Consider the following 144179-nt stretch of genomic DNA (forward strand, 5'->3'; position numbering starts at 1 on the left):
GTAATAGGAAGATGGGAAGGGAAGAGTAAAAAAAAATTAATAGGAGGTGAAAGGAAGAAAGAGGAAGAATGGGACAGAAGTGGAAAAAAAGCATGAGAAGTGGAGGAGAAAGAAGAGAAGAGGAGCAGAAGAAAAAGAGATAGGAGAGAAAAGAAGAAGAACCAGGAAGAGATGAGGAGAGGAAAATAGAAACATCAGGAGAGGAGAGCAAGGAAAAAGAAGAGAGGAGGAGAAGAAGATCGGAAGATAGAGAAAAAAACAGCAAGGGAAAATTTTGAAAGAGTAGTGAAGAAGAAAATTGAAGAGAAGATGAGAAGAAGGAATAGGAAGATGGGAAGAGAAGAGTAAAAAAATGAGGAGTTGAGAAGATAGAAGAAGAGTAGAAGAGGAGCAGAAAAAGAAACTAGAGAGAACACAAGAGGAGACAGGAAGACGAGAATAGAGAAGGGAAAAATAAAATAGAATAAGACGAAAAGAAATAGGAGAAGAGAAGAAGAAAAAGAAAGAGATGAAAAAATTAGCAGAAGCAAAAGTAAGAAGAGAATATAAGAAGCAAAATTAAGAAGACAAGAGAAGATGAAAAATTAAGAAAAGAAGATAAGAAGCAAACTTAAGAAGACAAGAGAGGATGAAAATTTTAAAAGGGAAGAGAAGAGGATGATATATTACTATTTAACAATTACCAAATGCATTGAACAACATTAAATAAATAATCAACACAAAAGTAAATATGTAATAGGTGAAAACCTTCAACAAAAAAAAATTAACTTAAAAGACTAGAACGCAAATGCTAATGCATTGAGGAATACAAATAAATTATCGTTATAGATACTTTAATTTGAAATGAAATTCTTGAAATACATGCAATCAGGATGGAAATTTCAACATTTTAATGAAATGAACCCACGTGAATTACAACTATTAATAAGAAGGAGAAGAAGATGAGAATTAGTGGACCAAGAAGAAGATAAGAATTAATAGAAGAAGATGATGAGAATTAATAGAAGAAGAAGATGAGAATTAGCGGAAGAAGAAGAAGCGAATTCCAGGGAGAAGAAGGGGAAGAAAGGGAAATATGGGGAGTGGGAATGGGAAAGAACAGGAAGAACAACTGACCACCGTCTACCATCTGTCGATGCCGCATTCGCCACCGTCCACGTCTGCCATCAGTCATCAGCAAACCGCCACAGCGTCCGTCGTCCACCGTCTGCAAAGCCGCCAAAAAATTCGAATCGAAAGTCAGGTAAGTATGTTATAGATGTTGGATATTCAAATTTGATATCCAAAGTCGATAACCTATGTCGTCATCCTACCCTTGAGATGGAGGCGGATGACGACATCCAGACAGATATTGATATCAGATATCGTTACTGTGGCAACTAATAACCAAAGCAATATCTGATATCCAGATATCGAAAAAGTGGATACAGGAAATTCTCTTTTTGGTATCTGATACAGCATTTGTCCCAATACCGTTATCTGATACCGATATTGGGATGGGCGATCACTAGTTCAATCCAATTTGGCTAAGTCAAGACTTAGCCAAATGGGCTAAGCCCTATGGGGCTTGACCTAAAATGGTTAGGACTTTTTTATTATTGGCAAAATACACGATATCGGGTATGTCCAACCCTGCGGTTGTGCCCGTAGATCAATCTAGTCATGCCCTGGATGCCACCTAGGGGGATTTTATGTTTGAAGTGGATTGTTTATTAGCATTTAAAGACATGGAGTGAGCATAAATATCCCAATTACACTCATATCCTACTCGTCCACGCCATGTGCAGGAAAGGAAAAAGGTACATGAGTGATACCTGGTATGTGCTCAGAGAAGGGGGCTCGTGTCGACGTCACACTAGGTCCCCCCCGCAATAGTGATGATGCATGGAGTGTGTGGAGCTCTCCCCGCCATCAACTGGTGGCATCGTTGAAGCGTGTGGCGGGACATCGGTCAAGCCACAGGCCGAGCGCTCCAGTCTCCAATTCTCCATGCAATACGCCAGTCGCAGGGGTCCATCCTTTGACAAAGTGTGACGCGTGCGAAGAGTCAGCAAGCTGAGGAGCTCAACACGGTGGCAACCATGAGCTGCATGAGGGAGTTACTACCAAGATGAGTAAAGAGTAGAAGGGGCTTGAGTGCATACATCATGGTTGGCAAGGGCATCCGTAGTCTGGTTGCCCTCGCGCAACTGGTGTCGAATGCTAATCAAGCGGGAGTGGCTGGTATGATATCCTGCCATACTTGTTGCAATCGCTAGTGGGAGCATGTACCTACACGGAGCATGTTTACTAACACCTATGAGTCTGATTCTATAACAACATTGTGAAGGTTTCGTGCTTCATAGAGGAGTAAAGCATCACGAATCACCATAGCCTCAGTTGATGTATTAGTTTGGATACCATAAAAGGACAAAAAGGCAAAGAGAATACTCCATGTGTGGTCATGAAGGATACCGCCCCCTCCTGCTAGTCCCGGGTTCTCTTTGGCCGCACCATTGACATTTAACTTGAGGATGTCAATTGGCAGTGGGTGCCAATGGACAAGTTGTAGTCGAATGGTGATGGGGGCAAGGGTCACCGATAAGCCTTAAGTGTGAAGAAGATTGCATGTGAGGACTAAGTTGCGGGCAAAGGGTGGTATAAGATGGTGAGTGCATCGTATCCACTACTAGACTCATCGCATGATATCCAGTGCTCGCATAGGGGTCCCTACAAAATGAGAAGAATTTCGCCCTTTCCAAATCTCCCATAGTAAGTAAGCTATGGTGATGTGAAGGAATGGGCTCCACTTGGAGCGTGTTAGCGAGAGAAAAATCTTGCCAAAACACATTAACGGTGTTAGAGTAGAAGGGGTACGCAGTAGTTCGTGCAAGTGATGTGCAATTTGGTGCCAACAGTCTTGGGCTGTCTCACTATGGAAGAAAAGGTGCTCCATAGTCTCAGCATAGGGAGATGCGTGAAAATTCTGGCAACATGAACTGAGGGAGTGACCGATACGAGTCACCCGATCATCAGTTGGAAGGCCATGATGCATGCGTCTCCAAAGGAAGAAGGAGACTCGAGTGATGATCGTTGGATGCCAGATACGGCGACCGACCTTAGTGTGGAATGGGAAATTTCTCACGGAAATGCTCCCAAGAGGATCAGCAGGAGAAGGACCCATCGAGGGTAAGCTTCCAAATAGGACAATCATGAGTGGTATCGATGAGAGTACTCCAGGATTGGGCTAACATGTCTAAGGGGAGGCCACGCTAATATGGTTAGGACTTAGTCAATTTGACTAAGTCCTGCACACTCCACTTTGTTTGCCCTAAATGATGGAATTCAAACACGATTGAAAGGAAGAATTAAGAATGATCCAGAGATATACTGCAATAGATTTTAGAGAGAGAAATAAACAGTTTAAGAGAGATAAAATGATTGAAATAAAGAGATAGAGAGAGAAAATGAATAGAGGGTGCGAAAGAAGTTTGAGATGGAATTTGAAGGTGCAAGTGAAGAAATTTTTTTATGAAATTTTGAGAGCATGAACTGGGGATATGGATGAAGATCTAAGGAGAGAATGAAATGATTCTAGAGAGAAAGTAGGGAAAATGAGTGTTTAGAGTGAGAAAATGATGGATTTTAAGGGTAAATGGATGGATGATGATGTGAAAATTGAATTATAGGTTCCTTAAACCTCAGTGCAAGTCTGATGAGCCCCCAATGCTTCCTCTCAAGTCTAGATCCTCATATTTTTTCAGGATCAGGCATTTTTCAATGCAAGCAAGAAACGAGATTGAATGAAAACTTCAACAAACTTACATTAAGCAGGTTGAACAACTTGGATTCTGAAATATGCCTTGCCTTGATGGCCAACCACTTTCAAAAGCATGTTCAGAATGAGCGAGAAAATAGCATTTATACTAAAATACCCCTTTGGGTATTTTATATTTTCTTTTCTTGCCATTTTTGCCTCTTTTTCTCCATGGGTTGAGAGTGTCCCCTTGTAATCTTGAACTTCTTTCGTTGAGAGGCTTTTGAGAGCCCAATGGACAGGCCAAGTAGTGTCCCATATTTCTCTGATTTCTCATCTGAAGGCCTAAAACACCATTCTTCTCCTTTCAAGCCCCCTTTTGAGAATCACTAAACTCTCAAAAATTCTCCAACTCTTGAAGAATTGTATCTTCTCATTCCTGTGACTTTCTGCACATGTGAAACTATAGAATACTTATCAGTAATAAAACTTCTTGACTTTAAAGAAGTCAAGAGTTTAGTCAAAAATAACCATAATGTGCAAAAATGAGAATTTATAGCTTCTGCATAAATATTTAGTTAATTCAAATAATAAAATGATAAATTATGAATTAATAATACCATAATAATTTAAAATGTATCTAAATATCCATGCATTTATCATGTTATTAATATTACACTATGATTCTAAGGTATCTTAATTCTATATGTGTTTTGTTAATTTCACATCCCTCATATCAATGTCTTTCTCTCGGGTAATGATGACCTAGTGCTTAATCTCTGAATGCAACCTTCCTCATACCTGAAACCAGAAGGAAGACAATCTCCCCCTCCTATTTGGCACATAATATCAAAATCTGATCCAGATAAAATGCGGGTGATGAGGATGAATATTATGAGGGTAAGTTAGGGTGAGTGTGATAACAAAAGGAAATAAGGCTCAAAAGAAAGGAGATAAGGTAGATTATTATAATTTAATAAGGGTAATGTAACCTTAGAGAACCTACTCCCAATATTTAGACCAATAAGAGGAAGATATAAAGAATGATGATGAATTATGGATGCCATCGCTAGGCACATTAAACTGTATTTTTTTGTGATTCTGTAAGGGTTTTATGAGTTTTTCAGGTTTCTAAAAATTTGTGACACTCAGGAACTCCTGCATGAGGATCAATTAGGAGAGATAAAATAGGACAGTTGAGAATGATTCAACATAAAATATCAATATCAAATTATCCAAAAGAAGTTTTGGGTTAAACAATTGAGGGTAGCTATGTTTGTCCCCCTCTTATGCCAATATGTACCCTATGATCTTAAAATCAAACCTCTATACATGTAAAAAAAAAATTGGAATTTCTCCTACTAGAGTAGGCCAAGTGAAATAAAATAATTTTAAGATCCACTAAATTTCCTTCGTTTTTGTTGTCAATTATAAAATGATATAAGTGATGCTTCAAACAAACCTTTGAAAGGACCAAAGTGTATGATTTTTTTTATTCTGTTGTGTGAATATTATCTTCATAAAATGAATGATGGAAAAACCTAAAAATGAATCCATGTGCCTATTAACTAGTTAGTGGGTAACCCATTGAGTAACTAATCCTACATATACTTCAATTAATCAGATAGATTTACTGCAATCAATCAGTCAACATTCCTACATGTGATGTGCCAAGCTATAGCACTGCTCTCGAAGATAAAAATTAGTTCATTAACTCTTTCATAGACACTTTTGTTGGTTTCTATGGCCCTGATATGATGTATTTATAGAGAGGAAGATTGATAATGGAATCAAAATGGCATCTATAAATCAAATAATCAAATCACATGTGCACAAATTGCACCATGATTACTTGGATCATGAAGTGACATGTGTTGAGTTGCCCAAGTGTGCCGCCTATAGACACATCTACACATCTCTCACATTTCTAATCTACTCCTTGACACAGACGAGCTTTGTTCATGCTCCACCATCATCATTGTGCCATCTCAATCACATGGGGAAAGGAGATGATCCATGGGGACAAGGTAGAACAAAGGGAAGAGCCCTGAAAAATACTCTCATGAGTGAATTTTGTGTAAGGTCAGCCATTATCTATACTTTGGATAGTTTCAGAAAAAACCTCAAACTTTTGTATATCTTTTAACGCCCAAAATACCATTTGTGTGCCAAGGTATTAGTCTAGTTAATGACTCAATGGCCCAATAACTTTCATTATCCATCTAAATTAGTTAACTATATTTTTATAAATATTAATTAATGATAGATCGAGTCTCCAGCTTGTTGAGTACCAAGCTACCTGATGGAGGACCATCTCGAGGACGACGCCACGATGACGAAGAACCATCTCGAGGATGACGCGACGGGATGTCGTCAGCCACGCCGAGCAGCTCGCGCCGACGCTCGCCACCCGGGGTTTAAGTACCCCGCGTAAGAACTTTTATCTTTTTACTTATGCTCATTTTCATGTGTGTTTGTATTTTTGGATTCGTGGACTGGGCCAATGTTGTTGGGCCCCGTCATCGTCATTTTTAACTTTTATGTTTGTATTTTGAATTTGTAAGGGAGGCCGAACCACGTCTCGCGACGGTTCGTCCTCTCCCACGTTCACTTGGCACCCATCCTCACTATATAAGGGGATGGCATGCCCAAGGAACACCTTGGAGTCATTGTTGAAAAGTTTATTCACAATTCGTCTCCCCCCCTATCGTAGAGAGTAGTGTAGGGGGTTTGGCTAGCCCCACCCCACGTTGAGATCACTCCGTGGGTAGAGCCCACGTCTCCCGTCGAGATCACTCCGAGGAGATGTGTTAAAGCGCGCCGTCGACAGCACTCCGGTGCGAGGAAAGAGTTTCAAGAAGCCGCCATCAAGAATCGAAAGAGGCCTTCGCCGAGATTACTCCGGGGTCTTGGGAGATTCAAGAAGCGTCGCCGACACGCCATCAACCGGGAAATCTGCTCCGTCGAGGGAGCACACCCCAGATCCGTCAAGAACTCCTCTTTCTTGGAGGGTTCTTGGTTGTTACAGTTCAAGAAAGCCATTTCTTGGTACCTTTTTTCCACCCTTCCACCATTTCTTGATCGCCCACCCTCCTTTCCCCATCGTTTCTTGATTCCCAACCGCCTCGTCTTGCCTTTCTTGATCGCCCACCCCCCTTTCCCCATCGTTTCTTGATTCCCAACCGCCTCGTCTTGCCTTTCTTGATCGCCTACCCTCCTTTCTCCCATCGTTTCTTGATTCCCAACCGCCTCGTCTTGCCTTTCTTGATCGCCCACCCTCCTTTCCCCATCGTTTCTTGATCCCCAACCACATCCTCTTGTCTTTCTTGATCGCCACTTTCTTTCCTTGATTTCTTGATTTCTTGATTTCTTGATTTCTTGAATTCTTGATTTCATGATTTCTTGATTTCTTGATCTCACCATATCTCCTTGATTCCCCTTCGTTCTCCCCTTCGCCCTCATCGTTCTTGATTTCTTGATTCCCACCCTCTACGCCATAACCGATTACTTGGTTTTCTGCCCCACCCCCACGACTATTCCCACGATACTTGGTTCGCTGTCTTGCCCGCCCACACGACTACGCCGTGCGCCAGCCAAGCGCGCGCCTTGTGCGCCCTCTGCTCTGACTTTTGTTGCACGCCACCCGTGGACTCAGCTCTCTGCTGGTAGTTACGACCGCACCGTCCGCACCCGGTTTTGTCCTCGCCAACGACACTCGTCCGCACGACCCGACACTAAGCATCCGCTCGACGACTTGGACGCCTTGGACTAAGCGATACAAAGGTCAGTCTCGTCTCCCCTCTATAAACTCCAGTATTATTATCTTCGACAGTCTCGTCTTCCCCTATCGCGTCCGCTACCGTGATATTCTCGAACATCATCGGATAGGACTAGCCACCTTGTCGAGCATAGGGATTCTTGTGGTAGACGGACTGTCATCCGACTTGGACGCCGAACGCTCCAGGGCTGTTAGATGCCCCTCACTTAGTAGACGTCTAGTAGGTCCAGCGGGTCATTGGGAGTTTGATCTTAGGTTCACTCGTCTCTCATTGATCGGTACGGCCGACGTCGCTATCCGTCAAGTCCTTATCTGCTCATTCGTATTTTCTCATCATTCGGCTTACATCCCATACATTCGCATCATAACCCTGTGACGTGAAACGCGCCGATCGATCCCGGCCGTCGTCGTATCACATCACTACCCCTCGTGCTTTTGAACATAATAAAGAGTGTATTGGCTCACTCTCAGAACTTTTGTTTAATTGGTTATTGTTTATATATAATCCCTCATCTGCTTGATTCTCCTAGGATGACTTAGGATATGGTCAACTGTCAAACCCTTATCACTAATCTAAGTTAGTATTGTTGCATTTAGAAATCGTTGGAGACATCTTCTCCAATATTCCATTACCTTGGCCAAGGACTTCGTTGCATCATGTTCCTTAAGTTTTCTCCTCTTGTGCAGGGGGCAGACGATCCCATCTTGATCACTCAATCATCTTTGTGAACTTCTTGTTCAAAGTGCAACTATCTGTCAACAACACATCTTTGGTGTCTCATGACTGAGGACCGCTAATAAAATTGTGATGCGAATCAACCTGATTAGTAGTGTGGCATAATAACATTCAAGGATCCCTCCAGATCCATTCATTAAACTTTTTCCATTAAACATCGCAAATGGACTATATTGAATACATTGTATTAATGAACAATGAACGAGATGTAGAATGTGTGATTGTCTTTCTGGCCACATATATTTCCATCATTATGTATATCTTCAGTTATCAAATATGTAAAATCCATCATCCGCATAATTATTGTCTAATAACTTTAGGACATGGTTTATTGTCAAGCCCTAGTTGATCAAACTGGTTATGACTTAACCATGGGAGAATTATTAGAAATCTCCTTAGCTAAGGATTTCATTGCATCATCTTTCTCAAGTCTAACTTCTCTTATAATGAGCAATAACATCTTGACTTCTAAATGTCCTTCATGGGTTTGTTTTTGTATATGAGACAAGCTTGTTCAGATTTTGTTGTTAAAAGTTTTTGAGTAATAATGAATATGATTTTTTTCAATAAACTTAAAATATAACATAAGGGTTTTTTGTCTTGTAGGACTTATCCGTAAGATGTCTTCAGTGAATCAAGCCTACCACTTACACAGCCATTGAATTGGCTTAAATAATGAAAAAGAGGTACAAAATTTTCAAGTATTTGATTTAAATAAATGCAGTGATCATTAAATGAGACATAAAATTCCATATGTGCTGCATGATTGTGCACTAACAATAATAATAATTTATTTAAACATAGGAAATATTTGGTGTGTTGAACTATGGGGCAGAAAATTTAATGAAAATGTGATACATGATGTATTTTATATGGTGTTACAAAATCACACAAAACAAATATAAAATATAAATAATTTATGCATGTTGACAAATGATGAGGACCAAATGTTGTATAAAATGGATAGATTGGCTAATATCTTCATGCACTATAATAGGTATATATTTTTTATGGATATGAATTACATGTGATTCCATGCCTAATGGCACATAAAATTCAATTACTCAGTTGTAATTTTTAAATATTTCATCTGTTATATATATGAATTATGAGCCATATACACAACCAATTTCTCCAGATTTAAAATGTGACATAAGATTATCTTAAAGGGCTTTATCCTAAATGTCTCTTTCATCTTCTCATCCTCTTCTCTCATATATTAATTTATTGTTATAATGATATCTAAAACATAATGAAATTAATATTGTGGTTGTACACTATGTGAAAGAATTTATATTTACATACTTCAAGTTTTGTTGGTGTTTTGATTTGGCTTAATCTTGGAGTTAGAGGAAATAATATAGTACTAGTGGTATATAACAACATATTGTTGCTTCTTAAATGGAAAATATATTATAACTTATACATATACAGTTATATAATAGTCCTAACCATTCCCTGTTCCAATTTTTAAACATTATTTTAATATTTATTCTCCTTTGTTTACTTTTAATCCTTAGATTTATCAACACTCTATTTCCCTCATTTAATAAGTGTAGTTTGTTATAAAGAAAAGTCATAACACATTGGATTCTTGTACCTTGCCATCGTATGTTTGAGTCTTTAATGCAAATATTGATGTAATCAAACCATGTTAGATCAAAATTTACTCCTCTTGATATATTAAAATTGGATTGATCAAATTGTGATATTTCAACTCACCTAAATGAATAATTAATTCCAAATTCATTGGAATATTTTTTTAAGATATAGAATGGTTCAAATGATATCCATGTTTTGTAAATATTTGAAAATTTTAAAGGTAGTTTCTTTGTAAATTTACATATTTATAGACCGGTATTTAGTAAACTAAACAAAAAAAATTATATATGTAGGTATCTAATTAGAAAATGTTCCTTTCAATATCAGAACAAAGACCCCCCATGAGCTATGCCACACCATGATAACTTGGTATTTCTATCCCGTCCAAAAGTGGGCTTTTGGAATCAGTCACAACCTTTAATGTCAATCACCAAATGGGTGGCTTGAATAAAAACTAGGGAACGGCAATCATCATCTGTCATGTCACACGTCACCGTGACGCATGATGTGACAGTGACGGTGACGGAATTCAGGGGTAGTGACGGTGATGGTGACGCGTGGCGAGGTTTACGTGACGGTGACGGGGTGCCCTGGACGTGTGATGTGACGAAATGGCCATCACGGATGACGGCCATAATGTTTATTTAATACATTTTAAAAATTAATTTATTGACGGAAAATTATGAATATAATGAATTTAATAAATAAATTATTTTGTGAGGTTTTTTAAAAAACAATTTAAAAATTATTTTATTGAAAGTGAAATTATGAATATAATAATTAATTTCTGGACGGAAAAATTAAGGATTTTATTGATTTTTGTAAATACATTTTAATCAGATAGATTTACTGCAATCAATCAGTCAACATTCCTACATGTGATGTGCCAAGCTATAGCACTGCTCTCGAAGATAAAAATTAGTTCATTAACTCTTTCATAGACACTTTTGTTGGTTTCTATGGCCCTGATATGATGTATTTATAGAGAGGAAGATTGATAATGGAATCAAAATGGCATCTATAAATCAAATAATCAAATCACATGTGCACAAATTGCACCATGATTACTTGGATCATGAAGTGACATGTGTTGAGTTGCCCAAGTGTGCCGCCTATAGACACATCTACACATCTCTCACATTTCTAATCTACTCCTTGACACAGACGAGCTTTGTTCATGCTCCACCATCATCATTGTGCCATCTCAATCACATGGGGAAAGGAGATGATCCATGGGGACAAGGTAGAACAAAGGGAAGAGCCCTGAAAAATACTCTCATGAGTGAATTTTGTGTAAGGTCAGCCATTATCTATACTTTGGATAGTTTCAGAAAAAACCTCAAACTTTTGTATATCTTTTAACGCCCAAAATACCATTTGTGTGCCAAGGTATTAGTCTAGTTAATGACTCAATGGCCCAATAACTTTCATTATCCATCTAAATTAGTTAACTATATTTTTATAAATATTAATTAATGATAGATCGAGTCTCCAGCTTGTTGAGTACCAAGCTACCTGATGGAGGACCATCTCGAGGACGACGCCACGATGACGAAGAACCATCTCGAGGATGACGCGACGGGATGTCGTCAGCCACGCCGAGCAGCTCGCGCCGACGCTCGCCACCCGGGGTTTAAGTACCCCGCGTAAGAACTTTTATCTTTTTACTTATGCTCATTTTCATGTGTGTTTGTATTTTTGGATTCGTGGACTGGGCCAATGTTGTTGGGCCCCGTCCTCGTCATTTTTACTTTTATGTTTGTATTTTGAATTTGTAAGGGAGGCCGAACCACGTCTCGCGACGGTTCGTCCTCTCCCACGTTCACTTGGCACCCATCCTCACTATATAAGGGGATGGCATGCCCAAGGAACACCTTGGAGTCATTGTTGAAAAGTTTATTCACAATTCGGGGCCCCCCCTATCGTAGAGAGTAGTGTAGGGGGTTTGGCTAGCCCCACCCCACGTTGAGATCACTCCGTGGGTAGAGCCCACGTCTCCCCGTCGAGATCACTCCGAGGGAGATGTGTTAAAGCGCGCCGTCGAGATCACTCCGGTGCGAGGAAAGAGTTTCAAGAAGCCGCCGCCATCAAGAATCGAAAGAGGCCTTCGTCGAGATTACTCCGGGGGTCTTGGGAGATTCAAGAAGCGTCGCCGACACGCCATCAACCGGGGAAATCTGCTCCGTCGAGGGAGCACACCCCAGATCCGTCAAGAACTCCTCTTTCTTGGAGGGTTCTTGGTTGTTACAGTTCAAGAAAGCCATTTCTTGGTACCTTTTTCCACCCTTCCACCATTTCTTGATCGCCCACCCCCCTTTCCCCATCGTTTCTTGATTCCCAACCGCCTCGTCTTGCCTTTCTTGATCGCCTACCCCCTTTCCCCATCGTTTCTTGATTCCCAACCGCCTCGTCTTGCCTTTCTTGATCGCCTACCCTCCTTTCTCCCATCGTTTCTTGATTCCCAACCGCCTCGTCTTGCCTTTCTTGATCGCCCACCCTCCTTTCCCCATCGTTTCTTGATCCCCAACCGCATCCTCTTGTCTTTCTTGATCGCCCACTTTCTTTCCCCTTGATTTCTTGATTTCTTGATTTCTTGATTTCTTGAATTCTTGATTTCATGATTTCTTGATTTCTTGATCTCACCATATCTCCTTGATTCCCCTTCGTTCTCCCCTTCGCCCTCATCGTTCTTGATTTCTTGATTCCCACCCTCTACGCCATAACCGATTACTTGGTTTTCTGCCCCACCCCCACGACTATTCCCACGATACTTGGTTCGCTGTCTTGCCCGCCCACACGACTACGCCGTGCGCCAGCCAAGCGCGCGCCTTGTGCGCCCTCTGCTCTGACTTTTGTTGCACGCCACCCGTGGACTCAGCTCTCTGCTGGTAGTTACGACCGCACCGTCCGCACCCGGTTTTGTCCTCGCCAACGACACTCGTCCGCACGACCCGACACTAAGCATCCGCTCGACGACTTGGACGCCTTGGACTAAGCGATACAAAGGTCAGTCTCGTCTCCCCTCTATAAACTCCAGTATTATTATCTTCGACAGTCTCGTCTTCCCCTATCGCGTCCGCTACTGTGATATTCTCGAACATCATCGGATAGGACTAGCCACCTTGTCGAGCATAGGGATTCTTGTGGTAGACGGACTGTCATCCGACTTGGACGCCGAACGCTCCAGGGCTGTTAGATGCCCCTCACTTAGTAGACGTCTAGTAGGTCCAGCGGGTCATTGGGAGTTTGATCTTAGGTTCACTCGTCTCTCATTGATCGGTACGGCCGACGTCGCTATCCGTCAAGTCCTTATCTGCTCATTCGTATTTTCTCATCATTCGGCTTACATCCCATACATTCGCATCATAACCTGTGACGTGAAACGCGCCGATCGATCCCGGCCGTCGTCGTATCACATCACTACCCTCGTGCTTTTGAACATAATAAAGAGTGTATTGGCTCACTCAGAACTTTTGTTTAATTGGTTATTGTTTAGATATAATCCCTCATCTGCTTGATTCTCCTAGGATGACTTAGGATATGGTCAACTGTCAAACCCTTATCACTAATCTAAGTTAGTATTGTTGCATTTAGAAATCGTTGGAGACATCTTCTCCAATATTCCATTACCTTGGCCAAGGACTTCGTTGCATCATGTTCCTTAAGTTTTCTCCTCTTGTGCAGGGGCACGATCCCATCTTGATCACTCAATCATCTTTGTGAACTTCTTGTTCAAAGTGCAACTATCTGTCAACAACACATCTTTGGTGTCTCATGACTGAGGACCGCTAATAAAATTGTGATGCGAATCAACCTGATTAGTAGTGTGGCATAATAACATTCAAGGATCCCTCCAGATCCATTCATTAAACTTTCCATTAAACATCGCAAATGGACTATATTGAATACATTGTATTAATGAACAATGAACGAGATGTAGAATGTGTGATTGTCTTTCTGGCCACATATATTTCCATCATTATGTATATCTTCAGTTATCAAATATGTAAAATCCATCATCCGCATAATTATTGTCTAATAACTTTAGGACATGGTTTATTGTCAAGCCCTAGTTGATCAAACTGGTTATGACTTAACCATGGGAGAATTATTAGAAATCTCCTTAGCTAAGGATTTCATTGCATCATCTTTCTCAAGTCTAACTTCTCTTATAATGAGCAATAACATCTTGACTTCTAAATGTCCTTCATGGGTTTGTTTTTGTATATGAGACAAGCTTGTTCAGATTTTGTTGTTAAAAGTTTTTGAGTAATAATGAATATGATTTTTCAATAAACTTAAAATATAACATAAGGGTTTTTTGTCTTGTAGGACTTATCCGTAAGATGTCTTCAGTGAATCAAGCCTACCACTTACACAGCCATTGAATTGGCTTAAATAATGAAAAAGAGGTACAAAATTTTCAAGTATTTGATTTAAATAAATGCAGTGATCATTAAATGAGACATAAAATTCCATATGTGCTGCATGATTGTGCACTAACAATAATAATAATTTATTTAAACATAGGAAATATTTGGTGTGTTGAACTATGGGGCAGAAAATTTAATGAAAATGTGATACATGATGTATTTTATATGGTGTTACAAAATCACACAAAACAAATATAAAATATAAATAATTTATGCATGTTGACAAATGATGAGGACCAAATGTTGTATAAAATGGATAGATTGGCTAATATCTTCATGCACTATAATAGGTATATATTTTTTATGGATATGAATTACATGTGATTCCATGCCTAATGGCACATAAAATTCAATTACTCAGTTGTAATTTTTAAATATTTCATCTGTTATATATATGAATTATGAGCCATATACACAACCAATTTCTCCAGATTTAAAATGTGACATAAGATTATCTTAAAGGGCTTTATCCTAAATGTCTCTTTCATCTTCTCATCCTCTTCTCTCATATATTAATTTATTGTTATAATGATATCTAAAACATAATGAAATTAATATTGTGGTTGTACACTATGTGAAAGAATTTATATTTACATACTTCAAGTTTTGTTGGTGTTTTGATTTGGCTTAATCTTGGAGTTAGAGGAAATAATATAGTACTAGTGGTATATAACAACATATTGTTGCTTCTTAAATGGAAAATATATTATAACTTATACATATACAGTTATATAATAGTCCTAACCATTCCCTGTTCCAATTTTTAAACATTATTTTAATATTTATTCTCCTTTGTTTACTTTTAATCCTTAGATTTATCAACACTCTATTTCCCTCATTTAATAAGTGTAGTTTGTTATAAAGAAAAGTCATAACACATTGGATTCTTGTACCTTGCCATCGTATGTTTGAGTCTTTAATGCAAATATTGATGTAATCAAACCATGTTAGATCAAAATTTACTCCTCTTGATATATTAAAATTGGATTGATCAAATTGTGATATTTCAACTCACCTAAATGAATAATTAATTCCAAATTCATTGGAATATTTTTTTAAGATATAGAATGGTTCAAATGATATCCATGTTTTGTAAATATTTGAAAATTTTAAAGGTAGTTTCTTTGTAAATTTACATATTTATAGACCGGTATTTAGTAAACTAAACAAAAAAAATTATATATGTAGGTATCTAATTAGAAAATGTTCCTTTCAATATCAGAACAAAGACCCCCCATGAGCTATGCCACACCATGATAACTTGGTATTTCTATCCCGTCCAAAAGTGGGCTTTTGGAATCAGTCACAACCTTTAATGTCAATCACCAAATGGGTGGCTTGAATAAAAACTAGGGAACGGCAATCATCATCTGTCATGTCACACGTCACCGTGACGCATGATGTGACAGTGACGGTGACGGAATTCAGGGGTAGTGACGGTGATGGTGACGCGTGGCGAGGTTTACGTGACGGTGACGGGGTGCCCTGGACGTGTGATGTGACGAAATGGCCATCACGGATGACGGCCATAATGTTTATTTAATACATTTTAAAAATTAATTTATTGACGGAAAATTATGAATATAATGAATTTAATAAATAAATTATTTTGTGAGGTTTTTTAAAAAACAATTTAAAAATTATTTTATTGAAAGTGAAATTATGAATATAATAATTAATTTCTGGACGGAAAAATTAAGGATTTTATTGATTTTTGTAAATACATTTTAATCAGATAGATTTACTGCAATCAATCAGTCAACATTCCTACATGTGATGTGCCAAGCTATAGCACTGCTCTCGAAGATAAAAATTAGTTCATTAACTCTTTCATAGACACTTTTGTTGGTTTCTATGGCCCTGATATGATGTATTTATAGAGAGGAAGATTGATAATGGAATCAAAATGGCATCTATAAATCAAATAATCAAATCACATGTGCACAAATTGCACCATGATTACTTGGATCATGAAGTGACATGTGTTGAGTTGCCCAAGTGTGCCGCCTATAGACACATCTACACATCTCTCACATTTCTAATCTACTCCTTGACACAGGCAGGCTTTGTTCATGCTCCACCATCATCATTGTGCCATCTCAATCACATGGGGAAAGGAGATGATCCATGGGGACAAGGTAGAACAAAGGGAAGAGCCCTGAAAAATACTCTCATGAGTGAATTTTGTGTAAGGTCAGCCATTATCTATACTTTGGATAGTTTCAGAAAAAACCTCAAACTTTTGTATATCTTTTAACGCCCAAAATACCATTTGTGTGCCAAGGTATTAGTCTAGTTAATGACTCAATGGCCCAATAACTTTCATTATCCATCTAAATTAGTTAACTATATTTTTATAAATATTAATTAATGATAGATCGAGTCTCCAGCTTGTTGAGTACCAAGCTACCTGATGGAGGACCATCTCGAGGACGACGCCACGATGACGAAGAACCATCTCGAGGATGACGCGACCGGATGTCGTCAGCCACGCCGACGCTCGCCACCCGGGGTTTAAGTACCCCGCGTAAGAACTTTTATCTTTTTACTTATGCTCATTTTCATGTGTGTTTGTATTTTTGGATTCGTGGACTGGGCCAATGTTGTTGGGCCCCGTCCTCGTCATTTTTACTTTTATGTTTGTATTTTGAATTTGTAAGGGAGGCCGAACCACGTCTCGCGACGGTTCGTCCTCTCCCACGTTCACTTGGCACCCATCCTCACTATATAAGGGGATGGCATGCCCAAGGAACACCTTGGAGTCATTGTTGAAAAGTTTATTCACAATTCGTCTCCCCCCCTATCGTAGAGAGTAGTGTAGGGGGTTTGGCTAGCCCCACCCCACGTTGAGATCACTCCGTGGGTAGAGCCCACGTCTCCCCGTCGAGATCACTCCGAGGGAGATGTGTTAAAGCGCGCCGTCGACATCACTCCGGTGCGAGGAAAGAGTTTCAAGAAGCCGCCGCCATCAAGAATCGAAAGAGGCCTTCGTCGAGATTACTCCGGGGGTCTTGGGAGATTCAAGAAGCGTCGCCGACACGCCATCAACCGGGGAAATCTGCTCCGTCGAGGGAGCACACCCCAGATCCGTCAAGAACTCCTCTTTCTTGGAGGGTTCTTGGTTGTTACAGTTCAAGAAAGCCATTTCTTGGTACCTTTTTCCACCCTTCCACCATTTCTTGATCGCCCACCCTCCTTTCCCCATCGTTTCTTGATTCCCAACCGCCTCGTCTTGCCTTTCTTGATCGCCCACCCCCCTTTCCCCATCATTTCTTGATTCCCAACCGCCTCGTCTTGCCTTTCTTGATCGCCTACCCTCCTTTCTCCCATCGTTTCTTGATTCCCAACCGCCTCGTCTTGCCTTTCTTGATCGCCCACCCTCCTTTCCCCATCGTTTCTTGATCCCCAACCGCATCCTCTTGTCTTTCTTGATCGCCCACTTTCTTTCCCCATCGTTTCTTGATTCCCAACCGCCTCGTCTTGCCTTTCTTGATCGCCTACCCTCCTTTCTCCCATCGTTTCTTGATTCCCAACCGCCTCGTCTTGCCTTTCTTGATCGCCCACCCTCCTTTCCCCATCGTTTCTTGATCCCCAACCGCATCCTCTTGTCTTTCTTGATCGCCCACTTTCTTTCCCCTTGATTTCTTGATTTCTTGATTTCTTGATTTCTTGATTTCTTGATTTCTTGATTTCTTGATTTCTTGATTTCTTGATTTCTTGATTTCTTGATTTCTTGATTTAGTGACGTTATTTTAATTTCATTTTAAAAAGTAATTTAATGATGGAAATTTATGAATATAATAAATGTAATAATTACCTTCTTGATTAAAAAAATAAGGATTTAGTGACGCTATTATAGTTACATTTCAAACGGTTATTTACTGACGAAAAGTTATGAATATTATCTATGTAATAATTAACTTCTTGACAGAAACTTTGAATTCTTAAAGTGTTATTCTCCTGACGCAAACTTGAAATGTATATTTTTTTTATAATCTGTTATTAGTGTTTGGTATTTTTTATTTTTTCTCTTAAATTAAAACCCTACTCCAACAATTTTTCTATTAACATAATAATGCCTTAAAGGCATTGTTTAGTTACAGTTATTGTATGGCTGACTAACTTACCGTTTCTTGAGAAACTTTTTTTAAACTACTCAGCTTCAATTACATTTCGTACATAATAATATATGTGAATAAATACGTACGCGTAGGCATATCTGGTTTGAAATATTTATTCTTAAGTTATATACACACTGTGAGAGTGACTTATTTCCAAGTGCATGAAATAATATGTTAAGCCAAGTATGCCTTTCGCTATTTGAAAGTAGATAAAGCGACATAAGAATCATGAAAAACATTTATGTTCAACGTTTATCGCAAAAGGTCTTTTACGTGATTGGGACACACATCACATAGAATGTTTTGGCCCCTTCAATGGCATCCACTTTGAAAGCCAAATATATAGAGATAAAACAATCCAAAGATCATGCACTCAACAAGTCTACGCCTAGAAGCACTCTTCCAGAAGGCAGCAACAGCAAAGGGCAGCGAAGTCGGGAACCTCAAAGTGGCAGGAACATTGAGTAAAGAAGTGAGAAAGTGTGTGACGCAGGACGACTAAGGATTGGGTGATTAGTGATGCAGGGCGACTAAGGAACGGACGGCAAGGATAACGGGGAAAGGTTACGGATGGATGAACGACAATGGAAGGTTAGGGTATGGGAGGGATAAAACAGTCCACAGAAATCCACACGGTTGAATTCGGTCTTTAAAATCGATGAAAAGCTGGTGGTACAGCTCCGACCCTTATCAAGGGCGGGAGTACTGTCTTCCCCCACCGCGACGATGCCAAAGCACCAAAATCAATACCCAAATTCGCGTCACGAAGAAACACTCGAAAGAGAGGGAGGAAGTGGGAAATCCAAACCAAATCTAATTCTGACGGCAGTGGAAACTTCTCGAGAAAATACTGAACGGAGAACACTTCGACACCAAAGAGTTCAGGCGTACCTCAGCACCGTAGTGCGCAAAGAGGATGCGGGAAATTCTGATCGTGACAAGGCTGGGCGAATCCGGGCGTTGAGAGGCCCACTGGTCGATTGGATCTGGATGTTCCGGGTGTTGAACGGCCCTGGTGAAGAGCGAGACGAATGAGTGCAAACACGACAAAGCGGGGCAGGAGGCCTGGCCAGGCGGCGGGGCTGCCTGAGGGCGACCCTCGGCGAGCAGCCAGGGGTGGCCCTTAAGCAGCCCTGGGCAGGAGGCCTGGGGGATTGCCTGGGGCAGCCTTGGCAGCCCTGGTTGGGGCGACCTGGGTGGCCTTCTTGCGGCCCAAGCGGGCAGCCTGGGGGCGGCCTTGGGTGGCCCTGGTAGGGGCAGCCTGGGCGGCCCTTGGGCGACCTTGGGCAGTCCTGGCAGGGGCTGCCTAGGGCAGTCCTTGGGGCGGCCCTGGGCGGAGAGCCTGGGCGGCCTGGGGATGGCCTTGGGCGGCCCTTGATGGGGCGGCCTTGTTGTCCTTGAGCGGCCCTGTGTGGGCTGCCTGAGGCGGCCCTTGATGGGGTGACCTGGGGCTGCCTTGGGTGGCCCTGCGTGGGCTGCCTAGGGCGGCCTTGGGCGTCCCTTGATGGGGCGGCTTCATGCAGCTTTGGGCGGCCCTGTGTGGGCGGCTTGGGGCAGCCTTGGGCTACCTTGGGCGACCCTGTGTGGGCGGCCTGGGGTGGCCCTGGGTGGGCCTTGATGGGGTGGCCTTGGGCAGCCTTGGCCAGCCCTGTGTGGGCAGCCTGGGGCGGCCCTGGGCGGGCCTTGATGGGGCGGCCTTGGGCAGCCTAAGGCAGCCCTGGATGGGGAAGCCTGGGGCGTCCTTGGTGGTCCATGGTGGGCGGTCTGGGCGGCGACCGAGGGTTGCCAAGGGCAAGGGACGAGAAGGGGGGGAGAGAAAGAGAGAAAAGAGGGAAAGGAGGGAAGGGGAGGAATGGAGAGGAGGAGAAAGATGGCGACCGACGACGCGAGGCGGTGGCGGCGACGGCGGCGAAGGTGGCGGAGGCGATGGTGGTAGGTTGTGGAAGGGATAGGGAGGCTTGGGCAGTCCTCCAAGAAGAGTTGAACAAAAACTCGATTCTTGAATTATGACTGCCTAACTGTTTCTTGAAACAATGGCCCATACATATAGGCCTTGGAGGAAAGAGAAAATACAACTTAAAGACGAGAAATTAAAGATGAGAAATTAAAGACGAGACGTGCTTCATGTCACGCCAAGGGGCAGTTGTTGATCTATCGTTGGCGACGTGTCATGATGTGCGAAGGAACGTGTGTGTGTGGAGCTGTGCGTAGCGGAGACGGTTGCGGCATGTCTATAGCGGGAGTGTTGACGTGCGTGCGTGGAGACGTGCGTAGCGGAGACGGTTTTGGCATGCCCGTAGCGGGAGTGATGACGTCGGTTGACTGTGGCGGCATATCCGTGGCGAAGACGTTGACTTTGGTTGACCGTGGCGACGCATCAGATGGTGGTGTGTAGGCATCCTTGCCATCAGTGTGAATATAAAGTTATACAATAGCATAAATTAAATAGGTCTGACTTGTAACAATGAAAACAAGAAGGTGTTGGCTAGACCTGCTAGCAAGATATTCAAGAAGATACCACTCTATTGATTTTAGGCGCAGGTAAAACAAAAAAGTTGATGATTCACCATAATGCATTGACTCTTCATATGTTTTCAAACATGTGCCGACATGAGAAAGAACTTAGTACACCGACTTACTGAAACTTATTTCGATCGTATCACATTCATCAACACATACATGAAAGTCACAAGAAAATTGAGTAAAAAAAGAGAGAGCGTGAATATAAAGTTATAAAACATCAAAAATTAAATAGGTCTGACTTGTGGGCCGTTATGGGTAGTGGAACCCAGATATTGAAACATTGACGAAAACAATTGATTTATTTTAAGAAAATGAATATCAATTTTCAGGTTGAGAACTCAAAGAGGATTGCGACATAGTTTAGTTCTTAAAAAAAGGTACATGCTCTCGGATCAGGACAAAAGACATCGATCGGGCTAGAAGAATGGAAAAAACAATTTTCCCAACGACGATTGCCATAGCTGCAAAAAAATTGTCCCATAAAATCACCTTAGAAGATTCGATCGATAGAAGTAAATTAAGAGTAACAACTTACACTAGTCTTTGTCGTCAGAAAAGTCATTTGCACTATCTCCATCACACAGCTGAGAATTCTTGGCACGTAACCAACACTTGACGGTGACCAGGAGCTTGATGCTTTTAGCAGTAAGACGTACCCGCTTGAAAGTGACGACTGCACTTCCTACGAAGAATAAACATTCTGCTAGGGCACTAGTCGCACATACTGAGAGAAACTCTTGCGCAAGGTAGAAAGTCGCGAGTAGGTTCGTGTGTCTATGCGTGCCCACCATCCTAGTGATGTCTCTGTGACCTTCCTCTCTGTTGATTGTAGATACATCTCCGATTCCTCAGCTGGAGTTGGTACTCGTCGTTCCTTCTCCCTAGCTAGTGCTACGCCGTTGATGAGTTTTGTGAGCCAGTCATCATCCTCAGGGTTGTTACCAATTATGTTGTGCTCACCATGTAGGGGCATACGTCAATGGACAAATGCCAATGCATCCTGAATGCCAAGTGATGCTCCCTTGTTGAAAGGGTCAAGAGTTGTTGTTGTTGTCGTCGCACGATTCTTCAAAATCATCTTCTCATATTTCAACATCTTACACTTCATGCTCTCACAAGCTTTACCGATGGACGCAATTTGAGTAGCAGTCATCTTTCATCCCGATGTGAATATTGTAGACATATCAAACTTGAGCAAGATTCTATCAGTATGTCGCATTAACGCCTTCAAGATGTGAATGACTTCCACGACTCTCACTGTCTTCGAGCCACTAACATAGTTTGTCATCTTTTAAAATGGCCCCAGAATGTAGGAGAGGTTTGCCAACATTTCCCACTCTTCATGTGAGAGTCTCATGTCCTTATCTATTATCGACTAGATTTTTAAGGCCATAAAATCTATGACTTCTCGCTTCTCTAATGCGGCATGCAACATGTCATGCGTACTGTTCCACCGCATTGGGCAGTCTAATGGAATTTGGTTATGATTCTTCTACTTGTCTCTGCATGTCTTTACGTACTATTGTCATCGTTGTGTTGATGCTTGGATGCTTGTCACTAAGTGCCTAAGATGGGTAACCATGTCCCCAAGGACAAGGCCACTGTCATGAATGACCATTTCTGTATGACTTGCCGCTGCCTCCCGCATGACGTCCAAGTCATTTATATCAACATCTTAATTAGGGTCATGTACTGAGTCCACTACGCAGTTGTAGACAGTTGTTGGAGGTGTGTTCATCGATAGACATAATGATTTCAATACAACCTGGACGATGATGTTTAGCACGTGAGCAACGCAAGGAACATGTCGATATATTGTGAAACTATCATTTACCAGCTTGAGTTCCTTCGCAAGCAGTGCTATACTCCGCCCGTTACTTGACTGTCAGTAGTGATAGATCCAACCTGCATGCTCAAAAGGTTAGTTTTGTAATAAGGTAGTATGACGCAAAATGAAGCCAGACAGGTTGTTGGTGACCTTCGTCTACAACCCAAAGTTTTCCAACGCTTGGAGCACTACTGTGCTCATATTCTTGCCATCGTGTTTCCCCACTAGCTTGCGTATAGCAAGCACAAGTTCGCATAGGTTCCACCAATTGTTCACCCAATGAACCATGATGCCGAGAAGACCACACAAATTCTCAGCATTCCACGCATCCACCATCAGTGAGACCTTGGGAGCATTTGCAAATAACTCTATGAGCCTCCCCTTTATGGTCCCATATAGCTTATGCATTGCAGCCTTTGGTGGCTTTGAGCCCAGTGGGTCAACTGTCATCTCCGCAGAGTACTTCCACATAATCTTGAATCCCACATTGTCCACGATGGCCCATGGGGAGTCCGTGAGACAAACAAACTGTGTTATGATCTCCTTTGTCTTCTCTAGTGTCTTCATGATGTCACCACCCTACGTGTACGCCTCAGCTATTGTCCGTTGATTGGGATTAGTGCCCTTCAGCTTCTTGTACACTCTGCCATGACTGAACTCCAAGTGCCTCCATAATATGTTTGCCAACCCGTCTTTTCACCGCTTCAACCTATTCTGCAGTGGGTCAATGTTTTGGTCATAGCATAATAGGCATGCCCATATGCCTGACCCAACCTTCGTGAAATATCACAATATTTCAGCCTTCCCTTTGTGTTTGGGACGTGACGGCCCTACCACCGATAGAGCAGTTTCTTGAACATCCTCCTCCGATGGCTCTACGGCCAAATCAATGCACATGTCACCAATTGGAGTTTCCATCGGCAATTATGTCGTGGAGAATAGATGAAAATTCTCATTTAGTTAAATTCAAAAGTTTACTCATTCAATGAATTAATCTCCATTAAATTAACAGAAAGATAGTATGAACATTACAAACAACACGTGCAACTATTCATTAGATTTGGCATAAAAAATTTTAAATTTTCAAATCTCCTATTTGTCTTTTGAGAATTTGGGGAGTGAAGAAAATTACCCCATGTGAAATAGTGAAGAGAAAAATCACTAAGATTCTGAATATCTGAAGAGTGTAACCATCATTCTAAACTCAAAAGGAATCCCAAAAATGCAAATGTTTACAATATTTTCTGTTAATTATAGATAATGATCGGTTACAGATCACAAAATAGACATCAGAAATATGGAGCTACGTGTGTAATTATTGCCTTCAAGTGTACCTCGTTTACGGGGCACCCAAAGTTGGACATAAAAAACTTTCATACTACGAATGGCAACTCGTAGAAAGTCAGAATTTACGGTCTTTGAATGACCTCTCCTTCCTTGATGAGATTGATAGAGGGATGTATATCTAGATTGGAGTGAGAAACAAACGTATATTAATTAATATCTTTGAAGTCTGAAGTATTAAGGAGTACATGGACAGATAGAAGGTAATGAATCATGTCGGTACCAAAAAAATGCATGTCCATTATGGAGATGAATATTCTATTAGATAATTAATCAATCATACAAGATGGCTAAAAAAATGTGCATGTGAACAATCAGATAGACATGAAACTAGATTAGTATATATGTAGATAGAAAAATAGACTAAGACATAGGAAGGGAAACAAAAAGATATATGCAGCCAGGTAACAAAATTCAAAGAGAAGTAATAGAAATAGTAAAATAGAGATATTGAGATGAGGAGATAGAGAAATAGATGAAGTAGAAAGGGATGGAGGTAGGGAGATAGAGAAATAGAGATAGTAGAGAGGGATGGAGATCGGGAAATAGAGAGATAAAAAAAGAGAGATAGTGAGAGTGAGAGGAGAGAGTGATCAAGATAAGGAGACAGAGAAGTTAAGATAGGGAGATAGAGAAATAGGGAGAGCAGAGAGGGATGGAGGTAGGGAGATAGAAAGATAGAAATAGGGAGAGAGAGAGAGAGAGAGAGAGAGAATGAGTGAGGGCAGAGAGTGATCGAGATAGGGAGATAGAGAATTTGAGATGGGGACATAGAGAATTTGAGATAAGGAGATAGAGAAATAGGGAGAGCAGAGAGGGATGGAGATAGGGAGATGGAGAGAAAGAAATAGGGAGATAGAGAGAGTGAGACCTGAGAGTGATTGAGATAGGGAGATAGAGAAATAGGGAGAGTAGAGAGGGTTGGATATAGGGAGATAGAGAGATAGAAACAGGGAGATACAAAGAGTGAGAGTAGAGAGTGATAAAGACAGGGAGATAGAGAGATTGAATTAGGGAGATACAGAAATAGGGAGAGTAGAGAGGGATGGAGATATGGAGATAGAGAGATACAAATAGGGAGATAGAGTGAGTTGGAGGAGAGAGTGATCGAGATAGGGAGATAGAGAGACTGAATTAGGGAGATAGAGAAATTATTGACTTGTGTCAGTGATTGAGAATCTACCTTTTCGACAAACAATGAATTTTCCAGCTCTCTGCTTTGCTGACTTTCTGAGAAAATTTTAAATTGTGTTTTAATAAAATACGAACCGCAACTTTAAAACTAAAGCAAGTCGCATGCTTGAATGAACATAACAAGGAGTTAAATGAAATACAGAATTTTTATAAAAAATTAAATTCTCAAATTTTATGGAGTTGATGACAGCTGATTCTGTTCAGATTGATCTAGTCCCAATAGGTCATATAAGGCATATTCAGCTTTTTTCAATAATTTCAAAAATTCCAAGTTGGCCAAAAAATTCCAAAAATTTTATCATATAAGGCATATTCGGATAATTGGTACGAATAGTCTTGGAACTTCATCCTATTAAATAGAGAGGACTGGTGATAGGGAGCTTCAGAGATAGAAATAGGGAGATAGAGAGAGTGAGAGTACAGAGTGATCGAGATAGGGAGATAGAGAATTAGAGAGAATAACAATCCAGCTCCAAAATAGCTTCAACGTTGCCAAGATTACATACGCAGATCAACTTCAAAATATGATCAGAGTTAACTAAGATAGCCGTTGATGCGAGATCAAAGAGACCTTCTATTTGCAAAAAAATGTTGTAGAATCAATGTAGAAGATGACTTACTGCTTGACGGAGAAGCTCCTCTTGGCGTAAGCAGTCCCCTACTGAAGGAGAATCAATGGAGAAGAAGGAACTCAAAGAAGAGCTCAACCTGGCAAGAGTGTTCGACCTGGCAAGAGCTTGACGAAAAATCAATGGAGATTGGAGAAGAGCATTCAACTTCGACCTGACAGGAAATCCTTAGAGAAGGTAAGCTCTTAGAACTTCTAATTTAGAAACTATTTTCCGTCACCAGTGACGGTGACGCTGTCATGGTAACATGACGGGACGACGCTTGAGGGACGTGTGACGGGTATGTGAAGGTTTTTTTTAAAAAAAACTGGGACGCGTGACGTGAATGTGACATGATGAACAGATCATCATGACACCGTCCATCACTAGCCGTCATCCGTTCCATCGTGTCCGAGACGTCACGTCCCGGACGTGCCATTCCCTAATAAAAACTATGAGATTTGGTTCATGTATTTCATTGTTTTTGATATTCCCTACATCACTAACCAAATATACTGTCAAATTCATCAAACTTTACCAATGGAAAGGGTTTTTATTAATTACAGAATCATTTAATCACATGTATCTTTACCTCTATCTTCTCAAAATTACTCGTTTTTATCTAAATTTGAAATGAGATTCATTTATGCGCTGCCTCTATCTAGTGAATGTTCATCACTTACCTTGCAGCCACATCTTTGATCATGAATCCTATTACATTATTTTATGAAACCAATGGTGCTATTGCAAAACTAAAATAGTCTAGATCTTATAAGGAGTTAAAGAACTTGGTAGGATACTTCACTTTATAAGGAAGATAATCTTTAAAAAGAGATAACATAATTGTCCATTGATTATCAATATGGCAGATTCATAGACGAAGCCATTAGGTCAATGCCTTTTGAGCATCACTCGAAATCAAAGGGTTTGTTCTCTAAGAGGGATTTGCTTATGTTTGAGTGGGAGATTTATGGAAATAAATGTGGTGGCAAAGCGATCACAAATTCCATATCTCATTCTACATTCTTTAATAAATTGTATTCATTCTACTGCACATGTGATGCTTATGATCATAATCTGACTTTGTGATTTTTTATCATTATGACTTTGTGACTTTGGTATCATAATACGGAGATCACTAATATTTAAGCTTGTATTCTAAATATTTCTATTCGAAGGATACTCAACAAGTATATCAAAGTATCTAAATAGAATAACAATATATAGCCTCACTCATGTGATGGGTATGGTAGGTACTATAACCATTAGTGTGGAGACAATTAGGATATCTAGTGGGTGGTCTTTAGTGGAAAAACTTCAGTAAATTGATCCGTAATAACCTTGGAATAGTATTAAACCAAATTATCAATCAGATTAAATCATGGCACGGCTGTGTAAGTGGTCCTAACACCTAAACACCAAAGACATTATATGGATTAGTGTACTTTCTATATGACCTATGAGTTCAAAATCATTGGACTCTTAAAAATCTTAGTTCAGGTGATTCAAAAAGTACACAAAGACAATTGAGTGATCAAGATAGGAACTTATACCCTTGATATAAGAGGAGATAACTAACGGACAACAAGATGAAGTCCTTGGCCAAGGTAATGAAATCTAGGAGAAGAGTTCTCCAATGATTTACGAATGCATTAGTCCTAACTTGGATGACCAATTAGGGTTTGATAGTTCACCATACCCTCAATCATTTTAGGACCATCAAGTAGACGAGCGACTATATGTACACAGTAACCAATGATAGACATGTTCCATGATTGAGTCTATACACGCTCATTTGTAAATTCTAAATCTCAATGTATAGTTTGGTAACCCACGGGTTGGAGATTCGACCTATCGATTGGGTTAAATCCATCTTACATTAATTAATCTATATGATGATATTGTTAATTAATTCAAAGGCCAATAAGGTTATTGGGCCATTGGAGTTGTTAATTAGACTGATACATGGGCCTAAAGGGTCTCAGGTAAATGGTCTCTTGGAAGTTAAAAGATATACTTTAACTTTGAGGGTTTTTAATAAGAGATACCTACTTAGTATAAATAGGGGAAGGCCTTGAACAAAACTCACCTTTTCCCCATAGCTCCTCTCTGTTCTTGTACTGATCGGGATGACATAATGCTAGGATAGAGCGTGAACAGAGCTCATTGATAACACCCTTCATTCAGTATTTAATTCGAGTAATTATCACACTTTTATGTATTTAAAGAAATTTAAATAGGATTGTTATCATATAATTACATGTTAATTATTATTCTAAGCGAATTATAATTTATTCCAATTTTTTGTTGATTCATGACTTTTATGGCATTTATCTAAGCTTGAAATAACTCTGTTTAAATGGAAATGGAATGTTTATACATTTAATTTAATTTTAAATAATGTGGAAATGAATTTATGAATTTTCTATATTTTTCTAGGATTTTATATAATTTTTGGGAAACTTATTTGAGAAAGAAATGAATTTTGAAATAGTTATAGGTAACGGAGTAGTTTCAAAGAAATTTCTAAAGTTGGAGGGACTTATCCGATAATTTGGCTAAAAGTATACCCTTAAAATAGCTCTAAGTCAGGCATTAAAGGCGTAAATATCAAATAAAAAATAATTGTAGGGTTTTATCAAATTAAGTTGGATTTTCCTATGTTTTTTAGAGAAATACGAAGGAAAGCGAAAATGGAAGGGAATATCTCTAAATACTTTTTGGTGGCATCAGTTTGTGCGTGCGAATATTTACAGCAAATTTTATGCAAAACCTCAAGAATTTTTTTCACAGAGCCAGGTCGCAAAATCTTATCCTTCAAATTAGAGTCACATAGATTAAATGCGCTAGCAGTTACTCTCTTGAGGCCGGTACGTGCACCTCCCGTGATGTGCATCCAAATATTCATGCACGGAGGTGCATGGCGGCGCATGAGTAGATTGCTCTGGTAAAAGCGCATAGGTTAGTACAAATCGCAATGTACTGTGTTTATTTTTTATTTTTTTATTTCAACAGGGGATACGTGGTGCGCTGAGGGCAAACTCTCCAATTGAACTTGAAAATTAGCCAGACAATCAGCATTCGACACGCGATTGTGTGTGTTATCATTTAAATTAAATAAATAAAATTGATATCTTTTGATCCTAAAGTCAGATTGAGCATAATTGTTTTTTGGATTTTTTCATCTCGATCTCCACTTTCTATTTGTATGGTTAGATCATTCAGATCAGGCCTACATCAATGGATGAAATTGATTACTATCGGGGGGTAAAATAATAATGTTTACTATTTAACCTAAATATAAAACTAGAAATTTGAGTTGAGGAGGTCATTCTGGAAGGGGCTCTTTCACAGATGCAAGACAGAGAGGAGAACCATCCTGGATCATCTGTATTTAGTACTTTTTACTTTGTTGTATTTGAATTTTAAGTTAATTTGGATTATGTGTTAGTAAAATTTGTGATTTTTCTTGTTGATCTTGGTCTGCATTTCTTAATCGCTTGGCTTGAGTGGCATGTACAAGCCCTTACTAGGATTGAGAGGAGATAATATGAAATTTATCTAGCTATTCCACTTCCACATTTAGAAAAAAATATAAAAGTTTAATTTCTAGGATATATTAGATTGTGTTTATGATATAGTAGTTGGTGAATTTGGATACCCAATTCCCCAAAGACAAACTAAAATCAAATCTCCTTCTTAATCCCTCGACTTGACTCCTTTGATCCTTTTTGTTGGATCAAAGAAGTTAATTTAGAGATCCCTAATTCATGAGTTGCATTTACAAGCCCTGACTAGGATTGAGAGGAGAGATTATGAAATTGATCTAGATATTCAACTTGCCCACTTAGAAAAAATTATAAGAAGTTTAATTTGTAGGATATATTAGATTGTGTTTATGATATTGTAGTTGGTGAATTTGGATGCCGAATTCCCTCAAAACAAACTTAAGCCAAATCTCCTTCTTAGCCCCTCTACTTGACTACTTTGATCCTTTTGTTGGATCAAAGAAGTTAATTTAGAGATCCCTAATTCTTCTATTCTTCCCATGTGTTCTACCCTATTTTCTAAAATTTTAATCTAATTAGGGTAAATCCATCTTGATTGAAGATTAAATTAAATCTAATTAGGGTTAAAAATTTCGAGTAGATAACTGATTGAATTCCTTACTAGCTTCCGTTTGACGATACCTATACTTATCACTATACATCTTAAGATTGGGTTTTATAATTTTTATTGTTTCAGCTAAAATTAACAATGACAAGGGATTATAAAATTGCAAAATTCACCCCTATTTATGGTTTATAACTTGTTAAGGTGTTGGATGATATTTGACGTGTTGGTTGGGAATCACATGGATACATCTAGAGGGTACACACATGAGCGATTCGTCACAAGTCACTTGGGGATCAAAGAAATAACTGTGCCCAAGTGATTCCTTTTATGTTTTATGTCGCCATCATTATGATTATGTTTTAAATCGTGTCCTAGGAATCATTGGAAGTTTTTATCCATATTGGGGCCCTAGAACCCAACGAAGTGGTCAAGATGGATTTTCCACCCTTGGTATAAGAGGAGAAAAGTAAAGGAAAACGATGTGACAAAGTCTTTGGCTAAGGTATTTTAAAATATCAGAAAGGAGCTGTCTGATAATTTATAAACACGTTAATACTCACTTGGATGGCCTATTAAGATTTGACACTTGACCATACCCTAAGTCATTTTAAGAGTACCAGGCGGATAAGGGACTTTATGTTACATGATAATGGATGATAAACATGTTCCATAATTGAGTTGATACTAGGGAGTGTCCGACCGATATCCGTCTGATATCATATATCGGACATCCGATATCCAATATCTGGAAAAAAATGGGAGGATGTCTGATATCAAATATCGAATGATATCCGTCCTTTAGGAGTAGACGGATATTGAAAATGGATATCGAATACTGGATATCAGATTTCAATATCTGGATATCGGAACCGGTATCCGGATATCGATATCTGATATTCACATAAAAATTTTATATTGTTGAACATTTTAGATGACTCACGTTTACGCGACATGTTTTTGATATATGTTCTGACTCGTTTAATATATACCTTTCAAACTTTTTGTTCTCTTCCGTATGGGATAACAGGATTTGGAGTTTAACATTAAACTCTGAATCCTAGTTCCCATATGGAAGAAAACAGAAATTTTGTGCTATATATATAGAACGATGTAGAATATACATTAAATAATTTAATTATTTTTTAATAAATTATTTCTATATTATTACCTCATTTAAGACGTAATAGAAATAGGGAAGAACACGGTTTGACAGAAGTTCGGTCAGACCAGACTGAACCGAACATTAAGGTCCGGTTCCGGTTTGCACATCAAACCGGACAGATGACTGTTACTCTCTCTCTCTCCTCTACTCCCTCTCCCTCTGTTCTCTCTCCCGTTCTTTCTCCCTCTCTCTCTGTCGTCCTCTCTCCGGCACATTCTCTCTCCCCCACTCGTTCTCTCTTTGCCTGCATGTTCTCTCTCCCTCTATTTCTCTCTCTCTCGTTCTCTCGTTCTCTCGTTGCCTCTCCCGCTCGTTCTCTCTCACTCTCTCCGGTTCATTCTCTCTCCCTCTGTTCCAGTCTCACTCTCCCTCTCGTTTGCTCGCCTTCCCTCCCTCCCTTTCACCCTCTGTCCCGTTCTCACTCTCTCCCTCTCATTTTCTTTTCCTCTATCCGTCTCCCCATCTCATTCTCTCCCTCTCTTTCTCTCGCCCTCTTTCCCACTCTCTTTCCTCTCTTCCTCACTCTTTTACCTGCTCTTCCTCTCTCTCTCCCTCCCTCTCCCTCTCTCTCTCACTCTCTCTTCCGGTCATACTCTCTGTCTCGTTTGCTTTCCATCCCTCGATCCTTCTTTCCATTGCTCTCATTCTCATTCTCTTCCACTCATTTTGTTTCCCTCTATCCCTCTCTCCATCTCATTCTCTCCCCCTCTCTCTCACCTTCTCTCCTGATCTCACTCTCCTCCTCTCTCTATCTCATTCTCCCCCAATCTATCTCACCCTCCCTCCCGCTCTCCCTCTCTCTCACCCTCTCTCCCGATCTCCCTCTCCACCTCTCTCTATTTCGTTCTCTCCCTTTCTCTCTCACCCTCTCTCCCGCTATCCCCCTCCTCTCTCTCTCTCACTCTCTCACCCCGTTCTGCCTATCTCTCAAGTCCCTCTCTCCCGCTCTCCCTCTCTCATCCTCTCTCGTGATCTCCCTGTCCACCTCTCTCTATCTCGTTCTATCCCTTTCTCTCTCACCCTCTCTCCCGCTATCCCCCTCCTCTCTCTCCCTCTCTCTCACCCCGCTCTGCCTCTCTCTCAAATCCCTCTCTCCTGCTCTCCCTCTCTCTCACCCTCTCTCCCGATCTCCCTCTCCACCTCTCTCTATTTCGTTCTCTCCCTTTCTCTCTCACCCTCTTTCCCACTATCCCCCTCCTCTCTCTTCTCACTCTCTCACCCTCTCTCCTTCTCTCTCAAGTAAGGAAGGACACGGTCTGACCAAAGTTCGGTCAGACCGGACCAAACCAAACCGTTGGTCAGTCTTTTTACGGCTGACCGAACCTTCCGGTCCAGGTCCAGTTTGCACATCGAACTGGACCGAAGACCGTTACTCTCTCTCTCACCTGGTCCCTCTCTCCCTCCTTTCTTTCTCCCGTTCTCTCTCCCCCTCTCTCTCTTTCGTCTTCTCTTCCTCTCGCCCACTTGTTCTCTCTCTCTTTGTTGTCCTCTTTCCCCCTCGCCTGCACGTTCTCTCTTTCTCTCCTTCTCTCATTATCTCTCCCTCTCTCCTGCTCATTCTCTCTTACTCTCCTGTTCGTTCTATCTCCCACTCATTCTCTCTCACTCTCCCGTGCATTCTCTATCTCCCTCTCTTTCACTCCCTCTGTTCCGGTCTCACTTCCCTCTCGTTCGCTCTCCCTCCCTCCCTCGCTTTCGCCGTCTTTCCTGTTCTCATTCTCCCCCTCTCGTTTACTTTCCCTCTATCCGTCTCCCTATCGTGTTCTCTCCCTCTCTTTCTCTTGCCCTCTCTCCCGCTCTCCCTCTCTTCTCTACTCTTCTCTTCTCTCTCTCTCTCCCTCCCTCCCTCCCTCCCTCCCCCCTCTTTCGGTCTTTCTCTCTCTCATTCGCTCTCCATTCCTCGCTCCTTCTTTCTGCTGCTCCCGTTCTCACTCTCTCCCACTCATTTTCTTTCCCTTTATCCCTCTCTCTATCTCGTTCTTGTTGGGGCTTCGGAACAAATCTCACTTCTCATTTGGATATGCACCACAACATCAACACATAAAATGAAATGTAAAAACCATTTTCTATTTTCAAACTAGGTATTTATATAGGAACTTATGTTCCAAACGACATAGTAACTGACATATAAGTCTCTTGAAAAGTCAACATTACTAACAGTTCTCTCCCCTCTCTCTCACCTTCTCCCGATCTCCCTATCCTCCTCTCTCTATCTTGTTCTCTCCCACTCTCTCTCACCCTCTCCTCTCTCTCTTACTCTCTCACCCGCTCTCCCTCTCCTCCTGTCTCCCTCTCTCTCTCACCCGCTCTCCCTTTCCTCCTGTCTCCCTCTCTCTCTCCCCCGCTCTCCCTCTCCTTCTATCTCCCTCTCTCTCACCCTCTCTCCCACTCTCCCTCTCCTCCTCTCTCCCTCTCTCTTACCCTCTCTCCCACTCCCTCTTCTCCTCTCTTCCTCTCTCTCGTTCCCTCCTCCTCCCCCCTGTCTCTCAAACTCTCCCCTGCTCTCCCTTCCTTTCTTCCTCTCTCCCTCTCTCTCAAGCCCTGTCGTTCTCTCTCCCGCTCGCTGTCACCCCCTCTCTCAGTCACCCTATCTCCTGCTCTCACTCTCCGCATCTCTCCCTCTCTCCCTCTTTCATTCTCTCACACACACTCTTTCCCTCTCGCAATCTCTCTCTATTGAACTCCCCCCTTCTCGCCTGCTCACTCCTTCCCCCTCACTTCCCTCTCTGGCTCTCCCCCTCTCGTTCCCCTTCTGTCCATCTCTCACTCTTTCCCTATGGTATTCTCTCTGCCTTTCCACTCTCTGTGTCACTCTCTCGTTCTCATTCAACACTGCTTCAGCACTAGAAGTAACATTAGATGCAGTGAGAAGACCAAGTCAACTTAACGTTGACTAGTCAACATGACCGGTTGAAAATCAGACCGGACCGAGCCCGGACCGAGATCGAGACCGGACCGAACTTCAGGTCTAGGTTTAGGTTTTCGGTAAAACCGGACTGAGACTGGACCGTGTCCTTCCCTACTCTCAAGTCCCTCTCTCCCGCTCTCCCTCTCCCTCGAGGCCATCTCTCTCTCACCCTCTCTTCCTCTCTCACTCTCTCACTCACCCTCTAACCTGCTCTCCCTCTCCTCCCCTCTCTCTCACCCTCTCTCCCTCTCTCCCTCTCTCCCCTTCTCTCTCAAACTCTCTCCTACTCTCCCTCTCTCAAGCCCTCTCATTCTCTCTCCTGCTCACTCTCACCCCCTCTCTCCCTCTCTCCTGCTCTCTCACACTCTTCCTCTCGCAATCTCTCTCTATTGAACTCCCTCCCTCTCGCTTGCTCCCTCTCCCTCTCTCCCCTTCACTTCCCTCTCAAGCTCTCCATCTCTCTCTCTCTCTCTCTCTCTCTCTCTCTCTCTCTCTCTCTCTCTCTCTCTCTCTCTCTCTCTCTCTCTCTCTCTCTCTCTCTCTCTCTCTCTCTTTTTTTCTCTCTCTCTCTCTCTCTCTCTCTCTCTCTCTCTCTCTCTCTCTCTCTCTCTCTCTCTCTCTCTCTCTCTCTCTCTCTCTCTCTCTCTCTCTCTTTCTCTCTCTCTCTCTCCCTCCCTCTCTCTCTCTCTCTCTCTCTCTCTCTCTCTCTCTCTCTCTCTCTCTCTCTCTCTCTCTCTCTCTCTCTCTCTCTCTCTCTCTCTCTCTCTCTCTCTCTCTCTCTCTCTCTCTCTCTCTCTCTCTCTCTCTCTCTCTCTCTCTCTCTCTCTCTCTCTCTCTCTCTCTCTCTCTCTCTCTCTCTCTGTCTCCATCTCTCTCTCTCTCTCTCTCACACACACACACACACACACACACACAATCACACACATACACTCGGCGGCCTGGTCGCCGCTCGGCCTGGTCGCTCGGCCTGGTCGGCCTGGCGCTCGCCTGGTCGCTCGGCCTGGTCGCTCGGCGGCCTGGTCGCTCGGCGGCCTGGTCGCTCGGCGGCCTGGTCGCTCGGCGGCCTGGTCGCTCGGCGGCCTGGTCGCTCGGCGGCCTGGGCGCTCGGCGGCCTGGTCGCTCGGCGGCCTGGTCTCTCGGCGGCCTGGTCGCTCTGCGGCCTGGTCGCTCGGCGGCCCTAGCATGGGCGGCCTGGCACTAGGGCGGCGGGGCGCTGAGTGGCCAGGTCGCTCGGCGGCCTGGGCGCTGGTTGGCCCTGGAGTGGGCGGCCTAGTGCTTGGTTGGCCGGGCGCTAGGCAGCCTGGTCGCTCTAGCAGCCTGGGTGTTGGGCGGCCCTAGTGTGGGTGGCCTGGCGTTTGCACGGCCAAATGCGAGCGAGCACAGAGAAGGAGCGACGGTCGTTAGTGCGAGACGACGGTGGCGGCGGCGGCATCGACGGCAAGAAGGGGAGGGGGTTAGGGCAAATCATCCAATAAGAAAATCTCAATTCTTGAAAATAAATTTGCCAAAATGTTCCTTGAAACATTGGCCTATATATATAGGCCTTAGAGGAAAGAGGAAATGCGAGAGATAAAAATAAAAATAAAATAAAGGTGGGTGATGTGAAATCATGTCACGTCAAAGGGCAGTTCTTGATCTGGCATTGACAACGTGTCATGATGCGTGATGGGGCGTGCGTAGGTGGAGACGTGATTGAAGCCGATGCGTTGACTTGGTCGGGCGACCGGGCGCTCCTGTCCGCAGAAGTTGTGTTGACGTCGTCGCCATCAATGTCACGCTCTCCCTCTCTCATTCTCACACTCTTTCACTATCCCCCTCTCACTCTCTCATTATTTAACACTGCTTTAGCACAAGATGTGACTTTAGATGCAGTGAGATGACCAAGTCAACTTAGCATTGACTAGTCAACATGACCAACCAAAGACCGGACCGGACCGAGCCCAGACTGAGACCGAGACCGAACCAAATTTTACGTCTAGGTTTAGGTTTTTGGTAAAACCGGACCAAGACCATACCATTTCCTTCCCTAAATTGAAATATATATATATATAATATATTACTATCTCGTTCAAATAAATACAGCTCAAAATTTCTTTTTTCTTCCATATGGGACAATAGGATTTGGAGTTTAATGTTAAACTCCGAATCGTGTTATCCCATATGGAAGAAAATAAAAAGTTTGAGAGGTACATATTAAACAAGTTAGTTTGTAATTTATAAAGCCCACTTCTAAACCACTGGCCCACGTATATCCTCTCCAAACTATCATTGTGACGATTAAATATATTTTTAAATAATCTTTCCAACTTGGATATCAAAATCCGATATCCAAGTCCGATATCCAATATCGTCATCCTCCCCGAGAGACGGAGACGGATGATGACATCGAGATGGATACTGATATCGGATATCAGGACTGTAGGAAACGATATCCATATCCGATATCCGGATATCAGAAAACGGATACTGAATATTTGATTTTCGGTATCCAGTACGGCATCTATCCCGATACCGTAATCCGATACTGGTATCGAGATGGCCGATCCCTAGTTCATGCATAGTTCTTTGTATCCTCTACTGTACAAGGTGTAGCTTGGCAACCCACATGCTAAAGACTCAACCAATCATTTGGTTTAAATCAATCCAAAATTGATTAATGTACATTATGCCGCAGTTAATTAATTTTGAATGCCAATAAAGTTTATTGGCCCACTAGAGTGATTAACTAGACAAATATTAAGAAGAAATGGTAAAGTTTGAGTATAATATGGTAATATTTTTGCATATCCTTGGTATTAGTCATTACAATTTCTCGGATCATTAAAAAAATGACTTGCATTACTGAATGTTGAATGAGGTATCAAAATTTCTGCTACCTTGGAAGCCATCTAATTCCATCAAAAAATGTAATGTTTTTATAAGGCTTGTCATACAAGCATGTTTCCAAGGTCCATCCTCCATCCTTTGTAGGGTGCTTGTTGATGAAGGCATGTGACATTGAGGATAGTTCTTTACTTTTATTTTTCCTCTTAATTTCAGTAACGCCATTAAGTGCCACTCTAAAAAATTGCAAACACATTTCATCCAAATTATGATCTAAAAAGTTTTCAACATTGACATTAATAATTAAGATGGATGACAGATGATGAAAGAGTTTTAAAAAATAATACAATAGGATTTTGTTGTTTTCTGTTCAGTCATTTATTCATCCATCCACATTTTGTCTCGTCAGTCATCCGTCTGCATTTCATCATCATCAACATTCAGCCGTTAGTCCAGTGAGGTCAATATTTTGTGACAAAAAATGGAATGGATGACAAAAATGATGGTACTGATTCCTTCCCCCTCTCAAGCTCTCTCCCTCTCATTCTTGTTTATAGGAAAAAAACAAGGATCTCTCCTTGATTCACACAAAGAGGAGAGAGAGAGAGAGAGGGAGAGAAATAGAGGGAGGAAGGGAGAGAGAGATAGAGATAGGGGGACGAAGGGAGGGAGAGGGAGAGAGAGATAGAGATAGGGGGACGAAGGGAGGGAGAGGGAGCGAGAGAGAGAGAGGAGGGAGGGAGAGAGATATGTAAATATATAGAGGGAGAGAGAAATATATAAATATATAGAGAGAGGGAGATATATATATATAAATATAGAGAGAGAGGGAGAGGGACAGATATAAATATATAGAGAGAGGGAGAGGGACAGATATAAATATATAGAGAGAGGGAGAGGGACAGATATAAGTATTTATAGAGGGGGAGAGAGAGATGTAAATATATAGAGAGAGAGGGAGAGAGATATAAATATATATAGAGAGAGGGAGAGATATATATAAATATAAATAGAGAGATATACACAAATACATATAGAGAGAGGGAGAGAGATATATGTACAAGGGGAGGGAATGAGAGAGAGTGAGAGAGATATGTAAATATATAGAGAGAGGGGGATATATATAGAGAGAGAGAGAGAGAGATGGAGGGTGGGAGAGGGGGGAAGGGAGAGAGAAACTGAGAGAGAGAGAGAGAGAGAGATAGAGAGAGGAGGGGTGGAGGGAGTGAGAGAGATATATAAATATATAGAGTGAGGGAGAGATATATATACAGAGAGAGAGGGAGTGAGAGATACAGCGAGAGTGAGATATATATTGCTTTACACCACATTGGTGCCGATAAACCCTATTACATGAGACATATGGATGATTTACAGAATTATTTGTAGGCAGGCAATAAAAATTGATTTCATTTCATTAGGCTTGAAGTTTGTTAATCAAACTTTATCTCTATCTTTATATTTGTTCAGCCTACACCTACACCTTCAAAGTGGGTGTATGATCCACGGTGAATTTCAACTATATGTTATTTCAACTGAAATTGTAATGACTATTACAAACGTAATGTCGACACAATACATTTATCAATAGCCAAAGTAATGCTTATATAGGATACATTACTTTGTATCCTATATAAATCAAGATCAATACATTTATCAAGATCAAAATGTCACTTGTTTTGAAAGGGGCTGGTTATTTTATCCCTTTTCTCCATCAAATCCATGTGTTGCATCCATTTTAAAACTAAATAGAAATTTAATATTGTGCCAAAATATTTTAGAAATTCACTCTTTACTCTTCATTGGAGAATGCCTTCTCCAATGATCCCCATTACGCATCAGTACTAATCAAATGACAGATTAGGGTTTGACGATAAACCTTACCCTAAGTCGTTTGAGAGTCTCACGGGGGGATTGGGGGGCCTCCCGAGAAGAGATTGCGCTGAAAATGGCAATGGAATGGGAAGAAGAAGGGAAGGAGGAGAAGAAGAGACTGTATCAGAGGCCGACGGTGCTTTCTCTCTATTTTCATATAGAGAGAAAATAGAGAGAAATCACATGATTTCTAAAAATCTTTTGATAACGGTGCTTTCTCTTTGTACCTATTAACACGCCCACACATGGGTCACACACGCGCAAATGTAGGTCCATACAGCGGTCTAAACATGTGTGAACAAACAAAAAAAACACATATGCATCCCTTTTTTCCTCTCTCTCTCTACCTCTCACTTTCTCATTCTACACACCTATATCTCATTCCCCGTCAATCTCTCCCTGCACCAATTTTATATGTATGAGACTAATATATGAATATCTTGCCCTCTCATTTCTCCACATCCCAGAACTCTCATTCTCCCTTGCTATGACTACCCGACTTCAATAAAGTGTTGAAGTCGCTTGTGACGCATCAAGCGTAAGAATTGGTGGTGTCCTCAACTAGGACGGACACCCAATATAATATTTCAGCGAATGAAGAGAGCGAACGAATGAAGAATGTCATGTTGTTTTACATATTCCTACATATTATATTGGCAAGCCACAACTACAACCGCAAAATATTTTGACAATATAATACTTTCTAATATATATATATATATATATATATATATATTTATTTTATTTTTTTTTTTTAGAACGAATGAAGAGTGGCAAGCCACAACTACAACCGTGTAGCCGTGTAGCAGCCGCCACCGCGCAACAAATGGAGAGAAGGAAATGAACAGATAACGTAAAAGGAATTGATATGGGATGACGAATGAGTGGAATGAATGGATAACGGATGACGAATGAAGAGAATGGAAGGAACGGATAACGGAAAAAGACTCGATAGGATGAGGAACAAGCAGAAAGAACGGATAACGGACAACAGATGATGAACAAAGGGAATGAATGGACAAAGGAAAAGAAATGATATGGGATGACGAATGAGCAGAAAGAACGGACAACATTTGACGAATGAAGGGAATGAATGGATAAAGGAAAAAGAATTGGTACGGGATGATGAGTGCAGGGAATGAACAGATTACGGAGCACGAACGAAGCTCATTCACTCTTGCAAACTTTGTTCACCCTCCATCATCATCGTTATGCCACCTTGATCGCGTCGAGAGTGGATAAGAGGTGTGGGTAGAAGGGAGAAGAAGGGGAAGGCCCTTGAATAATTCTAGCCTGGGTGAATTTCATTTAGGGCCTTCCCTTATTTATATTAAGTGGGTACTTCTCATAAAAAACCCAAAACATAAGTATATCTTCCAACGTCCAAAAGACCATCTGTGTGTGACCCTCTAGGCTAGTGGATCAATCTAATTAATGACTTAAGTGACCCAATAACTTTTATTGGCCTTCCAAATTAATTAACAATATCCTCATATAGAATAAAAATTGATTTCCTCTCATCAGGATTGAAGTTTCTAAATCAAAATCTATCTCTATCTTTATATCGGTTCAGCCTACACCTACACCTTCACATTGAGTGAAGAAGGGTGCTGATAATCACCCCAAAACCCCACCTCAGGCTAGAGATGCCCCATGTACTAGCCACTTATCGGGTAAAGAGATTGCCGTTGTCCATTCTCTGATGGTAGTAGCTGCCATCCGCCCAGCCACCAAAGTCCCCTCTGATGTATCCTCCTCTGCCGTTGCTGTAGAAGCCGCCACGACCCCTCCCACCTTCGCTGCGGTAGCTCAAGAAAAGAGGAACAAAATACCTGAATTTTAAGTTTCAATGATTTTTGTCTAATGTCGACAAGAAAGATGAAAATATGATGACTTTTGTCAGCTAAGATAGAGAACTGTAAGAAATATAACAATATGTTGAACATGTAACATAGCAGATTAGAGATGATGGATTTAGTTTAATGCCTTGAACATTAAAACTCCATAAGAAATGAACCATAACTTCTATTAACCACTTCAGTCTGCCCGTCAGTTTGGGGATGAAAAACTGTGGAAAACTTAAGCTTCGTTCCCAAGAGATGCCAAAGGTTCTTCCAAAAGTAGCTAGTAAATCTGACATCTTTGTCCGATACTATGCTCTTGGGAAGCCCATGTAGTGTGAAATCAACAACACTAAAAGATTAACATTGTATAATTCCCCCCAATTTCTAGCTTATCAGGATTCTGTTTGTCTCCTAGTTTCATCCATAAATTAATATTTTTATTACATCAATATTTAACTTCTTCTGGACAAGCTGGTTTGGGTGGATCTGGAGAGGTAGGCCCAGAGATTGAAACCCAGTAGAGGAAGGATCTTCGTGTCACATAATGTGAAGTTTTGCATGAGATTGGGATCAGAGGAGTGCGGGCGTCGGCTCAAGGAGATTGGGCTGGAGTATCTGGGGAAGAGGATCCAATATTGTTTTAAGTTTGATGCAAAATTTATCTAATGAAAATATTTTTAAGGTTTGTCTCAAACAGCAAGTTCTTAATAAGAGAGACAAATCCAAAATAAGATTAGCTTTGCAATTCTCAGATACTCATACTGATTTATTATTGTGAATGTTCCATTTCAGTCAATTTCAGCAAACAATCTTACAAAACCAACCGTACCAAATAAAAAATTTCCTCTCAATCTCTTTTTGACCCCTTTTACCCTTCTTTTTGGAATAAACAAGCCAATCTAGAGCCCCATAGCAGAATACTAAAGTGTTTTATTTACCACATATGTAAATGTACATTAGTGGCAAAAGGCATTACCTAGGCACATTTCCGTGAGAGAGTTTACTTACTGTTTTGTATCATTAAGAGTACAAGGTGTATCTTGGCACAAAATGAATTGGAAACTTAACTTATCGATCAAGAACTGCCCCTTGACGTGACACGAAACCACGTCGCCCATCTTTATTTTTATTAACTGTATTTTTCTCTTTCCTCCAAGCCTATATGTATAGGCCAATGTTCCAAGAAACAGTTAGGCAAGTCATAATTTAGGAATCGAGTTCTTTTACCCTTCGTGGAGGACTTGCCCTAGCCTCCTCCTCCCTTCCTCTGTTCTTCGCTGGGATTTCGAATGATTTCCAACCTTATATTATATCCAAATTTTTTTCGATCTTCTGGGTTTCTTCATATGTGGAAGCTACCCTGATAAATTCATCTTGTCATACAAAGTTGTGAAGATTGTCTAAATGAGCTATGATGACGTGTTGTTTCCTGTTTCCCTTCTTCATACCTTTTTTTCTAATTTCAAGTATTTAATTTATAAACCTGCATCTAACTAAGAAGAAAAATATTTTTTTCTTTTTATTGAAATTACAAAAATTGGCGCCCCCGTTCGCGTTCCGTTCCCCTGTGCTTGCAAGGGCGGCGTCGGAGTCTCCGACCGGCAACTCGTCTATGCTGTTGCCGAGAACGACACGCTCTTTCTCATCGCCACCATCAAGTTCGGCTATCTGACGACTTACGAGCAGATCCAGGCCGTTAATGGGACAAAGAACGCGGATCTGATCGAGATCGGGCAGAAAATGTGGAGTCTGATTCCTTGCGGCTGCGACCCGACGAAGGAGACGATTCCGGCGGTGCATTTAGCTCATGTGGTGGTGCCGGGGAGCTCCGTGGCAGCGATAGCGGTGGAGTTTGGCGTATCTTGTTATGTAAAGAGACATTTTGTAGATTTTTAAATGATTACCAGAACTGGTCATGCGGCCATACTAACATGAGAAGAAATTTTTACAAACATATGGTGTGACTAAAGGAACTAAATGACTAGGAGGAAAGAGAGAGAGAGTGAGGTGTTAGTTTAGGAGATAGTCGATTTCTCTTGAGGGTTGTATGGATTAATGAATTTTAGTGGGAGCTATTTATATTTGATGAACTTAGAATCTGCTTCATTATGACTTTTAATTTTTCGCCGATCTGGTGTTCCACTTCGATTTTACATCTGTACCTTTAATGAGATCATTTTTGAGACGACTGTGACGCGGCATGGAGGTCCACAGGCGGTGTTGGTGGAGCAAAGGCTGCACGCTGAGACTCAATGGTCAGAGGCGGGGTGTGCCAGTTGGCTGACACAGCCGCTGGGCTGGGGGAAGGCGCATAGGGGGTCCAGCCACGGCGCGCGGGGCAGCACGGGAGGCTGCTCACGGTTGCAGGATGCGGGCACATTGAATAGGCGGCTGAGACGCACGGGACAGCGCAGGAAGGCCGCTGACGGCCACGGGACACGGCGCGTTCTGGTTGCCTTTGCGCAACTGATGACGAACACTAATTGTGCGAGGCCGGCATCGCACAATGTCCTGCCATACACGGTGTAGTCTCCACTGGGAGCATGTACCTGCATGGAGCATGTCAACTAACACTTGTGAGTCCGATTCTACGATGATGTTATGAAGGTTTTGTTCCTCGCAGAGGAGTAAACCATCACGTATCGCCGTAGCTTCGGCTACTGTGTTAGTTTGTACACCATAGAAAGAGGAGAAAGTGAAAAGAATACTCCCTGTATGATTGCAAAATGTGGTTCTTTCTGAACTATTCAAATAGATATTTAAGCATTATCTCTGTTTGAGTGATGTTGCTCATCTTATTTGTCTGAATCCTGTCTGAATTTTCTGAATCCTGTCTGAATTTGGTTTGAATCCTGTCTGAATTTTCAATCCAAACTTTTATAAATTGCCTCTTTGAAGTATTTTATCAACTACCAAGCGCCCCATCATGAATTCTGCAAATTTTTACTTATTTTCTGTTCAAAATGCCATGAATACCTACTAAAATATACAAATTTAATTCCAGACACATTATCTTATCGAATATACCTACCTTTATTTTCTATTAATACATACATTTAAGTATTAATTCCCCTTTTTATTCTCTTTTATCACCCATTATCCTTGCTATATTTCACGTCATGTTGCTCATCTGCATGTTATCCAGTGACTTTTCTTGCCTTCCACATGGCATCATGTGGTGATCTCCAGGTATTGTTTTGTTTTTCAGTGATTTTTTGTGATCAAAATGGCAATAAATGTCTTTAGAAGTGCATACCGGTCTGTGGATCATAATGATTGACAATGAACATGAGCATATCTAATCTATTTGGGCAAAATCTTATCTCTTGGAGATCCAAAAAAAGGCCCCTTATCTTATCTACCGAGGTGTAGCTCTCAACCCCGCTAAGGTTGATGCCATTACATCATAGCCAAAGCTAAAAGACGCACACGATGTCTGAAGCATTATGGGCTTAGCAACCTTCTTTCAAAGGTTTGTCCCACGCCCGATCGTACTCATAACCACATCAGGTCTCCGAGGTGAACAGCCTCTGGCCAACGTAAGAATGTAGGCAAGGGAAGTCGGCAAAATGGATCCGTAACCTCGGGAGAAGGATTGGCTCTGAGGACTGGGTCCGGGAATCCCGGTCCTGAACCCGTCGGCTGTCGGCGGACTGCTCGAGCTGCTCGCGCGGCGAGAGCGGGTCGCCGTGTGCCGGCCGGGGAACGGGTCGGGAGCTGCGCGCCTTGCCATCTATGTATGCTAAATGATTAGTAGGCAATAACAAAAATAACAAAAAATGGCTTTAATTACCATATTTTAAAACCACGAAGCCAGTCTCAGAGAGTGGCCCGAACCGGACGGTCGGGCTAACGATCGTCCACTATCCCGTACCCCCCCAAGAGTTGAGATACAATGATGATGATGATGTGTTATCGTGCCCAGTTGATAGGGACAGGAGCAAGAAGTAGTGTGTGAGACATGAGCGATAGAGAGGGAGGAGCAATAAATAGTGGATGAGAGAAGGGTGTTGATAATCACCCCAAAACCCCACGTATATTGTAGGAATCATCCCATTGCATATTCTATATCAGAATTCACAATCAAATATGCAATGGGATTTTGCATACTATTGTGAATTTCAGATCCTATTGGAGGATCTGCACGACCAAACGACGCACCTCGCACGCCCGCTGCACGCCCCGCACCTGCTGATGACGACGTCGCGCGGCCCTCGCGCGCCAGTCGCCGCCAACCATACCCGCACGTGCCAGCCTGCCGCTAGGTCGAAGGCATGCCCAATAAGCCATAACAGGAAGGAACCATCTCTTGATGAGTGGCCTTCCTAAAACAACGAAACGATGAACGGTTCAAAAGGACGAGGCCCAAAACACATTAAAATTTCTCATCAATAAATATGTGATATGAAAAAAAAATCTTCAATTAATAGGAAATTTATTTTTTATTTCAATCCATAGATAAATCACGTGTATGATTGGAGAAATAAATATATTAGTTGCCTAATAATTAATATTTACAGAGGAAATGAGGGGTATCAAGGCGAAAGCTTTTTCTCCCTACCAAGATATGAAGAAGAGCATTCGAAGAAGATTGGTCGGTGTTGCTCGAGTGTCATTAACACTTGATGCGTGGACTTTGGATAGAGCAAGCAAGGGGTCGAACCACGGGGAGCTGCTAAGCAAGAATTTTTTCATAATTCAAATCGATTATTCTAATAATGATTTAATTTTGCATTTAATAGGCCTTAATCATGTTTAATTTTGTTTTGGAATTAATCAGTATCTGATTTTGCGCAGTTCGCTGACTGTTTGATCGTTCAATCAATATCTAGTACTTCTTTTATCACAAATTCATGAAAAATGAATTTATGCTCACTGCTTTGTCGAAATCCGAACCCGTAATCTGTACCACGGATCCGATTTTCGAGATTCAAGTGGTTTCTCTGATCTCCCCCAATCGCTTCTTCCTTCAAATTGAACACCCAAAAGTAGACATTCGGACCCGTCGTACCTTGCATCGCATCATTTGGTCGGGTTACATCGTCCCATCATGCGGGTCGGTCATATGCGTCCCTCGTATCGCATCCCTTGTGCCCCTTCACATGGGTCGCATACTCAATGCGGCCTTTTGCTGGGCGATTTCTTCTGCCGTTAGGCGAATCTAGCGGGGTACTCGTGTTGGAAGGTTTCCTCCGGGCACTCCCCCTAAGGAGTTTGGTGCTGTGAAGCTCTGTGAATTTTCCCCTACCGCTCGTTGACTTCCACTGCTCCGTCTTGATGTTGTCATCTCCAGCTGGGACAGCTTCAAGGCAGAGTATAAGGCGTAGTTAAGGTATGGTCTAGGTCTTTGCTAAAAGCTGGGACCGGACCAGGACCGCCAAACCAAAGGTAGAGTGGTATGCTTCAATCACATTACAATTATACACGATTTCAAATTTTTTAATTTGATTTATTCTGAGGCATTGCAGAAGTGTCCTGGTTCTCTAAGCAACGGGATGATAAATCGAATGCAAAGCCTCCATTGCCAAACATGATTTCTCAGTTTTCAATCCTTACTCCCGTCCTTGTCACTTCTTCTCATCTCTCTCTGCTCTTCTTCTCCTTCTTGTACATCCTTTTTCCGTGCTGTGCTCGGGGCTTACGCGTAACATTGGTGCCCGCGCGTGGCGCTTGGCGTTGGCGTGTGCACGCACACACCTATCAGGTCGCGTGCCCATTAGCAATTTAAATTAGGATTGAGAGTCTTTGAGTTTGGGCTTAAAATTCTAGAGAGAGAAAGTGAGCCTAATTGGTTTTAAAAAGTGTTTGTGATATGCAGTTCTGAAAGGTTCTTGATTTTAATTGGAAATTTAAATCAGGCATGAAGAGTCTTCGATTTAGGGAACACAAATCTAGAGAGAGAAAGTGAACCTAATCGGTTATATTAAATTTTAGTGATATCAAATTTTCAAATGTTATGTTACTATGCTTGGCAATTTAAATCACGCATTTGGAGTCTTTGCATTCGGGAACAAAACTCTAGAGAGAGAAAGTGAGCCTAATTGTTTTTTTATAAGTTTTTTCCATATCTGAAATTAAATTCTTTAAAAGTAGAATGTTGGAAATTTCCTTCAAATATGTAAGAACCCATGAAATTTAAATGATACTTTTAAAAATAGATTTACTCATTTTAGGCTTTAGAACACAGATATATTATCAGTTTAACTTAAATAAACATGTGAAGTTCTACAGATGAACCAAATAATTAGTGTGCTATAAAATTAATGCCAGAATACTGTATTAAAGTGAGAGAACACTATCATACTTTCGATAGTAAAACAAGAATACTAATTGATGTTTCATGATGAGAAATACTGAACACAAATTAAGGCCCATTAAATAAAAAATCAATTCATTTGGGCCGCGGCGGACGAGCTCATCGTCGTCATGAGAGCGTCCCCCTCTTCGCCCCCCACCGTCGTCACCTACAACATCCTCATCAACAGCGTCTGCCGGTACGGGCTGCTGGGCCGGGCCATCGAGCTGCTCGACCAGATGGTGTGCGACGGCTGCACCCCGAACATGGTCACGTACAACACCGTGCTGTGCACCATGTGCAAGGAGGGGCTGCTCGCCGAGGCCGCACAGATCCTGCACATGAATTCAAGACCAAAGTGATGTTTTCATTTGATAATAATATGTCTAGTACCCTATTTCACACTATTTGTCTTTAATACTTATCTTTGATAATAATATGTCTTCTACCCTATTTCACACTGTTTTTCTTTAATATTTATCTTTGATGATAATATGTCGAGTACCCTATTTCATTGCAAGCTTAATTTGATGAATTCAAGTCGCTCTTCAATGTGTAGAGGGTGAGATTGAATTCCTGATATTGTCATCTCGAGAGAGGTCAACGCTTAGAATCTGATTCAACTGGTGGGGTTAGATATGATGGTGTTGAGTGTGTTGTCATAATTCCTCTCACGTTTTGTTGTGGTTATTGTTTTCTTAAAATACGACCAAAGTAAGAGACAATGGACAAAATTTGAAGCGTAATGTCACTTCAGCTAGCCTACTCCGAATATCCAAACGAATATGACAGAGATAGTGATGTGATATGACGACGGCCGGGATCGATCGGCGTGTTTCACGTCACAGGGTTATGATGCGAATGTATGGGATGTAAGCCGAATGATGAGAAAATACGAATGAGCAGATAAGGACTTGACGGATAGCGACGTCGGCCGTACCGATCAATGAGAGACGAGTGAACCTAAGATCAAACTCCCAATGACCCGCTGGACCTACTAGGCGTCTACTAAGTGAGGGCATCTAACAGCCCTGGGCGTTGGCGTCCAAGTCGGATGACAGTCCGTCTACCACAAGAATCCCTATGCTCGACAAGGTGGCTAGTCCTATCCGATGATGTTCGAGAATATCACGGTAGCAGACGCGATAGGGGAAGACGAGACTGTCGAAGATAATAATACTGGAGTTTATAGAGGGGAGACGAGACTGACCTTTGTATCGCTTAGTCCAAGGCGTCCAAGTCGTCGAGCGGATGCTTAGTGTCGGGTCGCGGACGAGTGTCGTTGGCGAGACAAAACCGGTGCGGACGGTGCGGTCGTAACTACCAGCAGAGAGCTGAGTCCACGGGTGGCGTGCAACAAAAGTCGGAGCAGAGGGCGCACAAGGCGCGCAGCTGGCTGGCGACGGCGTAGTCGTGGGCGGGCAAGACAGCGAACCAAGTATCGTGGGAATAGTCGTGGGGGTGGGGCAGAAAACCAAGTAATCGGTTATGGCGTAGAGGGTGGGAATCAAGAAATCAAGAAAGATGAGGGCGAAGGGGAGAACGAAGGGGAATCAAGGAGATATGGTGAGATCAAGAAATCAAGAAATCATGAAATCAAGAATTCAAGAAATCAAGAAATCAAGAAATCAAGAAATCAAGAAATCAAGAAATCAAGAAATCAAGAAATCAAGAAATCAAGGGGAAAGAAAGTGGGCGATCAAGAAAGACAAGAGGATGCGGTTGGGGATCAAGAAACGATGGGGAAAGGAGGGTGGGCGATCAAGAAAGGCAAGACGAGGCGGTTGGGAATCAAGAAACGATGGGAGAAAGGAGGGTAGGCGATCAAGAAAGGCAAGACGAGGCGGTTGGGAATCAAGAAACGATGGGGAAAGGGGGGTGGGCGATCAAGAAAGGCAAGACGAGGCGGTTGGGAATCAAGAAACGATGGGGAAAGGAGGGTGGGCGATCAAGAAAGGCAAGACGAGGCGGTTGGGAATCAAGAAACGATGGGAGAAAGGAGGGTAGGCGATCAAGAAAGGCAAGACGAGGCGGTTGGGAATCAAGAAACGATGGGGAAAGGGGGGTGGGCGATCAAGAAAGGCAAGACGAGGCGGTTGGGAATCAAGAAACGATGGGGAAAGGGGGGTGGGCGATCAAGAAATGGTGGAAGGGTGGAAAAAGGTACCAAGAAATGGCTTTCTTGAACTGTAACAACCAAGAACCCTCCAAGAAAGAGGAGTTCTTGACGGATCTGGGGTGTGCTCCCTCGACGGAGCAGATTTCCCCGGTTGATGGCGTGTCGGCGACGCTTCTTGAATCTCCCAAGACCCCCGGAGTAATCTCGACGAAGGCCTCTTTCGATTCTTGATGGCGGCGGCTTCTTGAAACTCTTTCCTCGCACCGGAGTGATGTCGACGGCGCGCTTTAACACATCTCCCTCGGAGTGATCTCGACGGGGAGACGTGGGCTCTACCCACGGAGTGATCTCAACGTGGGGTGGGGCTAGCCAAACCCCCTACACTACTCTCTACGATAGGGAGACGGTGTGAATAAACTTTTCAACAATGACTCCAAGGTGTTCCTTGGGCATGCCATCCCCTTATATAGTGAGGATGGGTGCCAAGTGAACGTGGGAGAGGACGAACCGTCGCGAGACGTGGTTCGGCCTCCCTTACAAATTCAAAATACAAACATAAAAAGTAAAAATGACGAGGACGGGGCCCAACAACATTGGCCCAGTCCACGAATCCAAAAATACAAACACACATGAAAATGAGCATAAGTAAAAAGATAAAAGTTCTTACGCGGGGTACTTAAACCCCGGGTGGCGAGTGTCAGCGCGAGCTGCTCGGCGTGGCTGACGACATCCCGTCGCGTCATCCTCGAGATGGTTCTTCGTCATCGTGGCGTCGTCCTCAAGATGGTCCTCCATCAGATAGAATGAAAGAGGATGATAAATGTATGCACATCCTTACAAGACTTTCTAAACAAGAAGTTAGGATAAAGCACATGTGGAGAGTGATTGATTAATATAGTGAGGACATTATGAATGCGAGATGAAAAATTACTGGTCCATGTCCTTAGGGCGCCCGTCTCCTCCCTTATATAGGCGGTGGAAAATGGGCCCCTAAGTGGGCCTTGAATGGTCCATTTGGGGAGCCCTTATAAATGGGCTCCTCCTTACTAGCAAAGAAGAAAGCAAAGGGGAATAAAGGGGAAATTAGAGGGAAATAAGAAGAGGAAAAGGGGAGAATCAAGGGGGAAGGGGTTAGAGAGAAGCCCATCCCCCTCGACGGCAAACGATGGACGTTACTTTCATGAGGGGTTACATCAAGTGTATGTTATTTCAACTGAAATTGGTGTGGGTCTATTCTAAACATCACATCGTCTCCAATAGGGGCAGATATCCTGGTTAAAATGGGAGTTTTAGTTTTGGTATCACCCATAAAAACAAAACTATACATTCGTATTTGCTTATTTCTCAAAGCACCACTCTTCTAAATCCTCAAGTATATTTTACAACATCAACGTTAAAATGTGATCAATTGTTCTCATCACAGTGGTAACCGCTCACTTCTAACACTTTTATTAACCTCAAATCTATTCCCTATTGAGTTTATTCATGGATGGAGGTTGACTGATGATGTGATGGAGAGGGAAGCATAGATAAAAAATTATTGCGATTTATAAGATCTGGCAGTTCTTAATTCGATTATTATTGATCGTTAGTAAAGTAGGAAAGAGCGACATACGGATAGACATAAACATGGGTGGATAGATTATTAATATATATGTAGGTAGACATAACAGTCCGTTAATTAGAAGGGAGAAGAGAGAGAGAACGAGAGAGAGAGGGAGAGGGAGGACGGCGGTCGGAGCGCGTGGCGGCGACCACGACGATGGCACCAGCAATATGGGGAAGAGGGGAGAATTAGGGAAAGTTCTTCAAGATGAGGAAAAACTCAATTCTTGAATATAACTTTGCCAACTGTTTCTTGCAACATTGGCCTATACATATAGGCCTTGGATGAAAGAGAAAATGCGAGAAATAAAAATAGAAATAACGATGGGCGACGTGGTATCGTGTCACGTCAAAGAGACACTGGGCCTTTCTGTGTATTATATTGTGCATTGCTCTCTGGTTTACTTCAGTATTGAACCAGTTTGTAAGATAATATCTCTAGTGTTTTCATTGTCCTTTATGTGATATGTTTGAGACATAGAAGTCTGTTTGTAGTATTCATATACAACTGGGAGTATTGAACATTAGATCCCTCACCATAAAAACAAGAGCACCATAATAATAGAACTTTGGGCTGCTTGTGCCGCACGCACTAGGTCTAATCACAAGCATCATAGTGGCAAAACTTAATTGAATTTTTAGCTCAAGGCCCCGTTCAACCTCCGTTGCCATTGTTACGTTGTCCCAATCGCATCGAGAGTGGAGAGAAGTCATGGGGCTGAATAGATACCCTTAAGCTAGCCTTTTCCACCACTCCTGGCATTGTGCTACCCAACTTCATGGAACCCTGGGAAGCGGAAATGATGCTATCTGTATATGAGTTCAGCCAAACACTCAGTGGGGGGTTGGCAAACAGAAGTTGTCAAATGAAGTGCGGAGACAACCTTCTCAGATGCTTTGATGGGAGGGGGACCACAAGCCAAAGTTGTGGAGTTGAGGGCGACATTGAGTGAAGTGTTACTACTATACCTAGTATCATTCAACACTTCAAATCATAATTATCCAATAAATAAAATTTAGAGTATATTTAAGTAACATCTTAGATAATTCACATCATCAAAAGGGAGCATTGGTCTTTCTAATGAAGTTACAAACTTTCTAATATAGATAGGAGCCTCACCGCACATGCTTGAATGATACATAGTGGATATTCTGTGATTGATTGAGAGGAGAAGAGTGACTATCTTTTATTTTCAAGTGGGACAAAAGTTAGCGAGGAGTCTAAATGTTAAATAACCACCACCAGTGAATGGTTGACATAGATACAAAGAAATAAGAGAGCATCACCTGGATTATAGTATCGCCCCTGTGAAGTAGGTACAATCCTCCTGATCACCAGCTCTTTTCGAGATCATAAGGGAGTCTATCATGTGCACTCTAGATTTATATACTAGAGGTGTAGCTGATATCTTTAACACACCATTCTGATGTTTTTAGGTTCGCGAGGTGAATTGAGGAAGAAAGAGAATTGATCCCAGAGAATGAGTTCAACTTAAGAGATGTCAATAAAATATTGTAGAAAAACAGGAGAATATTGAGAAATAATAAAAAACAGGCTGATAAATAATCATAATAGATCCCCAAAATATGAGTTCAGAGTAAGAGATTAATCAAATATTGGAATAGAAGACAAGAACATGTAGATACCCTTAAGCTAGTGGAGTTTCTGGAATACTTAGAGTTCCATGCTGAATAATGCTTAAAAATATCCATCAGATAAATTTTACTGCATTAAAAAATTCCAGAAAAAATTTGTGTTCACTTCTATTCAAGTTCCATAAAAAATATGATTTTGTGAAACCCTAGGCGCCACCTCGGTGAAGTGTATCCGTGCAGCGCATTCGTTCTTTCTCTTTCTCTTCTTTTGGTTGTGGCCAACACTCCCCTTTGTCAATGCAGAGCTCTCGGAGGAAGCAGAAGTATGTGATCGAGGTGTTCTAGGCATCTTGAATTAAAAGTTCATCCTAAATGACGAGAAAGATAGATAAATCAATTGGGGGACAAAGATAGAGAGAAATCAGCATAAACATTTCCATATATTAGCTGATCCAATTTTATGCATTAACAGCAAAAATACCTCGGTTTATCCAAGACAACTTTGCTTCATAGATCAAACATGAATACCATGGTTTTAAAAATAGTTTTTTCCAGCTGTGTCACTATTAAACAAAACATTGTATGAAGTGATTTTCGGTCAGATCAGTACTCACCAACAAAATATACATCAGAGACATATAAGTATTCCACCAGTTCAATCATGAAAGCCAACTCAAGTTGACTGCGTATGATGCCTTTGAGTACATTAACGATTATTATCAACTCTGGAATCAGATGAATCTAACCAAGCTTCATATGTATGACCTAAATAAAATGGAATTTGATGATGCAAACTCGAGTTTAATTTTTTGTTGGCTGATGGTAACTGGAATTGGCTTCACATATCGTAAATAATCTGTCACGTGAAGCTGTTGACGCGAAGACTTGAAAATTTGTTTTGCATTTCTGCCCATGAATTAAATGTAATCCCTCAATTCTGATACCATGCAAAAGTTTTATCTTTTAAAGTCAATGGGAAATATTTCATTTTTAACGCTTTAGTAGATAGACCTGGTACATTTTGAGAAGAACACCTGATATGGAAGTCATCTAAAAATTCCAATGGGTTTTGTGAAGTGTGACCATTGAATTCAGGTAAAGAAATTATCGACACACATTAGACGTTGGTATGGGCATTGTAACTTATAATCGACCAAGTCGACCCAGCCCAATAGACCCTTTTAGATGACTACAAAACTTGATGCCTTAATTTCTTGAGCCCATTGAATGGTATTACTATGAAGTTTTCTCCGGGCCGATACGCCAGCTCTACGCGAAAGTTGCAGCTCTGGCGCCAGATTCGGATGAGGATCAAAGTGGAGGCGGATATAGGATGCTGAATTTCTCAGCCCAGCCTGGCACAAAACTGAAAGAAGAACACGATATAATCCCATATTGAAAAATTTTAGAATATAGCACACTATAAAAATTGCAACACATCTCTTATTTCGCATTAAAAAATACATACTTCTCTTGCATTTGTGGTCTCCTTGGGGCTATTGTGGGCCTTGGTGGTATCCTTGATGATTGTTGGGATTATTTGTGCTCGCCGACTGCTGGTTGGCTTGATTGCAGTGCGCTTGCTAGCTGGTGGCTGATCTTAAGAATGATTTTCTGAATTTTCTGAATTTTTTGGGAATTTTCCAATCATAGATTCTAAAAGAATATAATTTGTGAAACAGAATATCATTTTTTGGAATTTGTTGACATTAAATTTGGAACATTTCAACAACACATTCATTCTGCTTGGGGCATAAATATGAAGCATCAAATTTTGTTAAATATATACCACTTTATGAAAACCATTTGACGAATACATGGACAAAGATCACCCACTATTTGCCCTTAGTGTCACCACAATAATAGCCACAAAGATCAGCTATACTTATCGTATAAGTAGGATCAATTTATGTTATTCTATCTCAATAATTTGATGTCCATCTCGACTATCCATTGAATAAGAATGGCGCGGAGACGCGTTTGCCTGAACGCAAATGCATGCAAATGTAATGATGAATGAATGACGTCTATGACTGCAGAGTAGGTAGGCTGACACAGGTTAGGCTCTGATGCCAATTTGATGCAGGATGAAGCAATTGTACGTAGAGGCAGAGGTTTATTTAAATAAAAAACAGAACATAAATGTAAGACCAGATGAACTTATCATAAAATCAGATAGAAAATCTGTGGACGTAAAATATGAAAACATTTCTAGGGATAAAAACACAGTATAATGGCAGATGCACGAACTCCAGGAGCTGAGGAATGAAGCTTATGAAAACTCAATAATTTACAAAGCCAGGATGAAGCAGAAAATATACCACCACCTACAACAACATCATCGGAAAACCCGATTGCACCCACCGAACAGGAGTCACCAACTTAGGGTTTGGATTCCCAAAACTTGTCTCAACTTAGGGTTTGGATTCAAAATCAAGGATGTTCTCAGTGCGACCGTGTGCAGACCTATATGTTATGTTTAGAAAACCTAGGTGGATTTACAACGTTGGCTGAACTCATACGCAGATAGCATCATTTCCGCTTCCAAGGGTTCCATGAAGTTGGGTAGCACAAGGCCAGGAGTGGTGGAAAAGGCTAGCTTAAGGATAAATAAGATATATACACATACAACTTGAGGGGCTGGCAGATCAGACGAGCAACGCAGTCAATGCCGACGTCAACGAAGGTGGCTGGCACGGGGACTAGAGGCATTGGTGCACAGTTTTAAATTGTTGTTAGGTGAACGTAAAAAATATTGTTTCTTATATATTTTTCTAGCAATGAGTGTTGTTGCACGTGTAGCTAGCTTAGGTGCTGCTGCGCCCCAGCTCAGCCATCGTTGTCCACTTAAAACCCAAAATTTTATATTTATATATATATATATATATATATCTTTTTATTTCTTTCTTCAACTTTGACTTCCTCACTGCAAAATTCTAAACTTACATACTAGGGGGAGCATTAATATCATTATATTTAAATACATTTGTTCATTTTCTTTGCACAATCATTGAAGAAAGAAAAGGACAAAGAAAGAGACACAGGGGACCATTTTTAGATAGGTAATTTGTTTATAGTTTCTTATGCATTATGAATACCACTTTTGCAATGTTGCTTTTTTATGGATGTTGTGCCTTTTTCCTCTATTAATCGTCATAGAGGTTTATTGGCCATTATCGTCCTTAGAAGACTGAGTCGTCGACATGATGACTCTTGTCGCAACACCCTTTGGTGCGCCGGCCTCTGCCTTCGCCATGGTACCCATCGCCATGCCTCGGTGTCGCGCCCGCTGCTGCTTCGGCCTCCCCGTCGGCCTTTGCTGTTGCACTATCGTATAACACTTGTGCGATAACCCCTTGCCACTGACTTCCGGTTTCAACCCATCAGGTACCGTCATTTCCCCTTCTTTAGATTGCGGTATTATAACTTATTCTAGTGCTGTCTTTTGCTACTTGCTCCGCTGCCTGAATTCTATCGACGATTTATTAGGATTAGCCACTTTGTGTCGAGAGGTAGGGTTTTCTTGTGGTAACCGTTTGGTCATTTTTCAAAAGAGGTCAAGGACGCCACCGGACACGTCGTGTCCCTCACTTCGTGGACGTCTAGTTGATCCTTCCATGTCAGTGGGAGTATGACAGTAAAGGGGTCCACCTCAGAACCTCTGAAACCAAAAATAATGAATTCATTTAGGGCAGATGAATAGAAGGTAAGAAACGCCATTTGCTCCATCAATAGTAAAAAAAAAATGAATGCGAATACTAAGCAAAAAAGTTAGAGAAAACTCTCCAGAGTATGTGTGACAACTACATTGTGTTGATCGTAACATAATTCATTAATGTCAAAACAAACTTCACAGGCATATACCTCTACCAGACTTATTAATAAGGTAGAGGCCTGAAATACACCTATAAATCAAATACATCTATAACTCAAATACACCTATAACTCCACCAAAGAGAAGGAAGTTTGAGGGGTGAAAGGGGCTAATCCACCTTGTCAATCTTTCGGATTCAGTTTGAGCGGGGTTGTTCATTACAGTCTATTTTGAGCATTTGTCGACAAGCAGTGATCCACGGTGATTGGGAATGAACTTGCCCAATTGACTCAATCTGGAACGGGCAGAGATCCAGGCTGAACGATCATGAAGTAGACACCACCAAGCCGTCAGGTGGTTTCCGCCGTTCAGGAACGATCGGTGAAGTAGTGCAGATTGAGCATGTCTTCGATTTGGGGCAGGAGATCCCTTGCCAAAATTGGGCGTGGAGCTATTTCAGTCTCAAACGGTCAATGCCAATCCAAAAGAGAGAGAGGCAGACAGAACTGTTCGGCGATCAGCAAGCTCTCATCCACATCTCTCATCCACTACTTACCAATCTCTCATCCACTGATCCAACTATCACAGAAACGAGAACCCCTCTTGAATGTTGTAAAGGTACCAATAGGGTCCTGGAAAACTTTGAGCAGTAAGAAGGCCACCACACGAAATTTATGTGGAACTGGTAATGATAGATGGCACTTTTTATATACAATCCGTTCTTTTCTTTATTACCATCATTAGGTATTTTGTTTCTTTTTTTGGTGCAAGTTCGTTTGCTACTTCTAAATATGTCCTTGCACAACTGATGTTTTGTTATTTCTTAAGTGGTATTATGCTGGTCTCTTATATCATTACCACCTCTGTCTAATTTTGCTCTTCAACTTCATAAAACCTCCTCTTCTGTCCTCTTCTGGCCCAATAATCTATATTGGGCTTCTAAATTAATTAACTATATGATCATCCGAGGTGCAGGGTTGCTACAGAATAGACAAACTAGGTATACCAAATAAGAAGTACACTAAAATATGGACTAGAAGAAGATCGATACCACCCAGTAGAAGTATGCAGTCTTGAGAGATGGTTTAAGATGATGGGAAAAGGTATAACATAAGAAAGATTATGCAACACAAAATGTCACAATACAATTGTCAGAACATAATTGACTATCCGGGTATTTTGTATGTATTTCCAATGTCCATGACAACTTGACCTCTCTGGACAAATAAAAGTTATTGGGTCACTTAAGTCATTAACTTCATTAAAATATATTTGAGTAAATAGGAGAATATCCGAGGAAATGACTTGAGTTGAAGCTAAAAATTATTATAATTTTACTATCTAGAAACAAAACAAAGTATAATGACAGATTAAGGTATGACGGTTAATTGTGCCCTAGCTCATTTGGGAGCCTAGTGCACATGAAGGATTACATGTTGGTGGTAAAAGTTCCATGTGAGAGTTGACCTACTACTTTATATCTTCTAGGCCATGAGGTATAGCTTTCATACCCCACAGGCCGATAACTCCAACTATTAATCAGGTTGAATTTGTTATTGATTAATCAATCTATATGTTGATGTAGCTAATGTTGGGTTCTAATGGATTTGATTGAATGAATGAAATTGAACTCACAATCAGATAATCAAGTATTTAATTGTGAATTCCAGATTTATTCTAAAGTGATAGTCAACCATAGGAATATTCTAAAAAATTTCAATCATACTGTCACTGTGATATACGTGGAACATCACTGTGATAGTCAATCATACTGGGAACTTGATAAGAATTCCAGATTTATCATTGTGATATCCCAAAACCCCATGTATATGATCCACAGTATTTTATTCGCCCCACGTCAAGTGCAGATCCTCCAATAGAAATTTTAATAAGGTTAGACTAGTAAAATTAAACACCTACCTTATACTCGTTAAGAGAAATAGTGCATGGTTGCCAACCCTAGTCGGGCGACCATCGCGTCCGAGATGGCTTTGACGCAACTACCACTATCCACCATCAACTCGCACACTTTTTCCTTGATCCGAACAATGTGTAACCAAGTTCAAACCCCTGTAACTCTTTGAAAACTCAACCAACAGATCCGATTGTAAATTCTTTAGACTTTTATGTTTAAATATGTTTATATTCAACCTTTGGTCCTTAAAAATCAAGTATACTTTTCATTCACCTACCAAATGAAATGATTCTACTTAGAACAATTGTATAACACAAAATCTTCAAAATAAGATCAAATATATCTCAATAGATCAATCTTTATCCTTCTTAGTTGACTGCATGATCCCCACGTATCCAAGTTCAAACCCGTGTAACTTGTTGAAAACTCAACCAACAGATCTGATTGTATTTTTTTAATCAAAACTTTGTTATCCTTTTCTTCCTAATCACTAATAAACAATATTGTCCTCCTTTTACATGCATTTGCCATCAGAGTTGACAATTGTAGTAATAATAGTACTATGGTGGATACCTTAGAAAGGCTATTGAAGGATATTGGCTCCAAGCTCAACAAGAAACACCATGCAACATGTATGGCTCATGTTTTAAACCTGTATATGTAGTGAGGCTTGAGGAGATATACGAGTTGTTCGAGGAGGCTGATCAAAGAGCTGGCGAGACATGCGTCTGGAGATCATTCGTCTCGGTCAGACGTTTGCTTCCCAAGATCTGCACTCGCAGCGACCAAAGCTCTGCGCTCAAGGACGTAACCTGTGTAAGAAATAATAAGAACCGCAGGAAGATCAAAACATGTATAGTTTTTGGAGTTACGAATAAGACCGATAAGACAACAGTCATGTGAAAGAGATGCTTGAAAAACAAGGGGGGAATGCACGTATCGGTATCTTAAGGATGAAAGAGGATTCAACAGAAAATTTCTCAACTTGATGACTCCGAAGAGAGTGACCAGTTTATGATGAATTTTTTTCTTGAATATGAGGATGTTTTCAAACATGAATGTCTTTCTAAGGCTATGATAATGGATAAGCATGCCTTAATTTAATAGCAATTCCACTTCAAATCAGAGTTATTTGAAGCTTTTTCATTTTCTAGTTTGATTTCTATTTTATTGTATGCCCTATACAATACGCTATATTAATTTTTGATCAGTTTAGGACTTAAGGATTTATGTGTAAAATGACCAGCGATCCTCGTTGGCAACGACGTGGCCTCATCACAGCCGTCGGATGAGAATATGAGGCGGGTAGTGATAGCAGCCATTGGGCAGTAAGTTTACCGCCTGTGCGACGCATACAAAGCTATAGGATCATATTTACTTGTTTTTGTTTATTAAATTAGTTATATCTGTATGTTATCAAGTTTAAAATGATTAAATCTATTTTTAGAAAAATGTTCTGAATTCTCTGCATTTTATGAATTTTTAGAAATAAATCCAGGATCAAATGTGGAAGTATAGAAATAATAATAATAGAAGGAAAAATAAACGCTTAGGAGCAAATAGGCGTCTTAAGAAATCGTTTGATACTAACAGGACCTAACAAGGTTGTTCAATAAAGTTTGGGCTTCTTGGGCTTTTAGGATTGGCCCAAGTAAGTGATTTTCAGTCCTCCGAGAATTTGGCCTTCATCTTGTAGAGGATAAGTCAGTCAGCTTAATCAGGTGCCTTCCTTGTTGGATTTCATCTAAATCTGTACTCATTTAAATGAAGGATAAAATCCAATCCACTTATTCTCTGAATCAAGTGGGGTTAGTAAAAATCATGCGTTGAATGGTAAATATGTAACTAATGCTTGCACATAACGGTAAAGAAGTATTATGTGATGTGTGACCCATGAAGGTAGGAAGCATTATCTTAGGTCACCCATGGTTATATGATAATGACCTACACATTTTCGGTAGGAGTAATACTTGCTCATTCCTCTATCAGGGTAAGAAAATTACATGGCACCCATATACACACAACCCATAGAAACCTTCACCAAAATCTAGGTCATTAGGTCTATGCATTCTCAATGGGCGCCACTTTCAGAAGGAGATAGATGGTGAGATGTCTATTTGTCTTCAAAATCATACTTGAATTTTTCCTGCTTTAAAGGCCTAGTAAAAAAAAGTGTTTTCTACCCTATCAATTTTTCTTGGTGTTCATTATCAATTAAAGTTGGAGAGAGTGAGAGGGAAAGAGAGAGGTGGTTTATTTTTGGGGTATACAGCGTCATTTTTAAAAGTGAATCAGGAAGCAAGACACGCATGACGTATCCGTCTTATTTTCGGTTCTTTTATTGATCCTTTAGTCACCTTAATTTCCTTCTCAACAGTCGCATCGTTTTAAAATCCGGTCGGATTTTAGAGTCCTAGTTGGCTGCAGACCCAAATAAGCTTTTCTTTTAGTGTCATAGATGACACCCAGATGAGAGAGTAAAAAACATTAACTCATCAATGATGTCATCAATTACGAATTAAAGCGACCCCTGGTCGCGATTTCCGGCGGGATCATTTATGAACGGGCGTTAGAGTAGAGATATGGGGAGATCAAAGAGATGCAGAGATTAGCAGGGAAAGATAGCAAGAAGCAAGGAGAAATGGAAAAGGAAGCGAAAAGAGAGAGAAAGAAATAACAGAGAGAGATCACCACCATTCATCATGTTCTAAATTTCTAATCCACGGGGACCATAACCACCATCTACCATACAAGATGATCAAGGCTTTCCTTGCATTCAAATTACGATCGGGGATTATATAAATAGGATGTTGGGTATTTTTAAGGAAACAGGATCGAAAGAAAATTGACTTTTAAGAACGGGTCCGCGCGTGACGTCTGAACACTGATAGAGCTCGCTGCTCGCGCTGAACAGTGAGGGTTGCTGCGCTAGAGCAGCGTCTGTGGAGGTTTGTTCTTGCAGACATCGTCTGTTCACGGTGCAAGTCCTGACGAATTTATTGGCCATGTAAAGCCGAAGTCTTTTATCGTTTTGGTGTGGTGTTGAATGTGCCCGGACCACTCGTTGACCTTGGAATATCAGCATAGCGGGCGGCCCAACGCCACCAGTTCCCTTTCAAATGGGTTTCAGAGGTCAATCGTTTACCCCTCTCTCTCTCTCACTCTCTCTATCCCATATCCTCTGTTTATGCCTTATCCGATAACTCTCCCTTTTTCTTTAGCGGAGACGCTTTCAGAAAATCGGAGCGTTTCAAGATTATTTCTCCCTCTCATCCGAAAACCCGAGGGAGAAATAGTATACCATAAAAATACTATTTATTCCGTTGATAAAGTCTACGTTAATGTGAAGTTTAGTTGAATACAAAGATATCACATTATGATTTTGTGAAGCTAATTCTCTCAACGCACGGTGTCCTAGGTTTATAGAGACGCGCGCCGAGACTCTGCCAAACTCTAAAGACTTTCATGGAGAGACTTCACAGGTTCATACGTGTCCCCGTCCACTTGCAGGCTATCGTGTGAGCGCAGCACCTGGCATCCAGCAGCGCGAGAGGAGCTAGTTCAAGAGCTGAGCCCCACTTCTCCACCCAGCCAACCCTAAAAATTTGTTGTACATCTCTCTCTCTCTCTCTCTCTCTCTCTCTCTCTCTCTCTCTCTCTCTCTCTCTGTGCTGAAGACCATCATATCTCACTGTCTTTCTTCTGAAGACTATCATAGATACATATATCTCTCTCTTCTGAAGACCATCATATCCCACTGTCTTTCTTCTGAAGACCATCATACATACATATCTATCTCTCTCTCCTGAAGACCAATATATCTCACTGTCTCTCTGCTGAAGACCATCATATATACATATATATCTCTCTCTTCTGAAGACCACCTCTCTCTCTCTCTCTCTTTCTGTATATCATCTGAAGATCACCATCCATCTCTCGCTCTCCTTCTGAGAGACCCGGCTCCTCTAGCTATCTATTAATTTCCCCCCCTTGCCGCTGGTGCCTCTGAAACTACACCATGCTGTTTGCATGCTGGTTCTATTACGTCGTTAATAAATAAATGGGCAGGTCCACGATGCGGGTTCTGGCCAGAGACGTCCCGTCAATGGCATCCCTGGCCACTGGCTGAAGGATGACGCACTGGCTGAAAAACGCACTCTTTGAAGGATGACGATTTCCGCGGGAAATCATTTGAGAGTTCAAATCTCGATAGTGTGAATAAAAACATAATTCCAAATACTGGTAGGTATTATCCTCTAACTTTAACTTTCAGGTTAATGCGGGTTTCGTGATGAGCGCCTGAGTTGTTCACCAAGTTGGCCATCTTGCGCTTAAAAAAACCATAGAAAACAGGGAGAGCGAAAGAGAGCACGAGAGAGACGGGGTCTGCGACCGGGATGGACGTGCAGAGACAGGGTAATCAGAAGAGAAAGAAAGGAGGACGGAGGCATAAACAATAGAGGGATATTAAAGAACTGAGAGGCGTGGAGATAGAAACAGACAGTGATAGAAAGAGAGAATCAGAAGAGAAAGAGAGAGACGGTGACGGAGACAAAAAAATAAAGGGATATTATAAAACTGACGTTGGGATATAGAAACAAACAGTGATAGAAAGAGAGAATCAGAAGAGAGAGATAGGGATAGGTAGTGGCGGCGGCGGAGATAGAGAGGGAGAGTAGCAGGAGTCTCTAGGGTGACGCCAAGACGTAGCAAACTTGGAACTCCCAGCATGTGGGTTGGAGGCAAAGTGCAAACCCGTAGGTTAATGGTAGAATTATGAAGAAAACTGAGAAATACGGGAGAATTTCTACGCTTTCTTGATCCGCTCGCAAGAGTATAGGAGATGGAAAACTAGACTCGTAGGCAGAAGATGACGCGAGATTCTTCTTTGCGCCAGAAAACCCCTGACTCTAGCTCTCGCTTTTGACAATGGTTACTAACATAGCTTCGTAGGCGGCGGGGCACTTGCATCCCGAGGTGACGGCGGCCGGAGACGGGCCTCCGGCGATGGAGGCTTTGTCTCATTAAGAGCGAATCACGAGGAGAGTAGATAGCTTCTCGACGGCTGCGATGCGGGTCCTGTCAAGAGAGGACGGCTTAGTCTCCGCTGGATCTTTTCACCCCACTTCCGGCGTAGACAAGCCAATCGACTGGTTCGAATGAGCAGGAAAAGAGGGTGATGCTGCGACTCCGAGAATCAAGAGGGTTTTTTGAATAAATATGTCCATCGGCGGTGCTCCTTGCGCCGCAGCCGATACGGCGCTGCGAGGCGTATCTATGAGGATTGAGGAATACTCCCTCCTTTTCAAGCTGGGTTAGTGGAATTCGAGACCAGGTGGGATGAGTTTTAGAGAGAGAGATATCATAGAAAGAGAGAGAGAGAGAGAGCAGACCAAAGGTCGCTTCGGGGGTGTTTAATTATATGTCGGCAAAGTTTCAGCAGAGAGCCCAACTCCCCGGCAGTAACGATGGTCCCCTCGAGCTTCCTCCTCGGTCCATGAGAGAAGGAATGAGAACCTGCCCTGCAGTATAAAATAGAGGAGAGGGCCGTAGAGAAGGACGTTGGGGAGTGAGCAAGGGGAAAACATCGAGAGATATAGCAGGAGAAGAGAAGCGGAGAAGGTAGAGAGGCGAGCGACGGGCGGTTAACTGTGTCTCTTTTTGGGGTTTTGAGCTACTGTGGCGCTCCTGTTTCCTATGCGAATGATGAATATGAGCAACTGGTTGGGCTTCTCTTTGTCTCCCAATCATCATCATCAACAACGCGGCCATCCAAACGGCAGCGAGCCCGGCCGAGAAGGCCCCCCTTGCAACTGCGACGATGCAACCTTCGCCACCGCCACAGCTGGCGGCGCCGCCGCCGACGGCAGGGTTCCGTTTGGCGAGCCGTTGTCTAGTATTCCTCTCCGTTCCGACGGGTCTGTTTGCGTCATGGACGTATTCTCCGGCAACGCCTCCGGCGGAGGTGAGATTATAGCACCGTCCTGATTACAATCCCTCTTTTACCTCGTCAAACTGTCGAAAAGTTCGTCTTTTTTTCTTTTTTGTTGGTAGATTCATGGAGATACGGAGACCCAATCTCTACGGCGGCCTCGTGCAATTCCCCTCACGTTAAGCCGTCCCAAGACAAAGGACCGAAGCTCGAAGACTTCCTTGGCGAGCACCCTGCTCATCAGCAACCCATTACTTCTTACGCGGACATCTTCTACAACAACTCAGCCGACGGCGGCGGAATCAACATGAACTTGCCGGCGAGCTTTGCCGTCAACATGGACCGAGAAACGGGGGAGGCCATGTCAAATCACTACTCCATGTATCAGCCCTTCCCCCACCAGCATTCTCACTCGTTTGAAGAAGCCCAAGGGTTGAGGGCCCAGTTCTTCATGCCTCCGGTTAACGTTCATGGCGGAGGACCCCATCCGGTCAACGTCTCTGAAACCCTATATGCTTCTGGTTATGACGCCACGAGCTCTATTGCCGGATTCAAGTCATGGCTGAGGCAGAGCAACGACTATTTGCCCGAGAAGATAATGCCGGAGTCCGATAAATGCAACTATCAATCTCTGTCTTTGACGATGAGCAATAATATTCAGATGGAATGCACCGCCGGCGATGCGATGGGGTCTTCCGCTCCTAATCTGCCGATTGCCGATGACCGGAAGCGCCAGGCGGAGAAGATCAACAGTCGCGAATCGCTTCCTCGGAAGTCGATCGAGACGTTTGGGCAACGGACTTCGCAATACCGAGGTGTCACCAGGTAGCCCTCAAAGAGTAATTACTCTCTTTCCGATTGTTTGATTGTAGATTTTACAATTTTGCATGTTTCCTGATTAAGACATCGTTGGACTGGACGATATGAGGCTCATTTGTGGGACAACAGTTGTCGCAAGGAAGGCCAGACCAGGAAAGGCAGACAAGGTTTGCTGCTTCTGGCTCTCTCTATCTCTTACCTCTCACTCTTGTTTTTGGTTGAATAGTTTAACTCAGCTACTGTATCATTGTTCAACTTTGGCATTTCTTTGACGCGCTGAACGCATGGAATTACTCCGCCAGTTTATCTAGGTGAGGGCTACAACGAATAGACAGCTGTGTTATAAGTTTTTCTTTGATAGCAGCTGTACTCACTTGTAGTATTGTTCTTGACATTTGTAATAATGATCAGGGGGCTACGACAAGGAAGAGAAAGCAGCAAGGGCCTACGATCTCGCTGCTCTCAAGTACTGGGGCCCAACAACGCACATAAACTTTCCGGTGCGTTAGATTCTACATACATCATCCGGGAAATTTTTCAAGTTTCAATAATCGTTATCTTTTAATGTTGTTCTTTGGTTTTTGCTCCAGTTGAGTACGTACGAAAAGGAGGTCGAGGAGATGAAGCACATGACGAGACAGGAGTTCGTGGCGTATTTAAGAAGGTATGTCTTTTCTTTTGTTGTTTTGATGCATCTTCATCACTTTTGGGGAGAAATTCGTTCCATTCTATTCAAAAATAGTGGTACATTCGATGATGTCCCTTCAACGGAGAGCTCCGCTGTTCGATCGATGTGCTATTTTCGGAGATACTGTGAGTCTGTGACCACGAATCCGATTTTACGGAGTTGGTGACTTGCCTTAAATGTCGTTATCTGATTCTCTATCGCCACTTTTTCGTTTGTCAGTTAAATTCTCCTCTGCGAAATAGTGCTATCATTAAATGCCGCATGAATCTTACAACCCGAGTCTATGCATACTTTTCGTTATGTCTTTCTCACATTGGTGAAATCTTCGCGATCCGAGTAGTAGATCCAAACGCTCTCCATCTTTCTCAACAGAAACAGTAGCGGGTTCTCAAGGGGCGCATCAATGTACCGTGGGGTGACGAGGTACTGCTAGAATCTTAAACTTTTGCATTTATAGCGCGTTCCCAACTTTTTTTTTACCAGACTGGTTCTCGTGTTTCAATTTTCTCCTTAAACCCATTTATTTCATACTTTCGCTATTGTAATTCCCTATTTCGTATCTTCAAACAGGCACCATCAGCATGGAAGGTGGCAAGCTCGGATCGGTAGAGTTGCTGGCAATAAGGACCTGTACTTGGGAACTTTCAGTGAGTAACTTCCTCCTATAATTTTTCTTTCTAATCGACGAACATATCTGTAACGTTCATTTGCAGGCACGCAGGAGGAAGCAGCGGAAGCGTACGATATTGCCGCCATTAAATTCCGGGGGGTAAACGCGGTGACCAACTTCGACATTAGCAGATACGACGTGAAGCGAATCTGCGCCAGCTCCACGCTCATCGCTGGCGACCTCGCAAAGCGCTCGCCTGGATCAGACGCAGTACAAACGCTCGGCGGTGCACCGGCGGTCTTGGCCCTGCCCGCTGCCGATGAATCGCCGCTGACGGCAAGTGCAATCGCGTCGCCCATGAGCAACTCGAGCTCGTCTATGGACAAGAGAGAAAGCCCAGCGAGCTCCGCGACCCAGCAGGGCGACTGCGGCGACCTCTCTCAGGCCTTCTTCCTTCCATCCAATGGAGTGACGAACTCCGGCGATGGAGCGACGAACGTCAATTGGATGACGGCCGGGACGTCCCGGACCCCCGTCTTCCCCGTAGTTCATCCGCTCCCGATGTTCGCTCTCTGGAACGAGTGAGGGCATCACCACGTTCATCGATTCCGCTTTTGGTCGTAGGAATTAAAGAACAGTGGATCGAGCTACGTACGAAGAGGACGACTCTCGTCATCTTCTGTATATGTTATCCTACAGATAACGATTTTTGCAGTGGCCCGATGACGGCATGTTTACCAAGCTTCAAATCAGTTCATTTCCATGAGCGTTCTTGCACGGATCCCAAACCCCTTCGCTGTTCCATTGTTTTAAACTGTTCCATTACCAAATAGTCTCCCTTTCGTCTATTCCCTAACACGTACCGGACGAGACGACGAGCCATTGATAACCGACGTGATACTCAGGCAGAAATTGCCAATTTAGGAAATCAGAAAGGGAAATGAATTCCCACTTGACATTTTTTCTGGATGGGGAGCATCTATCTCATCGAGAGTTTGTCGTCTGGGAGGCGTTTTGTCATATTCAGGTTCCTCTCTCCTTGCGTAAATTTGCCAGGTGGCGTCGTGCGGATACAAGCGGGTGAAAGAAGAGAGGTTTTACCGTACGCTGGCCAGGGCAGGAGATCTAACAGTAGATTTATTTCCCCCTCCTCCCTCCTCTCATCGACTGAATCCGCTTCAGTCTGTCTCCCGCAGACAAAATCTAGAGGACAAGACAGTGAGATATCTCACATCAAGATACATTTACTGCCCTCTTCTCTCTCTCTCACCGCATTGCCCGTTCAAACGTCCTTTCTCAACTGCGGCGAACCCAGGGAAGCAGGCGCGCTTGATCGGCTCGTGAGCGTGTTCAGCGGTAAATTGGACGAGTGGGCGAAGGAAGGGCACGTTCTGTCTCTCTCTAACGCTGCGATAATGCGTGACGGCTTGTCTTCTTTAACTCGTGCGAAGATTCTTCGTCTTGCGTCAAACCCTAGAGGTATGGGCTCGTCCGGAAGGCCACTCTGATGGGCTCTCCTCGTATTAGGGAGAGATGATTTCTCCCTATCTCTCTGGTTAAAGTCGAAACTATACACACAATAACACTATGTACCTTCTTAGTCTCAGCCTTTCTCTCATCAGCGCGGTGGACTTTAGTGCAGGCCGCTTCATGAAAGCGGTTCCTCCAGTTCGTTCATTTTTGGCTGTACTCTACGAGCTGCCGAACCCTCTGTCTCTCTTCTCGTGAGATGTGATTGAGTTCCTTCCACTCGGGCTGGTCCCGAAGGCCTGTCGAGCCCTCTTCTAGTCGTCGTTGTTCTTTGTTCTTTCTTCCTTGTTCATGTGCTGTTCTCTCGTCCATCATTGGATTTGACGTTAGAATGTAGGCCAGGAGTTGGCATGGCTTCTGCGGTCCCCTCACCGGGCGATGCAGATTACGATAACGAATGGCTAAAGGACTCTCCCTCCCTTGGCAACACAAGGGGTGGATAAATCTCTGCCTGGGTAATTCTGGTAGTAGCATAAATGGCTCCAACTTGCTAGTCTGCTCTGGATTAGATTTATATGCTTCGCGGCCCAGCATGGGTCTGCTTAGTTCAACGGAGATATTCATCCTATTTTTATTGAGGAAGAGGAGTCAGCAACTCGCCGCTTAACTGGCAGCCTAGTCAGCGGCAACGCTGACCAATTTGTACTTGCATGAAGTGTTGCTAGTAAAAACAGGACACTTACCCTATACTCCAGCCAGCAATAGCGACCAGGAATAAACCTAATTTCAAAGACTATGACTAAACCGCAGATAGGAAATCGGTCTACCCATAATTGGTCAGCCTAGTCAGCGGCAACGCTGATCAATTGGTACTTGCATAAAGTGTAGCTAGTAAAAACAGGACACTTACCCTATATTCGAGCCCGGAATAGCGGCCAGGAATAAACCTAATTTCAAAGATAGACACGATCAAAGATAGAAGACTATGATTAAACCGCAGATAGGAAATCGGTCTACTCATTCACGGTTAGAATATATCTTGATCTACCTGTTGTTATCATCTATAACGACTAAGATTAAAATAGAGTGACTTCCTATTATTTACACTACTATAATCTGTTATAAATACGAACCAATATAAAAGATCATAATTGCGGATTAACGATCATCATCACCTGTCTTAGCTGCGTCCTCTCTCTCCTTCTCCTCTATCTCCCTTCTTGTTTTTGTTCTTGTTCTTGCTCTCGCCTTGCAGAATCTTTACAATTTTATGTCATAGAATTTTATGACAATTTGTGCTTGGTTATTCAGTATTTTTTGTTGAAATTGGGTTATACTCGTTGAAAGATTAGTCTCCAATTCCAATTGTTAGCTATGATTGTCAGGCAGGACTGGACGCAACGTCATTGGAGGAGAAAACTGAAAGTTCTCCTCCATCGATCATTATTTCTTTCTCTCTTCTTTTTCATTTTTTATGGCGTTTGATCTTCTCCGTCAGATGATCTAGTGGTAAAACAAATCTTTAATGTCAGACGGTCAAGTTTGTTTTTCCTCTTCACTCCCTCCTCTTTGATCTTGCGCGTGAGGATGAGATGCCCTTCAAGTGGTCCTCAATCTAAGAAGTCTGATCAATGTGAGGAGTGAAAGGGAAAATTCATGGCACAAGAGGGTTGAGTCGGCGTCTCCTCTATGGAGAAGGTGCAAGGGAAAATTCATGAGTCGTCTTCTCATCGGTAAGGGAAGTAAAATTCATCACCAAGTCTATTTCCAAACTGCGTACCGGCTTTCATGAGTTGTAAAAAGTGGAAGATTCCTACTGGGATGTGTGAATTCAGGCGATTCTTGAGGCGCATAGACACTGGGAACTGTTGAAGCAGAGACAGTACCAAGGATCCACAGTCACTACCGGTTATGGTCGGAGCTATCATGATGGGTGAGGATGAATCAGTAGCTGATTTCTATGTAGGAGGTATCACCAAGTTCCTTCGTACAACCTAATCAAAATTCACTTACGCAGTCTCCTCCATTGAAAATTTTAAATACATTGACTTGATGATGTTGGGTGACGTCGTTGGATCACCAAGGAGCAAGAGGGATGATTATATATTGGGCCAAGCCATTGACATGATATAGGTCATATAAGAGGAGTAATGAAGATTGGACAAGATAAAAATGATATGTTCTAATTATGAGAAAATGACGTGTATGTATCTCGGAACAATTAGTATGAGGAGACTTCCTGATTGGATGAAGTGGAAGAAAAGTAGGATTTGCCATTTCTTATTGTTTCAGAGGAGAAACAAATCTGTTATGGGCATGGTGAAAGTATAGCGCCTACCTCGTGCATTTTACGTAGAACAAGTCAACAACGTAACATAGACCACCGACAAGGAGTCTTAAAAGAAAGACTCCTCGTGGCAGGGGTAAGATTTAAGTCAATGGTGAATCTGTTGGAATTTTATAACTTAAAAGTCAATCACACTTCCAATTATCATTTTAATTCATTAATGTAAGTCATATTTCATTTTTTCACTTGTCATGTTTCTTAAACAATAAGAATAATACAATATATTCTCGCTAATAAAGTGCTTATCAAAGGATATGATAAGCACTTTGATAAGGACATTGAAATACATTGATAGAATAATACAATATATTCTCGTTAATAAAATGAGTGTGGTTTACCATCCGTATGAGTACATAAAGGAGAGACAGTGAGTGCTACTTTATTGGTCGTCAAGCTAATCAGATATCCATGATTTTTTTATAGAATATATTTCATCAACATTCACATTGACATGGTATTCAATGAAGACATTAAGATACACTGAAAAATAATATAACCCAGTGTCACTCATAAAGTAAGTATGGTTTACCATCGAATATGCATACATTAAGGAGGGATAGTGAGTGCAATCTAGGTAATTATTTTATTGAATTTTTTTAATGAAACCCTGGATGGTTTTAACCTAAATGCTAAACATGATGATTCATGGCACTGTAGTATAAATTGTCCTTAGGAATGAGACTCCAAAGACACATCTGAATGTATGTCTGTGTTTTCATTGTTATGACCTTGAGTCTTTAACCATGAGGTTCAAAACAGTTCTAGCTTGGATGTAGGATGAAGTTTGAAAAGGTGATTATGTGTTTAAGATGGTACCATTTGCCCTTAGTTTAAGAGGAAATTGATTTATTAAATCTCTAGCCAGGGTTGCACAAATATTAGAAAATGACTTAAATATATTTCATATTGAAATATTATGAAATAATGTATTGGGCTCGTCTAGAATGAAAATTAGTGTTTAGTAATTAACCGTTCATTAGGTCATTCAAGAGTGTAACACGAATGACATATTTCTAAAACCAAAATAACAAATGAAAAATAGGTTTCATGAAAACACTAAGAAAACACTAAGGAACACAGTGTAGCCCAGCCCCTCATGTTTTGGCCATGCGACCTACTAATGGACCTAAATCTATTCGTGATTCATTCATTTATTATTAAATCTATATTATTTAGAATATCATAAAAATTGATTGGGTGGATTGAATTATTAAATCACTTGGTACATGGACTTCGAGGGTCACAAGCATGAGATTTATTAGACATTTAAGGAAACATCGAAAGTTGAAGGACATGTATAAAATTACAGCTAAATATGAATTACCAAAATTCCTCATTGACAAAATGCCCACGAAGTCTCTCGTTGATCACCTCACCTTCTTTCCCCTCCTCGAGTGCCCTCACCTTCAAATGTGAACAAAATGCTAAGATGATCCTCTTGAATCTATGGGGGCACAAATCAAGAAGAAGAAGACGATGAGAGCTATGGTGTCTAGGAGCACATGAATACATCTAAATGATGGAAATTTGTGCATATTTATAAGCATCATGCACATAACCAAATGATATCAGATTTCAATCATTATCAGATGATTCAATATTTATTTTTCTTTAAATGTATTCTTTGCTTCTATTTCCTTTGTTGTGTGAATCTCAACTTCAATCACTGATCATGGCCAAACTCAAGAGGATCGCCTGAAAAATCTGTTTGCTTGGTCCGTATTGAGTTACTTGGAGCACAGTTGTATAACCTTAATGATATAATAAAAAAACATTTTTATATGCTATTAAGTATGAATATTCTTGTATGTTTATTTGGAATCTAGATAAAAAAATGTCACAAATAGATTCAACCACAGGTAACACTGTAAACACATGGGGAGCTCTGTCGAGCATCCAATTCCTATGGGGACAACTAAAAAAGTCAAACCGGAGAGAGATGAAAACACATATTTGTATCTTTCTAATATTTTCATTTTATTTCTGTAAAACTGTCTAGTCTTCTGTAAATGTTGGATGACAAACTTTTATGTATTTCATGAATTATTTTCAGGGGTTTAATTATGGTAAATTCGAGCAATTGGAATGTCATTCTTCCATTAATTCTACAGGCTTTGTGCTCAATGCCTAAAAGATTCCTAAACCCAAAACAATCCAAATCAAGTACTTTACAAATCCCAATATATTAAATAAAAAATGATTTTAAATTATTTACATATCATCTCAGACCTATGATATTGTGAATAATATTATGAATAAAGCTTTGTACAATTCAAGTAGATTTTATCCTGAAATTAATACAAGGCATTCATTATGTAGATACTTTCAGCAGGATACTTGAAGATTTTATGATTATCAATTGGAAAACATTATATGACGTGTAATATATTTTATTCATAATTACTTAATCATAGAGATTTATAGAATGTTACACTCATAAAACTATTAAACTGGAAGACATTACATATTTTTCATGATTTTGTAGTTAAGAGCAAAATAATACGATTACTGAATATGTAGGGACAAACAAGTGTAAATAAATATTCATACTCTAAATATATTTATCTTGTTATCACATCCCTTACAATATTCCCCCAAAAAAGTAAGTATAGTATGTTATCATCCTATAAAATCCAAAGATAATAACAATTCTCAGATTGAATATGCGCTGGCTCAACGCTTGGGCAGGAACATTAAGCAGCCTTCACATGTGCCGTGAAAGTCTCCTTGGACACTTTAATATTACTTGGAGGTCAAGGAGAGAAGGTAGGGCTGGGACATTAACATCAAATTGGGACATTGTATTACACTTAGCAGAATTACACGAGGGTCGTTGCCATTACAATGAGGGAAGACCAAGGATGATACCAAAGTAACAAGATGACGCCCCTTCACCTTGAGGCCCCTTCGCCATGGGTCATGGCCCTCGGTGCATCTGTGGGTCAGTTGTACCACATGCCCCCGATGTCTGTCCGTCTCACCCATGTGCTCGATCACGGCCTTGATGCTCCACGTGCCATCAGCAACTACGCAGACACCTCCACCGATTTTGTCCACCTTGGCAGTGGCGTGCTCAGCGCCTCAAGCCATAGTGCCTGCACGCTGCAACACTCCTTCATGATGCCCAGCCTTGAAGATGTCTCGATGCTCCATGCATCATGTCTTAGTCTCTCGGCACAATTCTTCCCCCCACCCCCCCATGCATAGCCTGCCTTGATCCGTCGCGCTTGTGTGCTTGCGAGCACGACCGCCATGTGTGCCTTGGCTTTAAAGATCACAGTCAAACGTTACGACCTGTGATGCATGTGGCATCCACGCGATGGATATCTCCAATATTGAGTACAAGTATGCGTACATATCCTCAATAGTTAGCATGCAGCCCTTTGCAAAAAAATGCCCCATACTTTGGGGCCGTACATATATACATAGTATTAGTACGCTGGATTTCAATTATACATTAACAGTTCAGATTTTGTGATACTCGGAATCGTTGAAAATGTGTTAATCAAAATATTTAACCCTATGGTTGAGATTAAATATTGTGACTCTACAAAGAAATTTCTGAGGTGAAAGCATATAATTTTTTTTTGATGTTGCAGATATGGGTAAAACTTTATAGTGGCAAAAGGTGATAATTAGGTGACTTATAATTTATGAGCACAATAAATAGACAATGATACATGAATGATGATATAGTTTTATGAAATCAATATCAATATGAAATATTTACAGTGACTTAGGGAGAGAAGAAACATAAACTCAGACAAAGCAATTAGAATGATAAAGGGAACGATAGTCACTCTGATAATAGTGACATAGGGACAGTATATTATAACTTAAGAAAAGAGTGATAAGTGTGGTTTGATTCAGTTAGGTAATAGAGGATAATTTGAAAACATATACTACTCTCTAGGTAATTAGTAACAATTAAAATGTTTAAGGTCGATTAATAAGATAACAGAGGGGAATCATTCTAAGATAATATGAGGTACTCCACTTAAGAGCTAAATTAGGTGAAGAATTGCACTACTAAAAGCAGTGATATGGAGCTCTTATTGTCCCAGACCATATGAAATATAGGGACCAAAAAATGGAAGAGTGCTGAAATGGAAGATTGACAAGTGCATGTTAGGTATTCATAATAAATGTTCCATTTAATTGTAAATTTAAAATAATACTTATGATTTTCACATTATTTGCGTAATAATTATGTGAAAAAGGATAATAAGAGAAACCACAAATAGTAAGACTGTTGAATACTGAGCTGAATTGGGGTAGGTATAAGAATATATAAAATAGAATATAGGAATGGAGTGGAGAGAAGCTGGAGAAATGTGGAAAGGCCAGATTCCAATACAGGTTTTGAGAAGTGGTCTTAGGAAAGAAAAAGAAAGCAGGATAGAAAGATAAGTAGTTACAAAAAAATTAGAGGTAAGATAAGATATTTTAGTGTTTATAAGTGTATGCAATGCTTCTGATATATAAACAATCATCTGGATTTTTATCAACAGCCCAAAGAAAGATATTTTCATTGATATAACATGCGAATATTTTACTAGAAAGGACTGACCAAGATGAACGCACAATTCCACTTTCACTTGACTAGAGCATGTTTTGTAAATCCATTCATTTTTAAAATGATCCCAAGAAAGGGGAGATAAATAAGAAAAAGGAGCGTTTTAAATAAGAGGGTAACCTAGCCTAAGAAATACCCCACCCTCTCTCCCTCTATCTTTATCTCTCTCTCTCTCTCTCTCTCTCTCTCTCTTTTCTCTAAATCTACAAAAACCAAAACACCATTGATCCACCCTTCAAAAAAACTCCTATCGTATCATTTATGTCTTATTTTGGCACACATAATGATGTACTTGTTTTTTAGGCATACCTGCTTAAAACAGTCGTTTATATGCTTTATATTTTCTTCAAATCCTGACCTTCCAGATGATCATTCATTCTTCCCAATTTTTTTTATTTAAATAATTTAGTGATATTTTATATGATATACCTAACGATTAAAACTTTGAGGTCCACTAGGCTCAAATATACGATTGACTCAGCTGCATGCATGTGCTCCCACACAAACCTCATAGGCTTTACATGCGTGGCATGGACCTCATGCTGGGATTTTTCACGTTGATTATGCAATGGAAGGCTGAATCAATAGACATCCCATAATTAAAAGCATAGAATCATATCACCTTTTCAAGAATCAAATACATAATTTATTGGTTCTTGGAAAAGTTAATAAAATTCTTTTTGGAAAATTTTGTAAAATTATCCATCCCCCAGAAAATCTCACTGAACCCTCCATAGTACTCCCACCAAATCTGAAAATCTTGTGTGAGAGACCCACTAGGCCCATGTGTTTGTCTACTTGATGGCTATAATGGGCCAATACCATTTACTGGACAACCTTATGAGTTACCTATATCTACATATAGATTAATTTTATATGGATTGATTTAACCCAAAGGATAGGTTAACTTGCCAGCCCATGGGATCCCAAGCTATACCTTGTATTCTAGAAGAAACACACAAATTTATGAAATTTTATGGAATCTTAACCTCATCAAGCAAGGTAAAAGTATAATCCTTCAGCCACATTGAACTCATAAATGGCTTTAGATATGGTTAACCATCAAATACTAATTGGTAATTCTAATCAGTACTAATGCGTCACAAAATAATCAGATTGAACTACAGCTTCTTCCTTCAGTAAATGTCCTATTACACCTAGGACAGATAATTACATCTTGACCAGATAATGACCTTTGCAGACTTCTTGCTGCATGAGAATGTTATGGTTAGAGACTCATTTACCATAATCAAAACATAACTTTTCATTGAGAAGGTATCTTTGGTGTCATGGGTCTAAGGAACATTTGCAAAATTGTGACATTAAAAACCCTTAGTGACAGTTAGGTATTTTTACAATCAGCGGTTCTCAAGTAAATCCAAAATGTGGGATGAACAAGAAACATAACTGATTTTTACTTAATTCCAAAAGGCTTCTGTACTTGTTCTAATTTTCTGCACTTATGATTATGCTTATGGGGAATATCTAGAAAATGGAGGAGGTCAATGCCATGAATTTTGACCAGAATTATGATCAATGAAATGAAAAGGAAACTATATAAAATTCCATTCTTGGTTGTTTATATTTCTTATGTAAACTAATCCATATTTTTAATCAAAATAAGTTGTTTTTTATATTCATGTATTGTTTGAAGAGGGTAAAAATGAATTTTTATATATTTTTGCAGATCACTTAATTTTTAATTATAAAGGAAATAAGATTATTTATGATATTGATTTATTATTTTTGGATAATATTAAAGTAACAATACAATATGATTTCATCAACACATGAATAAAAGCAAGGGAAATAATTTCTTTGAGAGCCCAAATGATCACAAGCTTGTAATAAGATTACCTTTGAAAATAAACAACAATTCATTGAACCATATGTTTTACAATATTTTTGTAGACAATTATTTTTGGTGATACACCTGAGAAGTTTCTTTTTTGGATCTATTGAATAATTCACATCTAATTTGATTAATAAAATACTATTTTTTACTAAATGGCCCAATCACTTGATGAATCTACTTAAATGGTTAAGGATGAATATAAATAGCATGCTCAAATAAAATTTAAAGATGAATATCCTAGCATGGCATCACTTCCCTTTAAAAAAACTATCATTCAAGTTGGTTTAGTTTCTAAAAATAATTTTTTTTATTATGTGTCTCATTGTCAAAATATAATTCAACGAAGTTTAAAATATTTGAAATTGAAAATTCTTCATATGGCTATTGATCATTTCTTACAATATTTTAAAATCCATGAGTTACCATTTACTTTTCAAATTATTTTTTCACTGCATTTAGTAATTTTTTTATTTTGTCTTTGTTTTTTTCCATGCTTTGCATGATGTTGTTTTGATTTTTTTTTTAAAAGAGGCTATTTTTAATAAGAACATTCCATTGGAAGCCAATGCAATAACCAAAGCACGGGCATAAAAAATGAAGAAGAGCTACCCTTTAGTGAATTAAGACTCGACTAGCCGGTGCACCCATACCAGCCACGTCAGACAACTTGGGGCAACAGAGATGCAGATAGCCATTACCCAATCAATATCGTCCACTACGACACAATGAAAACTGATAGTACTACTAAGACCACCAGTAGCGTTATCTGGCGTCGAGATTTCCACCCTTGGAAGAAGCACCTACACCAACTGGTTACCGCCTAGGAGGACCCCATCATGACTACAAGAGCCGACCTTATGAGCCAGCCCATGTTCAGTACCAGGGTTATAATGCATACAATGTGCCTTACGCACGAGCTTACCCACAGGCACACGAGGAGCCTTACTACCCGTCAGACCCTCAGACAACTCTGGCCTCGTATGGCCTGGCGCCGACTCACGTGCCACCATACGACCACCAGGATTATTACGGGGTGGCTCACACACCCCTGACAACACCACCACCATATGAGCCGGTGCCGACCTGTGCGCCACGCAACCCATACACTGCTCCAATGCCGCTGTCCCGCCTTCGGTCACGCCCGCACCCTTCGCACCAAACGTACCTCTAGCAAAATCTGGGATATGTGCCCCACCAGTGCCACTTGTGTCATGGACCGTCGACATGCTGACAGACCTGCGTGTCCATTAGGATTATTACCCAGCCCCGCAAGCTGACCGAGGCACTGGTATCAGAACCTCGGGAACTCTACTGACCGTAGGATGCCATGTGACAACAACATGCCCATCGTCACTATGATGACGATGATAGAGAGTGAAGAAGAGAGGTACACTGTGCCATGATCCAAACGATTATCCGGATAGAGGCACCTATGTAGGAAGGTACATGAAACCCAAAGGATTGCACAAATTGGGAGTCTGACCTAGAGAGCAACTTTTAGTTGTACGACATGGATGACGATCTATGTGTTGCATACACCGAGGCTTGGCTTGGAGGACAGGCCAAGATCTTCTAAAAGAACGAGAAGGATGCAACAAGATGATGCTAAGATCCTCCGATGACGTGGGACCTCATGTCAAGAAAGCTTAGGGATAAATATATCCCTAAGCTCTATATGCCGCGACTCCTATTGAAGTGAATGGACCTCAAGCAAGGCAAGCACAAGGGGGACAACTACATTGAGGACTTTGAAGAACTCGGCATGCGTTGCAGATTTGTTTAGGGTCCACAGATTTAGATCACTCTCTTCGTACATGGCCTCTGACCAGATTTGGCTGCAAATATGCCGGAACAGAACCCACGACCATTCGATCAAGCCTATAGCTTAGTAGAGAGAAATGAGTTCTACAAGGATGCGACCCATGTGCCATTCCATGCATCCTGGACCACTACCAACCCCTTGGCCCCGACCACGACCACCAAGTTGTCTCTAACCATAGGAGGGATAAAAGGGGTCCCTCTACCCCTAGGAGCACCGCTCCACCTCCGACTATATTCCCCTCGACACATGTTGCCTCTTCAGTCATTTCCACCGCCCACGCTCTGGCCATGACCCGTGAACCGGTACAATGCTTCAAGTGCAAAGGATTTGGGCATTTTAGGTTTGATTGCCCTTCACTCTTGCATGTGGATATTAGTGGGAACCCCACCGACCCTCCACAAGATGAGGATTTTGAGGTCCAAGTCTATCGGGACGAGTGCCTTGACAAAGAAACCTGCGAGGAGCATTTAGGGTACATCACGATCATCTCTGCCACTTTGCCACCAATGTCCCAAATAGTGAATTTCCAGATCCAGCAGGACATTCCAGTTTTTGACCCCTAGGTGTTAACTCAGATCCAGCAGGATGCTCTGGCTACGTCACCGACCCCACTAACCGTGGCCTGAGTAGCAATACCGGATGCCCTTTAGGTGTCCCCGATGTGGCCGATCACTACGCCCCCCCGTACTGCCTTGGCATCATTGACCCTGGTCCCGGTGGGTATACTAATGCAGTCGCCCGTGACGCCCCATGCATAGGTATTAGTGGTATCCTTAGGAAGGGCAAACACCACGTGGAGTATTTCAATGAGAAACTGAATGAGACGAGGCGATAGTATGACAACTAGGATCGTGAATTCTACGCCCTCGTCCAATATCTTCGACACTGGCGACACTATCTCCTTCCTAAGGAATTCGTGCTATTTTCAGATCATAGTGCACTAAGGCACCTACATGACCAAATGAAGGTCAGAAACTGGCATGCTTGTGAGATCGCCTATTTAAAGATTACATGTTTGTTATCTGGCATAAGAACGTAAAGGATAACGCCATAGCCGACGTTCTTAGCTAGAGACCAATCATCCTCAACATGATGAGGACACGAGTTTGGGGTTTGACCAACTCCCATATGATTATGCCGACTGCCCCAATTTCGGGAAGATAGCCAATGTTATTCATGATGGCCCTAAGTTTGAGTATTGAAGAAGGGTGTCGTGAAGATCATTTTCCGCGGCTTGATCTACTCCAAAGCCACAATGACGAAGCAAAACAAGACTCTAAACCCCCCTACCCGTGCCAATACGCGCATGGGATGAGGTCAGCATTGATTTTGGCCTCGATCTACTTAATATCTCCCGACGACATAATTCTGTCATGGTACTAGTTGATAGATTCTCAAAGATGGCCCATTTTGTGTCGTGTTCAAATACAGCAGATCCATTGTGAGTAGCGCAAGTATTAGTTAACGAGACTGTTCGCCTGCATGGAGTATTGCCATTGATTATATTGAATGACGATGTGCATTTTACTAGTACTTTTGGAAGTGATGCAGCCTTTGTACACAAAGAGCGTAGGAACAGGTGCCAAGTTCGTCTTCTACTCGTCCATGAACCACACCATCAATAACACACTGTTCGAGATTGTATACGGCCAAGTACCTCATAGGCCCTTGCACCACATTCTCGTAGATCCACATACTAGGACTTCCGAGGATGGCCTTGCAATCTCACAACATATTAGGAACATGCATCATGACATCAATACTTTTATTCGTATAAGGTTGACGCTTATGAGGGTCGTATGTCAGCTAGCTACATTGAGGGAGATATGGTCATGGTCAGGTCGAGGCCTGAGAGATACTCTCTCGGGGTTGCTACGAAGCTTCATGCTCACAGCACCAGCCTTTCTCAATAGCCCATGTGGTTGGCAATAATGCCTATGTTATGGGTATCCCACCAGATTGGGGGATATGTCCCACCTTCAACGTTAGCGATCTAGTCTGATACCGTCCTATGCCACCCATTTTTGAGCCTTACAACCCCTTGAGCCTTAGAAGTGATGTGAGTGAGGGACAACATCTATCTCCACCCATTCTATCCCCATTGAGGCATGAGCATGTCAAGTCGGTCCGAGAGGAGGTAATTCACGCTGCACAAAAACGGATGTATATCAAGTTTCTTGTGCATAAGCATGGCCGACCATTGTCCGAAGACACATGGATCTCAGAGGTGGATCTCCATCAACTGCGACCAGAGCTGGTCCAGCCCTTAGAAGATATCATTGGCTCTAACTCGTAGGAGATGGGTTCTTCCCACCCGAGTAGGATGATGGAGGACCATCCGCAAGATCAAGCCCAAGCTCGAATACAACCACGTTGTGGAGGCTGAGCTGACGTGAAGGACCCAAATTTCTGATTTCAAGTTTGACAACAACTTCCTAGAATCATTTGTTTCTTGCACGTGTCATTTTATTTGACTTTATGGAGGCCCTCCCCCCTCCCCCCTGCGGGATGCTCGCGGTATTGCCTATTTATAGGATTACACGTTTATCATTTAACACAAGAATGGAAATGATAATGCCGTGGCTGACGCTTTTAGCCAGAGGCAACTCATCCTCAACATGATGAGGGCATGAGTTCCTCGATTTTGGGAAGATAGCCAACGGTTTTCATGATGGCTCTAAGTTCGAGTATCAACACTACTACATTTTAGATGATTACCTCTTCTACGGGAAGAGATTATGTGTGCCCATGGTCGACCATAGACGATGGTGCTCAACCATAGACGACGGCGTGCTAGCGCGAACTTCTCCACCCTGACGTTGCACCGTCGGATGATGTTGTAGAGTTCTCGGTGCTTCTGACCTCTCCGCAATTGATCGCCATCCTCTCCGTGCCACGACAACGTTGGCTAACTTTCCACCTGGTCAATGGGCCAGTAGGTACCACACGCCGGTCATCTTCCCTCTCACCCTGCCTGGTGTGGACGACCGTGGTGCACCATGTCCCCCTTGCAAGCTCGCACTGACTGACCCCCGCCTATTCAAGTACTGATGATTGGAGGTGACCTTATTGACCCGCTTACACATGCAACTCGTGTGCTGCCATCCCGGGCTCCTGGGCCTAAAGTACGCGTGGCCCTCTTCACGATACCCACATTTGGATTCTCTTCCGCCCTGGGTTTCCTTCTCAAACAGCGACGATCGCGGCCTGCCTCAAACGTATGGGCCTGAGCCCGCATGTCACGTCCTCCCTCCCCTGTTTACAATATTATTACGTTCTTTAGTGCCATCCTCATGTGTTTCGCTACCAAGAGTTTTTCAAGTTGTAGGAATAGCCACCAAACTTGGGTTAGGAAATACTAGATGGAAAATAAAGATAAATAAAAATATAAATCAAATTAAATATTAAATGAAAAATGAATGAGCAAGTCAACTCATACCTATGTGTTGAAAAGTCAACTCATCAATTTTTTTACAATCATCTTCATAAAGATGATAATATAAGGATTAAAATATTATTTTGTAATTTATAACTTTTATATCAGAATAAAATAAATAAATAATTCAAAGCACACACTTTGTCCTCCCCACTGACATTAGGTAAAAGAATGGTGAAAAAGGTAATATTTTTAGAAACTAGAAAGAGAAAAAATAAATCCCATAAATATAGGAATTTTGGGAGAAGTTATGAAAATGACCTGATTTGTATATCCATTGTTAAGAAATTAATCAATAAATTGACTCAAGTTAGGCCTTAAATCAAGTTGAAAACTTGATAATCAATTCACTCTCCATTTCGGAGTGTTTTATCTGTTGGAGATTATTCTCCCTCCAATTTTGGTGGATTAGTGTGAGTTTTGCTCCGAGCGGAGGTTCACCAAGTCAAAAATGAAATTCACTCTATTTTGACCAATAAACATGATTAAACTCTCGATCAATTGAGGATCTATGAGGTAAGTTTGTTCCAACGAGATGAAAATCCTTAAGTAGATTCATGCGAAGGCTACAGATCTGCGCTGTCCATCTCTTTAAATGAAAAATAAGATGGTAAATATTATGCCATGTGGCACCAGGGGTGAGGTCACATCCTCATGTTGTGGGGTTCATAGTGATTGACTCTTCAAAAAAGACCCGATCATTTGATTTTCCATTGTCTCTTGCTCTTCCATGTGTACTTTTGCATAAAAATTTTAAAAAATAATCCCTTGTGGAAATATTTAAAATTTGGAAGTGTATATAAGCACTCTTCTGAACATTGGTTATGAGTCTATATTAGACCATTACTGGCCACTTATGGGCCACCCTTACACCATGTGGGCTTCATGTTGTGCTTGTGCTACTGTATTGCTTCCTAGAGTACTGACTCATGGGCCAAACCACATCAGTTGACACCACATGCCCACATCAATAACTTCATTTGCTATTTAGGCCTTAAAAATGATTGAAAATCTGGAAAAATTATTAATTTTATTTTAAATTACAAAAAATAATACCTTGAGATTTTCAGATGTTTTAATTTATAAGGCATTTTTAAAACAAATTTTCTGAATTAATTTCTAAACTTTATCTTCTTTTAGTCGATGCCATATGAGTAGATAGTTAGACAAAAGGAATTATAAGAAGAATCACATGTTTGAATTGAAAAGTCAAAATATGATAATTCTATAAGTTGACTTTGACTCCTTTAACATTCTTCTTCTTCTCTATGTTTCCTTTAACTTTCAAAAGTTAATCAATGATGATATAAATGAATGCACAAGATGATTGTTATCAACTCATCTCTTCATTATTTTTCCTGGGTTATCTTTGTTTCAGATAATGTAGGTTAGACCATCTCTTTAGCCATTTGATCAACTCTGGTACCTGATAGTGAGTGTTCACCTCCATCTCTATTGTACCATTGACGGTTAATCTACATCACCTTCCCTCACCGTACCAGTCTTTGCCACATATCTGCCACCATCTCTATCATTCATCTGGCCCACTCCAATCACATGACTACCAGAAATCATCACTCAAGCATGGCAAAGCTCTGGCTTGCGTATTTTTATAATTAATTGTTATCACTTGCTATCAAATTCATTCAATTCCTAAAAAAAATTAGTAAAATACGGACAAATTAATTAAGATTTATATTTTTCATCACCCTATATTTGTTTTACATTTGTTTTCACAAGTTTTATTTTTAAAAAATGATATTTGGTTATTTGAAAGTGTGTTAAAATCCTTCAAGAATAGTAAATAAAATTACAATGCAGATATTCAATCCTTTCTCCCTATGGATTTAACTCTTACTTTATGTATGCTCACTAATATTTTTTTATAAAGTAAGTAGTCTTAAATGACATAAATGAACCTGATTTCTCATTTATCCTTGAATAATTATGCCAAAAAATGTCTGATATTTCTATCTGATGTAACACGACGTGTCAGCAGTGAGTGGCTAGTGTTACACCATAGGAGGAGTTCGATGATACGTCGCTTGAAAAGAATCAATGAGAAGTATGCCAAAAAACCTACTGACCTGAGACCATAGTCGAGGTAATCGACACAAGGGGTCATGTCACGAAAAAGCTCCCAATGACCTGGATGATCAACTCGAAGGCCAATGAGATGGGGGACGACCACTGCCCGTGAGCTTCCCGACCTCGCCGAGAATGATACAGATCAGACATCAAAAAAGGAAATCTCTAACTCAAGTTTTGATGGCTATTTTTACGACATGAAAACTCTCACTAGTGGAGCAGATGAGGATGCCATTGAAGAACATAATAATACTGGAATAAGGAGAGAAAGATGTGACCTACGGACTGGGCCTCGGTTGCTCAAGGCAGGGTTAGACCATTGTTAATGGAGATAAGCGAGGTGGCAATCCGTCGTGGACAAGGGGGCCTGATGGCGGACATCGTCGAGGACGTTATTCGGTTGGCACCGAGTATGATGGCTCGGTACCGAGATAGATAGTGGTATCGAACGTCGACAGTGTCGTCGTCCGATGGATAAACCCTGATGGGTAGATGTGACTACGATGTGATGAAAAATGCATCCTACGTGTCGTACGTGCAGGCTCCAACTCGAGGGAGGATCCGAGGTCTGAGCTTGGACAGGGTCACCGGATGACGGCGACGGTGGCCTCTCAAACCTCATTGGAGCGATGAAGACGTCTACGACCAAACATAATCAATCTGTAGGTCTCGCACGTAACAGACGGACTCGTCCATACTAGTAAGATGCTCATTTGCTTCATAGTTTTCTCTCAAATACCACTCTCACCTACCTAGCCCGAGCGCGATGCAGTCAAGATAAAAGCGTACTATAAGGAATAATTAATGAGCGACGGGAGAGGACGGTGTATCTCATTGGCGTGGGGCTCATCTTGCAGAATTGTCAACTGTGGCAGCCGTTAGAGCGGGTGTGATGGAGAGGCGCTAGAGAGCACACGGCAGCTCGACTGACAAGAGGGTGCAGGAGCGCTTGGTAAAGGAGGCAGAGGAGAGGAAAATGAGAGTGGTAGTGGTCACGGCTCCAGCCAGCGACTGGTCGTGTTTGGCGCGTTTGTGGTGGATGCACAACGCCGACACGATGGATGCACTCGCCTTCATGGCGGGATGCGCGTCTATTAGTGCGATGGCTGGTTGGATGGTGTGGTCGACCGAACGTATTCGCACAACACCCGGAAAGGTGAGCCACAATCCTAATGGGCTGACCGGCGTAGTGCGAACACGCTGGGAGTGAGCCAATTCTGAGAGGGCTAGGGTCAAACACCTGGCAGAAGAGTTCACAGGAGGTGGAACACACCAAGCCAGGAGGCCGGTCAACGTCGATGAAGTGCGGCAGTCATGGTGGCGTCCCACGAAGCTAGCGGTAATAGAGAGACACCAGACCCCGGGGGGTGGGTCATAGGATTCCAGCAGAATCCACCGGCATTTCCGTCGGATTGAGCGTTAATGGAAGAGGCAAGGTCTTTGTCCTTGGCTGTGCCAGTTGAGATACTGAGCAGCCTACGGCGTGGGAAAGACCCAATTTCTGGTCCTGTCTTCTCTTCTGGTCGATTGAGATCCCAAAACTTCCTATCGGCAGAAGTCCTTTGGGAGAAAGGCTCAACGGGGAAATCTCAATTCCCCTTGCACCAGAATCTCTCCGGAAGAATTTGAAGTCATCGACATCGGGAACGGTACCTGATTTCACAACAATCATTGACTCTAATGAATCGGGAGGCCGGTCGGTCTAGGACCAACTAATGGGGCTTGGAGGCAAGAAGCACGCCCTTAGAATGACCTACGGAGCCCAATTCCCGTCGAGTTCGCACTACATTGAGGAAATCCCCCTTTTGCGAATGTGATGGCGATCGATTCAGTTGTAGCTTGAATTGTTTGCCCAGCGAGGAGCCAACACTTTCACCCTTCGATTAAGATGCAAGATGACCTGCAAGCAGATCAGATCTCTCTCCCAACTATTCTTGATCTTCCTCTTCTCCCCTCCCTTTTTGATATCTCTTCTCTGAACGAAGGGGGAGACTAGTAAAAAATGTGAACAAGCTCAATCAAATTCTTCCTTGTCTGAGTTTAGGGGCCCCCCCTCTTCCCTTATAAAGGGGGAGGTCAAATGGGCTCCTAAATGGGTCAACAAAGGGGAAATGAGGTCCATTAGGGGGCCCTTGTATAATGGCCCCCCCATTACAATTAGAGGAAAAATTAAAATGTAAAAGAAAAGACACGGGGCATTAAGGGAGGGGAAGTCCAAATTGCAAAGGACCCCCTCCCACATGACGACAAAGACACGTGGCATAGACGGGACGCGCCGTAGTGTGATGAAAACAGGACGACGAGTGCGGAAATCACAAAATACGACTAAAGAGATGATGAAAATCAAAAGCGATGAACAAGCATATTTCACCTGGTTGTTGACGACGGTGGCAGGCGATGCGGATGGCGTCGTCATCGGTTCAAGATGGCGTGCACCATCAGCGCTGATGGATCAAGACTTTGGCCGAAGTTGATGCGTTCGGCTGAATGGACAACCGAGAAAAGCAATTGATTTTAGGGGGTTGAAGCTCAGCCACAATGACTGTGGGGCACGGGTGTCAAACCGGCGACCATGGGGGTTTGTCCGTCAATGACGCCCAGATGAAACGACAAGAATGGTGGATGTTTGCGATCAACATCAGTGAGGAAAGACCATCATAGTTGGCGGCTCATGGAGATCACCTGGGGCGTCGGATCCCATGTGGTCGCGCCAACAATTCCCCAACTCTAGTAGACCAGGGTCAACGCATGACCAACCCTTATGGATTTGAAGTTTGACAACAACTTTTGCCAAGATATCGACAAGAGAGAGGACCCATTCCTTGAGTCAGAAGGTCTGGCAGCAGGATGGGGCGGCCGACATGAGAGTTTGCACTTGCGAACTATGTCAATGGCCTAGCACGTGCGGAGATCCAACGACGGGCATGTGCATCATTCCAGGTTGATGTTGCATGGGTGGGGACGAAGCAGGCTGGCTGCAGCAAGCATGACAAATTGAACATCGGCCGTGAGAGTGCAGGGAACCGATGGGATGACGACCTTCACGACAATTGATAATCTCAATTTTAGGGGTTTTAATTTCTTCGTTGGTAATTGAGATTATTCAATAAAAAATTATATTGAAGAATACTTACTTAAGAATATTTAGTTAGTAATGAGTACAGATCGTCTCCACAGGGAACGGTGATTAAGGATTTAATTTTCTAACTATAGTGATGGTCAACACGTGAAGAGATAAAGACGGGAGTACAAGTGTGAGCTATCGAGTAGAATGGTGTAATTTAAACTTAGGAAAGAGTAGGTGAACGTAGAATTTTGTGTAGCGATATGCGGATGAGATAGATAATGTAAAGGGGCACGATGGCGGTCAAGTTCGTGGACGATGGTAGTGGTGGAATGAAGAACATTGTGATGGAGAGGATAGAGAGGAAGCAAATACAAGAATAGAATAGAATTGGCGAGACAGGGAACCGATGGGATGATGACCTTCACGACAATTGATAATCTCAATTTTAGGGGTTTTAATTTCTTTGTTGGTAATTGAGATTATTCAATAAAAAATTATATTGAAGAATACTTACTTAAGAATATTTAGTTAGTAATGAGTAAAGATCGTCTCCACAGGAAACGGTGATTAAGGATTTAATTTTCTAACTATAGTGATGGTCAACACGTGAAGAGATAAAGACGGGAGTACAATGTGTGAGCTATCGAGTAGAATGGTGTAATTTAAACTTAGTAAAGAGTAGGTGAACGTAGAATTTTGCGCAGCGATATGCGGATGAGATATATAATGTAAAGGGGCACGGTGGCGGTCAAGTTCGTGGACGATGGTAGTGGTGGAATGAAGAACATTGTGATGGAGAGGATAGAGAGGAGGCAAATACAAGAATATAATAGAATTGGCGAGATAGTGGTATCGAGGAAATATAAGTAGAATTACGCGAAGTGTTACGGGAATAAGTTAGAGGGTGTGATGGATACGATAGTGATCATATGGGTGAACATTATGATGATAAAGATAGATACGAGACAATGGGGTCGTAAGTAAGTGAGTGATAAATGAAAAGTTGATAAAAAACTATAATTATGATAACAATGATGTCGAAAGAGAAACAAAGTAAGGCGAAGACACTTACCTTAGATCTTTATGTTCTGCCAGGATCACGGTGATTTGCGAGTGCAGGTGAGCTCCCCCTCTTCTCTTATACCTCTTCCCATACACCCAAGACACCAACAATACACTTGATGGATCTCAAAACTCACTGTCTTTCAACTAGCCTATATATGTAGGAAGCAAGTTCAAGATGAATTTCACAATGATCCAGGCCCCTATTTATAGATCAAAGGGTATGCAGGGAAGAGGAGGGGAAGACAAAGCTGTGCTGAAAATTTCAGCTCAATTAGAGTTTTTCTCTCTCCTTGTCATCATCATCATTTTTCGTGCACGTTGAGAAGTCAAAGCGCTCCATATTCCACACTTTTCGTATTCCACACTGGCTCTCTTCGTATTTCGTGCCACGTGTACCTAGGAGAAAGAAAAGGATAAAAAAAGAAGAGAAAAGCAGAAAAAACAAAACAAAAGACAAAAGAAAGATTCACGCTGACATGGAGGCGCGTTAGCGTGCACCACATCAGTCTTTCTTCCGTCTATTTTTATTTATATTTGTTTTAATGATTGGCATCAACGCCATATCAGCACGTCACCCTGCGCCAACAAAGTAATAAAAAATGGGTCTTATTACAGCAATCATCGCTTCGCTAAATGCGAAACGATAATTGCCTAGTTAATGATTGGGTGACGCCAATCATTAACTTAGCTAATGGTTGGCTGGTGCCAATCATTACAGAGGGCTATGAGTCATCACAGTTTGACGAATCGAACGGTGACACGTGGCGGCGCTTAAATAAAAATAAATAGAGAAAAACTTAAAATGCTTTAAAATTTCATATTAAATCAAATAAAAGCCCAAAAAAAAAGATAAATACACATTTCGACTTAGAAAAATCAAATCTGTCCAAATTTAATGTCTAAAAATGCCAAAAAAATCATATTCTGTCTCAAAAATTATATTCTTTTGGAATCTATTGTCATAAAATCCCCAAAAAATACGCAAACAATGTAGAAAAATCTGAAATTCACTCTTAAAATAGATTTAGTCATTTCAAGCTTGATAAGATGCAAATATAAGTAATTTAATGCAGATAAGCATGTAAATATGATCATATAAGGTACTAAAAATGCATGTTATCAATGACAATCAAGGGTAAGGCAACAATATCGATGTATGGTACTAGATGAACAGAATCTTCTAAAGGCAGTGGGGAGGTTATGCTGGTGGCGAAGTCGACGGAAAACTAGTGGGCTGGTGGTGATGGATGTCCTTGAACGGCAGTAGCGGTGATCCTGGTTGTAGCTGTCCACTCGGCGATATCCCTTCTCACAATCAACCTAAGAAAATAGTAGAAGGATACCCTAAAAGGGAAGTGGAGACTCTTGGGGTGCAACAACATGTTGGGAGGGGAAGGGGGGGTGAGGAAGGGCCTAGGTAAAGTCAAAGAAAATGACATGTGCAAGAAATAAGTGACGCTAGGAAGCTATCATCAAACCTGATATCATAAGTTTGAGTTCTTCACTTTGGCTCGAGCTTCATGATGCGGCTCTTGACAAGCTTGGGCTTGATCTACTGGATGGTCCTCCATCATTAACTTAATGTAGTTATACAATAACTTCATGAGTAAAATGAACGATGATTTCTGGCGGTGGCTGATGTTAGGATGACTTCTTTGCTCGACCTTAACCTGAAAAAACACACAAAGAAATACTAGCCCCCTGGTGGGGGAAGGCGGAGACCCAAAAGAACACAACAAATTCAGCTTCTTTTCCAATGGATCTCCAAAACATGAGTTCACCCCCACCCCTTATATAGTAGGGGGAGGGTATGATTGCCGTAATGGGCCACCTTAGGGGAGAGGTCCAAACAAGGATTCTCCCCTAAAGGCTGAACAAAACAAACCAATAAAAATGAACGGACATGGGAGGCCCGAACCGGGGGCGGGGGGGATGGCCTCCATAAAGTCAAAGAAAATGACATGTGCAAGAAATAAATGACACTAGGAAGCTGGCATGATATGTGCAAACCTGATATCAGAAATTTGAGTTCTTCACGCCGGCTCAGGCTCCACAATGCGGTTGTTGACGATCTTGGGCATGATCTTCGTGATGGTCCTCCATCACTGTCTGCTTAATGGGTGATGGTTTTTTAGAAATTTATACTTAGATATTGGGATTGATTGGTGCAAAGGATATCTTACCCTTGATCATCTTCATCTCTCATAACACATCAAAAAAATACATATGGTCAGAAATCAAAATTGCAAGATATGAATAAATAATCTTGACGCCCAAAAACAATATCAGTCATGCCAAGGACTTAATCTCAAATAGCTTATGCACTTCAAGATTCAATCAATGATTCTCATGCTGATCATCACCAGCAATACTTATCTCATCTTCATACATAATCAAACTGGAAATTTCTTGGGTCATTGAATTGACCTCAAACATTGTATGGTTCACATAGCTTTGGATGTTTTTCATATTTTGAGAAAATTTACCAAACCGTGCACATGTGCAATATTTATACACTTTTTCACTTAGCATTGATACAAGTTCCATTATTGGCTGGCAGCCAAGGCGATTAAAACACACAAACTTTTTAGATTCCTCCATGGTCTATTTCATATGATTGTGTAGGCCAAGACTACTGCCCTGCCTTTTATCTCTCCAAGGATCCACTTTCATGATATTTAGACCGTGCACACCAATCTGCGTCCCACGTATATTTTACTCTAAGGAGCAGTAACACTCTCCCATGTACCATTCTTCAGTAATGCTTCATCTCTTCATCCATAAGTCTCCTCCAATTATCAACATTTATGGCACAAGGCCACAAATTTGTTATTGTCATTGAGTTTTGGTGCCAATAAAAAGAAATGATATGCTGGGGTAGCATTTTTTCATGCAATGAAATTTGATATGTAATATTTTCCATTTTGAGTACAACCTTTCTTCCCACTATCAATGGAATGACCATATGCTTTCATCTTCTTCTCTAGAAAGGTTAGTTTGGAAGAAATTTTCCGACTCTTCATCTTTCTCTTGGTTTTCCCATTATTTATCGATTGGGCTGTCAGGGGATAATGGATTTTGGTACTTGGTTAGTAGCATAATCTTCTCAGGGTCACTTATGTTCTCAATTATTATTGTTTTCTCACTGGGTCTGAAGGATTGAACATAATTGGATAGAGGCCCTCTGACTGAGGAGACACATTTCCAGAATTTCCCTGGTTGGAGAACAAGTTTACTCCATGGAATGTAATATCAAGAGAAATAAAGAGCCTTCGTGTTGTAGGGTAAGAGAATTTGTACCCTTTTTGGGTTTTAGAGTAACCTACAAATATACATTTGACTGCCATTTAGCTGAATGTTTGCCTGGAGGATGCCTATGAACAAACACTACGAACCCAAATATCCTCAAAATTGGACAGGACTTGAAATGAGGTAAAGGAAGATGCCTCATAATCAGAAAGATGTATGTCATAATTTAATGCATTTGATGAAAATACGGTATTAATATGCGATGGTGTAAGTACTACCTCTCACTAGAGATTTTAAAGCATGTATTGATGCAAAAAAAGAGCTCTTGCATGTGCCATCCATGCCCAAATTTCTTCTTTTCAACCCCATTTTTGGGACATATTTAAACACGAGGATTCAAATATCACCCTTGAAGGCTGAAATATGTTGATATATCTCAACAAAGAAGCCTTTGCCATTATCACTTTTGAAACATCTGATAGAGACACAAACTGATTCTTCACCATGTCTAGAACATATTCATTATATGTCACCTCCGACTTCATCTTGAGAAGATGAATTCAAGCCCATCATAAACTTGCACAAATAATCATTTAAGGTATACTTCCACCCGCAGACTCTTGGTCAAGGATTGGTTGGTAATGGGCGATTTCCAATCAGATGGCGGACAACTCATTCACATACTCTGTGACTGCCATCCCATCTTAGATCGAATTAGTTTCCTTCATATGACTTTTTGTACTATCTAGTTGTTATTCTTCCTCGTTTGAATTTTAGGTAGACTATCCCAACTATTTTTTTCTATCTTCAAGTACGAGAACATTTAAAACAATCCCTTCACCATGCCTCTGAGCATCCAGGCATAAAACACGAGGATCTCTGTGTTTCCACACTTTTTACTTTGGATCATTGGGATCAACCATATTATTGAAAATATCACTCAATACCTTGATCTCTAAAATGAGCTCCACACAATGGTTCTAAGATTAAAGGTCGAAGCTATAAAATTTGAATTATTTTGGAAATTATGGCTGAAATATCTTAACTGATATTTCTTTCTCTAAACTTGAGAAACAAGGGATATCAGTACACTTCGAGGTACCATAAAGAGCCATCTTCACTGAAATGAACAAAGCACCCTCTTAGAGAGCTGATTGGACATTGGGCAGGTGTCACACATGAGTAAACGATTAATACCACTTGTTGATCCTGGTTTCATGATAACATAATCATTGAGGCAAAATACTAACAAACAGAGCTTGCGCACACGTGTCAAACTTGTTCTTGAATGAGTTTGGATAGCATATGTCATCATGCACCACAACTTTCCCTCACATAAATATGAATGAATACATGTACTTGGGCTATATTCGTCACTATCATCCACCACAAAATGACAGTGATGCGATTTTGGTGATACGATGACACAAATAGTAGGGGTTCTCTTCAAAGCCCTAATCTTGGGATAAATGAGAAAGATACTGGATTTTATTTAACTCTAAATTTTTTCCATATTGTGTTATGTAGGGTCACAATGGGAGCCACTTAGAGAATGGTCCTCATGGTGCCTTCTACGAAGACCTTACACATGACCCTCATAAGGGCATTTATGAAAATAGATAAAAATACAGGAAATTTAAATAAATATTAAAAAATATATTCTGCTGGTATTATATTACCATCCAGGGACTCATACACATAAATTCAGTAAACTCTTTTCCCGAGGTTATCCATGTATATGCGATGAGTGTCTCCACACTGATAGCTATTGGATCCGACATACTCATCATATGTGGAAGACTAGGCTATGATATTCTTTTCAATATTTTGATTATTTATTGAGTATCCTTCACATATGAACATTGATATCAAATGTTTAATTTCTAGTGATTAATGTATCATGATCTCATCATAACGAATAATTTTTACTATAAACATAAATGAGCCATGGAAGTATGATTGGCTTATAGACCACATAACATCCATCAGCTCTTTAATCTAGGTTCTGTCTAAGAGTATAATCTATATTTAAAAATATTTTCTATTCTCTAACTTCTTAAATTAACTGGAATATAGTTATCTTAATGTTTATATTTTGGACGTACTTGAATACTTTCCATTTTTTTATCTTTTTTCAAGTTTTTCTATGGTTCTTTACCTTTAGGAGATATACTATAGTTTTTCCCTCAAGGTTGTCTTCGTTAATTGGTATTTATAATTTTTTATTAGCTTCTTAATCTGGCTACTCCCTTAGATAATTTATTGGGTTGGAACAAAACGTTTCTAAAGAGTTGTACTATCTTTTTGTTTCATTATTGAGTTGTTTATCCCATACACTTTTGCTTGAAAGACCTATATATGGATGATCAATTAGAATCTCATTCATCAAGGTATCTACTAATATAACGTCATTATTCTGTTTTTTCATATTTTTTGTTTCTCTCTTTTTATTTTTTTTCTCTCTTTTCTGTTTTTTTCTCCTTTTTATGTTTTTCTCACTTTTTCTTCTCTCTCTCTGTCTGGTTTTCTCTCTTTCTCTGTTTTTCTTCTCTCTCTCTCTATTTTTCTCTCTTTCTCTCTATTTTTCTCTCTCATTGTTTCTCTATCTCCATTTCTCTCTGTTTTTCTCTCTTTGGTTCTCTATCTCTGTTTTCTTCTGTTTTTCTCGCTCTGTTTTACCTCTTTCTCTCTGTTTTCCCTCTTTCTCCTACTTCTCTCTCTCTCTGTCTCTGTTTTCTCTCTCTTCTACTCTCTTTCTCTCTCTCTGTGTGTTTTATCTCTTTCCCTCTGTTTGCCACTCTCTCGCTCTGTGTTTTTCTCTCTTTCCATCTGTTTCTCTCTCTCTCTCTCTATATTTGGGACTCATATGGGACCACTCGCAAAAGTGGGCCAATCAGCACGGCAAAGAAAATAAAGAAGCCTAATGAACTGAGTGAATCTCTCTCTATTTCTCTCTCTGTATTTGTCTCTCTCTCCCTCTCTCTCAGCATTTTCTCTCTTTTTCTCTGCTTTTCTCCCTTTCTCTTTATTTTCTCTGCTTTTTCTTCCTCTTTCTCTCCCTATTTTTTCTCTATCTGCATGTTTTCCTTTATTTTTTATCATTCTTTGTCTGTTTTTCTCTCCTTATTTCTGTTTTCTCTCTATCTGTTTCTCATTATCTCCCTCTGTTTTTCTCTCTTTCTCTTTTTTTTTCTCCCTCTCTCACACAATTTCTCTCCCTCTGTTTTTCTCCCTCTCTCACTCTTTCTCTCTCTTTACGTTTTTCTCTCTGTATGTCTTTCTCTCTCTATATACCTGTTTCTCTCTATGTTTTCTCGTCAAAGCCCGGTCAACGTCAATGTTTTCTAGTCTCTTTCACGGTTAATGGGGAATTCTTAGTTTACTCGCCTTTTTAAAATTACAAAATATCTAACAATTATAAAAAAATAAGACAAATTTAACCCAAATTAAATCTCACATCCCTGACTGATTGGGATCTTAGAGGTAAGCTCACCGCGAATAAAGGACGTGGCAACTAAAATGGGCCCACTTGCTCACGTGGCCTACACACGTGGACCAATCACAAGGGACCTGAAAGAAAAGAAAGAAAAACAAAATTAAGCTAAATTCAATCTCTCTCTCTCTCTCAATCTCTGGTTATGTGACTTAGTCTGCGAGTTCGTCGGAAGGTAGCCATGGCGGAGGGAGGGAGGCGGTAAAGAAGGGAGAGCGCGAGATCTTCCTTTGGGCGTTACGAGCGGGCAGATCGGTAGCGGATTCCGCCTCTTGATTTGATTCTCATTCTTCCTTCTTTCGATTGTTCGATTCGGAACCCTATGCGTTTCCCCGTTACGCTTCCTCCTTTCTCGTAATCGTCGATTTTTTTTATTTTTTTTGGTCTTGATTCCGTCGGATCATGGATTTCCCTGGGCTGACTGGAATTTTCTCTTCTGTGCGCCGTTCACTTGTTTGATTCTTGAACGGGGTTTGATTATTGATGTCTTCTTGAAGATCGAGTTAGTTTTTCAAAATCATCTCCGTGAAAGGCTCCTTTAGGCGCTGGTTTTGGGTGATTTCTCGATAATTTACCGCATTGCCCGTTGTTCCCGGCCCGTCCGTGCAATTGGGTGATGGAGTTCTCGGGTGATCATGAAAGGGAAAATATTTGTGCGAAAGAAGATAGCATGGAGGTGGAGGATTCCGACGATCGGGGGCTTAATTTGGGTCTTAACCTGCAGCGGTTGCCGCGTGTTAGGCATCCAGAAGAAGATGATGTTGTAAGTGGTAGTATTTGCAAGAATCTACAGCAAGAAGAGGAACATCGAGTCGGATGTTCACTCTTCTTGGAGGAACGACCATCTTCGTCGGCCCGTGTATCAGAACGGGAAGAAAAAATGTCTCTATTTCCAGAATTGAATGCGATTCGCAAGAGAGAATCAGGATTTTTACCGTCGGGTAGAAGAGGTGCGGATAGAGAGTTATATAAATGGGCGAAGGTGTCTCACAACAATGAGTAAGTTGTTGATCTTCTTCTTTCTTCAATGTTGAGGGTTGTTAGTCCCTGATCTTGGTTATCTTCGACGATTACTGTTTTTATGAGATTCAAACTAAAATTAGAAGATACTGGTGGAAATGTTGTCTTTCTTCTTCCTGTTAAATTCTTACAGTGCCCATTTTCGTGCATTATTTACTGTTCGAAAATTTTAATCACGTCTTGATGACTTCTTCTCTGAGGATTGGTGTTGCTTGTCTGGTTTCAAATTTTCGTGTTTTGTTTTATATCCCTACTAATCTGTCTCTGATTTGATTTATCGTTGAGCTATTGTTGCCTCGTTTCCGTATTAGAAATTTTGAAAACACTTATTTACCTTTCATCTCGATTTTAACCATAGTTGGATATGTAAGCCTGTCGTGTTGAATTTCAGGAACGACCAGTACACTGCCGCGTCTTCATCAACCGCAAATCCATCTTATCCGCCTTCATATATGGATGAACAAATGATCGGGGATTCCATGGTATCATCACAAAGCGTGACCTATCTCGGTGATGATTCAACTTGTGGTGATGATCTAGGAAGCAACATTAACCTCTCCGATGAGAATGAAGCTGATATGCAATGTTCCCAGGCTTCTGATTATTATGAGTTTGCGTCTAGAATGGATTTGACGGAGGATTTGTTGCATATGGTATTTTTCCTCACATTTTGCGGATTATTCCTTTGATTCCCGACAGAGGTCTCTCTGAAAAAAAAGAAATGCTTGCAGGTTTTTTCATTCTTAGGCCATAAAGATCTATGTAGAGCGGGAGCCACTTGTAAGCAGTGGCATGCAGCCAGTTCGTATGAAGACTTTTGGAGGTGTTTAAACTTTGAAGAACAAAGCATCACACCTGATAACTGTACGCCTCTGTTCATCTGCTCTATTTTCGAAACTTCTAAAATCGTGATTGCAAGAGTTTTCATTCTTGCTCTTTTAAATTATGTATTTCAATTATTCATGAAGATACAAAGTGCTGAAACGTCGTGTGTTAATGTCTGGGCCCATGATAATGGTTGATACATGTTACAATCCCCATGTAGATCTAAGAAAATCAAGAAATGGGATGAGAGAGAGAGAGGAGAATGGGAGAGATGGAGAGCTAAGAGAGAAGAAGAGAGAGAGGAGAATGGGAGAGATGGAGAGCTAAGAGAGAAGAAGAGAGAGAGGAGAATGGGAGGGATGGAGAGCTAAGAGAGAAGAAGATAGAGAGATAGGTAACCAAACCCTCAAGAACTTCCAAATTGGGAGTTCTTGCTCTCACGACAGCTGGATGCAGCTACTCGTGCCTAGAAACCACAAAATGATCATTCATCAAAAAAGATGTTTCTAATGACATTACATGGGGGTATTTATGACCCTACGATTTTCAAAAATTGGTTATCTTATCAGGACTCTCAAAATATATTGGTGAATTAAAGCAGTACTTGTTAATCCAATGGAGAACTGCCACATGTTAAGGATGGAAAAAATATCGTCATTAAATTCTGAAGCAGTAGCTAGTCTTTTCCCATTTTCTAAGCATTTTACACCTTGGTAGGGCCCACAGATCGTTCCCCGTCTGAGGATCTGATTGTGGATCAAATCAACTCACAGTGGGTTATATTGAGATAACTGATTGATCCAATGTGTCCCCGCGAGCGTGCTGAATCCACCATGGATCGCCGATCAAAGACTGTATTAGATCACTGCTCCCATAAATCTCTCAATTGATCTGATCAGATCCCCCAGTACTATTCATGGTAACTGATTCCATAATAAACACGAGATTCTTTCTAACTTCAGGAACTTTCCAGAGTAAAAAATAGACTAGCTGCAATCTTTGGCGGTTCATAATGTTAATTTGCGAACCAGATCATATCACATATTTGATCTTTTTTCTTGCTTCTTAGGATAGATGGTCTCAATTAATGAAGGAATGTAGAACAGAAAACATGGGCGAAAGAGGCCTGATTCTTGCAACTAGCCTCTACGAAGCCAGTTTGAGAAGCCTTAGATGTCCATGAAGAGAGCTTCGAGAGAGGAGAAGGGTAAGAGGTGCAAACAAGACAGAAAAAAGACGTAATCTCTTGGGGAAAGAAGCCTTAATTTTATATCCTGTTCAATGGTTCTGAGGTTCAACTGTCAAATCACGGAAGGGATACATACTTAACTAAAACTTTTCGGTAAGACTATAAGACTAAAAAAAGGAAAAGTTACGTTTTTCACTTATCTTGTCTTTCCTATCAATTAGGAATGTTATGCGATCTTTGGCCATTATTTATTTATTTTTGGTACATTGGATTCATTACATTTATTTTTGCTTATCAAAGCTTTCGAAATGCATCAGATAAAAGGTTTTTCTTGCTCAGAATTAGCATTTCTGTGCAGTCTCTGCGATATGTCATCGCTATCCAAATGCTGTTCAAGTGAATGTATTCGGAGTTCATCGTGTGGATGTGCTTGTTATGGCAGCAATGACCTCACTGAGGTTCGTTTTAGTTCAATGCCTTGTCTGATCATGTATCTATCCCCTTGTCTGATCATTTTGTCGTATTTCCAGGAAACTTGAATCTTTGACCTTCGGCAAAGGGTTGATACCTGATGGATTTTTTCATGCGTTGAGTGGTTGTCCTGCACTGAAGACGTTACACATAAGTGATGCAGCTTTTGGCAGTGGTCTCCAAGAACTTACCGTTCATCATGACAATCTGCGTGATCTTCATGTAGTAAAATGTCGTATTCTCAGAGTTTCTGTTAGGTAAACTCTCATCTTCTAAGAATATCAGGTTGTCGTGTCATCCTCTGATTGATTTAATGGTTGTCTACCTTGATGATGATCGGGGAGAGAGATAGAGGAGGTAGGGCAACAGGTGGAGCCCTGCCACCTGGGAGGGAGGGAATAAAGCCTAGAAAAACAGTAGAATTGATCTTTCATTCACGCTCTATCTGCCTTAAGTTGTGCAATAGGCGATTACAATTTCGCATTGGGCAATTGGCTATTATAAAGTAGGCAGTGATATTTTAACCTGCAATTTAACTATGATTAATCTGCAGGTGCCAGCAGTTGCGGGCTCTGTCTCTTAGGCGAAGTAGCATGGCACATGCATTGCTTCACACTCCGCAGTTGCATCTTTTAGATATATCTTCTTGTCACAAACTATCAGATACGGGAATCCGGGCAGCTGCCACCTCTTGCCCATTGCTGACTTCGTTGGATATATCTTTGTGCGTCTGTGTGAGTGATGAGACACTCCGTGAGATAGCTTTCTCTTGCCCTAATCTACTCTACTTGGACGCCTCATTTTGCCCCAACATTTCATTAGAGGTGATCTTTCTTTGTTTCTAATTTTCTATTTTGATTTTTTCACTTTTTTATTTCTAATTTTTCAATTTCTTTCCACATCATCAATGAATGTTACTCTTTTGTTTTTACAGTCCGTGAGACTGCCAATGCTGACTGATTTGAAGCTTCATAATTGTGAAGGCATTACTTCTGTTTCGGTAGTCGCAATATCTCATTGTTATATGCTGGAGGTTGGACACTTTCTCACTATTTTACAGTGTTCTTTAGCTCGACTTATCAAAATGCTTCATTCTTTTCAGTCTCTGCAACTTGACTGTTGCGCCCTTCTTACATCAGTATCTTTGGAGCTACCCCATTTGCAGAACATCAGTCTCATACATTGCCGCAAGTTAGTAATGGGTTCTCCCCAAGATCAGATGATTATATGTTATGATTATATTTTTATTTAGGTAAAGTGCCTGTGCAGGTTCGTTGAGTTAAACCTCCGCTGCCACTCGCTTTCATCTGTCACAGTTTCTAACTGTCCTGTTCTTCAACGCATTAGTATCGTGTCAGCTGTTCTTCAGGTGCGTTTCATATCCGATATTTGTTGATTAATAGGAAACATACGTCATTTAAGCCTAGTTTGTGTATAATTGGCTGCAGAAACTGGTCTTGCAAAAGCAGGAGAGCTTGACGACATTATTGCTGCAATGTCGCAATTTGCAAGAAGTTGATTTGACTGATTGCGAGTCTTTGAGTGATTCAGTTTGTAAGGTTTTCAGTGAGGGTGGGGGTTGTCCAATGCTGAGGTCCTTAGTTCTTGACAATTGTGAGGTGTGTTTTGTCCTTGACAACGGTTGTCCTTTTCTTCCCATAATTCTTGTCGACCAATTATTCCAACGGCCATCTGTTTTTTGCTATTTATTTGCAGAGTTTAAAGCTGGTGGTCTTTAATAGCAATTCCTTGGCCAATCTTTCCCTGGCTGGTTGCCGGGCTGTCACTCTTCTCGAGCTTTCTTGCCCTAATCTTCAGAGAGTAAATTTATCTGGCTGTGACCATCTTGAAAGGGCTTCATTTTGCCCTGTGAGTAATCTTCACCAGTATCTTTACTCCAGATATTCATTTTCAAATGATTGCTTTAGTTATTGTGATTAACCCATTACAGTTTTCTCTCTAATGTTTATTTCTACAAACTTTGCATTCTGTTTCACGTTTTTCGTTCTTCTCCCCCTTCAGTAATAATAAAAAGTCTTTCGTCAACTTATTGAGAAAAACCCGATGTTTCAGGTTGGACTCTGGTCTCTTAATCTGGGTATATGTCCAAAGCTGACCGCACTCAAAATTGAGGCCCCGCAAATGCGAGGACTTGAACTGAAAGGCTGCGGTGTTCTGTCCGAAGCATCAATCAACTGCCCAAAGCTGTCATCCTTTGACGCTTCATTCTGTAGGCAAGCAGCGATTTTAGTATATCCTTTTCTCATCCCTTCTGCTTACTCAATTCTTGGTCATTATCTTCTTGTTGCAGCCAATTGAGTGGCGAGAGCTTGTCGGCGACTGCTGCTTCGTGTCCGTTGATCGAGACCTTGATATTATCCTCCTGTACATCCATCGAATCCACGGCGCTTTCTTCGCTGCACTGGCTTCCTCGCCTGAAGACGCTAGACCTGTCTTATACCTTCTTGACAGACTTTCAGCCTGTCTTTGAAGCCTGCTCCCAGCTTGAGGTCAAGACAAGGCTCTATTTTTTCTTCAATTTCATCGTCATTCTTTTGTATTTTTATCTGTTAATCTGAGGTGGCTTTTGGATTTTTTTGCAGACATTAAAATTGATCGCTTGCAAGTGTCTAAAAGAGTCCTCACTTGATGCCGTTTTCGAGGAGAGCGCTCTACCGGCGCTCCGTGAGCTGGACCTGTCTTATTCTACAGCCGGAAGAATTGCCATTGAGAAGATTCTAGAAACCTGCACAAATCTGGTCAACGTCAACTTGAATGGCTGTGTCAACATGCACGATCTTGTATGGTTGACCCCCGCCAACAGTCCACGTCATCGTCAACGATCCAGTCATCTTATTGAGAGCCTGAACTGCGTCGGATGCCGGAACATCAGGAGAGTGCTCATTCCCCTGTCGTCTTGCCGCTTCCACCTCTCTCATCTCAACGTTCGGATGGCGGCAAATCTGAAGGAAGTCTACGTTTCATGCCCCAAGCTTGATTACCTGAATCTGAGGTCTTCTATTTTTCATTTTTTTAAAACTCCCTCTTTCCAGTGTTTAATTTTTTTAACATGGGTATTTCCTGAATTGCAGCGACTGTGGTGCATTGGAGATTTTGATTCTGGATTGCCCCAAATTGTCCATCTTGTATCTCACGGTGGTTCTTGACCTTGATTTTTATTATATTCTTAGTCCACATAGGCCAACTTTGAGGAATTTAATTTTTGATAACAATATCTGCAGGCATGCGCAATGCTTACCGAGGAAGCAGTAGAAGCGGCAATCGCCAACTGCGACCTGCTGGAAACTCTCCATGTCAATAATTGCCCCAAGGTCGGGCCGCATCTCGTCTCTCGTCACATTAAATTCTGTAAAGCCCAGCACCATCGTTTCATAGTGAATCATAATCAGAGAGAGAGATAGACAGAGACTTTGTACATTCATCATACCTACGTTTAGTGGCATAGCTTTGATCGGCAAAGTTGACTTTTCGTAACGACCGCAGATCTATCCGGTTTATCTACGGAACCTCCGCAGAGCTTGCCCTAGCCTGAAGCGGATCTGCGGACTCTCCTGGTTTTGATCCTTGAAAGGAAGTTCCGGTTAGCAGTCCTCTTTCCTCTGTCTCTGTTCTTGGTGTTCTCTTAGTTTCTCTCTTAGAATACTACACATCTGAATAAATATATGAGTAAAAGAAGGAAGAAATTACTGCCCTCTCGGAGTTTCTTTCCTCTTCCTCATCTCTCTCTCTTGGCTTCTTCGCATATGCAACCCGGCAGCGGGTTGGCGAAGAAGCTCTCCTCCAGCTTGGGAAACTCCCCTGGCTCCCTCATATAAGGACCTCCAATTCTATCCTTGTGCAGCTTCTTCACCTTGGCCTTAAACTTGCTCCACCTCAGCCTTCCCTCGTCCAGCTCATCCACCAATCTCACCAAGCTCGCTCTGCAACAAAAAAAAAATAGTTTAATTTTCATGTCGTCTCCTCGCGCAGTGGCCACGCTAACTAATCTTCTACCCACCTGTCTGGGACAATGGTTTTCCTGAAGCCGAGGAAGCGGCGGTGGCCCTGGACTGCCTTGGCCATGTTGCCGTCGTAGGTGTAGAGGAAGACGTCGCTCTGGAGGGCGACAACGTAGTCGAGGCCAGCCAGCATGTTCTGGCGGCTTACAAAGGAGGCGAGCTCGGAGGCGGTGGCGAGGGTGGCATGAGAATGCAGGTTTGGGAAGGCAGCCTGTAGTGGGGCCATGCTGCCATTGCCAAAGGCCGGGCCGGCAACGAGGTAGATGCGGGTGGCGGGAGGAAAGCCCAGCCCTTCGAGGAGGAGAGACGTCTCCCGTGGGGTCAGTGGGCAGCCTCCGCTGGCCCGTCGGTCGGTGCCATTGATGTCCTTCTCCTTCCAGTGGCTCACTTCCTGCCTCATCTTCCTCAGCTCCTCGCCCTCCGCTGGCGTCAGGCTGTGGTCGCACCCTGTGAATGCCAGCATGTCCTTCTCATACCTAGCCAGAACGAACGCTTTGTTTGTTGAAGCGATCTAGTCATGATGATTATGATGATTTATACATATTGCTCGTCGCTAGACATGGTTGTTCAGTTCCTTTTGTGCGAATTTGTGCGAATTATTCGATCTGTTCGGTTTTCCGAACAGAACAATATTGAATTCCAACAGATCATCGCACAAACCCGTGTGCGGTTCTATTGTTTGTTTTTGCACAAAAAAAGAACAGAACAAAGAACAGGCCCTGTGCGGTTCTTTTGTGCGAATTTTTTGTTCATTTCAAACGGACAGAACAGAAGAACCATGTCTACTCGTCGCTCATCTGGGTCACACCACAGGATGTTTCCTTCACATGCAAATGACCTAGAGATGAAGATCACCGCATGCCAACAGTAAGTATATCTCAAAACATGATGATGATGATCATGGTAATGAACATGGTGGTCATTATGGTAATGATGACGATAATGAACACCTGTGGTAATTACTTACCTGGTTCACTCCAATTGAAGTTTTTGGCACAAAAATGACCCTCAGATTCCGATAATAATGATGATGGCAATGACATCAGGTCCAAGATATCTCTCATTCCAACTCAGCATGTGGGTTTCCAAAATACACCATGATGATGATAATGCCAAAATACACCATGATGATAATGGTAATAATGCTAACCATGATGATGATGAAAATAGCTGAAAATCAACTCTATCCGCACTTTGTTGACACAACGGCGTGAAAATCAACTCTATCCGCACTTTGTTGACACAACGGCGTGAAAATCAACTCAAATCATGAGCTTTCCCACAATGCCCAGAACTTGATGACGATGATGATGAGAATGATAATGATGATGATGATGATGACGATGATGACGATGATGGGGACCTGAGGTGGAGTGCAACATAGGGTTCCCCTCCCTCCCGCATTCTTGAGACCAGTATGGCGCCGAGATCTTCAATTGGAGCAGAGTACCTCAGCGCCTGATAGTTCACTCGGCATCTCAGCTTCTGAATCGAGCTGGCCAACTCGTTGTTCGCTAGCCGAGAGTCGCTGTGTGTAAAAAACACAACTTTGTGCTGTTTCAGCAGCGGAAGGACCTCTGTTTTGTAGTAATTCGCCTGGAACCCCAAGAAAATCAACGCATTTCATGCTAACTCAACCTTAATTTTCACAAAACTTTATACCTTGGACCAAGATACAGGCGTCTTCACAAAGGGCTCCACGCCAGCCATCGAATCTGGCAGCGATTCCACGACTTGAACGTCGTCCTTCAAAGTTTCAATGAAATGCTTCCAGTCAAACAGATCCTTGAACCCACTGAAATTAAAAAAATAGCATTTTAAATTGTTAGGGCTAGTTTTTTCTCCGAATTAAACGCAGATAAATATGAAATTAAATAGCTCCATTGTGTTCGTTACCCATGAATGGTTAAGTTTGGAATATGATATAAAAAAAAACGTTTTAAAATGTTAGAAGTACTAGTATTTTCTCCTAATAAAACGTAGATAAAGATGAAAACTTTGAAGAGAAGATGTAGATCAAGAATGTCTTAAGTATCATTATGTTCGTTGCCCATGAATGATAAAAGTTTGGAATATGATATAAAAGATTAGTTGGAAGTTCAAGAACGAACTTGCCACCTTTGATCAGCCCAGAAGGATGTATGATCGAGCGAAGGTATAACCAGGGTTGCCTTCATGATCTTGGCAACCGCAACCATGTCACATATCTGCATTCTAATAAGATTACTCATCAGAATCCGCATAACAGAAATTGGGAGAAGGAGACGAACCCCAAATCGCATCTGATTCAATCCTCCATTGGCGTTGATCATCAGAAAACCATTGCTGTTTCCGTCCAACTCTGCGAAGAACAAGCCATAAAACCAAAGAATTTAGCTGCAGTTCTTCGCACCAAGAACGATAACAAAGTCTCACAGAGAGGACTTGCTCTTGTTTTCTCTCTTGTCTATGCACTGCACGAAGTTCCCACTTTCTGGCTTCGCCCAGATTCCCGAAATCTGCAAAAACAAATCCCAATCGCACGATAACTTGAGAAAGATAGATAGATAGAAAGAAAGATAGATAGAGAGCTTGCATGAATTGTGCTGCTTTGAATAGCTTTGAGCGTTCTCTCTCGATCGCTTCCGTCGGTAACGGCGAGCGGTCGAGCGCGACGAAGAGCGGCGAGATCATCATAGTTTCCAGATACATCCTACAAACCAGAGAAATCGTCGAAATTCATCCGCCAATTTCAGCAAATTTCCAAGATAATCGATGCAAGATTCTCAAAAAAAAAAAGAAAAACCAACCCGACGATCTATCTCGCCGAGGCCGATCCATCGGGCGGAGAAGAACTTGGCAAGGCCGAGCATCAAGCAAACTCCGCAAAAGCAAAAGAACACAACGTTCCTGAGGTTTCTTCTACCGCCGCCGACGGCCTTCTTGAGAGGCGCCGCCTGCAACCTCGACCGCGAGCCCGAAGATCGATCGTCCTGACCTAATTCGCCGTCTACGGCGTGGCCAGGGCTTCTCGGACTGTCGCACGACCGCGGGGAATTGATCTGTAGCTCGATCTCCGCTCGTTTGAAGGATTGACCTCGCCTTGTCATCGTTCCGGCATATCTCGGACTGTTCAACCTCTGCAAGCGCGATACTACATCGCCGCCGCCGTCGCCGCCGCTTCCGCCGCCGCCATCGCCGCCGTGGACCGCCGCGTCGGATCCCATTGCAGGATCCGAGCGAGCTCGCTCGATCGATCGAAGCTTGACGCGTTTGCCAAGAAATCCGAAGTCGGGTTTAGCAAGAACATCGGTCTGTACAATAGCCCCTCGTTTTTTAGATATTTACTGTTTTGTCATTCTTCTGTCGATGTCTCTCCGCGGGGAAATGACTGTAATGCCCTTTGAGGGTTGGGCCTTGGCAGGCCTCGTTATGACGCGTTTGCCAAGAGATACGAAGTCGGCTTTAGCAAGAACATCCGAATGTGCAATAGCCCCTCATTTTTGAGATATTTACCGTGTGCCATTCATCTGTCGATGCCTCTCCGCCGTTGGATTGAGACGGCGCGGAGAAATGACTGTAATGCCCTTTGAGGGTTGGGCGTTGGTGGGCCTCGTAATGACGCGTTTGCCAAGAAATCATAACTTAATGATTCATAAGTCGGCTTTTAGCAAGAACATCTGTCTGCGCAATAGCCCCTCGATTTTTAGATATTTACTGTATTGCCAACGTGGGGAAATGACTGTAATGGCTTTTGAGAGGGTTGGGCTTTGGTGGGCCGTTTTATGGGGCCCCGCTTGGAGAGCTGTCACTCAGATGTCTTTATTTTATTTTATTTTTAATTCTGGCCAGTCAGTAGAGTCTTAGTTTATGTGGATAAGCCCACCGACCAGCTGCTTTTGTCCATTGTGGGCCGTTAGATCTGTGGAGTCTAGAGAGAGATAGAGACAGCAAGAGAGAGAAAGGGGAAGATTCCCAAAAGGCAGAATTAGGGGTTTGGTGGTCCTGTATGGTAGATCTTACCTGTCCCACTCAAGAGGACAGATAGGAGGTACGAGTCGGGTTTGGCCGGCGCGACTGACCCATCGGTCTACTTACCTGACGTGTCCTAGAGGGCAGGTCACGGGTCAGGCTAGTCCACTAATCATTCTCCCTGATTTTTTTCTGATTAATTTCATGTTATTCTGAAAAAAAATGATTGGGGCTGCACACCTTCATGACAGGTTCTCATGCAATCCATTGTTACCTCACTCGTAAATTGGCTAACTTGATGAGTCCAACATGACAGGTGTACTTCGATAAATGGATAATTAGTAAAAATGAAATTATGCTCCTCATTCTCAATCAATAAATAATCTTTCATTATCTGATTCTCCATGAAATATTTAAGTGTTCAAGAGAATAATGATCAAATTATGTCTCACAATATTTACCTCGTCTTACGAGTTGGTTTTGGCCGGTGGAACTGACCCATGGGTCCACTTATCTGACGCATCCTTGAGGATAGGTCAGCTTGGTCTACTGACTGTTCTGATAATTTCATGTTATTCTGGAAAAATCATTAGCGCTATGCGACTTCAAGGCAGGTTCTGAGGCAATCCAATGTTACCTTACTCATAAATTGGCTAACTCGATGGGTCCAAGATAAGAGGTCCGGTACAAGGTCTTATTAAATAAGTAAATGAATGATTAGTAAAAATGAATTATTAAGCAATAACAAATCTTCATTTTTTTATTCTCCATGAAATATTTAAGTAGTTGAGTAATGATGAAATCATGTGTTACAATATTTTAAATGGCTATGTAAAGACCAAATTATTTAGAAAATTATGAAATACTAGATGCCTTATTGATCTTTCTGCACCAAAGATTAAAGGTTCCAAAATGGTTTGGGGTGACAATTCACAGATGGTCACCATATCTAGTGGTCACCATTCCTGAACATGGCACCTAGGGCCATTTTGTCAGTTAAGAAAATTTTAAAACTAACAAAACTGTTTGTTAGTTGAAAATTGTCACCCCAAACCATTGGCTATAATAGTTGTGTTAATGAGGATTGTGACATAGTGACTCAACAAAAAGTCGTACAGTTATTTATGCCATGACATAGTCCCTTGTGTGTGACATGGTTGCCCCATTGCGACGTAGATTATGTATTTGGTGTTTTGGGGGAAGAAAGGGGGGTTATCCACTTGCAAGAAAAGTGTGCCTATCATTAAGTTTGAAAACTGTCTAGACTAATGAGCTATTTAAACAGATGACATCAAAGAACATAGCTCTTTGACACATCTATTTTGCATTGTAGAAATATTATCCCTATTACCTATTTTTTATTATAAATTTTTAGATTGATGTAAAAGGTGATGATTTCCTCGCCAATTTGGTATCATGTGAATTCAGTCTTTCAAAATGGTGGTCTAGGAAGCATAGGAAATTATCTTGGATAGCATAAAACTTAAATATTGGTGAATCAACTCACAAAATACTAGACTTAGGAAATTATTAAATCACTGAAGCTTCAAAAGAGTGTCAAGCTTAATCATACACATTCTTAGATAAATAAGGATTTGAATTTTATAATGTCAAATGGTGAAAATATTTTTTGAATTTTAGTGTATTATTTTTTGGGTTAAGAAGTAGTCAACAAAAATTCTTGCGGTGGAAGATAAACTAATTCCCATTATGCAAAAAGATATAGTTCTCAAATGGAAATCAATTCCTGATATAAATATATGGAGATAAATGAGAAATAAATTTAAGAGTTAAATTATTTGGGCTTCAATATAATTCCATAAAATATTTCAATGATTATTTCTCAAATTTTAAACATGATAGTCATGTGTAATTTAGCATAATTTTCTGAACACAAAGTTTGTGTCATATTACATTTCTAATTTCAATTTTAATTGTGATTATATGATATCATGTGAAAGTGTGAAATGAAAAACCTAGACGGACCTATTGTGGGTACCCCTAATTTTAGTCAACCAATGAGAGTGTTTTTTTGGAGACTCTAGGAGTACACAAATTTATTCCTGTCAAGTAACAAAGGTACAATTCAGACAGAATTCAGTGGCTGGTGGAACATACTCTAGGCTGCATGAGCATTGGGGACCCAATCAAAATCAGATATTGTAACAAGTCACAAATCCAATGATATGGGATCTCAATAGCCCTTATTATGATTGGCGGAGCATACTCAAGGTCATAATACATTTGCTGAGATTTCAATTCCCACTAGGATATACTCGGTTGTTTCAATTTTGTACACATGAGGGTTGTATGGAAATATAAAATTTAGAGGGAGCTAAATTTTCTATGAACTCAGTATAAGATTGAATTAGTGATTCGTTAGAAATATCTCACAGAGACAAAGATGTCATCGAGCAACCCTAAACATGGCATTATTGCTGCAATCATTTGATGGGTGCACGACTTTAGGAGCGAAGCAAAGAAGCGATTTTAGGCGCGACTTTAGGCGCGAGTTTACGCGCAAGAGCGATACATGAGGTTATGTTAAGAAACAGATGAGTGTAGAAGTAAATAGGCTTCCTTCTGACTTTTCAAAAGGGGAGCTTATGATTGCAATGCAGCTAAAAACAACCTTATTGACATGCATATAAAATTAAAGATTTTTCTTAAGTTAGAGCACATAGACTTTATATTAGAGAGTGATGGCCTTGATAATCTAGAATCAGATGCAACTGAATGGGAATTATTAGAATATCATAAGTGGAAAGATGATTCCATAACGGTCCAATGCTATATGTTGGCTTTGATGTGAAATAAGTTGTTGAGGCGACATGAAGATATCAAGCCAATGCTACTTCATCCAAGGGATATATTCCCTAAGTAGAGTAGGAATCATATATGAGATACTGAAAAGTTTATTCAAACCTCTCATGGCTGAGTCATCATTACCACATGTGCTGAAGATGATCTAGTGGATCGAGAGGTTGCCATGCTTAGAGTTGAACTCCCCGTGATATGAGAACATACATGATTCTTCAGTCCTTACCTGGCTCTGTTTTCAATTCATAGTTATCTTTAACATAAAAAAATCAGGCCATTCTTCTTAATAAGTTGAAAATGCTTTCCACAACCAAGTAAAATAATGAGAAGGACCAGTCCAAGTGATCTTCATTGGTAAAACCAACAAGAAGAGAAATGCAATGTCTCCCTCGAAGATGGACGGGGGGAAGAAGCAAGTGAAAACAACTACACTAAATGCGGATGACCACAAAAAGGCACATGCTTCCACTAGAGAGTGAAAGGTCATTAGAAGCATAACTTGAAGAAGTACCTAAATGAGATATCGCATAAGAAGCATGATGGTGTTTCATGTAGTTATGTGATAGATACTTGGCTTGTAGAGATTCTAGATTGTGATTTTTGGATACTAGATATGTTTCGTGATCTGCAATGACTTGTAGATCTTGAATAGAAGAAGAAATTTGAGAAAGGGTGAGGGAAAGCTCAGGGTGGGAAGTATCACAAGAGTTATTGCTATTACTTACTGAACAATGAACCTCGAGATTTCATCCCAAGATTTTAGGACTTTATAAGAGTGTTGATTTGTTCTAACCGTAATAAAGATCATCATTCCTTTTTTGATTTGGATAGACTCATATATACAGTGACAATCACGAAAAAAGTTGTTCTATTTATTTTCAAAATAAATTGGTTGATTTAGCATGATTGGTTAACATTTCATATATCATGGATGTTTCTTTTTATAATCTCCAAGGACATGTTTCTCTTAAAAAGAGTAAGCAATGTATGAACATATCTTAATTATAACATTAGCATCTTAGATATGTTGGAATTAGAAGCTTATTTAAGTTACAAATTCTGGTTTATCACACTCCACATGAGATATGGAACTGAAAGAAACCCAAATTTATGTATATTATAGTATGTGATCTCAACCCTATCATGAGAAGCTATAAAAAAGAATGAGCTGTGTAGATTTGAGGGATACTGAAAAGAAACAGTAGTTACCACTTTTACCATCCTCAAGAACAAACATTATGATCCAAAAAACACCACCTTATTAGAGCATGAATATTGTCTATGAGAAGATAGTGGGAGTAAACTGGCATTGGAAGAAATTACAAGCTGGAACACAAATAACATCTCATCAAATGAAGGCTCAATTCTGGAACATGTTCAAGTACGAGTTCATGAGCCACTTCAGACATGAACAATATTCAGACATCATGATATTATATTGGAGATATAACTGGATGAAGTTGAGACACTACAACAGAAGAATGATGATCCTATAACTTATGACAAGGCAGTTCAAGATTCCAATTCTCAAAAATGACTAGAAGCAATGGATTTTGAAATTCAGTCCATGCACCAAAACCAAATATGGTACTTGGTGTTTCTAAAGGTGTAAGACTAATGGTATGTAAGTTGGTACCCAAAAAAAAGATGGGTCCAGATCGACAATTTGACACATACAAGGAAAAGTAGGAAAATTGACTGAAAAAAAATTCTCACCAGTTTCCATGATTCTGCCAATCAGAATCCTTCTTGTCATAGCTTCCCTTTACGATTACAGATTTAAAAATGGGTGTCAAGACTACTTTCATCAATAGAAATCTTGAGGAATAGGTGTTTACGATACAATCCAAGGACTTTACTAGTAAGGTGTGTGTATTAGAAAGGCCCATTTGTGGATTTGAATAATCTTCAAGAAGCTAGAATTACAGATTTGATAAGGCTATAAGGGCTTATTACTTCACCATGGATGAAGATGAACTGAACGTGTACAAGAAGGCCAGTGAGGCCACTATGACTATCATTAAGAATGAAGACAATGGGAGCACTAAGAATACTGAAGTAGTGCTATACTTGTAAATTTTCTAAGATACCATTCCCCATCCAATGAAAACAGGTATCCAGATGTAGATTTCGTATCATTTAGGTCTGATTGGAAACTTGAGCCAGTGTAATCCTGGATCCTCAACTCCTATCCTCCATAAATTAGCACTAAATCATAAATCTTTCTTAAGTACCTGAGGATGCATTTTACAACTAGCTAATATTTTTCTCATGGGTCTGCCTAAAATCTTCTCATAACACTACATATTTTAAGGATGCATTTCAGCACTACTGATGAATTCAAATAGATGCATGAAATCCTTCCTATTTTAATGTTATATTGGCATGATTTTGCTGATAGTATCCTAATTTTAAGATGAATTTACAATTCATGCATTAATCAGACCTTACATCACAATTCATGCATCATTTTACTACACATTTTATCAGGATTTTTACTTAATTTTCATGCTCAATTATTTTGCAGCCAAAATGTATTTTAACATATAATTTTTACTGGGAAAAAAAAAATTAGTTCCATTCTTCTCTTGATTTGGTTATTTTACATTTTTCACGGATGAATTGAAATAAATAAATAACGTAAGATGTTTTAACTAGGCAAAGCAGTGCTCAAGCCCACCGCGGTCAATGAGCACGAGCATCACAAGGAAGTGCCCACCACAAGGCAAGCCTAAGAAAGCCCACAAAAGCCCCACAACATCAAAGGCCCAATGCAAAGATAACATGGTTTGCACATGCACACATGAAGGGTAGTAGTTTTTATTTCAGATTAGATTCTCACTTGGGATTTATATAGCAAATCGATTTCTCAAATTTTCCATTATTGACACCCTCTAACAAATTTATTTCAGATTTTCAGGTAGACCCAGTCAACTAATATAATAGAAGGACCGGAGCCCTACTCATCACAATCTTCTGAAATCAACAAAACAAAGATGACCAGGATGTGAGCCAACCTTGCCTGAAGCCCACATCATAAGGAAAATCAGATGATCCATGTTATATCTGAATTTGCTCTTATCTTTTTTTTCTAAGCTCTAGATTTGTTGTGACCACTAGCAAGGATGGTGAGGCCCTTCAATAAATCAATCAAGAAAGAGGACGGCTAATGGGGCAGCTGATGGGCCCACTAACAAGGATGTTGATGTGGCTATAGGGTGCACCGAAACTCTAGTGAGGTCCACATATATGACTAAATGACAGCAATTGGATCCTCTTTGGAGGAGATTGGACATCCAAGGGCAGATAAGTCCATCTCCGCCCTTGTCATTGTCTCTATCAGCCATACAATGGTTTTTGACCTAGAGGGATTGCCATTGGTGATCCAATGGCCCATGGAGAACCCAAACGACCAGACCGCCCTATCTAGGGCCATCAAGACTCCTCTTAGACCCTTAAAAGGCTTCTTTGACCCCAAATATCACCATATTCTGACCAACATTTGATAGCAGTGATGAGAGACCCTTCCATACATGGGATGAGCAAGATGAGAGGCATGACACCTCTCCGACTATTTTGAATGACAAGGCGGTACCGTAAAAGATCCATATTACCTTGGAAGCTGACTGACATGGAATAGAATGGCTGAGATGCACTCCAAAGACTGGAAGAGATGAGGGCGCCCCATCCTTAGTCGTCTGAATCAAGGGACTACTAATGATGCTCTGAACCTCTTTGGTAGAACTTTACATTTGGATCTTAGTATAGATATTTGATTTGATCTACATATAAGCTTAAATCTGATTTTTAATATTGTTTATTTGAGGCATTTCAACAAACATGAACTGTGGACCAACCATTCACCCGATTTTCCTATTCCTTTCAAATTTATACTATTAAATATTAAAAATTACCTACTAAATACTAAACCATATAAACTGCCCTCTCTTATTAAATGCATGACATATATCTTACTTTGGATAGGTTGGTTCTCCAGAGACTCTTTGTGGAGAAGCTCTTGGACAGCCACACATTTCCTAATGATAACATTATCAACTCCTTGGGCGCATAGCCCTCTGATTTTATTGTACGCACTTCTTCCTCAAGGATTCAATTGAGGAAAGTAGCGTTGAGAACCATTTCCCATATCTAATTGACATAGTTTAGATCTATGATGAGAAGGATTCTGATTGACTTAACGATGGGAACATGAGATAATGTGACATCATTATCAACTCCTTGTCTTTGACAATGACCTTGCCTTGTATATGCCAACTTTTCCATCCACACCAATTTTTTTCTTGAACATCTACTTACAATCTAGACTATTTAACCTTCAAGAGGGTGACCCAAGTACCATACTTGGTTTTGGTACATGGGCTGAATTTTAGAACCCACTGCTTCTCTATGAATTGGAATCTTGAACCATGTGGTCATACGTGAGACAATCATCATCCTTAAGATGTAGTTTCTCAACTTTTCCTGAAGTGGTATGTCCAACATAACGATCAGGTTGTCTTTCGTGGCTCTTGTGTACTTGAACATGTTATGAAATTGAGCCATCATCTAATAATATATTATTCGTGTTCTAGCTTGAAATTCCTAGAAATATGTTTAATCCCACTATCTTATTTTAGAATATATTCATCCTCTAAGAGTACCATTTTCACAACAAAGACTATTTTTTCATTGGGGCGGGAAAAAACATCATCCATGTGTTCATTTTAGACAACCCATAACTTTTACACAAGAGAGTTCTTGGCTCTAACCTTCCTCGGTCATAGTTCTTAACAAAGGGTAGGACACACCTACTCTACCATACATAAAATTGTGTTCTCTTCCCTTACATATCTCATATGGTATTTAAGCCAATATATGTGCTAGGTAACATGTTCAATATATGTGCTATTTTTCGAGTATGTATCCCCAAAGGAATACTAGTAATTTTTAAAATCTTACAATATATCTCACCATGTAAAACAATGTGACATTTCTTCTCTCTAGCATGTTAGTTGTCTATGGAGTATAGGGAGGAGTTGGCAGAGTTAAGATACCATTATCCATCATAACTGAGTGTTCTCTTCTTTAGTTTGATCAAAGAGTTTCATACTCTTTTCATATTTTTTCTCTTCTTCATTCTTTAACTCTTTGAATTTATAAAATGCTTCAAACTTATACTTCATTATGTATACCCAGTATTATCCTGAGAATTCATCAATGATAGTAACGAAGTAATAATAATCACCTCATGCTTCAATAGGATGGGACCACATGATGGATATTATGAGGCCGTCAAGTCAATCACACTACCATGTTTGTTTAAATTCATTTTATAAAATATTTACGCTCATTATTATTTCGTGTGATGTTTATAATGAAGTCCATGAATACGCGCAATGACTTAGTGAATTATGGTGAGACCATAATACAATGATCACTAGTTTTTAAACATGTATTCTAAATATTCATATTCAATGGATAGTCGAGATGGTCATCAAATTATCCGGATAGAATAGCACTAACTGATCCTACTTATACGATAAGTATATCTGATCTTGTGGCTATTAGTTTGGTGACACTAAGGACACATAGTTGGTGCCCTTTGGAGAAAGAGTTCCCTAAATCAATCCGTACGAATCCCTGAATGGTATTATACCTAAACGTCAATCAGGTTGATTTACGTTACGATTCTATAAATGATCCATTAACCTAAGACACCAAAGATATCTCGTGAATGGACGACTACATTTTGACTACGACTTAGGAGCCGCTAATCATGATATTCGAGCAAATCATAGCTCGGATGTAGTAAGATGCTTACGAAGATGATTTAGTGATCAAAACGGGATCATCGCCCTCGGTATAAGAGGAGATAGACTCAAAGAAGATGATGCAAAAAAATCCCTAGCCAGGGTAGTAAGGTTATTGGAGAAGGCATTCCCGAATGATCCCCTTTACTCATTAGTACTAATCGAATGACGGATTAGGGTTTGAGGATAAACCATACCCTAAGTTATTCGAGAGTCTTGCGTAGATGATGGATGATACATATATGGTAACCGATGACGGTAAAGGTTCCATGGGAGAGTTCGACACTACTTGGTATCTTCTAGAGCACGAGGTGTAGCTTGGCACCCCACGGGCTGGAAACTTAACCTATCGATTGGGTTAAATCAATCCTTATTTAATTAATATATATGTTGATATAGTTAATTAATAATGTTGGCCAATAAATATTATTGGGTCACTAAAGTTATTAACTATAATGATACATCGGCCTAGAGGGTCATACACACAAGGTCATACGGGCATTGGTGGATATATTTTACATTGTAGGGGTTTTGAGAAAAACCTTAAGTGAAGTATAAAGAGGGAAAGGGCTCTCATTTTCAGCACCCATGCAAGCCAGATTTGAGAGCCCCTCCCTTTCTCCACTCTCTTGTCCACTCATCCAAGGAGAGAATCTTCATGGTGAAAAGATCTTTTAGATTTTCAAGATGAGTTGAAGAAGAAGACGTGGAGATCCAAGCGCTGAGTGATCGCATGGATACTTCTTGAGGTCGGATGCGTGAATGACTTCAGAATGATCTCAGAGTGGCAAAGTCAAGGGTGGAATGAGTTTCCTAAAAGGTACATTTGATGTTTTGATTTTAAAGATTGATTGTGTATCGATCGACACGCTTTCGCATCTATGGAAATGTGTTTTCCATGGACGAACCAAGGCACCGAACCCAACACCACATACATCAGAATATATTGGTTACAAAATGCCATTTGCATGTTCTACATTCCCAGTGAATATGGTTTTTGTTTCTTACCTGTGATGCAAGATCCATCAGTCGCATATGATTCAAAATCAAATGTACTCACGTGTTCAACTCTAACAATATTCCATTTCCTACATGCCCAAGTTAATAGTCCCATAAATAGGTCATATTCAGACATTATTTACTCTTTTTCAGAGCAACATAGACTTCAAGGTTGTAACAGAAAACATCCGTTATATATAAACCATTGACCAATGGTGCTAAACCAACTAATGTATTCTCAAAATAATTATAACAACTTTTTTTTCGTAATGACCATGGTGTACATGAGCCTACCCAAACAAGAAACACGATGTTCATTATTATGATAGGAACATAACGGTACTCTTCTAAGGCATAAATATCTAGAGAGAAAATTGAGATTTATTGTTCTGAGAATGATAGCAACATCTCTGATACCATTTCCCGCCCTTAGCTTTCCGTCACTCTTGCTCAGCTTTCCTCTACTTGTAAATACCTATAAGTAATTCAGATCAAGAAGCACATCTAGTATATAATACCTATAATATAGAACCGCTATATGAGAAGTATCACACAGATACCTAAAATCCCATTATGTTTCTTTTGAGCTATCTCAATGGGGTACTTCTAGTTCCTCCTCTAGTGACCATTTATCCCGTAGTGGAAGCATGTGCATTTTTCATTGTTGTCCTTTAGTGGATTTTCTTTCACTTGCCTATTTCTCTTGTTTCTCCTTAAGGCATATGGGGCCTTTCTCTTCTTGTTGATTCCACCAACTAAGAGTAATTGGGTTTATCATTTTGAAGGTTCCCCTCGTAGTGGTAAGTATGTTCAGCAGTAACACGAAGTTTGTTTATGTTTTAGTTAATAATGAACATTGAGAATGAGTCATTTAAAGATTGAAGAATGAGATTTATGCTCATCTCAATGGGGATTTCAACTCTAAACACTGCAAACCTCTCGATCCACTCGATCACCTTCAGCACATGGCTATACACTGATGATGATTTTGCCATGCGAGCTCTAAATGTACTCTTCAATATATCATATCCCTGAGTTCTAATTTTCTCAGAAAATAACTCCATCAAATGAAGCAGCTTGGGCCACCGGTCCATATCTTCCTGTTGCCTCAATAATTCATTGCACATAGAAGCTAGGACGTAGCATTAGATTGTTGTGGAATCATCTTTCAATTTCTTATAATCTAGTATCTATCCTTCAATCATATGTAATGTGAGCTCAATAGGGACATCGCTCTCTAGGACATAGGCAATATCCTCATACTTCAGAAGAATCTTTAAGTTTATGAGCCAGTTATTAATGGGTGGGCTGGTCAAATGGTTGGCATTCGTTATGCCATGTATCAAGTTTCTTGATGACATCTTTGTATGCATGAGATTTTTATATGAATTGCTAATTAAAGCATATCAAAATTTCATTGAACATTTTGGCTTCCAATAAAATTTATCATTCCATACAACCCTCAAGTGTGAGGAAGCAGTCAACTAACTATCTCTTAGAGGGGATAGGAATCTCAACATATGTAGCATGACCTGGAGTATGCCCCCACCAATCATAATATGTATTATTGACCACCTGTCTCATGGGACCTACAACTTATTGAAATATCAAATCATGTTTTGGTTCCTAACCACTGATTTTTTTTGCTGAGCAGTACCTTTATCACTTCAAGAAGATAGATTTGTGTGTAATACTAGAATATACAACTGCATAATTACATGGTCCATGTGTCATACACTAGTCCTCGGTTCCTACTCCTCAATAAGTGGGCCTTAAGTGGACTCCACCAACCACACCTACTGTAATTTAGATCCAAATAATTATAACAAATAAGGACCACCCTCAAGTTCATCACTTTCGTGCTATAGCTCAGATATTAAATATAGGGGTTTACTATGGTCTCTTCCATGTAGTACGCACTATATAATATATCGTATTAGCATGTCTTGAATTATGTGGTATACGTGTACATGAGTTTCTAGGTTGAATCTCTTAGATAGTCAACCCCATCATTCAATCTTATTGATCAACTAAACTTAGGTACCTACATTAGGTCCATCTAAGTTTTTTATGCCCACACTTGTGCATCATACCACATAATTATTTCAGTATTGAAAATAAAATTTACAAACATAAAATGATGCAAAATTTTAATACATTTAAATTTTACTTAAAAAATAAGACAATCATGCTTAAAATTTGAGAAATAATCATTTTAAAAAATTAAGGTGATTAATAGAATTGTATTCACACTTAAAATAATTCATATAATAAATTATTATATTCAGTAAACTCATAAAAATATCTTTCATAATTTTACTAAGCTCAAAAATTAATTGTAATTTAGTGAGTTAAGAAATTTGTTTTATATTTTCCAGAGTTTTTTAGAGTTTTCTCTAATTTATTTCATATTTATATAATTTATTTTGAAATTAATGAATTAAATAAATCATTTATAAAGTATTTTAATAGTTCATATATTTATACATAAAAATTTACATGGTTTGGCATTGTGGATACAATTTACCACTTTAGAAACATGGCTTTGCGTAGCAGTAGCCTTTGTCTATGTACATTAATAAAAAGTTGGATGTCAAGTCAATCATACAACAATGCTATGTTCAAGTTCATTAAATAAATGTAATTGCTTATCATTAGAACTCTTGTGTGATGTTTGTTATCAAGTCCATAATTATGTGAAACTACTCGGGGAATTAGAATGAGATCACAATACATTGACGACTAGTATTTGAGTATGTATTTTAAATATTCTTATTTGATGGAGACTTGAGACACACATTGAACTATCCAAATACTTCATTGACTTCGTAACATTCATCTTCACTTCGTAACCCGCTCATTCGCCCCTCATACTATGCTGACGCACCCGTAGATCAAGCCCTGGAAGTCCTCTTATCGCGGTTCCCTGTGTTGATATTCGAGAAAGTAGCTCTCGACACGAGGTATTGTACCTGTCCTAGATCCCCAAGTCTCCATGGTCGTTCTTTTTCACATCTATAAATACAATAACTCTGTCTTAACTTAAATATAATGTAATCATGGCTGATATTGTGGCCTATAGTGTGGAAAAACTGACAAATGGTGGGTACTCTTTATACAAAGAGTTTAGTGAATGGTACTTTTTGATTAGGTTGTCTCATGTCACGACTGTAGTGGTCCATTGATCTGAGACACTAAGGTAATCTTGTGAGCAGATGCTTGTATTTTGACTAAGATGTATGAGTATGGAATAATAGAATTTGATGTAACATGACGGACGTCGGGATCAAACGGCTCCTATTGCACATAGGGAGGGTGAGGGCAATCATGTCGTGTAGTGGAGACGACTAATGTGGACATAATGCAAGTGATGATGCAATGATGAAATCAGTGAGACGTAAGTCTGGCACTGACAAACACCAACGACCAGTAGGCCATGGCAAATGTGACCTGGGAATGCACAAGACTCCCGATGACCTGGACAACGGGTTGAGGGCGAACGGTGCGAGTATGAGTATTGTCGCTTATGTGAGCACCATTTGAAGCGCCAACCAAGATCGTACCAATAGAAACCTATTCCCACTAACATTTTCCTATCTATCACTAACCTAACCCCGACAGTGGAGACACACTCAGGAGGCATAGAAAGAAATAATTGAATGCGTAAGAAGGAAGAAGTGTGGGCGTACCCAATTCGTGACGACTGGCCTGACATTTGTATCAGCAATAACGGACCGACAGGTGACCTGACGAGCAATCGGGCGATGACGAGCGACAACCGGGGCACTGACAAACGATGGCAGCTGCAGGAGCATCAACAATGGTGACATGCGTGGTGGCGTCGTCGATGACCGCAGCAGCGACGATGATAGTGCAACAGCAAAGGCCGGCAAGGAGGCCGAAGCAGCGGCGGGTACCACGGCAAATGCAGAGGCCGACGCACCAAAGGGTGTTGCGACAGGAGTGGCATTAGGCGCGGTGGCGTAAGCGACAGCGGGCACAACGATAGGCACAATGGCGACAAGATGTGGCGGTGCAGAGCAGTAGAGTGAGGTGGCAGAAGAAAGTAGGGTGCGACGACTAGATGATAGTAGGATACTATGCCATGGAGGTTGTCGGGCAAAAAGGCAGGGCAACAGTAGCAGCGACAAACCACGGTGGCAGCGACAGGGCGCGGTGGTAGTGGTAGGGTGCTGTGGCGGCTGCAGCTTGTAGCCCAAGCTGCAGCTTGCAGACGTGGCTACAGTGGCCGCAGCTAACGGCTGCGGCTGCAGCTAGCAGCATAGCTGCTGCCGCGGCTACGGCCGTGGCTGCAGTAGGGGGCTGCAACCGTTGTTGCGGTTGTGGGCGCGGCTAGTGGCCGGAAGGCCGTGGTGGCGGCGTGGATGGCCACGGTGGCGGTTACCGGCGAAGATGGCTGGGGTTTGTGGCAATCTTTAGGGTTTTTTTCTCTCTCCTAACTTTGCAATGTCATTTTCATAAACATGGCAAAAAATCAATAAACCACTAAAAAAATCAGGAAAATTCCTTTTAAATCACATTTTCTTCAATCTTTTTTCCCTTTCTCTTCCTATGGGTGGCCCCAACATTTATAGGGGTAAATATGGGCCTTTCCCCTTAAAAATTAAGGGGATAAGGCCCAATTAAGAGTAATTAGGGCCTCCTAATAGGAGAAAGAAACCCACTAACACGCCCACACATGGGATCACACACGCGCAAACGTGTAGGTCCATACAGCGGTCCAAACACGTGAGAACAAACAAAAAAACAAACACATTCACGGCCAACGTACAAGGCCTACTAAACAAGAAAAATAAGGAAAGATTACGTCAAACCTTTGTGGCCCGTTGACTAGGTCGGGTACTCTGAAGGTTGGGTCTCATGCGTGAGCCCTTGCTTGACGAAGTGGTTAGTCGGGGTCTTCAAAGCTTGATGTTCCCCCATCAGAATTCTTATGTGTTAGCTATGATATATCAAGATTAGCTGTGATAACACCCTAAATTCGGTCTTTATTTCATGTTATTAGCACAATTTTATGCATTTAAAGAGCTTAAAATGGGGTTGTTATCATATATTTACATGAAAATATTGTTTTCAAGTGATTTCTGATTTTTCCCTAATTTTCTGTTAATTCTATGAATTTTAAAGGATTAATTGGAGCTCGAAATAACTATTTTTGAATGAAAATGACAATTTTAATATTTAATTTCCAGATTTATCAGTATAGGGATGAATCAGTGAATTTTCTATAATTTTTAAGATTTTTTAGGATTTTTCTGAGATTTATTTGAAGAGGAAATGCATTTATTCTAAGAAAAAAGATATATTTATAAGAGAAAAAAAGTATTGACATAATTTCTGAACTTTGAAGGGCTTTTTTGCAAAGTTTTGTTGCAAAAAGACCCTAAAAACAGCTCTCGGTCGTGACTGCAGGCGTAAAGATATGATTTAAAATGTTTCAGGGTTTAATTGCAAATGATTGATTATTTGTTTTAATGTTTAAGAAAAAAAACGGAGGAGAGAGAATGCGCACAGGGTATATATGCAATTACATGTGGACGGCGTCATATAGCAATGCCAGTTTTTAAGAGGGTCCTTCTGACAAAATTCCAGGGATTCTTTCGGTCTGGCGACGTGGCTCCGCGGTGACCGTCGGATGATAATCCAACGGCGCTTAATGAGCGCCAGCGCTGGGAGGTAACGTCACCGCCTGCATAGCGCATACAATGCGTGTGTAGGGCCGGTGACGTGGCAAACTATCAAAGGACAAGGCGAAGAAGAGACTCACACGTACGTGCGTATCAAAACGTATGCAAAACGCGACTTTTGAATTTTCTATTTTTTTCTTATTTTTGCCAGGGGGTACGTAGAGCAAGGAGGATGCGCCCGCCTGGAGGAGTTGAAGAGTCGTCGTCCAATCAGCAGAAGACACCTCAGCGCTCGAAAAAAACATATAAATATGAATAAATGATTTAAATCCAATGGTTTAAATTCATTTATTCATAACTTTTGATCCAGAAGTCCGATTTAGATGATTTTTTTATGGATTTGCTCGTAATGATCCCCTCTTTCTATCTGTATGGATCATTGAGATCAAGCCTAATTTATAGATATTAACGAATTACTATTTAGGGGTAAAATGGTCATTTTTTCCATTTTACCTAGGTATAAAAGCCAAATTTCGAGAAGAGGGGGGCCATTCTTGATGGTGCTCTATCACAGCTGAAAGACAGAGAGGAGCTCTATCTTGGATCAACCTATCTGGTACCTTTTTCTTGTTTGTATTTGAACTTTTAGTGTATTTTGGATGATGTTATAGTGAAATTTCTTCTTCATTCTTCTTGATCTTGGTCTGAACTTCTAAATCGCTAGGCTTGAGCGGAAGGTACAAGCCCTTACTGAGATTGAGAGGAGATAATGAGAGATTTACCTAGCTATTCCAAGTGCACATTTAAAAACTATAAAAAACTTCAATTTCTAGGAGAGTAAATTTCCCTTTGTATTATCTAATTGTGTAGTTATTTCTGAATTATAAGACCTACAAAACCAACCAATCAAATCAAAATTTCCCTCTCAACCTCTCTAATTGACCCCTTGGACCCTTTTCTTTGGATCAAAGAAGCCAATTAAGAGCTCCCTATTTCTTCTATTCATCCAATCTCTTCTACCCCCCTTTCTAAATTTCTCATCTAATTAGGGTGATTTGATCTTCATTGAAGATCAAATTAACTCTAATTAGGGTTGAATTACTAAGAAAACCATCGAATTGAATTCCTTACTAGCTTCCCTTGGACGACACTCGTACTTATCACTACACATCTTAAGTAGAGTTTTTATAAATTTTATTTTATAAGCTAAAATTGACAACGACAAGGGTTGAAATTGCATAAATTTACCCCTATTTTTGGCTTATCATGCAGCTAAGCACCCCATGGGCTGGAACCTTAAACCTATCAACTGGATTAAATCAGTCCTTGATTAATGAATCTATATGCTCATAGCAGTAATAAATAACGTTGATGAATAGGTCATACTTGTGATACGTAGGCCTAGAGGGTCACATGCAGAAAATTAATGTACTTTGGTGGATATACTTGAAGTTTTAATGACTTTTTAAAGACTATCAAGTATTTATGAGGGAGGTTACACATTTTAATTGCCCATGCCAACCAGACGTGGGCAACCCCCCTTCTTCCATTTTACTCAATACACTCACTTTGTTAGCGAGACTTAATGGTGAAAGATAAACCAGATCTTCAAGAAGAGTTGGAGAAGAAGAAGAGGAGATACATTGCCGCATTGATTGTGGGGATAAGTTTAGAATTCAACTCGTGAACACCTTGAAGAATCTTCCAAAGGAACAAGTCAATGGTGGAATTATGTTTCCACAAGCTAATACATTTATTTGATGTATTATATGAAGTTCTACATCTATATTTACAACTTCCACTATATGAAAAAGAGTTTTTTGCACTCAATCAAAACCTTAGAACCCAAAATCAAGTGGCAGATATCATCGCCAACTATGTAGTAGGGTCACTAACTTTCTCTCTCTTCTCTACTTTGTAATATCTATCAGGGGAAGCATGCAATGCTAATGACTTTAAATTACTCCTCATCCTAAGACTTTGTACTCTTTGTAACATCATCTTCTATGTACATCGCGAGCGGTGCATCGCATGGGGAGGTAAGTGAGTGTACGAATGACATCATAGAGCTCCTATGATGATATTGGTAATGGTGACGATAGAGTCCAATTCTCTCTTCTAATTCAGGTTTTTTGAGACCTAAATATGTGTGATTATGACATGAGAGACAAATCCTTTCTGATTCTCTTTGTCTTTCTCTCTCTCATGTGCAAACCCCCATGCTGCCCTTTCTGCTGAACATTGTGTAGTGATGGGGTCAACCCCTAATGGTAAAAATTGGTCGGCCCCTAATTGTATCTATAGAGTATTATTGCCACGGGAGTTTATTGGGCAGTTGCACTAGGCAATATGCTAAGGGGCCTATGGATATTATAACAGGGCCTTAAAATCAGATTTGGTAAGAAAGCACCATGTCTCTTGTGCTCTTATAGTTCCATCGACCGTGTGTCTTGAGTAGCAACTCTGACATTTTTTTCTTGCAGCTGTTGTGTTCTTGATTTACAACATTGTGCCTTTGTAACTCTAAGGCGCATGATGCCCCTCTAGATATGTTGCCTTATTTTTACCAACGTAAGGGTGTGGTACCAGACATTGGGTCTCCCTAACCTACTTCTGACCACTCCTTGTCAGCAATGTGCTTCTCAGAAGAACCAGCATCAACTCTACATAAGTTATCGCTTTGGCCAAAGACTGGTTACACCACCCAAATGTCGCATGCAAGGCACATGTAGCGCAGCTGAATGGCAAGTTGTTGTATGTTTTCTATTACTGGCATGACTTAGGGATGTGCACATGCTTCCCATGCATTTGATGAAATGTAAGGCTCTCGTGCCACTGATAGGGCACACGTTCTCTCACTTTCTCTCTCACCTCTAGCTCTCATTTGCTCTTAATTTTATGTTATATCTCCCACTTATTATCTTTCTCTTGTTCTCTCTCAGTCTCTTTTTATCACTCTATCTCAGCCTATCCCTCTAAATATGCGTTGTCTGTTTATTTCTCTCACACACTTTCACACTCTCCTAGTCTCTCACTTTCTCTCTTACACTTTTACTCTCTCCTAGTCTCTCAATTTCTCTCTCAATATTTATTATTTTATTGCTCTCTATCTGCATCTCTCTCTCACTCTGGCTCTCTCGATCAGTTACTTTATCTCTCAATTTCTCTCCCTCATTCTCTCTCAGTATCTTACTCTCTTTCTATTTTTGTCTACCAATTAACTCTTTCTTTCTCTTGTTTTCTCTCAGTCTCTTGCCCTCACTCTCTCTTTCAGTATTTATCTTAGTTATCTTCTTTCTTCTATTTGCTCTCTCTATATCTCATTGTTTCTCTCCACTGATGATCTCTCTCTGCCACCACCGAAACCAAAGTTTTTAAAATCCACCACCTGTGAACATGCGAATAGAGGTTTGTGGAGGTAGGAAGAAAAATGGAGAGAAATTTTTATTTTATTTTGAAAATATTTGTCCCAACATCATTGAGAGGCAAGGTCCCATTAAGTCACCCATCCAGACTGCCTATCATCCATCATGTCATCATCATTCATACAACTTGTTACTTTGCATGTCATTGTGATGGTCTCCCAGATTAGGCTTCCATTATGTCTTTATCTTTTGTCTTGTACCTGGTGACAATGAAGATGTGAATTATTCAATAGGAAAAAGAAAATCAAATTTATCATGTATTGTCTTAACATATTTTCATTTATGTATCAATGACATGATTAAATTTCCAAAAATATGATTTAAAAATACATTTGTAATTTCAGTTTTAGTAATATATTTAGTTATTCACATAAGATCTCAGAATTTGAGGAGACGTATACCTTAATATCAGCAAACTTTTATTCTACAATTCAGTCATGGTTATTTTTTGTGGATATGTTTCTTCAAAAATCTAATTCTAAGGTTTTCCAATACATTTTATTGTCCTTACCTATGTATAACCCTGTATGAATTTTGAATTTGTTTGAAAGAAGAAGTTGCAAAGAATTGAGGAAGAAATTCTCATTGAGATTTAAATCCACCAAAATATATTTTTCATCTTTGGATACTTATATTTTATGGATTATTATATGTTTATATATCAGAATAATATGGAAATGGATATTTTGATTTCTGTTGATTATAAGTCAAAATTACTAGAGACAATACCCACCTGGAAAATTTATCAGAAAATAGAATTGAAAATTTTAATTAGTATATATCTGCCTTATTTATATATCCAAGAAATATACTTTCATAAATCTTATTTAAAATTTACTTTGAAATTATGTGGTTCAGCATAATAAGGAACCAATATTCTGCATATTTCAAAGGCAAAGCTAAATTTGAGTTTGAAACTTATTCTGAAAACAAAGTTAGGCATTGTTAGATAATTTTAGTACTTAAAATTTTTCATTTATTTCAAAATCATACGTAATTATAAGATTTAAGAATAGGATTTAAAGATTATATTTAATTTTACCATTAAAATAAGATCATTTTATTATCTTAGAGAATTTCAGAAAAAATGTTATAGTACTTGGAAAAATGGATGGTTCTATGTATTCAAAAATATCATCCTTTTATGTAAAACAGGAATAAAGCTATGGGTTTTCTACTATTGAATATACAAAATTATGGACTATTATTTTTCAATTTTCCAACAATGCATATTTCCAAAGGTATAAATTTTTATGATGATCTAAAAAGTGGATTTCTTAATAGTAATGAAGCTGATGATCACCATGAGATGCAAACTTAAAAATGAAGGATTAATTTTAATAACATATATTTATCAAGTTTAGGTGAGTATTCTTAATTAAAACAGGCTGATTAGATCAATCATTTTATCCTATATTCCTATGATTTTACTTTTTTTAGGGCTGAATGATTCTTTTATCTCCATGATGAAGAAGAAAACTAGACAAAAGATGCAATAACAGAAGAAAATACTCTACCCCTGTCAACAGTTTATGTTTACCGTACAGATATTGAGAATCAGAATCAATAAATCCCATAAAAACTAAAGAAAGGTTCAATAATCTGCCCTTCCTACATTCAATCCTAGAGATCAACTTACAACTTTAGTGAATAGAAAAACAGAGATCGAAAAGCAGAGAAAAAGAGAAAAACGGAGAGAGAGAGAGAGAGACGAATAGAGAGAGAGGAAAATGGAGAGTCAGAGAGAGTGAGAGAGAGACACACAAACGGAGAGAGAGAGAATCGGAGAGAAAGACACAAACACGGAGAGAGTGTGATGCAGGACAGCTAGGAAAAGGATGACTGAGGGGACGGGTACGGTGACGACGGGTGGAGGATACTCGTCGGGATAGGATGGGTGGATAAAACATACCACAGAATCCACGCGATCGAATTCGGAACTTAAAACCGATGAAATACTTGTGTTGCAGTCATGTTCCTCGTCGAGGGCGGGAGTACTGTCTTCACCCACCGCGAAGATGTCGAAGCACCAAATCCAATACACGAATTCACGTAGCGAAGGAAACTCACGATAGAGAGAGAATTTTAGGGAATCCAAATCAAATCAAATCTGTCGGCGATGGATAATTCTGGGGGGAACACTAGACGAAGAACACGTCAACACCAAAGAGTTCAAGCATATCTCGGCACCGTAGTGCCTGAAGAGGCTGCGGGGAATTCTGATCTTGACAAGACTGGGCGAATCCGGGCATTGAATGACCCACTGGACGAGAGAGTCTGGATGTTCCGGGCGTTGTACGGCCCTGGCAGAAAGCGTGACGAGAGCGGATACGGATAGGGCATGCGTGTGCGGCCATCGGTGCGGATGATGCGCCTTGGGCGGCCCAAGGGTGGTGGCCTTGGGCGGCCTAGGGTTGCCCTAGGCGGGCAGCTTTGGGCGGCTCGGGATAGCCTGGAGCGGCGGCATTGGGCGGCCCTGCGCGGTAGCCTTGGGCGACCTAGGGCTGGCTATCTTGGGCAGCCTAGGGTGGCAGCCTTGGGCGACCCTGGGTGGTAGCCTTGGGCGGCCTAGGATTGGTTGTCTTGGGTGGCCTGGGGTGGCTGCCCTGGGGCGGCTCTGAGCGGTAGCCTTGGGCGGCCTAGGACTGGCTGTCTTGGGCGGCCTGGGGTGGCTGCCTTGGGCAACCCTGGTTGGTAGCCTTGGGCGGCCTAGGACTTGTTGTTCTGGGTGGCCTGGGGTGGCTGCCTTGGGCGGCCTAGGGCGGGCTGTCTTGGGCGGCCTGGGGTGGTGACCTTGGGCGGCCTAGGGCGGGCTGCCCTGGGTGGCCTGGGGCGGCGGCCTTGGGCGGGCCTGGGCGGTAGCCTTGGGCGGCCTAGGACTGGCTATCCTGGGGGGCCTGGGGTGGCTGCCTTGGGGCGGCCTTGGGCGGTAGCCTAGGGCGACCTAGGGCTGGCTGTCCTGGGCGGCCTGGGGTGGCTGCCTTGGGCGGCCTAGGGCGGGTTGTCCTGGGCGGCTTGGGGTGGCGACCTTGGGCGGTCTAGGGCGGGCTGCCCTGGGCGGCGGCCTTGGGCAGCCTGGGGTGGCGGCCTAGGGCGGTCCTGGGTGGCAGTCCTGGGCGGCCAAGGGCGGGCAGCCTTGGTAGTCCTGTGCGAGGGAAGGGAGAGGGGACGAGAGAAGAGAGACAAGAGGAAAGGAGAGAAAGAGAGAGAGATGGAGAGGAAGGGGAAGAAGGCGGCCAACGATGCGAGGCGGTGATGGCGGCGGAGGCAGCGGCGGTAGAGCTGGAGAAGGGATAGGGGAAGTTGGGAAGTCCTCCAAGAAGAGTTAGAAACAAACTCAATTCTTGAATAATGACTGCCTAACTGTTTCTTGAAACAATGGCCTATAAATATAGGCCTTGGAGGAAAGAGAAAATACAGTTTAAAGAAATAAAAATAAAATAAAGACGAGCGACGTGACGAGCGACGTGGTTTCACGTCACGTCAGGGGGCAGTTCTGGATCTGCCTTTGGCGACGTGTCAGGACGCATGAGTGGGCGTGCGTGGGTGGAGACGTGCCTGATGTCGGCGTGTTGACTTGATTTGGTGATGATGGTGGCAAGTCTTCAGCAGTCGTGTTGACTTCGGACGATGGTGGTGACGCGTCTAGTGTCGATGCGTGGAAGTCGTCGTCACCAGAGTGAGAGAGACACACACACACAAATGGAGAGAGAAAGAAATGGGAGAGAGAGACAAACAGAGAGAGAGAGAAAACAGAGAGAGTGAGAGAGAGATACACACAAACGGAGAGAGAGAGAGAGAGAGAGAGAGAGAGAGAGAGAGAGAGAGAGAGAGAGAGAGAGAGAGAGAGAGAGAGAGAGAGAGAGAGAGAGAGAGAGAGAGAGAGAGAGAGAGAGAGAGAGAGAGAGAGAGAGAGAGAGAGAGAGAGAGAGAGAGAGAGAGAGAGAGAGAGAGAGAGAGAGAGAGAGAGAGAGACAGACAGACAGAGAGAGAGAGAGAGAGAGAGAGAGAGAGAGAGAGACAGACAGACAGACAGACAGACAAACACAAACAGAGAGAGAGAGAGAGAGACAGACACAAACAAAGAGAGAGAAAACAGAGAGAGTGTGAGAAAGAGACACAAACGGAGAGAGAGAGAAACCGAGAGAGAGACACAAATGCAGAGAGAGAGAGAAACAGAGAGAGAGACACAAACAAAGAGAGAGAGAAAACACAGAGAGTGAGAGAGACACAAACAAAGAGAGAGAGAAAACACAGAGAGTGAGAGAGACACAAACAAAGAGAGAGAGAAAACACAGAGAGTGAGAGAGACACACACACAAATGAAGAGAGAGAGAGAAATGGAGAGAGACACAAACAGAGAGAGAGAGAGAACAAAGAGTGAGACAGAGACACAAATAAACGGAGAGAGAGAGAGAAACGGAGAGAGTGAGAGAGAGACACACACACAAACGAAGAGAGAGACACAAACAGAGAGAGAGAGAGAGGGAGAGAGAAAAAAGAGAGAGTGAGAGAGAAAGAGACACACAAACGGAGAGAGAGAGACACAAACACAGAGAGAGAGAACAGAGGGAGTGAGAGAGAGAAAACAGAGGGAGTGAGAGAGAGAGAGCAACTGAGAGAGAGGTGCAAACGTAGAGAGAGAAAACAGAGGGAGTGAGAGAGACACACACACAAACATAGAGAGAGAAAACAGAGGGAGTGAGGGAGAGAGAGACACACACACACAAACAGAGAGAGAGAAAACACACAGAGAGAGGGAAAACAGAGAGGGAGAGAAACAAGGTGAGAGAGAGTAAAACAAGGAGAGAGCGAGATATAGAGAGAGAAAGAAACAGGGAGAGAGAGAGTGAGGAACAGGGTGAGAGAGATCCAATTTACTGTATCTGGTTTATTTATTTTATTTGCCGCTAGTGTTGCTTGGTACACGCCAAGTGTGTACGTAGTCCCATACGTCTCGCCCAATCAACTGCCGTACTACCCTGTAAGCTCACTCCCCAAACAAATCTCTCTCCAATTCTCCCAGTAGATCCAGTTTCATTCCACAGAAAAATCTATCCAGTTTCATTGAATCAAATTTATGTTCCCCCTGAACAGCTGCGAAATACCCGGTCAAATACTGATCTATCTCTGTCAATATTCTTTTTTTTTTAATTCTTACGGTCTCTCAGTCAAATTTAATTCCGTCCCGTCCATCCCGTCACAAGCGGGCGACGGGCGTTGACTGGGGCCGGAGAAACGCGTAATCGGTGAACCCCGCGACGGGGTCCGGTGTGTAGAAAGTGGCGCGGTCGTAGCGGTTCAGCGGCGCGCCACGCCTGAACCGCTCGACCAGGTCCGGGTTCGAGATGAACAGGCGGCCGTAAGAGACCAGGTCAACGTCCCCCGAGCCCACGTCATCCGTCCCCATCTCCCGGTTATACCCGCCGCTGCTCATGAACGGCCCGTCGTAGCGCCGCCGCAGCGCGCGAACCAGGCCCGTGTACCGGACCGGGTCCAGCCCCGGTTCGGCCCTCGGGCCAGCCCCGATCCTCGGCTGAGTCACGTGGAGGTAAGCGAACCGGTGGCCGAACCGGGCCTGGGCCCGGTTCAGGCCGTCGACCACCGCCAGGCCGAGCGAGAGCGGGTCGGAATCGGTCGCGTCGAGATGATCGATCAGGGGGGATATCCGCACCGCCGTCCGTCGGATTCCCGCCGCCGCCGCCACGGCGGCGGCCACCTCCTCGAGAAGCCGGCATCGGTTCCTGATCGAGCCACCGTAGCCGTCGGATCGGTCGTTGATCCCGTCCTTGAGGAACTGATCAATGAGGTAGCCGTGCGCGGCGTGGATTTCGACGCCGTCGAAGCCGGCGGCCATGGCGTTCGCCGCCGCGTTCCGGTAATCTTCGACCACCGATCGAATCTCCGCCGCCGTCAGCCGCCGCGGCCGGCCGAAACTCGCGCGATCGCCGCAGGGGAGGAGAATCTTCCATCGATCGGTGATCGGCTTGTCGGTCGAGGAGATCGGCGCCGATCCCCCAGGCTGATAATCTGAAAAAGAAACCCGATCGATCGGCCTGTTCTTGCGGATCTCCTTCGATTAATCTGGAAATTTGTTCTTTACCTTCGTTGGAAGCTCGGCCGACGTGCCATAGCTGGCAGAAGATGATCCCTCCCTCGACGTGGACTGCATCCACGACCTTCTTCCACGCGCCGATCTGTTCTTCCGTGTAGATCCCAGGGCATCGCGGAAATCTATCGAGAAAATCGCCCGATTATAGCGATTTTTTTGAAATTTTTGGTCGAATCGATTGAATGAGGAACAGTTACCCTGCGGCAGTGGGGGAGATGAGAGTGCCCTCGGTGATGAGCAGGCCGCCGGCGGTGGCGCGCTGGCGGTAGTAATCGACGTGGCAGGGCTGCGGGACGCCGTTCAGAGCGCGGCATCTGGTCATCGGCGCCATGACTATCCTGAAGAAGCTCGAACGCGGAGAGATTTCGTCGTGATCGCGAACGAATCAGAATTGAAGGCATGAAAAAGCCCTAATTCTCGGCGGAAGAGGTACCTGTGGGATAATTCGAAGATTCCTAGATTGCAGGGGGAGAAGAGAGTCGGTCTTTGCTCGATCGCCATGTTGGAGACTCGATCGAGCTCGCTTCGGAGAGTCGGTCTTTGCTCGATTGGTGTTGGGAAATCGAGCGAGCTCGCTTCGGAGAAGACGATCGGCGGGGTCGCCGTAGATGAACGGGAGTAGGCGGGAGAGAACTGGTTGCCGTGAAGGATGGGGAGTTGGTCGGAGAGAACTGGTCATATTTATACTGTTCGTCTGGAAGAGAGAGAGAGAGGGGGACAGCGACAGGCCGACAGTGAGAGAAAGGGGGAGAGAGAGAGGGGCACAGAGACAGTGAGAGAGGGGGAGAGAAAACAGAGGAGATAGAAAGAGAGAGGACAGAGAGACGAGAAGAGAGAGAAAATACAGAGAGAAAGGAGAGAGAGGACAGAGAGAAGGGGAGAGAGAAGAGGGGGAAAGAGAGAAATAACAGAGAGAAGGGGGGAGAGAGAGAGATGACAGAGAGAAGGGAGAGAGAGAGAAAGAAAGGGCAGAGAGAGAGAGGAAGGACAGAGAGAAGGGGGGAGAGAGAGAGAGAGATGACAGAGAGAAGGGAGAGAGAGAAAGAAAGGGCAGAGAGAAGGGGAGAGAGAGAGAGGAAGGACAGAGAGAAGGGGGAGAGAGAGAAAGGACAGAGAGAAGAGGGGGAAAGAGCGAAATAACAGACAGAAGGGAAGAGAGAGAGACGACAGAGAGAGATAGTGGGAGAAAGAACAGAGAGATAGAGGGAGAGAGGACAAAGAGAGAGACAGAGAGAGGACAGAGAGATAGAGGGAGAGAGGACAAAGAGAGAGAGACAGAGAGAGGACAGAGAGAGATAGAGGGAGAGAGGACAGAGAGAGACAGAGAGAGGACAGAGAGAGATAGAGGGAGAGAGGACAGAGAGAGATAGAGGGAGAGAGGACAGAGAGAGACAGAGAGAGGACAGAGAGAGATAGAGGGAGAGAGGACAGAGAGAGACAGAGAGAGGACAGAGAGAGATAGAGGGAGAGAGGACAGAGAGAGAGAGAGGGAGAGAGGACAGAGAGAGATAGTGGGAGAGGACAGAGAGAGATAGAGGGAGAGAGGACAGAGAGAGATAGGGGGAGAGAAGACAAAGAGAGAGGGAGATAGAGGGAGAGAGGACAGAGAAAGAGGACAAACAGAGAGAGAGGAAAGAGACAGGTATTTAAAGGATCCAAACTTTATTCACAGTTGGGGTCAATCGTCAGGGAATGTACAAAAATATGATATATAAGCACCCACTGCCGAGGGCAAGTTGAAGAGGGAAACCGGCCAAATAATTTTGTGCATCGTTTTATTTATACGTCACTTTTTGGATAACATTGATAGCTTAATTATATATTTCCTTTTTGCTTAGGAAATTACATTTTAAGGGAATAACTTATTCGAGGGGAAGGGATATAGTTGGATTATCACACTTCATATCAAAATCAATAGTAAAGTTCGTATAATTAGAACTAGTACAATAGGTGTATTTCAATAACAAAGTCATTCCAGGTAATGGATGACCACTTTAATACCCTGATCTGCATGAGAAGTATGACGTCTCCTCTATTGAATAATTGAATACAATAACCAATAATAAAGCAAAAAGTTGATTGTGTAAATAAAACATTAACTCCAATTCTGACTTCTATAATTTATGCTCTCCATGTATATATGCCCCAGAAAGCCATGTTGAAAAGCTCAAATTTTGTACTGTTTTGTTCTAATGTTTTTGTAGTTTTTGTGTTTGTGTTTCTGGCGTGCTTTGATAAAAAATAAACTAAGGTCAAGTATTTATATATTGTATTTTCAGAGGTAGGGATGTTTCGAGTGATGATACAGATACCACCACAAAGCAAGAGACTAGTCGTTTTTCAAACGTGATTCACAATATCAAAGTTCAATCCATCCATTTATCAATTGTGATCCCATGATCATGCTGAGAGAATATGGGGAGAGAGAAGAGAGAGTGGGGACCAGAGAGAGAAAGAGGAGAGAGCGAGGAGGACCCAGAGAGAGAAAGAGGACAGAGAATGGGGGACCCAGAGACAGAGAGATGAGAGAGAGTGGGGGCACTAGAGAGAGATAGGAGAGGGAGAGTGGGGGACCTAGAGAGACATAAATGAGAGAGAGAGTGGGGGACCTAGAGAGACAGAGAGAGATGGGAGAGAGAGAGTGGGGGGACCTAGAGAGACAGAGAAAAATGAGAGAGAGTGGGGGACCGAGAGAGAGAGTGTGGATCCAGAAGGGGGGGGGGGGAAGGAGAGTGGGGACCTAGAGAGATAGGGTGGATCCAGAAGGGGAGAAAGGAGAGAGAGTGGGGACCGAGAGAGAGGGAGGGGGTGGTCCAGAGGGGAGAAAGGGGAGAGAGTGGGGGACCTAGAGAGAGAGGGTGGAGCCAGAGGTAGGAAGAGAAAAGAGAGAGTGGGGATCCAGAGAGAGAGAGAGAGGAGAGAGAGAGAGGTAGAGAGAGGAGAGGAGAGAGAGAGGTTGTGAAGGAGAGAGAAGACAAAGACAGAGAGAGAGAGGAGAGAGAGAGAGGTAGAGAGAGGATAGGAGAGAGAGAGGTTGTGAAGGAGAGAGAAGACAAAGACAGAGAGAGAGAGAGGAGAGAGAGAAGAGAAAGAGGACAGGGAGGGGGAACAGACAGGGGCGAAGAGAGGAGAGCGAGAGGGGACAGGGGGGGAAGAGGAGAGAGAGGGCACAAAGGGTGGGTAGAGAGAGAGGACAGAGAGAGGGGCGGAGAGAGAGAAGAGAGAGAGGAGAGTGAGAGAGAGAAGAGAGAGAAACACAGAAGAGAGCTGCTTGGACTCGAGTCACGAGATCACAACAAAGAGAGAAAGTATTCCTTTCTCAAACGTGTTTCACATGATCATTAGAGACAGAGAGAGAAACTAGTCCGTTCACAAACGCGATTGACTAGGTCATAAGAGAGAGACTTGTCCTTTCCCAAACGTAATTTACAAGGTCATAAGAGAAAGAGAGAGAGAGAGTGAGAGAGAGAGAGACTAGCCCTTTCCCAAACGTGATTCACAAGGTCATAGAGAGAGAGAGAGAGTAGCCCTTTCCCAAACGTAATTCACAAGGTCATAAGAGAGAGAGAGAGAGAGAGAGAGAGAGAGAGAGAGAGAGAGAGAGAGAGAGAGGGAGAGAGGGGGAGAGAGGGAGAGAGAGAGAGAGAGAGAGAGAGAGAGAGAGAGAGAGAGAGAGAGAGAGAGAGAGAGAGAGAGAGAGAGAGGGAGAGAGGGAGCGGGAGAGGGAAAGAGAGAGAGTGAGGGAGGGAGCGGGAGCGGGAAAAAGAGAGGGAGGGAGGGAGAGAGAGAGAGAAAGGGAGAGAGAGAGAGAGAGAGAGAGAGAGAGAGAGAGAGAGAGAGAGAGAGAGAGAGAGAGAGAGAGAGAGAGAGAGAGAGAGAGAGAGAGAGGGAGAGGGAGAGAGAGAGAGAGAGAGAGAGAGAGAGAGAGAGAGAGAGAGAGAGAGAGAGAGAGAGAGAGAGAGAGAGAGAGAGAGAGAGAGAGAGAGAGAGAGAGAGAGAGAGAGAGAGAGAGAGAGAGAGAGAGAGAGAGAGAGAGAGAGAGAGAGAGAGAGAGAGAGAGAGAGAGAGAGAGAGAGAGAGAGAGAGAGAGAGAGAGATCCTTTCCCAAACGTGATTCACAAGGAGTCAAGGAAAGGGACATAGGAGAGAGAGAGACTAGTAGTCCTTTCTCAAACGTAAATTCACAAAATCATAAGAGAGAGAAAGATAGACTGGTCGGTGCCCGACGTGATTCACGTGATCATAAAGACAATTGGGCCTCTTTCTCGACGGGCCTAAAAGCAGCGAATATGGGCCGGGCCGTCCATTCAAATAAAATCAATGGGCCAACTGTCAGCCCACAAACTGAAGAGTGAGGCAGTCGGCCAATAAGAGCTAGGGGTACTTCCATGGCGAATCCTCGAGCGAGAGCAGTTGTTAGTTGTCACCCTCACAGCGAATTGGCGAGGAGAAGTTCGCGCAGGATGGAAGTGGACTACAGGAACAAGCACATCCTCGCTCCCATGGTCCGTGTGGTGAGTAATCGATCCCTTTCGAACTCTGTTTGAGTTTTGTTTGATTCGGAAGATCGGCGAAATTTGGGGTTTTTTTTGTCGTTTTTTGTAGGGGACTCTGCCGTTTAGGCTCTTGGCTGCGGATTATGGCGCGGATATTACCTATGGCGAGGAGATTATTGACCACAAGATGTTGAAATGTGTGCGCCGTGAGAACGGTAAGCTGGCCTCTCCCCGCCCATCCTCCTTTGCGTTTCTTATGTGTCACGTTGCTTGCTATTATGTTTTGCAATTTGAAAGGTCTTTGATGGTTCTCGATTGTTTCGCGTCGTTTTTATTATTTTCTTGCTTTATTTTTTACCACTTCAGCTTGGATAGTTGAGCTCAACAATGTAAAATCTGTAGGCGGAATTTTTTGTTGAAAACGTTTTACGAACAATGATAGCGTAAATGGTTTAAATATTCTCAAATGCGGCAGTGCTCATAGTATTCCGACACAATACCTGTCTTCTCTTGTTTCTCTGTTCACCCGTCGTCAAATTTGATCGATTCTATTTCACTAAGATATGCTGGTCGCCAAATTAATACCCCATGCTCATTAATGAATATAAAGGAAATAAAATATGCATTACACACGTCTAAACTCAGAGAACTTGTGAATCGAATGTATATTTGTGCCGAGGCCGTCATGCACATTAGTTTTTCAATATCTAAAGTCTGGTCTATGCTTTTAAATTGTTTTAGGGACTGAGTGAAATTGGTGTATTCTCCTATTTTATGCCCCATTCTCGTTTTGGTGCATTTAAGTTCTGTTGTTCCACGACAGACATGCGACACTGAGTTGGCACACAAGTCTGGGAAACGCTTTTACGATCTTGATAAAATGATTTCAATGGAAACATGGGCATAAGGATTCTCGTTGACAAGTTATATATTAGGAGGAAGGTAGCATGCGGGATAGTATCATTGGTATCTGAGCCATGTTCTTGGCAGAGATGAGGCAGGTAGAAATGAAAAGCATTCTAGAGGAATTTTGGGAGTTCCTGGAAGAATTGAAAGACATGTTGAAGCAGATTCAAAGTGTCCAACTGTTCACCCACTCGACACTTCAAAATTCAGAGATCCCACAGCATTTGATTCAAACCACATAATTGAGCTAAGACATTCCTAGAAACATGTTGGTGACATCAAATTCAGAGGTAAGAAAAGACTGGACGTGGTTACCGCTTGGGTGCAAAATTTGTACCCTTCCATACATACCATTCCATGTAGACGAATGCCCATTTTCTGTCATGACCTCAATAATAGCTGTCTTATCAATTTCGAATTTGAGGTCACCAACATGATAGAAATTTTGCACACCATTCCATTTAGAAGAATGCCCATTTTTTATCATGACCTCAAAAATGGCTGTGTTATCAATTTCGAAGTGCATCCTGAACCCCTACTTAAACTCTCGTCAGTTACCTTTAAGCTTAATTATTAAACCTTCTAGAGAATACCCATCTATTTTAAACTGAATGGGTCCTTCTATTTCTTACAGCTTCTCTATCAGTCCTTTCCCAAATGTGCTGATGCATTGTTATTGGGCTTCATGGTTTCTTAATCTGCTTTACCCTGTTAGGTCAGGTCCATCTGCTATGGCCCGCATCGGCTCATTTGGCCTCCCATGTATTAATAGGCCTATGGCATTCTTGGTGGCGCTAATTTACCCCTTTAATGTGGACCTTTGTAGAGCCTAATCTCCTTCATTGGTGAGGCCGCCAAGTACTGTTCCAGCCCTTTTTGGCTCTAAAGGTAAAACTGATAGAGACGTTGATGTAGGTCTTTCTCAAATAAGGTAGTTTATGAAGAAAAGAAGAATAATAGATGGATAGAGAGAGAAAAGAGAACATTTCAGATAGATAGGGGTGATACAGCCAGATTAACACCTGTACCAAAGGGAGTATCTCTTGTAATGGCAGCCCTCTTTTAGGGATCATCTCCCTTACTGTCGGTTGTCTCCTCTGTGTTTCTGCTCCCTTTCATCTTCTCCCTTTCTTGCCAAATTGACCCCAACTGTCATGCTTTGTGTGACAAACATGTAGGAGGAACCTGTCCGCATGTGAGTTGCTGGCCTTACTGGCCAGCCATGGAGCTCACCAGGACTCCGAGACAAACCTTCCCAAAAGATACTTGAGGAGGCCACATGTCATGATTTTTGGGCCTTATGGAGGGCGGATTACAAATTCTACAAATATGGGGGAAATAACCCTCAACAAGTATTAGGCTACTATTACCTTATTGGCGGGGAGCCGACTGGACAGCTGATCCGATGAGCTCTCTGGCAAGGTCACGTCTGTGTTATTCTCCTATTGTTCCTCTATCGTTCTTCTAAACTAAGTCACTTTTCAATTGTTGGAATTCGTCTCTGGGCATAGACTCAGGCCTACTGGAATTTCTTTGTGCTAACTGAAGAATTTTTTTCTCTCTCCGTTCGTCACTATTTGATTGGATTTTTAGGGAGATTCGTATCAGGCTCCCTCCAACTACAAAAGTTCCCTCCATAAATTTATGGATATCAGCTCACAAACAATATTTTAGTTAGGTTTAGCAGCTGATGTTATTATTAGCGGCTGCTCTTGAGACTCTTTAGGGTTTGGAATAAAAATAGCCTTTCTTATCTTGAATTAGGGTCTAAAATTAATACCAGTTACAAAGTTTGGGTGCATTATGGGTCAGTGATAATGGGCCAGAATAGGTGACAAAAGAAAGGAAACAACATTGAACCAGCTTGGGCCGGTTCACTAACGACCAATACTGGGTTACGACGACAGAGAGGGTACACTGTAGAAGCCTATGTCTAACACTTGAGGTGATCTGGTCTTCATCAGAGCTTTTCTTGGTAAATGACTTATTCACATTTCATCGTATATCTTTTTTTGAAGAAAGATTTCATCATACATTCTAACTCATACTACTCAACTGATCTTCACAATTGCATTAGTCACTTCTAACTCATACTACTCAACTGATCTTCACAATTGCATTAGTCACTTCTAACTCATACTACTCAACTGATCTTCACAATTGCATTAGTCACTTCTCTTGCATTGAGCTGTTCAATAAATACATTTCAAATCTTTGCTATGTGAATTCACTTTGGCTTTTTTGCTGGTGAAAAACGACTGTGAACTTGTGTTTTGACTCTGGAATTATGTTGTAATTAATATCACATTTTCTCGAAATAATATTTTTTCTGCTGGTTGAAATCAGTCACAGTCATTGAGTCTGATACGACCTGTGTTCATACCTTGGGGAAAGAGGAAGGGAGAGGGAGACGGGAGACGAGGGATGAGTATCGCAGAGTCGTTGTCATTGTAGAGAACGCTTTTTTTTTTTGAAGAATTTGTAGAGAGAGCTATGATGGAGTGGACATTGCCTTTAGAGAAGAGGTGCTGGCAGGATGGACGTTGCTGGAGGAGACTAGGTGGAGTAGACGTTGCCTAGAGAGAAGAGATGCTACCAGGATGGACTTTGCCCTGAGAAGGGATGCGGAAAGATGGACTTTGCCGAGGGGGAGAACTACTTCACGTCAATACTTCGAAGTTTTTCCTGCCCGCCTGTATGGAGAGTTTCACTATTTAAAGGGAAATGACCAAAATACACCTCTTGGGTAAATGATGGACATCCCAATGGAGAAAATGATTAAATTTACTTACAATTGGGGTTTGTATCAGAGTCTTGCTTGTCACCTTTGCATGTTATCATCTCTAAGTGTATTGTGAGCATGAGCATTATTCCGTTCCATCATAACAGTCCAGCCACATAACTCATTCTTCATTGTCTAACCAGACCTTCTTGGAACCACCGATTTTGTTGAGAAGGGGACGAATGATGTCGTTTTCAGGACTTGCCCTGAGGAAAAGAGCAGAGTAGTCTTTCAGATGGGCACATCTAATGCTGTGAGAGCTCTCACTGTTGCTCAAATGCTGTGAGTGTAACGATCTTTCAGTTTTCCTATATAGTTTATTTATATCTTTATCTGATTATCCAATTGATGTTTTGATTCTTCAGGCATGAGGATGTTATGGCCATAGATATCAACATGGGTTGCCCAAGATCCTTCTCTCTGAGCGGAGGAATGGGTGCGGCATTGTTGACTAAACCAGAACTCATTCATGATGTAGTGATCATGCTCCAACAGTTTAATCGTTTCCATTTGAACAATCTTCTTTAAGCTTCTTTGACACCTCCCGTGCAGATTTTGACCACCCTTAGGAGGAACCTTGACCTTCCAGTGACCTGTAAGATTAGACTTCTTGAGAACACTCAAGAGACTGTCGAACTTGCTCGTCGGATTGAGAAGACCGGTGTCTCTGCTCTGGCTGTTCATGGGAGGTGTGCCTCTTTCTTTAAAAAACAATCATGTCAATAGGGCTTGGTGATGTTATCAACAGTCATCATCTTTCTCACTCTTTCCAGCTCTGTCTCTCCAGCTATCTCCCCTGCTCTCTCCCCCACTCTGTATCTCTCGTGCTGTCTCTCCCACTTTCTCTCTCGCCAGTTGTCTCACTCCTGCTTTCTCTTTCTCTCTCCTGCTCTCTCTCTCTCTCTACAGATGTCTCACTCCTGCTTTCTCTTTCTCTCTCCTGCTCTCTTTCTCTCTCTCTCTACGGATGTCTCACTCCTGCTTTCTCTTTCTCTCTCCTGCTCTCTCTCTCTCTAGAGATGTCTCACTCATGCTTTCTCTTTCTCTCTCCAGCTCTCTCTCTCTCTCTCTCTCTCTTTCTCATTCCATCCCTTTTGCTTATCTCTTGCTGCTGCAGCCACCATTGCTGTCACTGCCGCCGTGGCCATTCTCTCTCTCTCCAAACGGTACAACTTTTAAAAAATATTCTAATACTTGTCATTGGGGTCATCCAAATGATCACATCACAAATCCTAGGGTCCCCTTCATCCAAGATGTCAAGTCCACCGGTGAACTCATCACATCATCTCTTCGCCACCCAATGATTAAAAGTGTCAACCCTTATGCCGTTGTCAATGATTCTGGTGCCCCTGACGCGACGTACGATGATTGCGGAACCCTAGATGACAATGATTAGTCAACATCGTCCTTGTCATTTGCCTGCAATTAGGATGATGTTGATCATGAAAACTTTCATCATCATCATTGTCATATGCCTGCAGCTAGAGAGGACAATGGCAACTCATCATCGTTATTATCGAGGTTTCTGCAGATGAGTTTGGTTGACGAATTCAACATTGTCATTTAACCCTTCATGGATTCTTAAATTTATTTTCTCCGTAGAAAAGTTGCAGATAGACCCCGATATCCTGCCCAGTGGAGCGAAATTGCAGCTGTTGCTGATGCATTATCCATTCCAGTTATCGCCAATGGTGATGTGTTTGAGTATGAGGACTTTGGAAGGATCAAACAGGCTACAGGTGCTGATCTTTTCTTCTTTCTCTACTGAGAATGTGCTCAACTGCTGTCCTACCACAGTCAAACTTTTGAAAATTACATACTCAAAATTTAATATCGGTTTGTCTACTGCTGAGAGAGATGCCTTTCCGTTGTTCCAGGGGCAGCGTCGGTCATGGTGGCAAGGGGAGCGATGTGGAACGCCTCGGTTTTCAGCGCCGCAGGCAAGTCCTCTTGGGAGCAAGTCAAAAGAGAGTATGTTAGGAAGGTTAGTGGCGGATGAAGAGGTTCATCCAATATTGACCAGTTTTCTCGTTAACCTATTTTCTTTGCTGGTGCAGTGCATATTATGGGACAATGACATAAAGAGCTCTAAGCACACATTGAAGGAGATGATCGTCCACCATTCTTGCTTTGAGTTTCCGGAGGGCAGGGCCGTAATTAAGTGTTCTTCCAATGCCGATCTCGCGTAATCTCCTTCATTCCTTTCTCTCCTTACTCCCTGCTTCCACATGCTCTGCTAGGGTTTGCAATCAATCATATTTTGCATTGGATCAGTCAGATCGGTCTATTGTGTTTTGATGCATCATTGATTGATGGATGATGAAACTCGATGAAACTCGATGGATCAATCAGACAGGTCTGTTCAATCATCATCCATCTTAAAAATCACCTTCCTCATGATTGATTATGATCCATTGTGTGTTTTTGCAATAGATCATTCAGCCAAAAAAAACTGCATATTAGAAACTGCTTTTATGGGATTTATTGGGCCTGCCACCTGACAGTACCTAATCTGCCCATTCATTCTGCTCACTTATTAGGCCCATTAGATAGAACTGGTAACAGGGATAGGAGGAGAACAACAGATTGGACATGACTGAATGACGGCCTGCTCCGTCATCAGTTCAGAGGATTTGGTGTAGTCTTCTTTGTCATCCGTCCACATTTCATCAACATCACCGTTCGGTCGTCAATCCCATTCAGTCATTGGATTCAATGATAGAAATGACTGATGGCCACCTGCTTAGAAATCGGTTCAGAGTATTTGCTGTCGTCTCGACTTTCATCATCGTCACCATTCAAATATCAGTCCCATTCAGTCATTAGATTGGATGATACAAATGATTGAATGGCTGCCATCTCAGCCTTCGGCTCAGATGATTTGGTATTGTCTTGACATTCATCGTTCACATTCAATCGTAAGTCCCATTCAGTTATTAGATTGGATGATAGAAATGATTGAATGGCCGCCATCTCAGCTTTATCCTCAGATGATTTGTTGTCGTCTCGACATTCATCGTCAACATTTTATCATCAGTCCCATTCATTGGCTTGGATGATGTTAGAAATGATTTAATGGCCGTCTTCTCAGTGATCAGCTCCAATGATTTGCTGTCATCTCGACTTTCATCCGTCCACATTTCATCATCGTCACCATTCAATCATCAGTTCCATTCAGTCATTAGATTGGATGATACAAATGATTGGATGGCCGCCATCTCAGCCTTCTGCTCAGATGATTTGTTGTTGTCTCGACATTCATCGTCTACATTTTATCATCAGTCCCATTCATCGGCTTGGATGATGATAGAAAGATTCATCGGCTCCGACGTTTTGTTGTCTCGACTTTCATCCGTCTACATTTCATCATTGTCACCTTTCAATCATCAGTCCCATTCAGTTATTAGATTGGATGATACAAATGATTGAATGGCCGCCATCTCAGCCTTCATCTCAGATGATTTATTGTGGTCTTGACATTCATCGTCTACATTTTATCATCAGACCCATTCATCGGCTTGGACGATGATAGAAAGATTCATCGGCTCCGACGGTTTGTTGTTGTCTCGACTTTCATCCGTCCATATTTTTATTGTCACCATTCAGTCATCAGTCCCTTCCATCTCAATCCGTCATCTGGGCCGGATGACGGTCATTGATGACGTAATTGACTTTGTACATATAGTTGAGGGACACAGACGGGACGATTTTTTCGTCTCGGGACGAAAATATCGTCCTGTCCGAGGATACGGACGAATTTCGGGATGAAAATTTGTCGCGAGGACTACCGGACGGGACAGTTTTTGTCCCGTGGGACAAAAAAACCGTCCGTCCGGAGGTCTTGGACGATGGACGGACGGATGTGGACGAAAAACTGCCGGATTCACATCCGACTCTTGAGATCTCGCCACGTGGCCTTGATATGACAATTTGCATCAATGTCCCTGTATTTTTTCGCGCGCGCAAACGGATGCCGCCCAGAATTAATTGATACATATGTCCATTTGTATTCTCTCTCCTCCATATTTCCCCTAAAAAACATAGAAAAATCTGTATTAATATATTAAAAATATAAAATGGGTTTTTTTCGTCCGGGACGAAAATTCGTCCTGGGAGGGCTGGACGGGACAAAAAACTGCCCCGGTATGATTGGACGGGATGGTTTTTATAGTTGGACGAAAAACTGTCTCGTCCTTCGTCCCTGAACTTACTCTGGATGTCGGACAGGATGAAATTCGTTCTTTCCCATCCCTCGTCCACTTCCGGGACGATCCGGAACTATATTTGTACATACACCGTTGGGACGTACGACGGATGACGACACAGTAGGGCCTTGGGGTACATATATTTTTTCATATAAAGTGAACTTTAATGCTCTCTCTCTACTTGCAGGCGATTATACGGCGAAGAAGAGTACTACAAAACGGTCACCGAATATCGCCGGGAAACAACCAGATAGCTCTTCCCCGCATTGTAAGAGAGGTCTCCAGACTCATGGGCTACTTCTCTCTCTACATTTATCTATCTCTCTCTCTAGAAATCTCCCTAGGGCCCTGTGTATCCATCTTTCTGACAGGATACTTCCATGTGGGCACTGCCTTCAATTCAATCATGCTCGCCAAGCTCTCATTTATTATTTTTGCCCCATGGCCATTAAATATGCGAGCCATCACATGCACCGTTTCGAGACCCACAGCGCCAGAGGCTGATGCATATGACGCGCAGCATGTTTTAGAGAGAGAGATAGCTGGAGAGAGAAACGTTCAGCGCCGTTTCGAGACCCGCCAGGGCATCCTTCTGATGCATGTCAACACATCATAATGTAGAGAGAGAGATGGGTGGATGCAGAAATGGGTTGTAAGAGCGATGGTCTGCACAGATTATAATCTAGAGAGAGAGAAGGGTGGATACAGATATGGCTTGTTAGGGGAATGGTATGCACCGATCATAATCTAGAGATGTAGAGAGATGGGTGGATACAGGTATGGCTTGTTAGGGGAATGGTATGCACAGATTATAAACTAGAGAGAGAGATGGGTGGACACAGATATGGCTTGTTTGGGGAATGGTATGCACAGATTATAATCTAGTGAGAGAAATGGGTGGATACAGATATGGCTTGTTAGGGGAATGGTATGTACAGATTATAATCTAGAGAGAGACATGGTTGGATACGGATATGGGTGGTCAGAGAAACGGTCAGCTCACTTCATA

General features: G+C 41.6%; 5 protein-coding genes across 19 annotated transcripts; 3 read left to right on the top strand and 2 right to left on the bottom strand.

Moving 5' to 3' along the window:
• Positions 1-63212: 63212 nt before the first annotated feature.
• On the top strand, positions 63213-66801 carry LOC144713828 (AP2-like ethylene-responsive transcription factor ANT). The gene is made up of 9 exons (XM_078588538.1): positions 63213-63940; positions 64030-64732; positions 64811-64893; positions 65029-65037; positions 65138-65226; positions 65317-65390; positions 65787-65837; positions 65985-66061; positions 66128-66801. The coding sequence occupies exons 1-9, from the start codon at positions 63673-63675 to the stop codon at positions 66607-66609; spliced, it is 1836 nt and encodes a 611-aa protein (XP_078444664.1). The 5' UTR covers positions 63213-63672; the 3' UTR covers positions 66610-66801.
• A 27825-nt stretch (positions 66802-94626) lies between these two features.
• SLOMO (F-box family protein) lies at positions 94627-102622 on the top strand. Of its 9 annotated transcripts, none has more exons than XR_013584169.1 (19): positions 94627-94747; positions 95135-95491; positions 95904-96165; positions 96244-96376; positions 97885-97984; positions 98057-98254; positions 98551-98821; positions 98932-99030; positions 99100-99188; positions 99267-99366; positions 99446-99616; positions 99714-99866; positions 100071-100231; positions 100309-100507; positions 100601-101010; positions 101090-101153; positions 101240-101366; positions 101502-101598; positions 101988-102622. XR_013584169.1 is itself a non-coding variant. In XM_078588526.1 (19 exons), the coding sequence occupies exons 2-18, from the start codon at positions 95163-95165 to the stop codon at positions 101577-101579; spliced, it is 2907 nt and encodes a 968-aa protein (XP_078444652.1). In that variant the 5' UTR covers positions 94627-94747; positions 95135-95162; the 3' UTR covers positions 101580-101598; positions 101988-102622. The 9 variants fall into 9 exon arrangements, 6 of the variants coding, with proteins under 6 accessions (XP_078444652.1, XP_078444651.1, XP_078444649.1 ...); XR_013584168.1 differs by having other exon boundaries at positions 102043-102622; XM_078588526.1 differs by having other exon boundaries at positions 101240-101329.
• Positions 101670-105297, bottom strand: LOC144713822 (O-fucosyltransferase family protein). 2 transcript variants are annotated; one of them, XM_078588529.1, is made up of 9 exons: positions 104806-105297; positions 104592-104708; positions 104445-104514; positions 104287-104357; positions 104135-104223; positions 103679-103811; positions 103380-103612; positions 102016-102463; positions 101670-101938 (listed from the first exon to the last, which is right to left on the bottom strand). In XM_078588529.1, the coding sequence occupies exons 1-9, from the start codon at positions 105220-105222 to the stop codon at positions 101912-101914; spliced, it is 1605 nt and encodes a 534-aa protein (XP_078444655.1). In that variant the 5' UTR covers positions 105223-105297; the 3' UTR covers positions 101670-101911. The 2 variants fall into 2 exon arrangements, with proteins under 2 accessions (XP_078444655.1, XP_078444654.1); XM_078588528.1 differs by having other exon boundaries at positions 102016-102492; positions 104806-105294.
• Positions 105298-129794: 24497 nt separating this feature from the next.
• On the bottom strand, positions 129795-131444 carry OPR3 (oxophytodienoate-reductase 3). Its single transcript, XM_078588638.1, has 4 exons — positions 131215-131444; positions 130979-131119; positions 130773-130903; positions 129795-130699 (listed from the first exon to the last, which is right to left on the bottom strand). Exons 1-4 carry the CDS (start codon positions 131280-131282, stop codon positions 129870-129872), a joined length of 1170 nt encoding a protein of 389 aa, XP_078444764.1. The 5' UTR covers positions 131283-131444; the 3' UTR covers positions 129795-129869.
• Positions 131445-135152: 3708 nt separating this feature from the next.
• Positions 135153-143601, top strand: LOC144713688 (Aldolase-type TIM barrel family protein). 6 transcript variants are annotated; one of them, XR_013584118.1, is made up of 10 exons: positions 135153-135295; positions 135387-135492; positions 139109-139247; positions 139331-139439; positions 139518-139654; positions 140083-140131; positions 140573-140704; positions 140843-140949; positions 141023-141150; positions 143358-143601. XR_013584118.1 is itself a non-coding variant. In XM_078588355.1 (10 exons), the coding sequence occupies exons 1-10, from the start codon at positions 135170-135172 to the stop codon at positions 143422-143424; spliced, it is 1056 nt and encodes a 351-aa protein (XP_078444481.1). In that variant the 5' UTR covers positions 135153-135169; the 3' UTR covers positions 143425-143601. The 6 variants fall into 6 exon arrangements, 5 of the variants coding, with proteins under 5 accessions (XP_078444481.1, XP_078444482.1, XP_078444480.1 ...); XM_078588355.1 differs by having other exon boundaries at positions 140843-140905; XM_078588356.1 differs by having other exon boundaries at positions 140579-140704; positions 140843-140905.
• Positions 143602-144179: the final 578 nt, after the last annotated feature.

The sequence above is a fragment of the Wolffia australiana genome, chromosome 16 (genome assembly GCF_029677425.1).
Source record: "Wolffia australiana isolate 7733 chromosome 16, ASM2967742v1".
Taxonomy (NCBI): Eukaryota; Viridiplantae; Streptophyta; class Magnoliopsida; order Alismatales; family Araceae; genus Wolffia; species Wolffia australiana.

Coding starts and splice junctions, on each gene's coding strand:
- LOC144713828 (XM_078588538.1), top strand. CDS start 63,673: ATGCGAATGATGAATATGAGCAACTGGTTGGGCTTCTCTTTGTCTCCC. Junction 64,733..64,810: donor CAATACCGAGGTGTCACCAG/GTAGCCCTCAAA, acceptor TTCCTGATTAAG/ACATCGTTGGACTGGACGAT. Junction 65,227..65,316: donor CAACGCACATAAACTTTCCG/GTGCGTTAGATT, acceptor TTTTTGCTCCAG/TTGAGTACGTACGAAAAGGA.
- SLOMO (XM_078588521.1), top strand. CDS start 95,163: ATGGAGGTGGAGGATTCCGACGATCGGGGGCTTAATTTGGGTCTTAAC. Junction 100,232..100,308: donor TTTGACGCTTCATTCTGTAG/GCAAGCAGCGAT, acceptor TTCTTGTTGCAG/CCAATTGAGTGGCGAGAGCT. Junction 101,154..101,239: donor TGTCCATCTTGTATCTCACG/GTGGTTCTTGAC, acceptor CAATATCTGCAG/GCATGCGCAATGCTTACCGA.
- LOC144713822 (XM_078588528.1), bottom strand. CDS start 105,222: ATGGGATCCGACGCGGCGGTCCACGGCGGCGATGGCGGCGGCGGAAGC. Junction 104,515..104,591: donor TTCAAAGCAGCACAATTCAT/GCAAGCTCTCTA, acceptor TTGTTTTTGCAG/ATTTCGGGAATCTGGGCGAA. Junction 103,613..103,678: donor CGCCTGTATCTTGGTCCAAG/GTATAAAGTTTT, acceptor TTGGGGTTCCAG/GCGAATTACTACAAAACAGA.
- OPR3 (XM_078588638.1), bottom strand. CDS start 131,282: ATGGCGATCGAGCAAAGACCGACTCTCTTCTCCCCCTGCAATCTAGGA. Junction 131,120..131,214: donor ATCTTCGAATTATCCCACAG/GTACCTCTTCCG, acceptor GAGCTTCTTCAG/GATAGTCATGGCGCCGATGA. Junction 130,700..130,772: donor CGGCCGAGCTTCCAACGAAG/GTAAAGAACAAA, acceptor TTTCTTTTTCAG/ATTATCAGCCTGGGGGATCG.
- LOC144713688 (XM_078588355.1), top strand. CDS start 135,170: ATGGCGAATCCTCGAGCGAGAGCAGTTGTTAGTTGTCACCCTCACAGC. Junction 135,493..139,108: donor ATGTGTGCGCCGTGAGAACG/GTAAGCTGGCCT, acceptor TTGTCTAACCAG/ACCTTCTTGGAACCACCGAT. Junction 139,248..139,330: donor CTCACTGTTGCTCAAATGCT/GTGAGTGTAACG, acceptor TTGATTCTTCAG/GCATGAGGATGTTATGGCCA.